The sequence below is a fragment of the Vulpes lagopus genome, chromosome 5, assembly GCF_018345385.1.
Source record: "Vulpes lagopus strain Blue_001 chromosome 5, ASM1834538v1, whole genome shotgun sequence".
Taxonomy (NCBI): domain Eukaryota; kingdom Metazoa; phylum Chordata; class Mammalia; order Carnivora; family Canidae; genus Vulpes; species Vulpes lagopus.
The window spans coordinates 993,691-1,130,701 of record NC_054828.1 but is presented as its reverse complement, the minus strand read 5'-3'; the positions used below and the strand labels follow the sequence as shown (position 1 = coordinate 1,130,701).

General features: G+C 59.6%; 5 protein-coding genes across 11 annotated transcripts in view; 3 read left to right on the top strand and 2 right to left on the bottom strand.

The window, feature by feature from the left end:
* Positions 1 to 31,607, top strand: part of ZBED4 (zinc finger BED-type containing 4) — a 32,727-nt gene extending 1,120 nt beyond the window's left edge. Inside the window, exon 2 of the mRNA XM_041756655.1 lies at positions 25,342 to 31,607. Coding sequence (XP_041612589.1) covers positions 25,687 to 29,184 — 3,498 coding nt within the window. The 5' untranslated portion in view covers positions 25,342 to 25,686 and the 3' untranslated portion in view covers positions 29,185 to 31,607. The remainder of the gene's footprint in view (positions 1 to 25,341) is intronic.
* Positions 31,608 to 43,647: 12,040 nt separating this feature from the next.
* ALG12 (ALG12 alpha-1,6-mannosyltransferase) lies at positions 43,648 to 51,810 on the bottom strand. Of its 5 annotated transcripts, none has more exons than XM_041755695.1 (10): positions 51,659 to 51,810; positions 48,432 to 48,653; positions 48,226 to 48,358; positions 47,061 to 47,234; positions 46,463 to 46,981; positions 45,925 to 46,028; positions 45,422 to 45,645; positions 44,311 to 44,480; positions 44,146 to 44,221; positions 43,648 to 44,030 (listed from the first exon to the last, which is right to left on the bottom strand). In XM_041755695.1, exons 2-10 carry the CDS (start codon positions 48,597 to 48,599, stop codon positions 43,799 to 43,801), a joined length of 1,800 nt encoding a protein of 599 aa, XP_041611629.1. In that variant the 5' UTR covers positions 48,600 to 48,653; positions 51,659 to 51,810; the 3' UTR covers positions 43,648 to 43,798. The 5 variants fall into 5 exon arrangements, with proteins under 5 accessions (XP_041611629.1, XP_041611628.1, XP_041611626.1 ...); XM_041755694.1 differs by having other exon boundaries at positions 51,603 to 51,707; XM_041755692.1 differs by having other exon boundaries at positions 51,463 to 51,705.
* Positions 51,811 to 51,927: 117 nt separating this feature from the next.
* CRELD2 (cysteine rich with EGF like domains 2) lies at positions 51,928 to 59,802 on the top strand. Its single transcript, XM_041755698.1, has 10 exons — positions 51,928 to 52,284; positions 53,040 to 53,122; positions 53,513 to 53,623; positions 53,960 to 54,051; positions 54,716 to 54,892; positions 56,080 to 56,175; positions 56,828 to 56,911; positions 57,631 to 57,726; positions 58,122 to 58,268; positions 59,525 to 59,802. Exons 1-10 carry the CDS (start codon positions 51,943 to 51,945, stop codon positions 59,572 to 59,574), a joined length of 1,278 nt encoding a protein of 425 aa, XP_041611632.1. The 5' UTR covers positions 51,928 to 51,942; the 3' UTR covers positions 59,575 to 59,802.
* A 23,348-nt stretch (positions 59,803 to 83,150) lies between these two features.
* PIM3 (Pim-3 proto-oncogene, serine/threonine kinase) lies at positions 83,151 to 86,176 on the top strand. The gene is made up of 6 exons (XM_041756861.1): positions 83,151 to 83,473; positions 83,614 to 83,723; positions 83,817 to 83,867; positions 83,940 to 84,309; positions 84,868 to 85,044; positions 85,143 to 86,176. Exons 1-6 carry the CDS (start codon positions 83,389 to 83,391, stop codon positions 85,328 to 85,330), a joined length of 981 nt encoding a protein of 326 aa, XP_041612795.1. The 5' UTR covers positions 83,151 to 83,388; the 3' UTR covers positions 85,331 to 86,176.
* A 17,113-nt stretch (positions 86,177 to 103,289) lies between these two features.
* On the bottom strand, positions 103,290 to 130,221 carry IL17REL (interleukin 17 receptor E like). 3 transcript variants are annotated; one of them, XM_041756069.1, is made up of 16 exons: positions 130,096 to 130,221; positions 126,301 to 126,328; positions 108,928 to 109,077; positions 108,636 to 108,745; positions 108,306 to 108,420; positions 108,057 to 108,101; positions 107,684 to 107,823; positions 106,700 to 106,771; positions 106,565 to 106,619; positions 106,037 to 106,200; positions 105,929 to 105,973; positions 105,619 to 105,676; positions 105,305 to 105,468; positions 105,069 to 105,149; positions 104,828 to 104,885; positions 103,290 to 103,798 (listed from the first exon to the last, which is right to left on the bottom strand). In XM_041756069.1, exons 1-16 carry the CDS (start codon positions 130,195 to 130,197, stop codon positions 103,773 to 103,775), a joined length of 1,413 nt encoding a protein of 470 aa, XP_041612003.1. In that variant the 5' UTR covers positions 130,198 to 130,221; the 3' UTR covers positions 103,290 to 103,772. The 3 variants fall into 3 exon arrangements, with proteins under 3 accessions (XP_041612003.1, XP_041612002.1, XP_041612004.1); XM_041756068.1 differs by having other exon boundaries at positions 105,929 to 106,200; XM_041756070.1 differs by lacking the exons at positions 105,305 to 105,468; positions 105,619 to 105,676; positions 105,929 to 105,973.
* Between the last annotated feature and the right edge of the window lie 6,790 nt (positions 130,222 to 137,011).

Sequence of the window (137,011 nt, the reverse complement as noted above, 5' to 3'; positions counted from 1 at the left end):
AGAAAGATTTTATTTATTCATGAGAGACCCAGAGGGAGAGGCAGAGGGAGAAGCAGGCCAACGCAGGACTTGATCCCGGGACCCCGGGGCTACTCCCTGAGCTGAAGGCAGATGCTCAACCACTGAGCCACCCCGGGCGTCCCCTAAATTTCAATTATGGATTGATTTTGGTCACTAAGCAAAGCTGCCTTTTAAGAGGAAAGTGCGAGCAGGAGTTGGGCTCTGCCTTGAAGTCCTCTGCGGGATGTTGGTGCAAGGACACATGCCTCCTAAAAGCCTTATGCAGGTCCTATCTCCCTGTCACACTTCACATTTTCTCAAGAAGACATGGGACAAGGCAAGACGTCTTCTGTGAATCTTCTCAACGTTTCAAAGGACACGGTTAATCCCCGTGTATTGGAGGACAGCTTGGACTCTTATTCTCCCTGACAGGTGATTACCTGACAGCCGCCCCCTCCCGCACACACTGGTCTGGTTATTCCTGATATTTTGGACCTGAAAGCTCTGTTCTTTAACATCACTACGTGCAAATCAGGAGGTTTGTGAGTAATTCATGCTGTGGAAAGAATGTTGTAACACAGGGGAGAAAGATTTAAAGTGAATTGTTAGGGCAGTGGCTTGAATTCCGCGTCTGTGCCATGGAGCCGATGCAGGATATTCAGAGAGCGGAGGAACCGGGTGTCTTGTCCAGCACAGAGTAGGGTCGGGACAGTGAGCAGAACTGGGAGGTGCAGCTGTCGCAGCAGGAGGAGCCGTGATCGTGGTCAGTGCCGTGTGGTCTGCGCCCGGCCCCAGCTCCTTCAGTTGGTGAACTCCGGTCTGATTCCCCCCCCCCCCCCCCCAGCACGCAGCACGCGGTGGTGATGATTGCCTCGAGGGGTGGGGAGCAGCTGAGTGATGCTGGCATCCAAGCCTCCGCCTCCGGTGGCTCTGGTCTCCAGCGTTCTGCTTCCTCCTGAGCTGCTCTGCGCAAAGCACAGAGCTGCGAGTCCTCGGCTGTTGTTCTTCTAACGACGATTTGGTTTTTCAGGCACTATTTAAATCCCAGGGCCTGAGAGCGTGAGCTGTAGGAATCTGTTATTTACGCTCTGTTCTTAGCAAATCTAGCTGCATAGTGTCACAGTTCGCCCCTGGCCCTGATGAGTGTAGTGTCTGCAGTGTTTGGACTCACGGATGTGCCGTCCACGCCCCTTCCAGGGGCTGGCCCTCTTTATACCCCCCTTTCCTGCTCTCCTCCCTCACTCCACTTCCCTTCCCCCGGTGTCTCTCCATTCGGAGATGGCTCAGATCACTTCCTCGTTAATTACTTGGTGATGTGCTCCAGGTGGTTGATGTTCTGGAAAGCATTGCTGCGAGAAAGCTAGCGACTTTCCTTCTCATGCTGCCTGTTTCTGAGGCAGAGGTCCTGGAGGAGACAGGTGCTGGACTCAGGATCCTGGCCTCTTGCTCTGTACCCAGCACAGGCCTACCTGCTGAGGGCAGCCTAGCCTACCTGCTGGGCGCAGCGGTGGTTTGTAAAAGGTGGCCTTGCCCTCAGGGAACCTAAGCCTGATGCTGGGAATAGACTTAAGCCAGAGATAAAGGGCCAGCCTGTTCTCCCAAGGAAAATTCAGGCAGGTGCGAGCAGAGGGGGTGGGCAGAGTCTGTTCGAGAAGTGTGTTCCAGGAAGACCCCTTCTCGGGGAGTCCAGCCTCAGGGGCCTGGGCCACAGATGGAGGCCCTAGGGAAGAAGCGGCGGAGAAGCTGGCCCCACTGCTTGAGCCTGAGCCCTGTGGGTGCCTCCGTGTCCGCGGCAGCCTGTGCTCCTGAGGGGCATCTGCGGTGCAGCCCTTCCTGGCACTCACCCACCGCTGACAGCGGCCTGGGCCTGGGGTGGGCGGGCTGTCCCCTGCCGGCCCACCTTGGGGTTCTCCGTGTGACCGTTCCTTGATCTGGACCGAGTGCCCCTGGCCCCCTGCACCTGCTCTGTCCTGCTTCACTGTCCTCACAGACGTAAACCATGAGGGGCCGTGTTTCCATCCAAGGCCACCGCTGGCTCATCTGCCCCTGATGGTCTGCTCACTTGCCAGGCGAGGGAGCAGCAGCGGGAGCGCTGAGCTCTTCCGGGAGAGCTCCGGTTACTCTGTCACAGAGGCCGTGATCCACATCCTGTAAGTAAAAGGACACTCTAAAACTCTTGGTAGCTTCCAACCACAGCAGCAATTTCTGACCTATTCCTCGTGGGACTGCCCTGTCCCCATGGGAAAAGGTAGGCAGGCAGGGTGCTGCTGTTGGGTAGAGGGGACCCACAAAACGAGTGAGCAGAACCAGCAAATAGCCCCGGTCTGTGACCCAGAACATTTCAGGGACAGAACGGAGACCAGCTGACCTTAGCATGGGCTGTTTGCTTGCTTTGGAATGTGCTTTGTTTCCAAGGTAGCCTTATCGTGATTTCTGACCACATCTCATGGAAACGGCTCTGGTTCTGGGTTTCTGAACTTTAACCCTTCACAGCGGTCCCTGGCTCTTGGTTCTGTCTCCCTTCAGGGCGCAGCCGGCTCTGGGTTCTAGTTTTCCTTTTTGTGAGCACAGTGGCTCTTGTGGAACTTCTGGCTTCGAGGCGCTTGATGCTCTGGCCACACCCCAAGGCTGTGTTAGTTATGCCTACGCACACTCAGGATGTGTGAAAGGTACTCTCAGACGGAGGCCAGATCTTAATTTATGACCTTGCTGGGAAGACTGTTGTCTCCAAGCGGGAACCAGGCGGCAGTGTCGCTGTGGCTTACTGACTCATTGAGAGCGTGTGAACCTTGAGTTGGACACAAGTGTGCTTCAGGGTTTTAAACGTATGAATTATGAAGTTTCTAACTTACAGAGAGCGCTGGTCGGAGTCACCCTGACCGCTACCTTCTGCCCAGATGCTGCTTGCTGAACTTTTTCAAAGGAAATCACAGATACTCACCCCTAAATGTCCTTTTCTCCAAAGAAGAGGCAGGTGGGGACTGTTCTATAGGACCAGCACATGGTGCCCGACGACGTCTAGGATGGGGACAGGGATGTCTCGGCATCACCCGGGCCAGTCCCCGCTCCTGTCTCCCTGCTTGGCCCCAGTCGTCTTTGGTAGCCCATTTCTCCAAACCAGAATCTGGTTTAGGTCATTATTTTCTCTCTTTAAGTCTCTTTTCTTCGGGAGTAATGTCCGCCCACCCAGTTGTTTCCGTGACATTGACTTTCTGAAGAGACTAGGCCTGTGAGTGCCCTGTGTTCTGGATCTGGTTTGCCGGTGTCATAATCTGACCTGTTCCTCTGCTCCGCACCCCCCCCCCCCCCGACTGCTCGCCCCTATGCTGGGATCTGATGGCAAGAGGCTTGATGGGCAGCAGGCGGCACATGTTCACAGAGGTGATGCTGTGTGCTTCCTGCCACACCACTCTTGGAGGCTGTCCTGCTTCGGATGCCAGCTTCCCTGTGTTCTTCTCTGTGTGGCCACATTGGATGTCCTGAGTAGGCAGGACCGATGCTGGACCCGCCCCCTTCATCCCCACTCATCAGGGAGCAGCGCTCAGGGCATTTAGCTTCACTGTGGCAAATGCTTTTGTTTTCCCTTTTTCTTTCTTGAATATTGGTGCAGGGTCATGGATTTTTATGTATTCATTACATTTGGGTCTATTAAAGTCTTCTGTGTGTGTTTTGATGTTCACACGGTGTAGTTGAGCAGGTTGTAGCTGAGCAGCTGGGTGCCCCGCTGAGCGGGCTCCTGTCCTCCCTCCATCATTCTGAGAGCACTTCCCTGGCTCCTTTTCCACCTGCCAGCAGCAATTGCTCCAGAGCGCTGTGGTCCCTTTCTGTGCAGAAAAGTATTTGGAAACCAAGGGCTCCGTGGTGGTGTGTTCACTGTGTTTGCGTATTATTGCTGCTGTAAGGACCCAGCTGATGGACAGAAGTAAGGAACTTTTTTTTAAAGCATTGTCAGTTCATACCGATATATGTATATATATATATTTTAAAGATTTATTTATTCATTTATTTATGATAGACACAGAGAGAGGGGGAGAGGCAGAGACACAGGAGGAGGGAGAAGCAGGCTCCATGCAGGGAGCCCGATGCAGGACTCGATCCCGGGGCTCCAGGATCCCGCCCTGGGCCAAAGGCAGGCGCTAAACCACTGAGCCACCCAGGGATCTCCATACCAATATTTTTAATGCAAGTTTGAAATTATATGGATTTACCTAATTTCTTTGATTTAGAAAATTTCTCTTTTCCTTATCCTGAAAATCTTGATTCTTACTGTCATTGGCATAATTATTTGTTTTATGTTCAAGTATATGTAAGAGGAGATACCTAGGTGGCTCAGTGGTTGAGCATTCGCCTTCAGCTCGGGGTGTGATCCCAGGGTCCAGGGATCGAGTCCTACATCGGGTTCCCCACAGGGAGCCTGCGTCTCCCTCTGCCTATGTCTCTGCCTCTCTATGTGTGTCTCCTGAATAAATAAATAAAATATTAAAAAAGAAAAAAAAAAAACAAGTATACGTAAGATAGGGTGTAAAATTACAATACTGTGTCACTACTACTAATGGGGCTCCTTAGCAAAGTTTAAGGCACTTTTGGTGTTTGTTTTTAAGATTTTATTTAAGTATCTCTACACCCGTGCGGGGCTCGAACTCAGACCTCGAGATCTAGAGTTGCGGGGCAAGCTCCGAGCCCCAGGCCCCACGATGGAGCCGGCAGGGCGCCCCCAGGGTGCTTGTGTTCTTGGTGCATCCTGAGTTGACTATGGATAAAGTACTGTGTTTGACAACAAGCCTCTTGATGAATATTCTTTTGTCTGTGGTTATGTTGCCTATTTTATATACAGTTAGTTTTTTTTGTTTCAGTTTGGAATTTTTAAATTTTATGTTCAAAATAGTTACGTGGCTCAAAAGTCAAAGTCATATGAAAGATAGCAGAAATCTTACATCCCTGTTTCCTCCACTTTTTATAGGCAACTGTTTTTATTTCTGTTTTTCCTGCAGAAATTCTGGTTTCCTCTCTCATCTGTCATAAAAGGTAGCAAGTACGGTTTCCACTGTGCCTGCCTCTGGCTTCTGTGTTCCCGGCCTTCCTGGAGGGTGGTTTTCCAGCTTTGACTGCCCCGCCACGGTGGCTCCGGGGGCACGTGTTGTTTCATACTCGGGGTCCCCTGGGTGCGGGGATGTGATGTTAGTGCCCTGCTACTCAGAGCCTCAGGGTGGAGGGTGTTCCCAGCTCTGGGTCTTTGCCAGCCTGACCCAGGGAGACCTGATGTTTTGTAGTGTTCCTTTAATAGGCTTTGATTTCAATGTAAAAAATGGAAAAATATATTTTAAATCAGATGTGTTTGGTAGCCAGAGCGTTTGCGATCGTGACATAGACGCTGTGTTCTGGAAGTCAGCGAGGGCTGGCCTGCCCCCCCCCCCCCCCCCCCCCCCCCCGCGCCGCCGCTCCTGCCTCCGCGTCAGAGTCGGAAGGTGGTTTCTTTCATTCTTTCAATAAAAAATAAGTTGATTTTCCAAGTGAGAACATTGCCATGCATTTTACCATTTCTAGCCTATGGAAAGGATCCTCTGATTAGCTTCCTTTTACTTTTTGGTATTTTTCTGTTTGAAACTAAAAGTACGATGGAGTCCAGAGACTTTGGTTTGGGGTGCCTTCTTTCCGTCTCCCCGGCTCTCATCCTAATTTGGGATCTGTGCGCTCACCGTCCGAGCACAATAGGATTCCTTCATCGCTGTGGTGCCCAGCATCCGGGAGCCCTCGGGGTGCAGAGAGCTGGGGCGGCCACCTGTCCTGGGGGAGCCAGGCTGCGAGGGCAGCGACGACGTTGGTTCCGGAAGGCTCCTGTGTTTTCCGCAGTGTCCTTGATTACACTATTTCTGTTTGCTGGAGAGTCGAGTCAGAACCAGGGCGTAACTAGTTCCAGATGCCTTCCAGGGAAATCCTCTTCAGAGTTTTGGGGTAGGTGGCAAAAACCAAATTATTCTTTACACATATGTTAGAATTATGAAAACTGCCACAGTAACATAATCCTTTTGTGGTTTGAAAACCAAAGATAACTTGCTTCTTTTTTTTCTTTAATTTGTGCTGAAATAGTAGGCAAATATTTTCTGTAGTAGTTAACTGCTAGATCAAATGACAGTATTTTTCCTAAATTAGCAACATCATTGCTATTTATGATTATGAAGTAATATGAACAAAATTAGCAAAGTAATAGAGAAATGTAGAAAGTCGAAAGTGGAAGTCTTTCATGATTATTGCAGTTAAGTTTCATATACTCTTCAGGACATATATGTCTGGATACACGCTTACACCCAGGGCATCTGGGCCACCTCTCCTCTGCCATGTGGGCCGCCACGGGAGCACTCCCTCCTGCTCAGGTGGGACAGATGCATCGGGGGCCACTCAGGTGGCTCTGCCGAGGGATGCCTAGATGATTTCCAGCTTTTAACTCTTATTTTTATTTATTTTTTTTAAGATCTTATTTCAAAAAGAGAGTGAGCGTGCACACGTGAGCAGGGTGGGGGGTAGAGGGAAAGGGACAAGCAAACGTGGGGCTTGATCCCACGAGCCTGAGGTTTTGAGCGGAGCTGAAATCCCACCCAGGCGCCCCTTATCTCTTACTGTGAAGCATCACATACGTGCAGAGAAGTGCTCATCTCAGTGAATGGTCACCAGGTCAAGAGATGGAAAATTGCCCCTGTGCCCCCATCCCCCCAGCCCTAAAGTTAATAATTTTGGCAGCTTGTACCACTGTTGTTCGTATCCCGGGATCCCGCAGTGTGTGTTCTTTCTAGCTGGATTGCTGGGTATGATGGCAGTTTCTCTACCTTCATTGCTGTAGGATATCCCGCCGCGAGGACCTATCGCGGCAGGTGCATATAGTCGGCAGCCAGCCCTTGACCGTTGTGAACACTGCCATGAACCTTCCTGGGTTTGTCCTTCTCTGCACATCGGCAGCATCTTGGTTGTGTGACCCCGATTGGTCATGGGATGATACCGTATGTGGAGTTCAGTCTTACCAGGTGCTAGCAAGCGCACCCCAGTGTGGTGGTGCTTGTCTGTCGCAGGCCTTCACCAGTGTTGTCAGGCCGGAGTATGTGTGTGTGTGTGTGCACGTGTGCGTGCATGTAGCCATCTGACAAGGCATACGTGATTGTGGCTTTAATTCATATTTCCATGATTTTTTAGCTGCTTAATATTAGTGTAGTCTGATTTGTCCATCTTCCCTTGATAGTTCTATTTTGCTCTAAATCAAGATTATAAGAGTATTTTTTCATTGTAATTATTATTGTTTTCTCTTTATTTTTTTAATTTTAATTTTTTAATTATTTTTATTTATTCATGAGAGACACACAGAGAGAGGCAGAGACATAGGCAGAGGGAGAAGCAGGCTCCCTGTGGGGGCCCCATGTGGAACTTGATCGCAGGTCCCAGGATCACAACCTGAGCCGAAGGCAGACACTCAACCACTGAGCCACCCAGGGATCCCCAAGCCTTTTTAATTTTAAGGTATAGCACAGACACAGAGACTGTGTGAAGTAAATGTATAGCTTGAGGGGTTATTATAAGATGGATGTCTTTGTGATCATCACTTGGGTGAAGAAGTAAACTTTTGCTGGCCCCAGAATCCTCCCCTGTATCCCGTCCCTGTCCTGTGTCCCAGCTTCCCTCCTCCTGACGTAACTGCTGACCTCACCCTTAGCGCAGTTCCTTCCTTCATAGTTTGATGACCCCATCGCATCCCTCCAAATAGGAGTTAATGTTCCCGTGTTTATTCAGAAGCTGTTGTAGTATTATCTGTAGCTCCCCGCTAGCCCCCGTGAAGTTTTTCGCAGTCGGACTTGTGTTTCTCCCCGTCGAGACTTTGCTGATGGCAGTCCTCCAGTGTACTTTGATCTGTCCTTGGTTTCCTTGAAATCCGTCCTTGGATATAGAGGTTTGATAAGATTTGGGTTTGGCCTCTGGTGAGACTCCCTCACAGGGTGTCGTGTTGAGGAGGTGCCTGTGTGTGGTGTCTCTTTTTTAAAATAGGCCCCATGCCCGGCGTGGAGCCCAGAGCGGGGCTTGAACTCACAACCCTGAGATGAAGACCTGAGCTGAGATGGAGAGTAGGACACTCACCTGGCTGAGGCACCCAGGTGCCCCTGGTGTCTCTCCTGTGTGATGCCGGGAGCCAACGATGCCCAGATGTACAAGTGTTCATTCATAACACATTATAGACGGTGACGTTGTGATGTTCTGGCCGAGCGGCTGCTTCCATGTTCCTGAGCTGGACTCCTGTAAGGGGGAGCTGTCGTCATTGGTACCTGGGTCTGTAGTGCTTGCAGGACACCCCAGGTAAAAATGCTTGGTTCTTCTCTTTACCAGTTTTCAAAATAATGAATCACTTTTCTGTCATCCTCCAAAGGTGACCCACTGAGGTTATGAACTCAGATTTTAAACATATTGGGTGAATTTTAAAATCTTATTCACGGTCCCCGTTTGTGTTGAGATTGTGTCATGTTTGGGCAGCAGGGGTCTCTGTAAGCTGGCGCTGCACACTTTGGACACAATCTCAGCTTGTTCCCAAAGGTCCCTTGCTCTCTGGTGTGCGATGATGCCCTGGCATGGCATGTGCTCTTCCCGCCCCAGACCTGGGGGAGCCATTCTACAGGGGGCCCTGTCTGTTTTAAGGGGAAATGGTGTTCAGAAGCACGATCTGCCCATGAGGGACACTCAGTGCTGTTGGATCGGTGGTGGTTTCTGGATCTTTGCGGTGGACAAAGCCAGGGTGTGTACTCTGACCACAGGCAGTAACGTTGTTCATTGGACTTTTTGTACGTTATGTCCCCACCTCCCTTATCCACAGGAACCCAGGTTCTCTAGGGTGGAGGACAGGAGAGCACCAGGCCATCGCTAATTGCTTGTTTACGGTCTTGTCGCTGCCGGTGTCACTCTCTCGGGCTGGCACCAGCAGTGACACTACCCCATATCGTGACTCAGCAGTTACTGTTTGCATCAGACCTGCCGTCCCTCCATCCTCCAGTCATTTCAGAGCCTAGCGCATCTCTCCCAGAGACCCTTGTGAGCCTTAGCTCTGCCAGGAAACCCACGCTAAAGGCTCACGCCTGACTTCTGGTTCAGATGTCTTCTCTCCTGGGGTTCTCGGAAGGTCGCACGGAAAATATTACCTGAATTCTTATGTCGATAATAGCTTTTATGTGTCCTTTGTACTTGAAAGTCAGTTTGACTGGTTGTAAAGTCTTCAGTTCACATTTTTTTTCCTTCAAAAACCTTAAATACTATTTTCTTGTCTTCCAGCATAAAGCATTGCTGTCAATCAAACACATGGTAATTTTCTTTTCTTTCTTTCTTTCTTTCTTTCTTTTTTTTTTTTTTTTTTTTAAGATTTTACTGATTTACTTGATAGAGAGCACGAGCAGGGGGAACAACAGAGGGAGAGGGAGAAACAGACTCCTCGAGGAGCAGGGGGCCCAATGTGGACTTGATCCCAGGACCCTGAGATCATGATCTGAGCTGAAGGCAGATGCCCAACTGATGGAGCTCCCCAGGCACCCTGTAAATTTGCTTTCTTTACTGTAAAAATGACTTTTTTTTTTTGCCTGAACAGCATTTTTGCCATCGTTCAGCATAGATTTGTCCTCCACACGGCATGTTCTATCATTATGGGGCTCCACGGAAGGTTTTTAGGTTTTTACTTTCTATTCCCTGGCTTTGTCCCCTCCACTTTTGCGAGTCGGGGAGGTGCTCTGATTATGTGTGTGTTGGATCTTCTTTACGTCTTTTCCATTCACTTCTCTGGGGTCTTTTTTATTCCTCCTTTTTCATTAAAAAAAAATTCTTTTCCTCTTCTGTTTCTCTTCAGTAATCAGTTGTGGAGTTTATTTGTTCCCATGGTGCTTCTAGCTTCGTGTTTATTCTCGAAAAACTATTTTACTTTTATTTCTCATGTTTTCCTAAGACCCATAACCTCATTTCAGTGTTCTTCTAGCCTCACTTAGGTTGTCCTTTTGTATTATTTTTAAATATTTTTAGCCTCTTTTGAAAGAAGTTGCAGTTTTCATATGGTTTAATTTGAGGTTATGATTTCTGATGTTTCATAATCTGTGGAGATGCTTTCTGCTCTTCATTATTTTTTCTCTTATCTTTTTGTGAGATTTGACCTTAATTCTTTCTGCTGCTTATTGTATTCATTTTCTGGTGCTGTTTTAATAAACTGAGTGGCTGAAGACAACATACCTTTGGAGGTCAAATCTGAGATGGGTCACGCTGGGGTGTTTCCAGGCTCCCTTTCTTTCTGGAGGACATCAGAAAGATGTCCTCTGCCAGTGGACCCCTTCCTCAGTCTTCAAAGTCAGCAGCACCACATTGTGTGGGTTCTTTTTTTTAAGGTTTTATTTATATGAGAGAGAGCACACGCATGTGCATGAGTGGGGAGGGGCAGAGGGAGAGGGAGGGTCAGACTCCCCGCTGAGCAGAGAGCCCCACCCAACCTGGGCCTGGATCCCAGGACCCTGAGCCAAAGGCAGACACTTAACCGACTGAGCCACCAGGCACCCCAACATGGCCCTTCTCCTGATGGCATCACCCCCTGTCTCTCTTCTGCCTCCTGCACTGTAAAGATCCTGTGATCACACTGGGGCCCCCCAAATAAGCCGGGGTAATCTTCCCTAATTCCACATGCAGCCTGATTAATAATTCCTCCTGGCCGTGTAACCCAGCATACTCCCAGATGTCAGGGTTAGGACGTGGCCTTCTGACGGGGCTGTTATTCTGTCGCTTTTATATTTATTTGATGTTAGTGGGTTTTTTGACATGTAAGGAGATACAACTTAGCAACTTCTAGCTTCATGATGCTTCCTTATCCTGTGAAAACTGTGGGGCCTCCTTTGTGTATGTGGTGACCAGTAGCTCGTCCTTGCTGCTGCTCTCGGGCTTTGGGTCCAGGTGATGTGGCCTCTTGGGCTGAGCTGGACAGTGTCATATCCTCTTCTGTTTTCAAAGAGTGTGTGGAGAAGCCATAGTATTTCTCCTGTAAATGTTTGAAACAGTTCACCAGTGAAGCCATTGGGGCCTATGATTTTCCTGTGGAAAGATTTGAAATCACTAATTGGATCTTTGTACTTATTTATAGGGTCCATTCTGGTTTTCTTTCTTCTCAAGTCACTTTCCCATTGTCCATGAGTTGTTGAGCTTGTTGGTATGTAGTTGTTCATAGTATTTTTTATATTTCACTCAATTTGTGAGGAATCAGTGCTAACATTCCCACATTTTCTCAAACTTTGTCTTGTATTCTTGGTTAATCTAGCTAAAGATTTGTCAGTTTTCACAATGTTATAAAAGAACCAGTTTTTGGTTTTGTTGATGTTCTGTATCACCTTTCTGTTTCTCATGTCACTAATATCCATTCTAATCTTTATTATTGTCTCTTTTCCTGCCTTTTTTCTCCAGGGTTTTTGTTTTGTTTTGTTTTTGTTTTTGTTCTTACAGTTAATGCTTGCTTTTCTTTTTAAATATATAAAATATGATTTCAGATTTTAAAAAGTTTTTATTTAAATTCCAATTAGTGGGACACCTGGGTGGCTCAGTGGTAGAGCGTCTGCCTTTGGCCCAGGGCTTGACCCTGAGGTCCCAGGATTGATACCTGCACCGGGCTCCCTCCAGGGAGCCTGCTTCTCCCTCTGCCTGTGGCTCTGCCTCTCTCTCTGTGTTTCTCATGAATAAATAAATAAAATATTTTTTAAAACAAATATAAATAAATTCCAGTTAGTCGGGGCACCTGGGTGTCTCAGTGTTTGAATATCTTGGCTCAGGTCATAATCCCAGGGGTCCTGGCATTGAGTCCCACATCAAGCTCCCTGTTCGGGGGAGTCTGCTTCTCCCTCTCCCTCTGCTGCTACCCCTACTTGTGTGCACTCTTCTCTCAAATAAATAAATAAAATAATAAAAACATTTTAAAAAGATAAATAAATTCCAGTAAGGTAATATACGCAGTGCACTATTAGTTTCAGGTTTACAACATAGTGAATCAACACTTCAGTATGATTTTAGGGTTTTTTTGTGGCCATCCACGTGCACTTGAAAAGAATGTGTATTCTATGGTTTTGGATGGAATACTTTGAAGAAATGCTTTACATTATTGATTTGAGGCTTTTCTTTTCTAATATAGGCATTTCAAACTATACATTTTTCCCTGAGCACTTCATCATCTTATAAATTTTGATGTGTTATGTTACTTTCATTTGGATGAAATGAAATTACTTTCTAATTTCTCTTGTAATTTCTTTCTGACACATGGATCATTTAGAAATGTGCTTTTAGGGCAGCCCCAGTGGCGCAGCGGTTTAGCACCTCCTGCAGCGTGAGGTATGATCCTGGAGACCCTGGATCAAGTCCCGCGTTGGGCTCCCAGCATGGAGCCTGCTTCTCCCTCTGCCTGTGTCCTCTGCTTCTCTCTCTCTCTCTCTCTCTCTGAATAAATAAATAAACAAATCTTAAAAAAAAAAAAAGAAATGTGCTTTTATTTCCAAATATTTATTGATCTCTCAAATTTCCTTCTGTTACTGTTTTATAATCTAACTGCCCTATGGAGAAAGGACATACTTGTATAGTTTCAGACCTTTTAAAATGTAGTAATGCTTGTTTCCTGGCCTAGCATGTGGTGTTTTGTGTGCAGGTGAGGGAGGCATGGGTGGGGTGGTTGTTGGTGCGGGGCAGTGGACGGCACTGGCCCATCTTCTGCAACCCTGCTGGCCTCCCATCCGCCTGTTGTGGCTGACCTGCCTTCAGGTTTGCTGGTCTTTCTGCCTGCTTCTGAAGCCCTCTCCTGAGTGTTCCTCTTGTAACTTCTGCATTTCAGCATCATGATTTCTGCTTGGTTCTCTTCTGCAATTTTTCTGTCTGTATTGCTATTTATTTGGTGAGACACGATATTCTTTGTTTTATATGTTGTCTTTATACACCATTTCCTTTAATTTAGCCAACACATTTCTAATGCCTGATTTAAAGTCTTTGTCTAGTAAGTCCAACATCTGGGCCTGCTCAGGGACAGCTCCTGTGGACTGTTTTTTTCCCCTGTGTGTGGGCCATGCTTTCCTGCTTTTGTCATACTTGGTTTTGTTGAAAACTGGACATCAGATCATCCTCCCCTTTGTGTTTGGTGTTATTGCTGGAATCTTGTTTTGTTGTAGTCTGTTTCTCCTGTGGCTTTCTTTCTTTCTTTTTTTTAAAGATTGATTTATTTATGATAGACATAGAGAGAGAGAGACAGAGAGACAGAGACACAGGAGGGAGAAGCAGGCTCCATGCAGGGAGCCCGAACTGCTGGGTGTGCCATCTGGCCAGGGGCTGCGTGTGCGCGTGTGCCTCCGACCTTGAGCCCCTTGCCCTGTCTTCCGGCCTGTGCTCGCAGCAGCGCAGGGGCAGCAGGGGCGGGGTGGGGCGGGGAGTGCAGGTGCTTCCTGGGCTGTGCGCCCTTCCGGACGGGTGCGGGAGTTTGCCAGAGCAGCTCAGAGCCCCCATGGGCGTCTTGGTTCCCGGGTGTCCCCCCGACCCCTCCCGGGCTCTTCCTGGCCCGCCGGATCGTAGCTGCCGGCGCTGTGCTGCAGAAGGCGGAACTGCTTGTTCCCAGAGCTCCCGGGGAGCGGGCTGTCCTCCCCGCAGGCTCTCAGGCCCGTCTCGTCACGGCTGTGGCCTGTGAGTGCGGCTTTTCTGGGCCCGGGACGAAGGTCGGGAGGCGGCAGTGCAGTGGCAGGAACTTCGTGTGGCCAGGAAGGTGGCAGGCCTGGAGGTACGGCCTTTCCTGAGCCAGTGCCCCTCGCGCAGTTGTGACTGGCCCCTTGCCCCGCGCCCCGGGCCCTCCCGGCCCTTCCCTCCGCTGTGTCGTCCCCCGGCCACTGGCCCTCTCGGTTTCCAACCAATCCCGGCTGCTCGGGGTATCACATGCCTGCGGCGGCCACCCCCACACCCACCTGACCCCACACGGGCCCTGACGCATGCTTGGCTTGTTCTCTGTGCTTCTATTTGGGACTGAAGGAAACCCCTCGCTGGTCTCACCTTGGCCTTGCTACCCTCCTGAGGGGGCCCTTGCTCTTCTAGTTCTGTGCCCTTCCCACCGGGAACAAGTGGACCCAGTTGTGTTTGAAATGCAGGCAAGAGCCACCCTCCAAGGAGGCTGCCCAGGACACCTGCCCCAGGACTGGCCCCAGGACGCCTGCCCCAGGACTGGCCCCGGGACACCTGCCCCAGGACTGGCCCCAGGACGCCTGCCCCAGGACTGGCCCCAGGACACCTGCCCCAGGACTGGCTCCAGGACACCTGCTCAGGGCGCCTGCAGGGCTGCCTGCCTCCGGCCCGAGACAAGCCCATGCAAACCGCTGTCTCCACATCTCCACAGTGGAAGCTCGCTCCTCCGGGTAACGGATGCTTAGCTCTCAGAAACTACCTTCTGGGTGCCGTAGGACTTAGCGAATAAGTACCTCTTTCAAGGCCAAGGGGAACCTGGGTTCTCACTGTTGCAGCGACAAGTTCCAGATATGGATAAAGGGAGCGGCCATGACCCTGGGACGTGGGGTTGAGACGGGAGGTGCCGGGGTGAGCGTGCGTTTCTGTCATGGCGCATGTGCGTGTAGCTGTCCGTGCGTATTGATGGTTTGAACGAATTCCGCTGGGCGAGCTCGGGGCACACGCGAAGAGCACATCAGGTGCCACTCCGCACCCCACCTTCACTCTCCGTGGTACTTGCCTCCTGCCTGCTCATGAGCCCCGTGGCTCGTGCTCCCCTGCCTGATGGACCCCCTGGCGCATCCCCTCCAGGGCAGGCCACCGGCTGACACATGCTGTCTTCGATCTGTCTGATGGTCTGCTTATTTTATATCAATTTCTGTGGGAGGGACGCAGGGTGGCTCCGCGGTGGCACATCTGTCTTCAGCCCATGGCGTGACCTCAGGGTCCTGGGATCGAGTCCCGAGTCGGGGTCCCCGCAGGGACCTGCTTCTCCCTCTGCCTGGGTCTCTACCTCTCTCGGTCTCTCGTGAACAAATGAGCTCTTTGAAAAAAACTTTTTTTTTCTGTAGGATTATTTTCACTGAGTATTAAATTCTAGTTTGGCCCTTTCTCCAGAACTTTGAAGTATCATTCTTTTTCTCTTGGTTCACATCACTTCTCATAAAAAGTCAGCAGTCTGTCTAATCTTTTTTTTTTTTTTTCTTATGGGGACACCAGGGCGGCTCAGTCGGTGAAGTGTCTGCCTTTGCTTCCAATCATGATCCCACGGTCCTGGGTTGACCCTATATTGGGCTCCCTGGTCAGCGGGGAGCCTGTTTTTCCCTCTCCCCCTCTCTCTGTGTGTCAAATAGATAAGTAAAATCTTTAAGAAAAAAAAAAACAACAATAATCTTTCATATGCAGTATTCAGTATCCAGATTTCCCACATTGTCTAAAAAATATTCATATATAGTTTGCTAGTTAAGGTCAGGATTCAAGTATAAATTGTTTGTTAAGGAAACTGGGTTGTTTGTCTTTTTTTTTTTTTCTTTTTTTTTTTTATTTATTTATGATAGTCACAGAGAGAGAGAGAGAGGCAGAGACATAGGCAGAGGGAGAAGCAGGCTCCATGCACCGGGAGCCTGATGTGGGATTCGATCCCAGGTCTCCAGGATCGCGCCCTGGGCCAAAGGCAGGCGCCAAACCACTGCGCCACCCAGGGATCCCTGGGTTGTTGGTCTTGAAGAATTTCCCATAATCCAGATTTTGCTGATTTCATCATTCTGGTGTTATTTAAACACGTTCCTCTGTTCCTTGTAATTTTTATCTGTTTTATCTCTTGTTTTCAACACATCTTGAAAATCTTGGGTTTTGTATGGATTCTCAAGCCTGTGGTCTGCAGGCTTTCATTCGTGCTGGGAATTGTGTTGTCGGACAGTCTTGTTCCCACACTTTTTTTTAAATTTTTTTATTTATTTATGATAGTCACAGAGAGAGAGAGAGAGGCAGAGACACAGGCGGAGGGAGAAACAGGCTCCATGCACCGGGAGCCTGATGTGGGATTCGATCCCGGTTCTCCAGGATCGCGCCCTGGGCCAAAGGCAGGCGCCAAACCGCTGCGCCACCCAGGGATCCCTTGTTCCCACACTTGTTTGCAGCTCTCCTCCCTGCCACTTCGTGCCTGTGTGCCCTAGACAGGTTTCTCAGCCTCTCTGTGCAGAAAAGGCAAAGTAAACTGTCCTCAAAACATTTTTACGGGGTTTCTGTATGTATGTATTTATTTTAGAGAGCGAGCGAGCATGGGGAGGGGCAGAGGGAACAGCTTTAGTAGGCTCCACGCTGAGCACAGAGCCTGACGTGGGGTTTGAGCTCAGGACCCCGTGATCACGAGCTGCAGGGCTTAATCCACTGAGCCACCCCGGGGCCCCTGTCCCGTGCTTTAAATGAGATACTGCAGGCTAGGCTCTGAAAAGATGGCCCGTGGGAAGCACTCAGTATTAGCTCTTACCATCCCCGTCATCCCTCTGTGTTGCCTCAGGAGTCTCGAGAGGGCCAGGTCGCTGTGGGACGAACTGTCAGCCTGGAAGGGAGAAGGGTGCGCTCCTGCAGCCCGGAGGGCTAGGGACCCACCTCGCCACCTGCAGAGGACAGAGGACAGTGTGGCACAGGAACACAGAAGGGAGTGCTGGGGGCGAGGTGGGCAGCGCAGGGGCAGTTGCGCGGGGTGACCAGTGTCTTCTGCAGAGGCCTCGGCTTGCTTACACACATGGCTTGTCTTTGGTGAAGGACAGCGGTGTCCCCTGTCCTTTCCATCCGCCTGTTGCCTGGGCTCCAGTACAGCGTTTGTGGGAGTGTGGTTGGGCGGCCGTGCTGCGGGCTCACGCTGGCGGGCCCCAGGCACTGTGCGGCAGCCGGCGTGCCCCCAGGTGGCCTCGGGCCACTGCCGTGCTGAGCACGTTTGTCAGGAGTAGGGGCAGAAGTGTCGTTATGTGGTTTTTTCTCTGTCGTGTGACCAAGGCCTTCCTCCGTTATTCTGTTAATATTTTTACTCATATGTTACCTATAACTTTAGAAAAAAAAACATTTATTGATTGATTTTAGAGAGGGGGAGAGAGTGAGGGTGGGAGGGCAGGGCAGAGGGGCGGAGGGGGCTCAATCCCTCCACCCTGAGATCATGACCTGAGCCGAAATCCAGAGTCCAAGGCTCAACTGACTAAGCCACCTAGGCGCCCCCTGATTTGGTAAATGTTAAGAACTTGCTAAGTTTATTGACATCTTCCTGTGATCATAGGGACGTGGATCTGTTTCTTGTAGTGTCTTTCTGATTTTTGGTATCAAGGTGACACTGCCTCATGAAGAGCTGGAAAGTATTTCTTGGATCTTACAGAAGAGTTTGTGTTTCACTGATTCTTTCTCGTCAGTGTTTGGTAACCAGTGCAGCCAACTGGGCCTGGAGCTTCTTTTGGGAAGGTTTTTAAACTATAGGTTCAATTTTTTTTTTTTAAGGGAAGATTTTTTTTTTTTTAAAGATTTTATTTATTCATGAGAGACAGAGAGAGAGAGGCAGAGACCCAGGCAGAGGGAGAAGCAGGCCCCATGCAGGGAGCCCAATGCAGGACTCGATCCTGGGTCTCTAGGATCATGCCCTGGGCCGAAGGCGGTGCTAAACCGCTGCACCACCCGGGCTGCCCAGGTTCAATTTTTTAAATACACACTTGGCTTACCTCTTTAGTGAGTTTCTATAACATGTGTCTTTCCAGGAATTTGTCCGTTTCATCTAAGTTGGCTGAATTTATTGTCATAAAGTTATTTGTGTATTTCCATATTTTACCCTTCTTTCCTGTGAGGTCCAGCCTGGCAGCCGTCTTGGGTCCTGGTGTTGGTGATTTGTCTTCCATCTTACTGACCTTTCCAAAGAAGCAATGTTTCATTTCAGTGACTTTACATCTTTTCTCACTGTTGTCTTCTCTCGGTTTACTTTGGCATGAAATTTCCTTTCCTGTTCTTCCTGACTTTTGCCTTTGACCCTTGGCTTAATGTGGAAGGGTTATTTATTTGAAAACATTCCAGGGATCCCAGGGTGGCGCAGGGGTTTAGCGCCTGCCTTTGGCCCAGGGCGCGATCCTGGAGACCCGGGATCGAATCCCACATCGGGCTCCCGGTGCATGGAGTCTGCTTCTCCCTCTGCCTATGTCTCTGCCTCTCTCTGTGTGTGTGTGTGTGACTATCATAAATAAATAAAAATTAAAAAAAAAAAAGAAAACATTCCAGATTTTCCCAGATATTCTATTGTTGATTTCTTGTCAAAGACCTTTGATTTCAGTTCTTTCACATTCGTTGAAGTTTGCTTTACTGTCCTGAGAACAGTGGATCTTGAGGAACGTTTTGTGTGCATCTGTAAATAACACGGGTTCTATTTTTGTTGGCTGAACAGTTCAATAACTGTCAATTAGGTCAGGCGACAGTGGCATTTTTAAAGCTTCTATTGCCTTTGGTGACGCTCTCTCTACCTGTTTAGTTGACTGTTGAATTAGATGTATTGACATCTCTAATTGTGACTCTGTCTCGTCTCCCTTTAGCTCTGCCCTGTGCGCGTCTGGTGACTTGGCCGTTGTCCCTTCTCACAGAGTCCCTGTTGTCCCTGGTATGTCATCCTCAATCTCCATCTGAGGTTAATGCGGCCACTGCAGCTTTCTTGTGATTGGTATCAGCACGTGCACCTTTTCTGTCCTTTGGCTTCTAACCTGTTTGTGTCTTTATGTTTAAAATTTATTTCTTGGGGAGCCTGGGTGGCTCAGTTAAGCGATGGTTAAGCCTCTGCCTTCAGCTCAGGTCGTGATCTCGGTCCAGGATCGAGCCCCGCGTTGGGCTCCGGGCTCAGCGGGAGTCTGCTTCTCCCCCTGCCCCTGCCGCTCCCCCTGCTTATGCTCTCTCCTGCTCTCTGTCTCTGAAATAAATCAGATCTTTAAAAAAATAAAGTTTGTTTCCTGTGAATGATAGAGTTAGTCTTGATTTTTTATCCAATCTGACAATCCCTGCCTTTTTTTAAAAAGTTTTTCTGTGTGTCTAGGGAAACTCCCATTTCTCCTTAACTCACTCTCCAGTCACAGACACTTCTGGTCACGAATGTGTGGGTGCTTTTCCCCACCGAGACCAGGTCTCCAACCCCGCGGGGGGTCCTCCGGCTGCACTCACCTCTCACACCATCTGCCCAGAGTTTGTGTCACATCCCACAGGGAAGGGCTGAGTCCCATGGGGGGCAGGTCCCCGGGTTACCCACAGCCTCTGTCCGGCGCGGCTCCATGGGACCCCCACGAGCCTTTCTGGAGTCCCACTGCTCCCCGGAGCGGCTCAGAGACCTCGGGGGAGCGCCCACTCCTCTCCTCATTGATCCTCAGTGACAGCTGTGGTGAAGGATACAGGTGAGCAGTGGGTGGAGACATGCAGGGCGGGCCCCAGCACAGGCGTCTCTGTCCTCGTGGAGTTGGGGTGTGTCACCCTCCCAGCACGCGGATGTGCTCCCCAACCTACGGGTCCCCTGAACCCCATACCCCACACGTGTGGGATTTTCATGGCGGTTTGATCACATAGGCGTGATCAGGTGTTCCCTGAACCCCCAGCCTGGGATCGCAGCTCGGCGTGTCTGGTGACCATTCCCCACCCGGGAGCCCACCCAAATCGCCTCATCAGCAGCAGACACTCCAGGCTCCCAGGAGGTCCCCGGGGTCTCAGGAGCTCCGTGCCAGGACCCGAGGGCAGAGACACACATGCGTGTTTCTCACGTTATCCAGATTGGGATTTATTTACATTCAGTAAATCACACATTTAAAGTATACAGTCTGATGAATAAATATGCATACACATTTAATCTTATTTATGTAGGTAAACAGCTGCTATCAACACTATTCAAACCTTGGTGTGCACATAAGCCATATATGTATGTCTACATACAACTGATTTTCAACAAAATTACAAAGGTATTCATCCTTTGTTGAAAAGGAAGTCTTTTTAACAAATGGTGTTAGAACAATTAGATATTCATATACAAGCCAATAAATTTAAATATTTCAAAGATCTAAATATAAAACACAAAGTGGTAAAACTTCTAGAAGAGAAAACACAGGAGGAAATCTCTGTGACTAGGGTTACGCAAAGATTTCTTAGTATAATCCCAAAAGCACAATCCATTAAAAAACAAATTGGTAAATTGGATTTTATTAAAATTAAAAGCTTTTGCTTTTCAAAACACACTGCGAAGAGAAGACAAGCCTGAGACTGGGGGGAAATATTTGCAAATCACATACGTGATAAAGGGCTTGTTTGCAGATTCGTGGGGAGCTCTCAGAACTCATATCAAGAACTGCCCAGCCTAGCGAGAGCACAGACAAATATTTCACGAAGAGCTGTGAATGGTAGATATGCGTGGAAGATGCTCAGCGGTATCAGGCTTTAAGGAACACACCTCCAGTTTTTGTACATCTTAACACTTTTTCCCTTTCTTACTATTGCTGTTTAATACCAGCCATCCTGGTGGGCACGAAGTGATCTTAGTACTTTGGTTTGCACTTCTTGAAACGATTAATGACATCAAGCCTCTTTCCTTGTGCTTTTTGGCCATTTGTGAGTTGGGTAGTTGGCTTGGTTGTAGCAGTTGTCTTTCCTGGATATTAACCCTCTATCAGATATATGATTTGCAAATATTTTCTCTCATTCTACACCTTGTCTTTTCACCCAGTAGTGTTGTTTGATTCTCATGGTTTAAATTTTCCAGTTTTTTTTTTCCTTTCTGTGTTTCCTCTTGTTTTATTTCCGTGTATTATATCTGCATGTTATCATTTACCTCTGCACATTGTACCATTATACCTTTGTGTTCGTAATGCCTGTGTTAATATTCCTGTCTCCAGATTTGACCATCTGCGTCCTAGCTGGATTTGACCATCTGCGTCCTAGCTGGGTCTGTGCCCATCAGTGATTTTCTCCTGGTTAGGGGGTCATGTTTTCCTGCTCTTTTGTGTGTCTGGTAATTTTTATTTGATGCTAGCCATTTTGAATTTTACTTTATTGTGTGCAGGGTGTTGTTACATTCCTGTAAGTTCTGTTGAGACTTGTTTTAGGACATGATTAAATTAGTTGCAGTTTGCCCCTCTTGGGGCTTGTGCTGAGGCTGCGCTGGGATGGCTCCTGAGAGACCTTTATTCTCAGCCTCCTGCTGAGTCTGTGCCCTTCTGAGGATTCTCCTTGCTGTTTCTTCTTGGGAATGCAGGCCATTCCCGGCCCTCCTTGCTGTTTCTTCTTGGGAATGCAGGCCATTCCCGGCCATTCCATTAGATAGTCCGTCTCCTATCTGTTTTCTGTTGGAGCCCCCTGCTCCACTCCTGCTGCCAACGTGGCCCTGACTGGAGCGACAGGGATGGACACCCTCGTCCGACCTCAGGACGGTGTTCAGTCTCTGTCACTGAGCAGAAGCAAACAGGGACTCCAGGCTCATGTGTCCTTTATAGGGTTAATGAAGTTTTCTTTTGTTTATCATTTGCTGAGAATTTTTATCATGAATGTGTTGAATTGTATCATGTTTTTCCCACATTGTTGAAATGATGGTGCGGTTTTTCATTCTCTGACTGTGGTGAATTATATTAACCTATTTTTTTTTAATTTTTATTTATTTATGATAGTCACAGAGAGATAGAGAGAGAGGCAGAGACACAGGCAGAGGGAGAAGCAGGCTCCATGCACCGGGAGCCCGACGTGGGATTCGATCCCGGGTCTCCAGGATCGCGCCCTGGGCCAAAGGCAGGCGCCAAACCGCTGCGCCACCCAGGGATCCCTATTAACCTATTTTCAAATGTTAAATGAACTTTGCAGCCTTGGAGTAGCCCCGTTGGTACTACTGAATCTGATTTGTCAATGTTTTAAAAGGAACTTTCTTTTATTTTCATGAGTGTATTGGCTGTAATTTTAAAATCCTTTTCATTGTGGAGATTTTGAGCATACCCACAAGTAGAACCATGGCGCGCATCCAGCGACGGCTGCCCTGTGCCTGTTCGTGAGCATCCGCACGTGCATGATTCATGTATGCCTTCTGTCTGCCCCAGCACCAAATCAGATTATTTTGCAGGAAAGTCCAAATACCGTACCATTTCATGCTCCAAATAAATACTTTCTTAGTGGGATTCAAATATGCACTAAGTGTTCACATTTCTCCAACTGTCCTCAGATTTTTTTTTAAGATTTTATTTTTGTATTCCTGGGAGACAGAGAGGCAGAGACACAGGCAGAGGGAGAAGCAGGCTCCCTGCGGGGAGCCCGATGCGGGACCTCCTATAGTACTCGATCCCAGATCCCCGGGATCACGTCCTGAGCTAAACCGCTGAGCCATCCGGGTGGCTTGATTCCAGAATCTTTAATTCCTTCTAAAGGAAGCTTCCTGCCCATTACCAGTCCAGCCCCTGGCCTCCGCTCACCTCCCTGCCTCTGGACACCCCTCTCTGTGAGTATTGCATGTGAATTCTGTCACCCAGTCAGTGTGCAACCTTTAGTGTCCGGCTTCTTTCTTTGAGCTCGGTCCAGCAAGCTCGTCGTGGTTCCTCTGTCGTGGCCAGCACGGTCTTGCGGAGGTAGCGCTGCCGCACACTTTTTCTGCTTGTGGATTACATTTGGGCTGTTTCCACTCTTTGTCCGATGCTACTCACGCACAGGTTCTTGAGCGATGACATTTTCATCTGTCCTCGGTATTTACACAGCAGCTGGATTGCTGTGGTGACTTTTTATACATTTGAGAAGCTGCCAGAGTGGTTTTCCAGGGGGGCACCCCATCTTCATCCCAGTGGCAGTGGGTGAGGGTACCGTATTTCCAGATCCTTGTCAGCACTTGTTATTATCTGTCTTTTTGAGTGTCGCCATCCTGTGAGTGTCTCATTGTGGTTTTGATTTATGTAAACCTAAAATTGTAATTTTTAAAAAGTCTTTTCCCAAACTGACTTCTTGTTTTTTTTTTTTTTTTAATTTTTATTTATTTATAATAGTCACAGAGAGAGAGAGAGAGAGAGAGAGGCAGAGACACAGGCAGAGGGAGAAACAGGCTCCATGTACTGGGAGCCCGACATGGGACTCGATCCTGGGTCTCCAGGATCGCGCCCTGGGCCAAAGGCAGGCGCTAAACCGCTGCGCCACCCAGGGACCCCTGACTTCTTGTTTTTATAGTGTCTTATGTTTTGGTCATTTTTGTTTGGCTTCTGTACTAAAAATATATATATATATATATATATATATATATATATATATATATATATATATATATAATTTATATATACATGTAATTTTTCTTAGGAATTATGTAATTACACATACTGTTTTACAAACACAGGTCCATATAATCACTCTGTGCTCCGTGGTGACACCAGGAAGTCTTCGTTGTTGTAAACCTGGTGCTGCTACTGGCTCTTGCTCCTGGTGGCCTGCTTCCTTTGTGCTTACTGAGATCTTATTTGTAAGCTAATTTTTCATTCTGAGTATTTGCCCGAACTTTGTGCAATTCATTATTTGGGATGTTTTCTGAAAAACGTGAATTTGCTTCTGGCAGGAGCTAGCTGCTTGTGAGGTGCGCACACTGTTTTAGGGTGGCTGCACTTTCTGCTTTGTGCAGCAGGCGCCAGGTGAGCCTGGCATTTCAGCATTCGCGTTGGTAGTGTGCTGGTTTGCAAGGGCCCTGGGCCGGCCCCACAGCCTTGCCTCCTGGCCCTTGGCCACGGCTCGCCTGGCTGGGGTGGCCACCTGGGTGCTGCCTGGGGCCAGCCCTGGTTGGCGGTGCTTGGCCTCCTAGCGGGCATGTCCATGTGAACATGGTGAGAGAACCGTGCGGCTGAGTGGGCGAGTCCAGGGCCAGGGCGGTCCTGGGCAGGGGCTGAGGGCCATGGGGCCCGCTGGGCAGGGTGTAGACGGCAGCCCTCACTGCTCCATCGTGCCACCCAGTGCCCCAGGTGCAGGCCATCCCCACGGCCCCGGTGGCCGTGCGGGGGCTCAGGGACACGGAGGGCAGCCAGCTGGCCCCGGCGGGCAAGGTGCGGAGACCCCCAGGGCTCGGGCTGCCCTGCAGCCGCTGTGCCAGTGGATGTGGTGTCCTCCCCGCACTATGGCCGAGGCGCAGTTGCCCGCGCCGGCCCGGCCTCCGGTGCTCGAGGCGGGTGCCCGGTGTGCTTCAGCCTCATCCAGGCCAGCGGGGGCGGAGGCGGGCGCGGGCGGGGCGGGCGCGGGCCAGGCAGTGAGCGCATCGTCCCCTTGGCGGCTTGACCGCACAGGGCCTGCTTGTGCCAGGCCCCAGGCGGCGGGGCAGCCGCCAAGAGACCCCACGGGCCGGAGCGCTGGGCCACCCGGAGGGCTGCGTGCTGGTGGCACCTGGTGCCCCGACACAGCCCTGGGGCCGCTGCGTGACACTCGCCCCTCCCTGCCTGCCTTTGCTTCTCCGTTTGAGTCCTCCTCCTTGCTGGTGTTTATGGGGGGGTGCGCTGTCGGGCCCCACCGGCATTCTGCTGCTGATTATGGGTCGTGTTAAGTGTTTCTCTCCCAACTGTGTTTACACTAAACCCCTGGTCCTGTAGGAAGAAACAACATACGTCTATAGTAGGTTTCTAGAATCTATTTTCATATGTCAGCATGTTCCTTCTGCCATCTCTGCTGCCGGGCGCGGGGAGGCCCCGGTTGCTGTCGTCTCAGGCCTGTCCGTGCGCCACTGCCCGCACATCCCTCCGTGTGCACCCCGTCCCCGACCCGTGTGCCAGCCCGCTCCGTCCCAGCCTGTCCTGCTCACACGCCTGCCCCGGCGCCATTGCACACTGGCTGCAAGCGTTCACTGTGGTGCGGCGGTTCCCAGGGCCACTGTCCCGTCCCAGTGCCCGTGTCATGCTGTGGTGCCTGCGGAGTGGACAGGCGGGACCCGGCTGGACGCGGGCTCCCTCTTAGGTGTTCAGCGTGTAGTCTGAGTTGGTTATGTCCTGGGCCAGCGGGGTTTGGTCCCCACTTGGTATATTAACTCTGAGAGCAAAGTGACAGGAGAGTGGCTCTCGGGGGCTCTGGGCCCCACGGGGACACCCCAGCCGCCGGCCGTGGTCGAGGTATTCTTGTTCCCTGGTCCTTGACCAGTAGATCCTTGACACTTCAACTCCTGTCTTTATTTTTCGCTTATCTTGTAGTCCTAGGGCATTTTCCTCGTATAAGAGGATTGTGAGATGTCAAGGAGCCAGTGCTCTGGATTGTACCTTTTGGTGATGGAACTTTCCTAGGCGTACTGAGGCCGGTGTAGCTGTGACGGGTCGGTTGGAAATGTGCGACTTAGGTCAGTGCTAACCTTGATCCTGTCTTCTTTTACAGATGATGCCGAAGGGTCATTGTGCTGTCCAGGTGACAGCGGCCCAGTTCCCAGGACAAGACGCGGGTCTCCGCCGTGTCAGTTGGTGTCTGAGCCAAGAAGCAGGTTGTGGCGAGGCTGCGGGCAGGTGGCGCTCTGCACCCTGAGGTGAAGTGGCCTGCCCTCCAGCCACATGCCCTCTTCGGTCAGATTTATCATCAGCCACATTCACACGCATCTCGAAAGATGGAATTATTTTTTAAGAGCTGAAGATAATGTACATTTGGGGGGCACAGATGAGGCTTTGGATCAGGTTTTCACCCACCTAAGAGAACAGGAGGAAGCAGCCAGAGTAGTTATGGTCAGTCATGGAGAACAACCAGGAGACGCGTCCCAGAAGGGATGGTGAATTTGTTTCTGATAAAATAAATTTTAAAATAGAAGAGGAAGATGATGTTCAAATCCCTAATCACAGTTTGGAAGGAGTGGAGTTTAAAGTGGAGCCGGATGGGAACCGGGCTGAGGGCGGCGGGGGCCGGGCGGAGGCCAGGGGGCCGCCTGGGAAGTGCCCCGCTGCCGACCAGGAGGAGGAGTACGGCTCCCTGTTCTCCCAGTACAGCAGCACGCTGTACGACGTGGCCATGGAGGCTGTGACGCAGAGCCTCCTCTCGGGCCGGGCCGTGAGCTCCAGGAAGAAGTCTCCGGCCTGGAAGCATTTCTTCATCTCCCCACGGGACAGCACCAAGGCCATCTGCACCTACTGCATGAAGGAGTTCAGCCGAGGGAAGAACGAGAAGGACCTGAGCACCAGCTGCCTCATGAGACACGTGCGGAGGGCTCATCCCACAGTGCTCGTCCAGGAGAACGGCGGCGTGCCGGGCCTGCCCTCCTTGTCACCCCCTCCTCTGCGGCTGCCGCCGCAGCCCACCGACCCCGGGGACCTGGGCGCCGTGCTCTCGCCCGTCAGCCTCGCCCCGAAACTGGCATTGAAGGCCCCGTCCCCTGATGACATGACGGAGGAGTCTGCGTCTGCGGTCTCCTCGGAAGAAGCCCCCTCCGACGCGCCCGCCTCTGACAAGTACGGCAGGGAGGAGGCCCCGGGGGGCCCGCCCCCCATGCCTTCCCTCCCCTGCGAGGACAGCACGGAGAACGGGGCGGAGAGGAATCCCCCGCCTCCCAAGAGCACTTCGGGCTCCAGGAGGCGGTCGGCTGTGTGGAAGCACTTCTACCTGTCGCCCCTGGACAACTCCAAGGCCGTGTGCATCCACTGCATGAACGAGTTCAGCAGGGGCAAGAACGGCAAGGACCTGGGCACCAGCTGCCTGATTAGGCACATGTGGCGGGCACACCGCTCCATCGTGCTGCAGGAGAACGGGGGCTCGGGACTCCCACCACCTTACGCCGCGCCCCCCACCCTGCTGCCCGCCCTGCCGCCGCCCGACGGGGACCCGAGCTCCATGTCGTCCTCTCCGGGAAAGTTGGTCCAGGAGTCCCCTTCCGCGTCCTCCTCCCCTGACCGGCTGACGGAGGACCTGCAGGTGCACCTGCATGCCGGGGACACGCTGATGGAAGACGCGTCGGCGCTGTCCTCTGACGATGTGGGTGAGGCCTCGCTGGCATCCTCCCCCGAGAAGCCGCAGGCTGGCGGGATGAGCCCCAGCCTGCTGGAATGCGGTGCTGTGTTCCAGCAGAATAAGAAGGTCATGAAGAGGCTGAAGTCGGAGGTTTGGCAGCATTTTTCGCTGGCGCCCATGGACAGCCTCAAGGCGGTGTGCAGACACTGCGCTTGCATCATCAGCCGGGGCAAGAGGGGCGACGTGGGCACCAGCTGTTTGATGCGGCACCTCTACCGACGCCACCCAGATGTCGTGGGCAACCAGAAGGGCTCTCTGGGTGCTGGGTTGGCAAATTCTCCCTACGCCACCTTGGCTTCTGCAGAAAGTTCCTCCTCCAAGTTGACTGACTTGCCAACTATGGTTACGAAAAACAATCAGGTTCTATTTCCCGTTAACAGCAAGAAGACCTCCAAGCTGTGGAATCACTTCTCCATCTGCTCCGCGGACCCCACCAAGGTGGTATGCTTGCACTGCGGCCGCACCATCAGCCGGGGGAAGAAGCCCACCAACCTGGGCACCAGCTGCCTGCTGCGCCATCTGCAGCGCTTCCACGGCAGCGTGCTCAAGCCCGACGTGCCCAGGGCGGCGCGGGCCTCCTCACCCAGCCTCCGCGGGCCCCTGAGCGCACAGCTGTCAGGAGCTTCCTCCTTCGACGACACCAACGAGAAGTTCTATGATTCTCATCCAGTTGCCAAAAAAATCACAAGTCTCATAGCTGAAATGATTGCACTTGACCTCCAGCCATATTCTTTTGTAGACAATGTTGGCTTTAACCGGCTGCTCGAATACTTGAAACCTCAGTACTCTTTGCCCTCACCTTCTTACTTCTCCAGGACAGCCATCCCAGGCATGTACGATAATGTGAAACAGATCGTCCTGTCACACCTTAAGGAAGCGGAGAGCGGCGTGATCCACTTCACGTCTGGAATATGGATGAGTAACCAGACTCGCGAGTACCTGACGCTCACCGCCCACTGGGTCACCTTCGCGTCATCGGCCCGGCCGTACTGTGAGGACCACCACTGCTCAGCCCTGCTGGACGTGTCTCAGGTGGACTGTGACTACAGCGGCAACAGCATCCGGAAGCAGCTGGAGTGCTGGTGGGAGGCCTGGGTGACGTCCACCGGCCTTCAGATTGGGATCACGGTCACCGACAACCCGAGCATCGGGAAGACGCTGAGTGAGGGGGAGCGCGCCAGCGTGCAGTGCTTCAGCCACACAGTCAACCTGGTCGTCAGCGAGGCCATCAAGAGCCAGCGGATGGTCCAGAACCTCCTCAGCATCGCACGGAAAATATGCGAGCGGGTCCACCGGTCTCCGAAAGCGAAAGAGAAGCTGGCCGAGCTGCAGAAGGAGTACGAGCTGCCCCAGCACCACCTCATTCAAGACGTCCCGTCCAAGTGGAACACGTCGTTTCACATGCTTGAGCGACTCATAGAACAGAAACGGGCGATTAACGAGATGTCGATCGAGTGCAACTTCAGAGAGCTGATCAGCTGTGACCAGTGGGAGGTCATGCAGTCCGTGTGCCACGCGCTGAAGCCCTTTGATGCCGCGAGTCGAGAGATGAGCACCCACGTGTCCACGCTCAGCCAGGTTATCCCCATGATCCACATCCTCAACAGGAAAATCGAGATGCTCTTTGAGGAGACGATGGGCATCGACACCATGCTGAAGTCCTTGAAGGAAGCCATGGTGAGCCGGCTGGCTGCCACCCTCCACGACCCGAGGTACATCTTTGCCACGTTGCTGGACCCTCGCTACAAGGCCTCCCTGTTCTCGGAAGAGGAGGCGGAGCAGTACAAGCAGGATCTAATCAGGGAACTGGAAGTGCTCAATTCTACCTCAGAGGACACGCCTGTCTCCAACGGGTGTGACCCAGGCTCCCCCTCGAAAGACGCAGTGGGGGAGGAGAACCTGTGGTCACTCATGGCCAAGATGACGAAGAAGGGCCCCAGGGAAAAGACGAAGGTGCCCGAGGACATGGTGCTTGCGTATCTGGAGGAGGAGGTGCTCGAACACAGCTGTGACCCCCTCACCTACTGGAACCTGAAGAAGTCGGCCTGGCCGGGCCTGTCCGCCCTGGCCGTCAGGTTCCTGGGCTGCCCCCCCAGTATCGTACCCTCTGAAAGGCTGTTCAGCACACCCACGGAGAATGGTGGCTTCGGCCAGTCCAGGCTCATGATGGAACATTTTGAAAAACTGATCTTCTTGAAAGTGAATCTTCCCTTGATATACTTTCAGTATTGACACTCACAGCAGAACCACCAGGCCACAGCTTGTCGCTCACCTGGCACCAGCCGTCCGTCCCGGGGTGGCGGTGCGCTCCGGGCGGGGCCATGCGGGGTGTCATAGCCGGCATCCCGAGGCGGGCACGAGCCTCCCCGTCCAGCGTCACTGTAATGTCTACGAGTGCCTTACTCCCCGTCCTGCAGACCGGGTGTCACCGCGGGCTCCCCACGGGCCCACTAGGAACAGCCTGTCTTGCCGATGATGAAATAACGATGATTAGGGTTTCATTCATAACTGTAAAGTTTTTTAAAAGTTGGGGGTTAGTAATTTGTCTTACTAGAAGGGCAGAGGAGATGTAAACAATTTTATTCTCTAGGCTTTTTATTCAATTATGTAAAAACCACGAATCAGGTACTGTATTTTAGTTAAAGATTGCTTTAAATCAACAGAATGGCCTTTATGGCTGTTAAGTGAATTCTGTAAATAGGAGGTGGAGTTCAAGCCATCCTGGCTGAGCAGTTTCTAACTGCAGGCTCTATGTCAAGGAGTACAGAGAATATTCTGGAACATAACTGTTGACCGCAACAGAGGTGTGGCATCGGAAGATGAAATTAAGACGTGCCCTGGAACGTCGGTTATGTAGCGATCTGGTTAAAGAGCGCGTTCCTGGTCTGTGCTCCCCATTCAGGTTTTACGTGGTCGGCTCACGCGGAGGCCCCGACCTGGGTCATGAGCCCACGCGAGGGGCCGTTCACAGCAGGCCCACGAGGATGCCCCGCCTCAGACCTGCTGTCTCCACACCAGGAAGCTATCCTTTGAAATTTGTGCACTGACCCCACTGACCCCAATTTGATCAAATTATGTATAAAATTCTTTTTACAAGAGATGGCTCATCAACAGGGAGGAGACTGCCGTACTGCAGTGTAAGACTAGCCTTAGGCGTTTAGCTTTTTTTATATATATGATAGGGAGGACCAGCCATCGCCGGGTGTGAAGCCCCAGGACACAACGCGGCGTCCATCGTCAGTCTTTTAACAATGATCTCTCTTCAGAAGTTTTGCTTCCACATCTAGAGAAGGGTTTGTTTTCTTATTTCAAACCGATTAAATACTCTGGATGAAGCAAGTTACTCATTTGCCTATGACCTTTTAGAAAAGTTGTTTTGTTAAAAAAAACTGTACCTATTATTAATCTGGATTTGCATTGACTATGTTTTAGTGTATTTATAAATGGTGAACTCAGTTTCTGAAATTAAACTTTTTATTTGCAATTTTCTACTGCTGGAGGACACTGGCTTTTTATTCTGAGGATGATAGGAGGGTCCCGCTGGCACGGCCTTCCCTGCTGGAGTTCTCATCTTGGCGCTCGCGGGGAGGGCTGGCACGGGGAGGACGCGGTTCTGGCAGCGGGCTGGCAGCGGGCGGCCTCGGCCGGTGCCAGCGGGCAGAGCGGTGGGCGGCACAGGTGCCTCCCCGCAGGGCCAGGGCGTGCTCGCGAGTCCTGCCCACCTGCTCTCCATGGGAATTTCTAGGAGCGTCTGCGAAGCGATGTGTGCATCCATCCTCCTCATCCTCCCCAGCCAGGATCCGAGCTGCCGATGTGAGTCCACGGCAGGTGTCATGGCTGTGCCTGAAGGAGCTCGTGTGCCTCTGCTTTGCACGAGGGGAGCTGCACACGCCGCCCCGTGAGTTCTGGGCCCCGGGGGCCTCTGTGGGGTTGGGGTCACCAGGGTGGGGGGCGGCTGGGAACCTGGGGCGAGGCTTGGCCCCCTTCCGACCTTCTGTCTCCCCTGGGGGCGGGTCCGTGCAAGGATAGCAAGGTGAGCCTGCCGCTTGTCCCCACGCCTGGCCTGTCACCCCCAGCCCTGTACCCCCAGCCCTGTCCACCCCCCCAGCTCTGTTCCCTACCCAGGCCTGTCCCCCCCACAGCCCTGTCCCCCCTCAGCCCTGTGCCCCCCCAGCCCTGTCCCTCCCCAGCCCTGTGCCCCCCAGCCCTGGCCCCTCCCCAGCCCCTTTGTGCCCAGGGCTCCGTGGCATCTCCCTGGGGTCCTGCGGCCTCCGCCATCCCTGTGATACACCCCAACCCCCTGACCCCGCTATGCCTCCCAGCCCAGCATCACCAGTTTGGCCAGAGCAGGGCTCCACCCCTGGCGGCCATGGGGCTGCGGATGGGGGTGCACCGCGTGGCCCAGGCCTGGCTGCACGAGGGCAGGAGTGGTAACCCACTGGGCACGGCTGCCCCTGCATGAGCGAGCGCACAGCCACCCAGGACGCAGCCTGCCCCCACCTGGTGCCCGAGCGGCCCTCCTCCAGGTGCAGCCCGCTGCTGGCACAGCGGTAAAGTGGATGCTGCCCTGGTCACCGGAGCCCGTGTCTCAGCCGTGTTACGGCAGCGCCCAGGCCCACGACACACCCGTTTGCAGGACACGTCGGTCCTGGGCCGCACTGTCCAGTGATGTGCGGCGGGGCGGCCCTGGGGACAGAGCAGCCTCCGGGTGGGAGGGATGCGGCTCCTGCTGAGGCCGGCAGGTCTGTTGTGCGCGGAGCAGAGCGGGTGGCCAGCTGGGCCTGACTCCCTGGTCGCTCGTAGGGAGGAGTCCTGTAGGAGCCTGGTGGCCCTGCAGCGTGCGTGCATGTCAGCCGAACCTGGGACTATTCAAAGTTAAAGCTCCCCTTGCCCCTGCGACCTGGTGGCCGCAGCCCAGGTGTCCCCACCGCCGCCGAGGCCGGACAGACTCTCTGTGCAAAGAGCTTTGTTACATCAGGAGGGAGGCGCCGTCTGAGGAACAGGGTCTGGTGCAGGCGGGTCCTGGGGGCCGGGGTGCGGGGGGCCCTGGCGCATGGGGGGATGCGCAGGTTTCCTTCAGTGAACAGGTCCGGAGCTGCTGTGCCTTCACGTGACTCAGCAGGACAGCAGAGACCGGTCCCCGCAGCCACGAGCTCGACCGGCGATAGCCAGGACCGGCCCCGCACCCCCTCTGTGCCCGCCAGCAAGCCCCACACGACCAACGGGAAACCTGGGGAGCCGAGAGGTCACTTGCCTATTGCAGGGTCGTCTGGACGCAGCCGACGCCCGAGCACAGGCTGAGGCGGCAGCCACGTGTGCACACAGAACAGAAGCCTCGGCATCGTCCACACACGTGGTGTTGTGGGTCCCGTGCAGGGGTGGGGGGAGAGGGAGAGGGGGTCCTGGCCGGTCACCGGGTCACCAGCCCTGAGCCTGCAGCAGGGACCCTGAGCAGGAATTGTGCGCGGCCCCAGGCCCACCTCCCCTCCAGCTGCCCGGATTTGCGTAGACCCCTCACTCGAGCTACTTTAGTTCCGCAGCTACCGTTAGTGGACACCCCTGGGTTTATATGCTGGTTTTCATAAAATCGGCAGCATCCAAACGAGTTTTTGGAAGTTATTTTATCTGAACACATGTCAGTCCTGCAGGATTGTTGCAGGCCCAGCACAGGCTGCCCCGAGGCTCACCTGGGCCTCTGCTTGCAGGCCACTCTCAGGCACCGGGGCCAGCCTGCCGGGGGGAGTGGGGCTGGGGGACCGGGGGGCCGGGGCCAGAGCAGCATGCAGGGGACGGCCCAGCTGCTTCTGCAACTTACTCCACAGGGCCAGTCCTGCCAAGGGCCCCCCAGCTTGTGTTGCACTGAGCTCACCTGCCCCCCCCCCATTCTGGAACATTCTATGTCCCCAACCCCACACATGCCGGCAGGTGGTCATTCTCTGGAGTGTTGTGAGGTGGTACAGATCACGGGAGTGCAGTTCACCTGCCGCCCACCTGGCCCCCACCTGCCCAGGCCCCTCACTGCACGTTGTTTCCCCTTCATAATTAACAAGTACGTTGTGTGAAGCCCTAAGACAGTGTAGACAACACATTCCCCATAGAATTTTAATCTATTTTTTTTTATTTTAAAGATTTTATTTCTTCATGAGAAACACAGAGAGGCAGAGACACAGGCAGAGGGAGAAGCAGGCCGCCTGCAGGGAGCCCGATGTAGGACTCGATCCCAGGACCCCGGGGTCACGCCCTGAGCCCAAGGCTGACGCTCCACCACTGAGCCCCCCAGGTGCCCCTGTATTTGCTTTTTAAACCACATTTTAAGGGTTTCCTGGGTGGCGCAGCGGTTTAGCGCCTGCCTTTGGCCCAGGGCACGATCCTGGAGACCAGGGATTGAATCCCATGTCGGGCTCCCGGTGCATGGAGCCTGCTTCTCCCTCTGCCTATGTCTCTGCCTCTCTCTCTCTCTCACTCTGTGACTATCATAAAATAAATAAATTTTTAAAATTTTTAAGAAAAAAAATAAATAAATAAACCACATTTTGAACTCTTCGTTTATGACCTGTGCCCCATCACCCGCCTTCTCGGGGGCAATGCCCTAGAGCTCCTCGCCCGCCTTCCTCACCCCTGTGCTGGGCTGGGCATTCCTGGAGAAACTGGAACTGCAGCGGGGAGCCCAGGTCCGGGCGCCGGGGTGCTGGTTCCATGGGGCTGGCTCCTCCAGGCCTCAGGCAGTGGGTCTGCTGCAGTGAAACCTGCACCCCGCCCACCTCCAGCCCCTCCCACACCATCCCCTCAGCCTTAGACCCACGGGGGCACCGTCTGTGGGGACCTGACGTGCCCCTCCCCCTGCCCGTGGGAACCCCGCCGCCTCTGTGTGTCCTCCAGACCTGGAGCTGGGCCCCCACCGTGCAGTTCCCGTCTTCACCCTGGCTCCACATCATCTCCCATTGGGGCAGAGGCTCGTGCTGGGCGCCCCCCCAAGTGGCTTTGGGGTCTTTCAGGAAGGGACGTGGGTGCAGGGCGTGGCCCCAAGGTGTCCTTGCATGGGGAAGCAGCAGAGAGCAGCTTATGGGGTGGGGGTGCTCCAGCCACACACAGCACAGGGGGCAGGGGCAGGTCACTGCCCAGGATGCAGCTGGACGTCCGTCTCCAGAGCTGGCAACGCGAGGGGCCCCAAGGACTCACGGTGCGGGCGGCGCGGGCACAGGCGACTGCCAGGACCAGGAAGAGGGAGGAGGGAGGCCCGTGGTTTCCAGCACAGGCGAGCACGTCAGGGCGGCCCCGTGGCCAGTTTCAGCTCTGAGCACTGCAGCCGCCGCCTCCCCCAGCCCCCTAGGGCCCCAGCCCCCTCCAGCCCCCAGCCTCTCAGCCTCTCAGCTCCCCCCAGCCCCCTAGGCTCCACCCAGCCCTCCAGCCAACCCCCCAGACCCCCCACAGCCCCCAGAGCAGCTCGCACAGTCGTGGGAGCCACATCCTCCAAGGACCGGAGGCCTGCGCTCTAACGCGATGGCTCCTCCTGACCCGGCAGGTGCACACGCAGTCAGGTGGCCGCCGTGCTTCTGAAGCCATTTGCGGGGCAGTTGGAACAGACGCCGACGTTACAGACACCCGCACGCACGGGAGACCTAGATGTGACCCCGGGCCAGGTGGACGACCCACAGAAGAGGTCCATGGACAGACGCAGCCTGCATCAATCAAAATATAAAAGAACAGCAAAGCCCAGCAAGCCCCTGGGAAGGGGCAGACCCTGGTTCCAGAGCTGCTGTGCTCGCGGGTTAGTGTCCCTGACGAGCGCAGAGCCGGGGGCAGGCGGCCCACGGCAGCCATCCCTGAGGCCCGACGGCGGACCTGCCAGCCGAGGACTTTAACACGACGGTCGAAGAAGCTCAAGGAAGTAGAGGCAGATGTGGCGAAAGGCAGGAAAAGGAGGTTGGAACAAGCGGACTAAAAACATACAAAACCTAAGAAAGCAAAGGTAAACGGGACTGGAAAGCACCACGACTGAAGCGGACAGTCCATGCGAGGGACTCGGAGGCAGAGTCCAGAAGCAGCAGAAAGAATCTGCGAACCCAAAGACAGACAGCGGGAATCACTGAATCTGAGCAACAGGAGGAGGAGAGGCTGACGTGCCAGAGCCGAGGGCCCGTGGGATGCGGCCAGGAAGCCCCACGCACATCGTGGGAGTCCCAGAAGGAGGACAGCGTGGGGACAGGCAGGAGAGGGGGAAATAAAATGGCTGAAGACTTGCCAACCATGACGACGGACGTGAGTGGGACCATCCAAGCAGCCCAATGAGACGCACTGGAGATCCACGTGGAGCCACGACCATAGGGAACGGCCGGGAGGTGGGCATCCTGAAGCGACGAGGGTCCTCCCGAGGGGCCGCTGTGGCCTCCCCCCAGGGTCCCCGCGGCCAGACCCACCGGGCCACTATCCCTGAAGGGCGAGAAGAACAAAACCGCCCTTCGAGAATCCTACATCTGGCAAGACCATCCTTCCAGACCAAGGGAGAAAGGAAGACGTTCGCAAGAATGCTCGTGACCTGCAGACCGCTCTGGGCATCCTGCCAGGGGCGTGAGGGACGCGGGCAGGACCTGGAGGTGTCCACGCGAACAAAAAGTTCACAAAGGTGAACACCTGGGCAGTTGGTGGGCACGTGGCATCGTCGTAACGGGCTTGTGACCCCAAGCTTCGTGTTCTGTATGATTTAAGAGACTGGTTCTTGACGAAGCAAACTAATGGAATTCGGTCTGGGGTTCCGCACACGGGGGACAGACTGAGGAGTTGGCCACTCCTCCTGGGTCTCCAGGGAGTAGGAGGACCTGGTGTGAAGAGCAGCGGCCGCGGCTCCGGGGAGCGCCAGGGCCACTGGAGGCTCAGAGCGGACGGCTCCGAGTTAAAACCTTTGGGCTGTCGGGTCGTGAGGGCCCACAAGCCGGTGAGCTCTAGCTCCAAACCCAGGCCGTCCCCACAGGAACAGGAAAACCCCCTGTGCCTCGCACAGAGCCGTCCTGAACGTGCCAGAGCACCCGATGCTCAGCAAAGCCTGCCCTCGAGGGAAACGTGTTAGCCAAGCCTCACTGACCAACTCCGGCCCCCTCCGGGGACCTGTCCCCACTGAGCAGACGGGGAAAGAGGGGACAGGCTCCGTGAAGCTCAGTGCAGAGCCACAGGCTCCCCGGAGCCGGAGTCTGATCACAGGACTGTAAAGACTTTCTCTCTGCGCTTCTCACCGCCACCGTTCCGAGGCCTATGATAGCGGCTCCTCTCGCCCATACATCACGTCTGACTATCAAGAAAAAAATCACAAGGCCAATCACACAACTAAACTAACCCAGTATGAAGAGACGGGGCGAGTTTCAGAACAAGCTTGGCAGGGATGTTGGAATCATCAGAGAGGGAACATAGAACATAGGGTCAGTACGCTCGGCGCTCGTGCAGACGCAGTAGATGGCGCCCAAGCACAGACGGGCAACGGAAGCGGAGCAATGCAAATCCTGAGAAAGAACAACAACAAAGCGCTAGAGAGAGGATACTGCTGCAGAAATGAAGAATGCCCTCTGCGGGCTTACTAGACTGGACACGGCTTAGCAAAGAATGTCTGAGCGAGAGGACATGTGGAAAGAAATCTTGAAAACTGAAAAATAAAGAGAAAAACCAAACAACACAGAACATCCAAAGATGATGGGATAGCCACAGAGTGTAGCCGACGTGGGATGAGAACACCAGAAGGAAAAGAAATACAAGGAACAGAAGAAGTATTTGAAATGATGGCTGAGAATGTCCCCAACTCAGCATCAGACGCGGAGCACAGAGCCAGGAAGCAAACAGAGCAAAACAAAACAACCAACGCATTTAAATATCATGTTCAATTAATGAATTCTATAAATAAATGTTAAGTCCTGAAGAAGCCAGGTGGGAGGGGGGAACTTCCCTGTAAGGAAATGAAGATAAGAACCACATCTGACTTTTCAGAAGTCACGCAAGCCAAAGAATGTGGACCAAAATACTTAAGGTGTGGAGAAAAAAATCCCACCAACCTACAGCTCTATACACGGTGAAATTATTCTTTTGGGGTTTTTAAAAAGATTTTTATTTATTTATTTGAGAGAGAACAGGAGCAAGGGGAGCAGCAGAGGGAGAGGGAGAAGCAGACTCCCTGCCAAGCAGGGAGCCCCTCACGGGACTCGATCCCAGGACCCTGGGATCACGACTTGATCTGAAGGCAGGCGCTCAACCACTGAACCACCCGGGCGTCCCTGGTGTAATTGTTCTTAAAGATGAAGGAGAAATAGGAATTCTCAGACAGACACTGAAGGAATTTGTGGCCAGCGGACAGGCTTGGAAGAATGTTAAAGGGAGTTCATTGGAGAGAAGGAAAGTAATGTAGGTCAGAGACTCAGACCTACGTAAAATAAAGAAGACCACTGAAGAAGGAGGAAGTTAGCATTTCATTCTTAATCTAAAGTAAGTTTGTTCAAAATAATGATAACGTAGAATCACATATGCTTACACATGAGATACGTAGCTTTACGCTTATGTAGCTTACGTATGAGAAATGAATGCCAGCAATGACACAAGGGACAGGAGGGAAGAATTAGAAGTATTTTATTATAAGGTACTCACATTACCCATGAAGCAGCACAGTGTTATTTGAAAATAGAGTGGGATTAGCTATAAACATATATTCTAAACTCTAGGGCAACCATTCAAAAAAAAAAAAAGCAAAAATGAAGTATAACCAATATGCTAAAGAGGAGAGAAAATGGAATCATAGAAAATGCTTGATTAACAGTCTGACAGAGTCAATATAAAAACAAGGCCCAACCATATGTTCCCTACAAGAAACTCACTTTAGGTTTTCTTTAAAGTTTTATTTATTTAAGTAATCTCTTCACCCACTGTGGGCCTCGAACTCACAACCATGACGTCAAGAGTCACCTGCTCTACTGAGCGAGCCAGCCAGGTGCCCCAAGAAACCCACTTTAAATATAAAGACACAGGGCAACCCCAGAGGCTCAGTGGTTTGGCACTGCCCTCGGCCCAGGGCGTGATCCTGGAGACCGGGGATCGAGTCCCGCATCCAGCTCCCTGTATGGAGCCTGCTTCTCCCTCTGCCTGTGCCTCTGCCTTTCTCTCCCTCTCTCTCTCTCTGTGTCTCTCATGATTAAATAAAATAAAATCTTTAAAAAAATATATAAAGACACATATGGATTAAAAATAAATGGAGGCAAGTATGCTAATGGTAATCAAAAGAAATCAGGAGTAGCTGTATTAATTTCACACAGCAGACTTCAAAGGAAGGAAAGTTATCAGAGAACGAGGAAGGGAATTATATAATGATGAAGGAATCCGTTCTCCAGGAAGACGCAACAACCCTCAATGTGTGTGTACCTACCAACAGAGCATCAAAATATATGGGGCAAAAAATAATAGAATAACAAAGAAATAGCTGAATCACTGTCATAACTGGAGAGTTAACAATCCCGAGACATGGATGGGTCCAGCAGGCAGGAACCAGTAAGGACATGGCTGAACTCAACAACACCATCCATCAACTGGATATAAATAAGGTCTGCAGACCACTTCATCCGACAACAGCAGAACAAATTCTCCTCAAGCTCATGTGAACATTTGCCAAGATGAACCACATTCTGGGCATTAAAACACCTCAACAAATACAAGATAGTAGAAGTCCTACATCCCCTCTCGGGCCGTGGTAGAACTAAACTACAAACCAGTAACACACAGACAGCTGGAATATCCAGACATACATGGAGATTAAACAACACACTTTGTTTTTTCTCCTTGAGAGAGAAAGAGTGAGCATGAGTGAGCAGAGTGGCAGGCGGTAGAGGCAGAGGGAGAGAGAGAATACAAAGCACACTCCACACCCAGGGCAGAGCCCAACATAGGCTCTATCTCACAACCCTGAGATCATTTCCTGGGTTGAAATCAAGAGTCAGATGCTTAAAAGACTGAGCCACCCAGGCGCCCCTAAACAACACCCTTCTAAACAATGCATGGGTCAAAGAAATGAAATCTTAAGAGAAATTTTAAAATAAGTAGAACTAAGTGAAAATAAAAACGCAACTTACCAAAATTTGTGGGATGCTGTGAAGCACTGCTTAGAGGGAAATTTACAGTGTTGAATGCATATATTAGAAAAGAAGAAAGATCTAAATTAAATAATGTAGGTCCCTTTCTTTTAGGAACATAGACGAAAAAGAGCAAATTATGTCCAAAGTAAGCAGAAGAAATAATAAGAATCAGAGCAGAAATTCATGAAATCGAAAACAGGAAACAAATGGAGAAAATCAATGAAACCAAAAGCTGGTTCTTTGAAAAGATTAATGAAATTGGTAAGCCTGTAGCAAAGCTAACTAAGATAACAAAGAGAAAGGACACTAATCACTAATAACGGAAATGGAGGAGGAGACATTACTACAGACCCATGGTCATTAAAGGATAAGAGAATACTATTAACAACCAGGCACATAAACTTGATGACCTAGATAAGAATGGACCAATCTCTTGAAAGACACATTCTGCCAAAAGTCACACAAGAACAAACAGACAATGTGAATAGGCTTGTATCTATTAAAGAAACTGAATCGATAATTAATAATCTTCCCAAACAGAAAGCACCAGGTCCAGATTACTTTACTGGTGGATTCTACCAAACGTTTAAGGGAAAATTATACAATTCTCTGCAATCTCTCCCAGTAGATAGAAACAGATGGAATACCTCATGTACGAAGCCAGCATTTTCCTGATACCAAAACCAAAGGCACTACAAGAAAACTACAGACCAATATCACTCATGAACAGAGATACAGAAATCTAAAAAAAAAAAAAATAGCAAATCAAATCCAACAACGTATGAAAAGAATTCTACACCATGACCCAATGGGATTTATCCCAGGTATGCAAAACTACTTCAACATTTGAAAACCATTAATGTAATCCATCAGAGAAAAAAGCACATGATCATAATGGATGCAGAAAAACCATCTGACAGAGATCCCTGGGTGGCGCAGCGGTTTGGCGCCTGCCTTTGGCCCAGGGTGCGATCCTGGAGACCCAGGATCGAATCCCACGTCGGGCTCCCCGTGCATGGAGCCTGCTTCTCCCTCTGCCTGTGTCTCTGCCTCTCTCTCTCTCTCTCTCTCTCTGTATGATTATCATAAATAAATAAAAATTAAAAAAAAGTCTATCTTAAAAAAAAAAAAAGAAAAACCATCTGACAAAATCCAACACCCATTCACGATCAAAGATCAAAGTGCTCAGTAAACAGCCTAGAGGGCATTTCCTCTCTCTCCACTCCTTCCTTCAAATCCCAAGTCATTTTGTGGACACAAACAAATCAATTTTGAAGCTTGTATAGAGAAGTAAAAGACTCCCACGACAGAATGCTGAAGAAGAACAAAGGTGGAAGACCGTCATTACCTGACTTCAAGACTCACTATAAAGCTACAGTTAGTCAGGACAGTGTGGTTTCGGCAAAAGAATATACATGGGACAAAATAGAGAGAGCGCGCCTAGATAGACACGTCCATAAATCCAGTTAACTGACCTTTGATAAAGGAGCAAAGACAACACAATAAAGCAGAGATAGTCCCTTCTCCTAATGGCGCTGGAACAAGTGGACATCCACTCAGGGGGAGAAAAGAACCTAGGCACAGACCTACCCCCTTCATAAATATTCACATGAACTAAGTCACAAACCTAAATAATCGCAAAACTATAAAATTCCTAGAAAGTAGTGTGGAGATGACTTTTTAGATACAACACCAAAGAGAGAACTGATGGCTAGATTTTGTTAAAATTAAAATTCTCTGCTCTAGGGACGCCTGGGTGGCCCAGCAGTTGAGTATCTGCCCTCAGCCTAGGGCGTGATCCCAGGGTCCTGGGATCGAGTCCCACATCGGGCTCCCCGCAGGGATCCTGCTTCTCCCTCTACCTCTGTCTCTGCCTCCCTTTGTGTCTCTCATGAGTAAATAAATAAAATCTTTAAAATAAAAATTCTCAGTTCTAGAAGGACAACGTCAAGAGAACAAGATATACCACAGACGGGGAGGAAACATGTAAAAGACACATCTGATAAAGGGCCATTGTCCAAAATACACAAAGAACCCTTAAAACTCAACAATAAGGAAACAATTCCATTGAAAATCAGTTTTAAAGGTGTCACCGAACAGCAGTGACGTACAGATGGCAAGTCAGCATCACATTGCGCACACCCGGCAGGTGCACGTGAACACAAGAGACGCCGCTGCACACCTGTTGGAAGGGCCAGAACGTAGGACATGGACAATGCCAGGGGCTCTGCCCATGGGCACTGGAGCACAGAGGGACTGTAGGGTGGTCGTGGAGGGGCGCAGGGGGGGCGCAGGGAGGCGCCTGGCCGCTTCCTACAAAGCCACCCATACTCTACGTCGGCCCGGCGGCCGTGCTCGGTACCCACACCGAGCTGGAGCCTCATGGCCCCAGAGGCTGCGCACGGATGTTTACAGTGACTTTGGTCACATCTGCCAGCGCCTGAAGCGCACACGTTCGGTCTGTGACTTCAAATCCCTGCGGCGTCGGTGGCTTGGGTGTGCGGCCAGCCCTGGCAGCAGGATAAATTTGGGCCACCCCTCCCACGAACAGAGGCAAACGCCAGCGGATCCCAAGTCTCCGTGCAGAAGCAACGCGAACAAGAGCCCAGAAGGTGCCAGCCGTGGAGCCCGAGGGTGGGACACAGGCCATGAACCCAGCCGCACACGGGAACGTGAACCTGCAGAAAAGTGTCTGGGAAAGCGCTTCGTGATCAGAACACAGACGACAAGGGAGGAAGTGACCTGTGGCCTGGGACAGAAAGGGTCAGCACCCCCAGCAACTGAAGAGTTTTCATAACATGGAGGGGAAGTGCCCCAAGTGCACGGAAAACAGACCAAAGGCGGACAGACCACTGACCACACTGGACGGTGCTTGATCCTGTTAGATGTTCACCTTCCTCTGAAGACACAAAGAAGCGTCCCGAGACACCGCCGCTCAGGCATAAGAGCAGCCGGGTCAGGGCCGACCCTGCAGCCCCGGAGGGGTACCGCTGAGCCACACGGCACCCACGTGCAGCCCCACTCCCAGGGGCACAGCATGAGAAAACACGTGTGAGGCCATGCACACGGTGGCCAACAGCCGCGTGGCTCCAGGAAGGGGAAGCCTCGGGTCCAACGAGGGGCTCAGCGGGCTCCCAGGGAGGACGGAACCCAGTCCACGCAGGTCTGCTCGTCTTTTTTTTTTTTTTAATTTATTTATGATAGTCACACAAAGAGAGAGAGGCAGAAACACAGGCAGAGGGAGAAGCAGGCTCCATGCACCGGGAGCCCGATGTGGGACTCGATTCTGGGTCTCCAGGATCGCGCCCTGGGCCAAAGGCAGGCGCCAAACCGCTGCGCCACCCAGGGATCCCGGGTCTGCTCATCTTCACGGGAAGGAGGGAAAAGCCAGGCAGCAGTGACTCGAGTCACAACACTTGGAGGGGCTGTGGTGGAAGCGATGCCCCGAGCATGCTCTGGGAGCAGCTGCCACTTCTGGAAGCAGCTCACCCTCCCCACGCGGGCGGAAGGCAGATCCTGGGCCACGCGGGGAGGAGACGCCACGGAGCCAAGGCCGGCCTGTGCACCTGCGGCCTGGGGCACCTGCAGCCAACAGGCAGACACGGACTCCGCGGTGGCTGGTCGCTCAGGGGACAGGAGGCAGGGGGCAGCACACCCCACAGAGATGGGGACCCAGAGCTGCGGGTGTCCCAGAGGCGTGTGCAGGCATGCCCACCCCTTGCGCATCCAGAGGGGTCTGGGAGCAGACGTCCCCGGCCTCGGTGTCCACAGCCGCTCCCCGCAAGAAGCAGGGCCCTTCAGCCGCTGACCTCCGGGCAGACGGGGAGGCCCGAGAGCCTTGGCGGCAGGCAGGGAAGCAGCTATGAGGGGGCCCGGGGAATCAGGTGTGAGCCAGCCACCACCCGGACCGACAAGTTTGCACGCTGAGGAATCACAAACGGGTGCTAAATGCCAATGATGCATAAATAATAAACACGGCGGACAGACAGAGGAACGGGAGAGGCAGGGCTGGCTCGCAGGCATCAGCTGGCAGGCAGGAGGGGCCACCCGGGCTCCGCAGGAACCATCCGCGCACCCCAGAGAGGCCGCAGGAGGTCCCCCCGGGGCTGTGTCCACACACACACTGCTCGTTGGCTGCAGTGGACCACGGCCAGGCCACAGGCAGAGCTCTCACCGGCCCAGAGACATGGCCTTTCCTTAGGGGAGTGCCAGGTGTGCACGTGTGTGTGTGCGTGTCAGCACGTGCGTGATCGTAGTACACGTGATGTGTCCACATGTCAGTGCACATGATGCCCGTGCATGTGGGAGCTGAGTACGTGCAGGGCGATGCACGTGCGCAGCCACACCCTCCCCGTGTGCTATCCCCGGGCCCGCTGGTATTAGACGCTCTCAGTACGTAATAACCAACGTGTGCTCCTTCAACAAAGCGTAAAGGTGCCAAGGTCATCACTTGAAACACGACCTGCGAGACGGGAGTCTGTGCAGTATCACCCGTCGCACGATCTCCGCTAAGGAAACACATAGATTTATTCGCAGCCCCTCTGGATCCCCGGAGCCCCATGTGCGACGGACCAGGTGCACCTGTGCCCGCAGAGTCCTCCCGCGGACTCACGGACCTCCTGTGGGGTGCGCTCCTTGGGCGGGGGGGGGCAGCCACGAGGTCGGGGCTGCAGAGGAGCAGGGCCTGAGCCCTGGGTCCCACCGTCCCGCACGTGGTCCCATCTGCCAGGACACCGAGGAGCCCTGAGGCCTCAGGACGGCCCACGGCGTCTCTCCAGGAGCACCAGCCTTGTCTGCAGGTTGATGTCGAGGGGGGGCAGCCTGCTGAGGTTCAGACTCACCCCCGTGGTGCCTGGGACACTGGCCAGGACGCGGTGCGTGTCCCTGTAGAGCGCCAGGTGCGCGGGGGCCGCCTCCATGAGGAGGTGCGTGTAGGCCAGCAGGTGCCCCGACCCGGGCCGCAAGTCTTCCCTCTTGTCGTACCTGCAAGGTCGGAGCGTGGCCGTCGACCGTGGGCCCCACGCGGCTCCCAGAGCCCAGCTGCCCCCGGGGAGCCGCGCATGGCTGCGGGAGGAGCGCCCAGGGGGTAGCAACGTACCTCCAGGCACCGTTCACTTCTAGAAACCGAGACACGCCCGTCTGTGCCGCGGCCACGTCGATGTGCAGCGCGACATCTGCAGACGACCACGTGCACCTGCTGAGAACCGCGAGCCGCGCCCGAGCCACACCGGAGCTGCCCCGGCCCCAGCCGCCCAGCACCCACCTGTTCCGGGGGCCACCATCTGGTGCAGCTTGTGCATCGCCACGCCGCCGGGGTAGTTAAAGTGGGACACGTACAGGGCTGTGGCCGAATAGGTGGCATTCACCGCGAGGTGTCCGATCACCAGCATGGAGCCTGCTTTATACAGCCAGGACTTCCTGTAGTTGTTCAGCCTGGAGAGAGCGCCGTGCGTCTCACGGGAGGCTGCGGCACATGGACGCCGCTGTCCACCCTCACGGTCACCGTGGGCCCCGATCGCCACGGGGATGTGGTCGTCGGGGAGGGTGGGGGAAGTTCCTCTGTCCAACTCCACCCAACTGCCGACTTAAAGTTCATATTACATTTCCAATCATCTCCGGTTATCGCTCATGTCCAGGTTGGAGGGCAGACCCAGCCCAGGCGCGGCCCGGTTTGTACGGGAAGCAGAGGGCGCAGGGCCACCGCTGCCCTGGGAGCCTGGAGGGACCTCAAGGCCACCAGACCAGGCTGCTTCCTGCCCATCCTCCGCGGAAGACTGGCAGCTCCCACCCCAGCACAGACAGCAAGCCACCGCCTCAGCCCATGGCCCACTGCGGATGCGGCCCCGCAGCACCACCGCGGCTCCCGGGCACCCTGTTGTCAGGCCCTGGTTCCAGGCTGGGCCATCTCCTGCCCTCGGTAACACCCACACCCCTTTGTGGCCGTGGGCCCGGAGCACTTCCCTGTCCCTCCCAACCATCCCTGTCCCTCCCAACCACTCCAACCCTCTCTGACCTTCCCCGACCACCCCAAAACCCCCGACATTCCCCGACGCCCCCCACAACCCTCCCAACCACCCCTGACCCTCCCTGAACTTCCCTGACCCCTCCACCTGTCACATGGCCCGTCCCGCTGAGCTCCCTGCTCTGGCCCGAGGATCAGGTGACCCTGTGAGTGTCCTCCCAGAGCAGCGCAGCTGCGTGTACACGGGCCCACGAACCACACACTGACCCATCGGCGGGCCCAGGGCGGCCCCTCCCGACCCCGCGGCCCTCCTTCACCCGGGCGCCCGCTCGGACCCATCTTTTCACCCGAACGCCTTCCCCAAGGGCCCGTGGCGTGGGCCGTGGCCACTGAGGGACAGCGGAGGACTCACAGGCAGGCGCAGCCCCGGGCGGCCACAATGTTGAGCACAGGGAAGGTGTAGATGACAAAGCGCAGCTCCTTGTGCGGGAGCAGCGAGTACAGGGCCACAAAGCCCAGAGACAGGAGCAGCAGCGCCAGCGCCCGCCTGTCCACGGCGCCCAGGGGCACGAAGAACAGGCTGCAGCCCAGGCCGCGGGGCAGGGCCGAGTAGAAATACCACAGCAGCGGAGAGGTCTTGGGTGGGACGGTTAAGGAGGCCACACGCCAGCGAGTCACCCGTCAGCATGGTCATGCGGGGGCGGGGGGTACAGCACCTGGGACTCCCAGCCTCGCCAGGTGGCCAGCCCAGCCCTCCCCCTCCCCCAGAGGACAGCTGGTCCCAGGGCGTCCACAAGCCGCTGCAGCGTCACTGAAGACCATCTGGTGGCTGAGGCGGAATGGAGCGTCCAGGGGCAGGTGCCAGCCGCGGGGGAGCGGGGGGCCACCGGGGACGCCCACACATGGGAAGGATACGCCCCAGTTGGAGCTTTTGTTCAGGACCGTGTTGTACCAAAGCACCTTTCCCTCTGGCCACACGAGGTATCGCCAGAAACAGGAGTCCACGGCCACCGTCAGTCCTGGGAGACACAGGAGACCCTCAGAAAGAACTCAGCCCCCAGCCGCTCGGACCCCTCTCGGACCCCACTGCTGCCGGGTGAACGGCAGCCCCGGGGGCCCCGGACCTATCAACGGGCTGCAACGTGGTCCCAAGGCACCTGCTTCACCAGGAGGAGCTGGCGCCTGGGGCCTGGTGTCCCCAGGAGAGCGGGGCCCCCGCAGAGCTGGTGCAGGGACCGGCCACCCCACCCCCACCTGGATATGAGGCCCAGGGCAGAGGGTGGGGAGCGGGGGGGGTGGTCAGAGGCCCCGAGGAGGAGCCGGTTCACGGTGTAATGCCACTGAGCATCAAGGAGGTTTCACTTAATAAAACAACCCTCCCCGCATCTCTCCCTCCTCCTGGCAGCACACAAAGTGCAGCTTCGGGCGGACGTGCCCCCGCGGCCCCACTCACCCAGGCAGAGCGCCCCAGCCGGGAGGGCGCAGCGCAGGGCCTTGGCAACCGTCAGCCTCCGGGTGCCAAGCAGGAGCAGCAGCGCGAGGCCCAGGAAGACGCTCAGCTCGGCTCTGAACACGAGGATGGCGAAGGCCGACAGCCGGATGAAGCGGGCCCACCTCAGCTGCAGCCAGGCCGCCAGGGCCAGCAGGACTGCGAGACATGGCCGCTGACTCCCGCCACGGGCGGCTGTGCCCCACATGCCCCAGCCCGCCCCGTACCCTGGCCTCCCTCTCCGCCTCCCCCAGCCCCCCCCCCCACGCCCCCCGACTGCGGTCGGCCCCCAGGCACGGTGACCCCAGGCGCACACCATCCACTGTCTCCCATACTCCTCGGGGCGCCCGGGGCCACCTGCCGGCCAGAAAACCTTTCCAGGAGACCCAGGCCCCAGCCGAGAGCTAGGAAGGCACCTCAGCACGGCAACAGAGGGACGCCCTGGCCCTCGCCACAGGCCAGCCCATCCTCGGCCTTCCCCGCCTGGTGGGAAGCAGCTCTCGTCAGGCAGACGCACCCCTGACGGTCGCCCCTTCACCAGCGCGGCTCGGCAGCTACCTACCCACGGGCAGGACCAGCACGTTGGGGAGCGTCCGCGTGCAGTAGAACATGAGATGGAACTGCGTGGCCGTCACCCAGCAGAACATGGTGGCCACCGTGGCCCCAAACTGCCGCCTCACTTCTTTTTGTAAAGTCCAGAGTCCAAAGATCACGCCGAGTCCAAGGACAGCCCTGACTAAACAAACGTGGCAATGTGCATAGCTGGCGGTGAAGAGCCAGGCACGGGGGGTCCTGAAAGGCCACTGGCGATGGGGAGTCAGTGCCCGGGTGGCAGCGAAACAAGCCTCGGATGAGGGGAGTGCTCTCTGCTACGGAACATGGACTGGGCGCAGGGAACGGACAGCCTGGGCCTCAGCACCCCGACCCTAAAGCCTCACTGACCGCAGGCCCCGGGGGGCCACGGGCAGGGCAGGCGGTGTCAACAGGTCTGTGTGACCGGCTCAGCATCTCACCGCAGCCTGCGCCACGTGCACGTGACACCCCAGGGCCACGCTGACGGAGGCCTGATGCCCCACACGGCCCCGGAGCTCCTGCCCTGTGTAGCCACCCGGGCAGTGGGGGATCTCCACACACGGGTGGACAGTTGGGGTAGCCAGGAAATCTAGGTCTCGTGGGTGCAGACATGGAAACACAGTGGTTGCTGGCTCAACAAGGAGGTTGCACGGTGATATATACGGGACGTCCTAAATTTGATTTTAAGAGGTATCCACACGCGCACATATAAAGATCCAGGAGGATTTGCACAAGGTGCAACCAGTGGTGACCTTTGGGTGGGGGAAGGGAGGCCTCCGACGCAGACCACTGGTTCCGCGGGGACAGTGGCTTCCAGGGAGACAGGCAGCTCTCTGCGGGGTGCACAGCCCCACAGGTGATGCCACATCTGCTGCCTCTCCCGCTCTCCCACCTGGGGAGGGGTCCCGGAGCCCCCACTTCACCCTCTCCAGAGCAGAAGCAAGACGCGCTCGGCTCGTTGTCCCACATTATGCCCCAGAAAAGGCGGGGTTCGGACCAAGACACCTGCTCCAGACGACCAGGCTGGGTGGCCAAGGATGGCCAGGCATCCGAGAGAAGGACACTCCCAAGGGGGGGGGAGTGTCCACCTGGCTCATGGAAGTCCCCTGATCGCACTCGGTGCCTCCCTCGTCCTCATCGCAAGACCCCCTTACCTACTAGTTGAGAGTAAAACTTGGGCGCTTCCAGCAGGGACAGCACGTAGACCACAGGGCTGGAGAGCGCCACCACGGCCAGGGGCCCAAGGAAGGTCCTGGGGACCACTCCGGGAAACTCGAGATGGTCGTACTGCAGGGGGAAGGGGAGGTCAGCGCACGCCCATGGGGATCTTGCATGCGCGCTCTTGCACGCAGGCGCTCACCTTGTCCGTGTCCAGCCGGTGGTAAAGCAGGTCGTGCATGGCCTGCAGGTTGAAGCTCTCCTCCACTTTAGCGTAGGGGCAGGTGATGAGGTGGATGGCGGCGACAGCCACCAGCAGCCCCAGCAGCCGGCGCTGCTGGCCCGCGCCCAACGGCCTCTTCCCGGCCATGGCTCTCCCGCCTCACCCGCCTGCCACGCTCATCGGCAGCAGCGCCCGTGGGCCCTGGTGAAAGTGAAAACACAGATGCCCGGGTCACAAGCTCCCCAAGTCAACACCGGGCATCCAGGTGAGAGGCGCGCAGGAACTCTCTAAACCACTGCTCTAATGTCTTTAATTTGAACGCATGGAGAAAGTTGAGAGAAATCACGCTCGGGCACCTCCCGCATCTCAGGAGGCTACCCCACGCCCTGAGCTAGGCACCGATCTTTCTAGGAAGAAGGCCGTATTTGCACAACTGAGTCAGCCCTCCCTGTGGCCGGCAGGGTGGGGGGGAGTAGCGGGACGGGGGCTTCAAGACCAGTTACCAAAGAGCACACACTCTTTTCCCAGACCAAGACCCAAGGACGGAAGGGAGTGTCACCGCTTTGTGTCCCTCTTTCTAAAGCGTGAAGTCTGTGAGGCTGAGACCACCAGTCCCCCCGCCCCGGAGGAGGCCTCGGTCAGCAGGGAGCCAGTGTGAAGGAGAGACGTGGCCCACCATCCTGCCGGGCGCCGGGCTGGGGGCAGGCCCGCCTGCTGCCCAGCCATTCCCTGCGCAGCACGTGCGTCACAAGCTACAGAGGGAAGAAACCCAGGCGAACGTGCGCCTGGACCTCACCACACCAGCTACGTGGTCCTTAAAAACACGTTAATGCTTTAACTCCCAGCAAAGCCAAGGAACCCACAGACGTTCACGTACTGTTCTCTGCTCCCCGTGCTGCTGTGAGGGGTGGGGAAGTATAGAAAGAAACAGGAAGCACACACGCAGCAAGTTGTTGGAACGGCTGCCCCAGGTCCGCCAAGACCAGGCCCGTCCCCCAGCGCCCACCCTGTGCGGCCTCCCCCAGGATGCTCCCCTGCAGGAAGATGCAAACAGCTGGTGGCGAGCTGCAAGGTGTGGCTGGCCGGTGCCTGTCGCCCCGCAGGACTGGGTGCTCTCCACTGGAGCCCATGTGCAGGGGAGGGAGGGCAGGTGAAGGGAGCAGGCAGGTGGGGAGCAGGAGCGGGGCAGGAGCGGGGCAGGAGCGGGGCAGGAGCGGGGCAGGAGCGGGGCAGGTGCGGGCAGGAGCGGAGCAGGTGCGGGCAGGAGCGGGGCAGGAGCGGGGCAGGAGCGGGGCAGGAGCGGGGCAGGAGCGGGGCAGGAGCGGGGCAGGAGCAGGGCAGGTGCGGGCAGGAGCGGGGCAGGAGCGGGGCAGGTGCGGGGCAGGAGCGGGGCAGGAGCGGGGCAGGTCCGGGCAGGAGCGGGACAGGTGCGGGCAGGTGCGGGGCAGGTGCGGGGCAGGTGCGGGGCAGGTGCGGGCAGGAGCGGGGCAGGAGCGGGGCAGGAGCGGGGCAGGTGCGGGGCAGGAGCGGGGCAGGAGCGGGGCAGGTGCGGGGCAGGAGCGGGGCAGGTGCGGGCAGGAGCGGGGCAGGTGCGGGCAGGAGCGGGGCAGGAGCGGGGCAGGTCCGGGCAGGAGCGGGACAGGTGCGGGCAGGAGCGGGGCAGGAGCGGGGCAGGAGCGGGGCAGGTGCGGGGCAGGTGCGGGGCAGGAGCGGGGCAGGTGCGGGGCAGGAGCGGGGCAGGTGTGGGCAGGAGCGGGGCAGGAGCGGGGCAGGAGCGGGGCAGGTGCGGGCAGGAGCGGGGCAGGAGCGGGGCAGGTGCGGGGCAGGTGCGGGGCAGGAGCGGGGCAGGTGCGGGCAGGAGCGGGGCAGGAGCGGGGCAGGAGCGGGGCAGGAGCGGGGCAGGAGCGGAGCAGGTGCGGGCAGGAGCGGAGCAGGTGCGGGCAGGAGCGGGGCAGGAGCGGAGCAGGTGCGGGCAGGAGCGGAGCAGGTGCGGGCAGGAGCGGGGCAGGAGCGGGGCAGGTGCGGGCAGGAGCGGGGCAGGAGCGGGGCAGGAGCGGGGCAGGTGCGGGGCAGGTGCGGGGCAGGTGCGGGCAGGAGCGGGGCAGGAGCGGGGCAGGAGCGGGGCAGGAGCGGAGCAGGAGCCGAGCAGGAGCGGGCAGGAGCGGAGCAGGTGCGGGCAGGAGCGGGGCAGGAGCGGGGCAGGAGCGGGGCAGGTGCGGGGCAGGAGCGGAGGCAGGTGCGGGCAGGAGCGGGGCAGGAGCGGGGCAGGTGCGGGCAGGAGCGGGGCAGGTCCGGGCAGCAGAGCGGAGCAGGTGCGGGCAGGAGCGGGGCAGGAGCGGGGCAGTAGCGGGGCAGGTGCGGGGGCAGGAGCGGGGCAGGTGCGGGGCAGGAGCGGGGCAGGTGCGGGCAGGAGCGGGGCAGGAGCGGGGCAGGTCCGGGCAGGAGCGGGACAGGTGCGGGCAGGAGCGGGGCAGGAGCGGGGCAGTAGCGGGGCAGGTGCGGGCAGGAGCGGGGCAGGAGCGGGGCAGGAGCGGGGCAGGTGCGGGCAGGAGCGGGGCAGGAGCGGGGCAGGAGCGGAGCAGGAGCGGGGCAGGTGCGGGCAGGAGCGGGGCAGGAGCGGGGCAGGAGCGGAGCAGGAGCGGAGCAGGAGCGGGGCAGGTGCGGGGCAGGAGCGGGGCAGGAGCGGGGCAGGTGCGGGCAGGAGCGGGGCAGGAGCGGAGCAGGAGCGGAGCAGGTGCGGGCAGGAGCGGGGCAGGAGCGGGGCAGGAGCGGAGCAGGAGCGGGGCAGGTGCGGGGCAGGAGCGGGGCAGGAGCGGAGCAGGAGCGGGGCAGGTGCGGGGCAGGAGCGGGGCAGGTGCGGGCAGGAGCGGGGCAGGAGCGGAGCAGGAGCGGAGCAGGTGCGGGCAGGAGCGGGGCAGAGCGGGGCAGGAGCGGGGCAGGAGCGGGGCAGGAGCGGGGCAGGTGCGGGGCAGGAGCGGGCCGCGGGGCGCCGCACACGGACGCGGCTGACCTGGGCCGGCAGCTGCACGCGGGGCCGCTAGCGGCGGAGGACGCCAACCGCGCGGCCCCGCCTGTCCCTGCCGCGCCGGCTCCGCTCCCGCTCAACACGGACAGACGCCTGGCGGGACCCGAGCGGCCGGCTCCCCTCACCCAAGCCGTGGCTCCCGCGGCCTCGGAGTCCCCGCCGCGCGCCCTGAGAGCCCCACCTCGCCAGCCACCGCGACGTCCCTCGAAGCTCAGCCCCCAGGGCGGCCGGAAGCGGCGCGGCGGAAGCCGGGCGGGGACGAGAGGCCGTTACCCACACCTAACATGGCCGCCAGGGCCTCGCTCCCGGCGCGGCGCCCCCTGACCGGAGTAAAGATGGCGTCCGGGCGGCGCGCGCGAGGGGCGGACTCCCTTCGTCTCGCCCCGGCCCCACCCCCTCCTGGCCGGACGCTGACCCGGGGCCCTCCTATTGGTCGCTTCTCGTGGCGAGCCCGGATTGGGCCACATGGGGACGGAGTGGGGGCGCCCGGCCAATAGCGGCGCGAGGGCGGCCGGTGGGCGGGACCCCTCCCGGCGCCGTCAAGTAGCCCCGGGAACTGCCGGCTCCGCGGAGCGCTGGGCGGCGGGTTCCCGCTGGACTTGGGCCCTCCCGCGGCCGCGTCCTGCGCAGCGCTGCCCGCCTCGGCCCGCCATGCGCCCCCCGGCCCCGGCCCCGGCCCCGGCCCCGGCCCCGGCCGCGCTGGGGCTGCTGCTGCTGCTGCTGCTGCCGCCGCCGCCGCCCGGTGCGGCCGCCAAGAAGGCGACGCCCTGCAAGCGCTGCCGGGAGCTGGTGGACAAGTTCAACCAGGTGGGCCGCTCGGACCGGGGCGCGGGGCGGGGCGGGGCGCGGGGGCTGGCCTGGGCGGCGGGGCCGGGACGTCAGGGTGGCCCGGGTCTCGGACGCAGGGTGAGCCCGGGGTGGACAGGGTCACCCCGCGATGGACAAGGGTCTCGGACCCAGGGTGAGCCCGAGATGGACAGGGTCACCCCGCCATGGACCCGGGACACGGACCCAGGGTGACCCCGGGATGGACAGGGTCACCCCGTGATGGACAAGGATCTCGGACCCAGGGTGACCCCAGGATGGACAGGTTCACCCTGCGGTGGACAGGGGTCATAGACCCAGGGTGAGCCCAGGATGGACAGGATCACGCTACCATGGACAGGGGTCATGGACCTTGGGTCACCGTGCGATGGACAGGGTCACCCCACCATGGACCCAAGTCATGGACCTAGGGTAAGCCCACAATGCATATGGTCATCCTTTGATGGACCTGGGTCATAGACCCTGGGTCACCGTGCAATGGGCAAGGTCACTCCGCCATGGACCTGGGTCAAAGACTCAGGGTAAGCCCGGGATGGACAGGGGTCATGGACCCAGGGTCGCCCTGCGATGGACAAGGGTCACCTTGTGATGGACTCCAGGTCATCCTGGTGATGGACCCGGGGTCACCCAACAGTAAATGGCATTGTCCCCACAGTGGACTCAGAGTGACCCCTGTGGTGGACAACGGATGTGTGGCGGCAGCAGCAGAGCCCCGTGCCCCCCCTCTCTCCTTGCAGGGAATGGTGGACACCGCGAAGAAGAACTTCGGTGGTGGGAACACAGCTTGGGAGGAAAAGACGCTGTCCAAGTACGAGTTCAGGTGGGTGCCGTTACCCCGGCTCTGGGCAGCCCAGCTTCGGCGCTGGACACGTTCCCGTGAATGTTGTCACCCACGTGGACGACAGACACACAGAAGGGTCCCTTCGGTGAGGTCACCTGTGCGCTGGCCCCTACACGGCCCTTTGCTTCCACACTTGTCCCCCTGCCCCCTCCCCGCACAGCCAAGGGTACTGAGTCCCACCCCCTCACTCTGACCCCCACCCCAAGTCCCGACTCTGCTCGTCCCCAGTGTGTGTGTCGAGGGTCTTTTTTCACCGAAGTGCCACCATCCTTCCGGCGTGGCACCACGCGGGGCCTCGGGATGTCCCTGTGGGGTGACGCCGACGCCCTGGGCTCGCCTCCGTGCGGGGCTGACGGGCTTGCGTTTCAGTGAGGTCCGCCTGCTGGAGATCACGGAGGGCCTGTGTGCCAGCAGTGACTTCGAGTGCCACAGCCTGCTGGAGGAGCATGAGGACCACCTGGAGGCCTGGTGGCTGCGGCTGTGAGTGCCCCCATGCCCCCCGCGCCACAGCCTGCCTCCCATAGCTCTAGCCCCACTGCTCTCCCCCGGGTGTTCGTTGAAACTAGCATTTGTGACTTAGTTTTTAGTTTATAAATTTGCAATACTTTCAAAATTAGGAGAGCTTGCCCGTGCTCCCTCGGTCCTTGTTATGTTCTGTGGCAGCTGCAGGCGGGTGGCACCTGGAGCACCTGCTCGCTCCTAGACGGGCGCCCCCTGAGGCTGGGACACGCTGGGGCACGTGCTGTCACACACCGCGTTTTTGTTTTGAAGAAATCTGTCACGTAAGCTTCAACAACCACATTTTTAATTCCTCAGGAAGAAGGAGTATCCCGATTTATTTGAGTGGTTTTGTGTGAAAACGCTGAAAGTTTGCTGTTCCCCAGGAACATATGGGCCACACTGCCTCGGTACGTTGTCAGGGCATCTCAAGTGTCCTCCGTCGTTCCCGGTGTCTGGGTGCTGAGTCCCAGGTGGGCAGAAGCACAGCTGGCACCGGGGGCGCCGCCCGCACTAAGCCCCGGGGCTGCTGCGGCCCTGCCACCGTCCCCGCGGGGCCTCTTCCCTGGGCTGGGCAGCCCTGAGTGTCCGAGCCAGCCCTGCTGCCCTTGCAGGGGCTTCCGCGGCCCCAGCCCGGCCCTGTGCACGGAGGAGCCGAGCCCCGCGTGTGTGAGGCCAGGGGCAGGGGCGTCTGTTGGGTGGGAAGCGTCACCTGCTGAAGCCAGGCTCTCCTGTGAGAAGGTGCGCGCAGAACCAAAGCCACGGTTTGCCGCGGGCACCATGTCCAACCACAGAGGCCGGCTGGTGATGTCTTGTTCTCCCACCGCGGCCCTGGCTGTCCTCACGGCCCCGGCCGCGGACCCCAGCGGGTCACCCCACGCACAACCCTGCACCCGCCTGCGCTCCCCGGAGGATCGTAGTGACTCGGGCAGGAAGCAGGGTGTGTGTGGACTTGAGAGTGAGACCCACAAGCTGCCCTGGGTGGGAGCAGGGGGCCGAGCGAGGTGCCACTCCCTGTGAGGCGATGTGTCCCTGCCTGCGGGCGTCTGAGTGGCAGGTGTGTGTCGCCCACAGCGTGCCAGGGCGGCTCCGAGAGGCCGTGCAGTGGGAACGGGCGGTGCAGCGGGGACGGCAGCCGGCAGGGGAACGGGTCCTGCCAGTGCCACCCTGGCTACCAGGGGCCCACGTGCACCGACTGCATGGATGGCTACTTCAGCTCGCTGAGGAACGAGACACATAGCATCTGCACAGGTACATTGGCGGCGCCTGCTGAGCAGCCGGGTGGGCACAGGGCCCCCTTCCTGCAGCTGCCAGCGCCCCCGCACACCAGAAGCACAAGCAGGCCCGGGGTGCTCTTGCCTCCTGTCTGAATGACCCCGGGAGGAAACAGTGGGTCCCCTTCCCCTGGCATCCTCCAGAAAAGGACAGGGCAGGTGGACGGGGAGGACACAGCCTCCAAGTCACATGCTCACTGCTTCGGGGTGACCCGGTCCTGCATGTCTGGGCGGAGGTGTGTGCTGGGCTGCAGCTGCGTGGGCAGGATGGCCCAGCCGCAGGGTGCGGGGAGCGAGCAGAGGCGGCCCCGGCCCCCGGCCCCCGGCCCCCGGCCCCACACAAGGTGCTAGAGCACGGTCAGGAAGGAGCGCACCTGCGGCCCCGTGCTGTGACCTCCTGCCCCATCCCCTTAGGAAGACATGTGGCCTCTGCAACCGGGCACCAGGCCAGGTGGGCCCCCCGGCCCCATGCTCTGAGGTGGCCTGGCTGGCCCTGGGCTCCCCTCAGTCGGGGCTGCACGTGGCCCCGTGTGGTCCTGCATGCAGAGCCCCGTCTGCTGTGAGTGAGCACGCTGGACGTGGGGCGGGCGCTGCCGTGCCTCCTGTCGGGGCCAAGGCCCAGGGGCAGCGACGTGGGCACATGGAGGTTGCGATGCCTGGAGGACGGCGTACACGGCACCCTTCTGGCATTCTCTCGTCGGTTCTCCCGATGTCGGGAGACTCCTTGGCATCCCCAACTGCGTTTAACCCCACATCAGGGCTGGGCCCCGGCCTGCGGCCCTCGGAGCTTCCGTGCAGGATGTGCGCAGGTTGCTGGGCAGGCCGTGGCCTCTCCCTCGGGCACCCGTCCCTGCCTGGCCTGGGATGTGGGGGCGTGTGGGGCATGCTGGGCGGGGCCGTGTCCATGGAGCGACCGGAAGGGGCGCAGGAAGCCCGCTTGGTGGTTTTCTCGTTAAGCTCAGAGATCTTGTGAATCACAAGGCTCCACTTTTCTGTTGTTGAATGAAGTTTGTTTTCTTGGGGTTTCTTTTCTTACTCATATTGGGTTTTTGTTTTCATCGTGCGGAAGGTAAATTCCTGATTTCTGAAGTGACCTCTGTGTCGCATGGGTTACTGAGAACAGGGTTCATGCGTGCTCACGGGTGTCCCTCCCCCGCCTTCCAGCCTGTGACGAGTCGTGTAAGGAGTGCACGGGCCCAACCAACAGGGACTGCAGCCAGTGTGCCGCGGGCTGGGTGCAGGAGGACGCCGCCTGCGTGGGTGAGGCCGGGCGGGCTCTGGGTGGCCTCTCCTCTCCTCCTCCACCCCCGCCCCACTCTCCTCTCCCTCTCCCGTCCTCTCTCCCCCTCCCATCTCCACGAATAGGCAGGCCTGCTGGTGTGCAGGCAGGGAAACCGAGGCACGGGCCCCCCTTTGGCCTGGAGAGCCGTTCGGTGGGCTCAACGGCCACAGTGCCTGCCCGGTCCAGCCAATGAGCGGGGAGGTGGGCCTTCCTGATGCACACCCAGCCGCGGGGTTCGGGCCCTGGGCCACGCCCGCCCAGCCTGGTGGCCACCGCGCCCTCTCCTTGGCACCCAGTGGCCCTGGGGAGGCCTGGGGGCAGCAGGAGGAATGGCCGGTGGAGCCAGGCTGCCCTTAGGCCCGTGGGGGGCAGGCTCCTTCCTGGGGTCTGGTCCCAAGGGTGGTTGTGGCCCTGACACTGACCTGGAGCCATGCGAATCCACGCGGAAGCATGAGACTGTCCTGTGCCTGCTGGGGGTCCCTTGTGGGGGCCGCGCCCCCGGCCCCCCTCTCAGCCCCCATCACCCCTGCGCAAGGGAGAGCCGTGGCCGAGGGTCGTGTCCAGTCACTGCCCGCGTCCTCCGCGAGGTGGCCGGGGGTCTGTCCTCATGGCCGTGCTGCTGTGTTCCAGATGTGGACGAGTGTGCGGCAGACACACCGCCCTGCGGCGACCAGCAGTACTGCGAGAATACCAACGGCTCGTTCGTGTGCAAAGGTGTGTGGTGGCTGGTGGGCGGTGGGCGGGGCCGGGCCTCACCGCGGGGCTCCAGGCGCTCTCCCCATGTTAAGACGTGTGAGGGGCACCGACTGATAGACGTTTGCTGTGCAAAATCAGAAAATTCAGATATGTTGAAAAGCAAGTAACTTTTAAAGCTCCAGTTTCCTCCATCCGTCATTTCACGCCGCTCGCCGTCCCCGCTGCCCTCCCCAGCAGGCCCTGTCCCCATGTCACATCACGGCTCTGGGGCGCCCACAGTGTGCCGTGCTCTCCAGCTGGCTGTGTTGCTGGAGGTTTGGCTCAGGCCGGTTTCCCACAGCCACGACTCTGGGTCCTTCCTTGTTTCCTTAGCGGAGTCTCCAAACTGCTCGGGAGTGTGGACGGTAGGGCCGCAGCGTCCCCGGAGGTGGTGACCGGCCACTCTGACCGCGAGGCCTCGCCTGTGAGCGTCCCGCGTTGTCCCGTGTGTCCCTCCTGAGCTGCTTGCAGTGTCCCCACCGTGAGGTGACTGGGGAAAAGCTGCCATGTGGACGCTGGCTTCGGCAAGACGGTCTGCGGGGGCCCTGCGGCCTGCGGTCACAGCTCCGGGGGCACACGGCACACGTCACTGGACCATGCGCAGATGTCGGGGATGCGCAGGTCCTCACGCAGCGGGCTTCTGACCCATTCTGCTCATGGGAGGTGGTCCGATGTTCTGTCTCTCCCTTTGTTTCTAGAATGTGATGCTACATGTGTGGGCTGCACGGGGAAGGGTCCTCGGAGCTGTAAAGAGTGCATCTCTGGCTACAGCAGGGAAGGTGGCCAGTGCACAGGTCAGTGCACTGCACTAAGGGGTCGAGGCCGGGGGGCATGGACTCCAGCACTCCCTGTGGGGTGGGGGGCGGCAGGCTCTGTCCTGCGGCCCCCAGGGGTGCGCGGTCCTGGTGACCCTGTGGCCTGAGACTCTGCTCCGGCCCCCCACCCAGGCCCCCGTGGCCACTGAAACCGCTTGGAAAGGGGCGGTGGGCAGACACCCCCTGCGTGAGCAGCCCCGGGCCCAGCTGCACACCCACCCCTGCCGCCCCTGCCCGCCAACCACCCGACCTAGAGCCTCCCTGGATCCTGCCCCGAGCCCTCCCCGGTCTCTGTGCTCCCCACGTGGGAGCAAACCAGGCGAGCTTGTGCCCGTGATGGGCCAGGCAGCCACACAGCGCAGCCCTTCTTGCAGACGTGGACGAGTGCGCGGGCGTGGAGAGTGTGTGCATGCGCCACAACGAGAACTGCTACAACACTCCCGGGAGCTACGTGTGCGTGTGTCCCGATGGCTTCGAAGAGACGGAGGACGCATGTGTGCCCATGCAGACCCCAGGCATCGGTGAGTGGCGCGGCTCTAATGGGTGTGCGCGGGCACTCCCAGCTCAGGAATCACCCCAAAGACAGCCCTCGGGGTTGACATGCCCACCCGACAGGAGGGGCCACACGGAGACTCAATAACCGCGGGGTTAGCAGGCGCCCAGGGCCCCGAGGGCAGGAGCCTCGGTCTCTGCCGGCCGCTGTCGGTGTCAGCTTTCCCTGGGCCCATGGCTACACCCCTCTGGTCTCTGCCTCTGTCCACACACCTCCCGGGGCCTCTGTGTCCACGTCCTAATTTCCCTCTTCCTACGTGGATGCCAGCTGTTGGATGAGGACTCACCCCTATGACCTCCTCTTATCTTGTCCGTCTGTAAAGAGCCTGTTTTCACATGGGATCCACTTCACAGCTACTGGGGGTCAGGACGTCAGCATGTTGGGGGGGGGCACAGGTCTTCCCGGGACAGAAGTGTGAGAATGTGGAGCAGCGGGGTAGTGTCAACAAAGCACCGATGAAGAATCTTACTGAACAACTGCCCCGACACTGACTTCAGGAGCTTCCTGACCCCAGCAAGGATGGGGCAGGCAGGGCAGGGCAGGGCAGGGGCAGGGAGGGCAGGGCAGGGGCTGGCAGGGTGGGCAGGGCAGGGGCGGTGAGGGCTGGGGCAGGTGGGCAGGGCAGGGGCTGACAGGGAGGGGAGGGCAGGGCAGGGCCAGATGGGCAGGGCAGGGGCAGGGCAGGGGCAGGGAGGCCAGGGCTGGGCCAGGCAGGCAGGACAGGGCAGGGTGGGCAGGACAGGGGCAGCCAGGGCTGGGGCAGGGGCAGAGCAGGGCTGAGGCAGGCAGGGCAGGCGCAGGGAGGACGGCTGGGGTGGGGAGGGCTGGGGCAGGCAGCAGGGCAGTGGCAGAGAGGGCAGAGAGGGCAGGGAGGGCAGGGCAGGTGCAGAGCGAGGTTCCTCTGAGGAAGCCCTGGAGCCAAGAACAGGGAGGAATGAGCGGGGAGCAGGGCCACAGCCACCTGTGCCCCCACAGCCCTGGGGCCCACCCCGCCCGCCCACCCCTGCAGGTCCCCACTGTCCCCAGCCCTGCTCATGGCCACCAGGGAGCATCACCAGCTCGTGTCTGCCGGGTGACCCCGCCGTGCCTCCTGCCCGACGCCCCGGGCCGCTGGTCCGTGGGCAGCAACCCCATATCGGGACGGGGGTGCTGCCTGGTCCCCCCAAAACCTCCCCCCAGGCCTCTCGAGCCGGGATTTCACCTCCCGCTGTTGTCTCTCCGCAGAGCTCACGGCAGGCCCCACGCAGCCGCTGCCCCCGCGAGAGGACTTGTGACGTGCTTCCAGAGCCTGAGCCAGGCCCCCCCTTAAATTATTCACTGAGCCCGGAGCGCTCCTCACCCCTGCCCCGGGGCTGCGGATGGGCAGCTGCCGCCTTGGGAGTCGCTCGTGCCCAGTTGGCCCTTAGAAAAGCTGCAATTCTTGGTTGTTCTTAAACAGATTTGTATATTTTGATACTGTTGTTTATAATAAAATTGACCGTTGAGGGTAGACAGCCACAGAACACGCATCTGCTTCTGGTCTCTCTGCGTTCTCGCGCGCCTCCGCTGACCCCCTTGCCCAGCCTCCATGTCTGGGGGGACCAGGCCAGGCACCCCTGAATTCCTAGAGGGAACACGAGTGGGCAGCCTGCACGGGCGGGGTCTACTCTTGACCAGGGGCACCTGTTGGGAGGTCTACTGGGGGTGGGGCGGAGAGCACGGTCCTAGCGCAGACACGTGGTTTGCTTGTGGAGACAGGGTTGGAGAGTCCAGGCCACGTGGCTGGGGCAGGGAACTGGTTCCCGTGGGAACCCAGAGGGTCCTGAGTCCGCGTGGTGGGGTCCCCGGGGCTCTGTGGGCACGCCCCCCCCCCCACGGGCGGCATGCAGCAGGGCAGGGGAGGCCCGTACTGGAAGTCAGGAACCACGCTGGCTCCCCTGTGGTGCCCTGGGGGCTGTGCCAAGGCCCCACCCTGGGCCAGCAGGTGGCTCTGGGCCTAGGGCGCCCCATTACCCCCACTCCGTCCTGCTCTGGAACCCCCACTCAGGGCCCCCCAAGGCGGCAGAGCAGCAACCTGACCCGGACCCCAGAACCCACCAAGGTGGTCTCTCCTCAGGGCCTCTGCACCATCCTGCAGGGGGGGGGTGTCTCCGGGGGGCTGGCTCCTCCCCTCCTCCCGTTCCATCCTCCCTGGCCCCCTGGCTGTCAGCTCCCTGCCCCTGCCCCTGCCCCTGCCCCTCGGGTCTGGAGCTGCCTCCCCTGCAAACAGGTGCGTGTTCCCGGCCCAGGCGCGGCCTGCGGTGTGAGTAGCGGCTGGACGGGGGGGCCACGTGGGCAGGAGGGTGGACCTGACCCCAGCAGCTCCTTGCCACCCAAGCGTGGGGCTCTGGGCATAGGCGGGGCCCGCGGGACCACGGGGTGGGCGGCCCACGTGCACAGGTGGGGGGCCCGGGCGCTGACCGCCATACCTTGGGAGCCCCTCCAGGGGCCCTGGCTCTCTGGGGTTGGGGTGACTCAGTGGAAGCCCCGCTTCTGACGGCGACCCCCGCCCAGGGCCTGCAGCCTCCGCTCCGGCCTGGGCAGCGTCAGGGGCAGCCTGGGCCCGGAGGTGGCGCGGCCAGCAGATGGCGTTGCGGGACCAGCCCAGGGACGCCGTGCGGGGACCCGCGAGGGGCGGGGACGTCCCCAGGAGGGCGGGGTCCCAGGGCAGGCTCTGTGGTGGCCAGGCTGGGCCCCTGACCTCCGGGCAGAGCAGGGACAGGACGCAGTGGCCGCGCCCCCGCCGAGGCCCGTGACGCGCCTTCTGCTCCCTCCTCCGCCCCGCGTGCTGCCCGCCAAGGCCCCCAGGGGCACCCGCCTCTCCCGCTGGCCCCTGCCGCGTCCCTGGGGGACCGGACTCGCGCTCAGGGGGCCGGAACGCTGCCCCCTCCGGGGTGTCCTCCTGACAGGTGCCCCGGCCTCCCCCGCTGAGGGCCCTCCATCCACCTGGCCTCCTGCAACGGCACCCCCCGGCTAGAAGCTTCTGGCAGCGTGGCGCCAGAGCCCAGCTCACCCACCCCGCCCGCCGGGTCCCTGGGCCTGCGGTCAGCCTGTTGGGGAGGCAGCATCAAGGGGGTCAGAGGCACCAACAAAGTGGCAGCGACCGTCCATCTGTCACCCGCCTCAGGACTTTCCTGCCACCAGCAGACCGCCCGAGGCCACGTCCTCAGGGGGCAACAGGATCCACGCAGGAAGCTGAGGCCGCACCCTGCCCTCCCATACCCTGCACAGACGCCAGCGCGGTCACCCTGTCCCGCAGCGCCCTACCCTTCCCTGTAAAGCCTGCCTATGTCACCCGCCACTCCCACTGTCCCTGCATGCGGGCCGCGTCCCTCCCAAGCCGCCTTGGCCCACCCTTGCCCGCCCCTCACCCGGCGTCTCTGCTTCATTTCACTACCCACCGGATCGAAGCTGACGCAGCCCACGGGCGCCATGCACACCCTCAAACAGGCTGTGGGCGCAGGTGTGCACAGGTGGCCCGGGGGACGCTGGTCACACCCGGGGCTGGGGTACCACAGGCTCCAGGGGGCGGGCCAGCCCGCTGCTCAACACCCCCTGCGCCCAGGCCGCCCGCACCCCCCAAGGCCTCAGGGGTACGGGTCACTGGCTGGGCTCAGCCTGTCCTGCTGTCCTGGGCTCAGCCTGTCTCTGCTGCCCACAGGCCGGCGTGTTCTGGGGGGTCGGCGTGGGATTCCACATGCCCCCCGGGTGCCACTCCCTGGTGTCCTTGGCCCGGAAACTTTCATGTCCCCCCACCCACAGCCACCATCCATATGCCCACACACGTGCTGACCGTCCTGGGCCCACGACTGAGTCCTGCCCCACCTCAGCCGGTCCAGGGGCCCCTGGAGGCTGCAGGTGTGGGCCATGGGGGGCACCAGGGCAGGGGTGTCACAGGTCTGAGCCCCGCGTGTGCAGTGTGTTGCCGTTGCTCGTGCCTCCTCTCAAAGGCACGGGGCAGGTCCGAGGCAGCTGCTCTGGGCAGCGGGCCCCATGGGACAATGGCCAGTCCGGCCCGAGCCACCTGCTGCCCCACGGCCCCGCCGGGTGCCTGCTGCAGACCCTACTTAAACCGTCCTGGTGGGGCCATGGGGCACCGGGCCTCCCGTGGCCCAGCTGCCAGGCCCCCTCCTGGTGACGCACGGCCGCCCCATCCCCCGTGTGAGGGCTTCCGGCGAGGTCGGGCCCCTGGGTTCTTCTCGATGAAGGCCCGGGGTACCGGCCACGTCCCCCTCACCTGGTCTGATTAACATGGGCTCGCCAGGGTGGGGGACAGGTGCTGCTCTGGGGACGCGTGGCGGGCTTGCGTGTTCTCCGACCGGGACGAGGAGAATGCAGCCGGGGTGGCGTCCCTACGGTCGCTGTCCTTCTGGACCCATCCCCTGCCTTTCGTCGCGGTCCGACCGTGGGGTAAACGGAGCTGTGGTGGTCATTAGGTGTCGTCACTCACCCGGGAGGTCACGCTGCCCTTCGCTGTTGGCTGGGGGCAGTTAGGGACGCTTCCCCCGGGCCATCCACGAGGGTGACAAGGACACGGTGTCACCCGTGCAGTACGTCCACTCTGGGCTTCGGGAAACGAGCACATGGCGGGCATCAGGGATCGGGCCTGGCTCGGACGGCGTCTGAGGGAGCCCCACGCCAGCAGGTCACCGCGTCACCCAGACCGTGCGTCCAGCACTCCTCAAACGCGTGGGGCGTCCCCTCCCGTGTGCAGTTGGGGGCCGCCCGTGGGGAAGGCCGGCTGCCCCCCGAGGCCCCGGCCCCCTTCCACTCCCTGGGCCCTGGTAGGAGACGGCAAAGGACCGCAACCTGCGAGCGGGAGCTCCGGGTCACATGTCCCCGGTCTCCCCCGGGGTGCCCAGCAGTGTCCGGGACCACTGCGTCCCGCTCAGCATGCCGCCCGCACTGCAGGCCCTGGACGACCCCACCCTGCTGCGTCCACCTGCCCCTGGCATCACCCTGTGACGGCCGAGCCCGCCGGGAGCCTCCACTGGCTCCCCACGATGCTGTGCCTCTCCGCTGTGTCCTCGAGGCCACCTGTGCAGCCCACCCAGCTTCCCGCCCGTCCGCAGGGTCCGCCATGGCCGTGTGCTCCCCGCCCCATGCCCGCACCCGTTTGTGGTGGGAGCCGCTGGCCCCGGGAAAGCTCCACGGCACAGGATCTCCCTCCAGCCTGGGATGAGGTGCTGCGTCCTGAGGCCCCTCTGCCCTGCACCGGCCACCTCGTCCCCAACAGGCCATGACCCTACGTGTTCCAGGAGGGAGGCGAATGGGTCCTGAGAGGTAAGGCTCCTGGTTTCTTGAAGGAAGGCCTGCCGTGAAGGTGTGGCCACTGTGTGGGCCTGAGAACTGGGGGCCTGGTGGTCACCCCTGCGGGCCGTCCCCCAGCCAGCACCTGGTCGGCTCACAGGTCCTGCCACGCTGGGTCCCCCACCCCTGGGAGCCGGCTCCTCTGACCATGGAGTCCTCCCAGCCTCCCTGCAGCCTGTGGCCCCTTCCCAGGGACAGGGGACACCACTGTCCCATACTCTCCACCACAGGACGACCCAGCCAGGGCAGCCCCCGCCCAATTCACCATGGTGACCCTGGAACATGTGCTGCGGTCTCTGCAGTGACTGCCCGGACCGCCCTGGTTCTGTCTGCCCACACTCCTTCTAGAAGGCCAGTCGGTCCTCAAGCAGCCCCCGGAGCGTCCACGCGCTGGTGAGGGGCCGGCCCCTGATCCCAGTGGAGCCACTGTTTGGAGGGACGCCCCAGGACAAGGTCCGCACGCTGCGTGCCAACCACCCCTAGCCGGGGCTGGCGCCCTCACCCCCACCTGGACTGCGCCCACCCACAACCCGCAGGCCCCCACCCGCCTCCTCCCTGCCCATTCTGTGAGGGCTCCAGGCACCCCCCACCTGCAGCCCTCAACTGAAGACCATCCTTCCCTGCACCCCACTAGTCCCTGAGCCAGGGCTCCCCCCCTGCAGCCATGTCACTGTGGGCTAGGACAGACTCCTGGGGACCCTACTCACACATGCCCCCCATCCACCTGTCCTCCAGGCCCCACTGGCTCAGCCCTCTGCCCCCTGCCCCATGGGGCCCACTCGGCCCAGGGTGTCAGGCAAGCTTGGGCACGGGGCTCCAACCCACTACTGGGTACCAGATGCTCGCCCCATGACGGGGGTGGGGGGCCCGCGGTGCAGTCACTCTCTGGGGTGTCCAGGACCGGACCTGCCTGGCTGGGCAGGGGGACTCCCGGAAGCAGGGGCATTGGAGCCTGGGGCAGGGGGCAGGCACAGAGGGCTGCAGCCCTACAGAGGGTGCGACCTTGGCCGAATCCCTCCGTGGGCCTGGGCAGGCGGCTCCCTTTGTGGGGACTCCCCGCCATGCAGGCCGTGAGCCCCCTCCCAGGCCGGGGGCCCCTCAAAGCCTTCATTGTGCCTGGATCATCCCAGACGCCGGGTGGCTCCCCACCCCCGAGGGCCCAGAGACCCCCGCGCAGACCCCAGTGACCTCCCTGGGCGGGGGCAGCCCCCAGACAGCCGTCCAGGGCCAGGGCCTCCCGCTCCCCCCACCTGCAGGGGGAGGGGGAGGGCGCGGGGGGGTGTCGCCGGGGCTGCGGGGAAATGACGGAGACGCGCGGGAAGCCGAGTGTGCGGCTCGACCTGGAGGCCTGGGCGCTCCCGGGAGGGGGTCCAGGCAGCGCCCCTCGGGCCGGGCCCAGAGCGGCCCCCGGAGCGTCCTGGCGGGGACCGGGGCACGTGGCCTGCAGCCCCGCCACGCTGGTGCGGACGGCGCCGCAGACTGCGTCCCGGTGCCCGGACCCTCCGCGGGCGCAGACCGGGCCGTCGCCCGCCCCACGGGCCCCTCCTGGCCGCCCTCACGCCCCCTCCCCGCCCCCTCAGCCCTGGCAGCGCCCCCCGCCCCCCGCAAGCTCCCCCGGCCCCTGCAGGCGGGGAGGGTCGGCCCCACGGGGCCGCTCCGGGGCGAGCAGGCGGGCACGCACGGGCCGCGGCGCTGCCGGGAAGGGGCGGGGTCGACGGGGCGGGCCCGGAAGGGGGCGGGGCCCGGAAGGGGGCGGGGCCCGGAGGGGGCGGGCCCGGAAGGGGCGGGGCGGGGTCCTCGGGCCCACCCCACGCCCGGAGCCGGGGGCCGCGGTGCTGACGCTGACGGGAAAGCCCGAGGCTTCGCGGACGTAGGCGCGGCGCGTGCGCTGTCGGCCGCGACCTTCTGGGAAGCGCCTGGCGACAGGTGGCCGCGGGCGGGGCGCTCGTGACGTCACTGCGGGGGGCCCGGGGACCCACGGGAGCACGACGCCAGCCGGAGGTGGGGGGCGTGGGCGGCCGGGCCCGAGACCCCCGCCTGCACCCGGGGGTGCGCCCCCGGACCCCGACCCCGGTGGCCAGGCCCCTAGTCCCAGCCGAGGCCCTGAGGCTCAGCGGGGACCATCGCCGCCCCAGCACCTGGGGCTCCGTCCCAGACGCCCGGATTCGGGGAGCTGGGCTGAGCCCCGCTCCTGCATCGCGGCCTCCCCCCCTGTCCCTGGGCTGAGCCCCGCTCCTGCATCGCGGCCTCCCCCCCTGTCCCTGGGCTGAGCCCCGCTCCTGCATCGCGGCCTCCCCCCCTGTCCCTGGGCTGAGCCCCGCTCCTGCATCGCGGCCTCCCCCCCTGTCCCTGGGCTGAGCCCCGCTCCTGCATCGCGGCCTCCCCCCCTGTCCCTGGGCTGAGCCCCGCTCCTGCATCGCGGGCCCCCCCACCCCCACCCCGCCCCGGGTCCCTGAGCACAGGCCACCCTCTTGAACGTCTGTCGGCTTGGGGACCAGGAGGCCGACGTCTGGTCGTCTGGTCGTCATGCTGCCCCCCCTCCTCCCGCCTCGGGGAGCCAGGGACCTCGGTCAGACCGAGCAGCGCTCCACCCCCACCCCGCCCCGGGTCCCTGAGCACAGGCCACCCTCTTGAACGTCTGTCGGCTTGGGGACCAGGAGGCCGACGTCTGGTCGTCTGGTCGTCATGCTGCCCCCCCTCCTCCCGCCTCGGGGAGCCAGGGACCTCGGTCAGACCGAGCAGCGCTCCTCCCTCCGCCCTCGGCCCTTGCTGCGGCCCTCGCCCGGCGCCCACGCGTGCCCGACCGCCCCTAGCCGTCGGCAGGAGAGGGCATCGCCTGCATGTCCAGCCATGCCCTGCCTCCAGCTGGCTTTGGTCCCAGGCTAGAAACGGGGGGCTCATCCAAGAGCACAGGGCCCAGGCAAGGGCTTGAGGCGTCACTGTGACCCCGTGGTCAGCACGTCTCTCCTCAGGAGAAGGCTGGGGGGCACGGCCCCTGGGGGCACCAACCTGGGCCCAGGTGACCCGCCCGCCCTGGCTCAGCCGTTGGCCAGATAACAGGGTCCTTGTGCGGCGCTGGGCGGGGGCTGGGGTGCCAGCCCCGGGTGTCTCTGGTGGCGAAGGGCACCCACCCCCCCACCCACCCTATATTGTCCATTCACCCTCCCCCTGCTATTAATAGCTCCTCCCCAGGCCAAGCAGCTATAAATAGCCCCCACCCCTCTCACAGGCCCCTTCAGAGCTTGTGGCCGCTGCACAATCACCCACACACGTGAGCACACTGGCCCCCTCAGTGCATGCACGCCTGGGCACACAGCCCACTCCTGCTCTGCTCCGCGGCTGGGCGCCATCAGCTGCCACGGTCCCTACGCTCTCGTGGGCCTTCCTCCCCTGACATCCACTCCCTGAGGCCCAGCGCCGAGGGGCCAAGACCAGGCATTGTGGCCCTCCCTCCTCGGCCTGTAGGCCCCCCTGGACGGTCCCACTCGGAGGCCCTCAGACCCTTGAGCCTTTCCTTCGTGGAGCGGGCACTGTAGCGCCCACCCAGCTAAGCACCCAGGGGCAAGCACCCCAGCCAGCACCGGGCCCTGGCCACCTGGAGGGAGGGCCACCTGGAGGGAGGGCCACCTGGGGGAGGGCCACCTGGGGGGAGGGTCAGCCACCAGGAGAGAGGGCCACCTGGGGGGGGGGAGGGCCACCAGGAGGGAGGGCCACCTGGGGGGAGGGCCACCAGGAGAGAGGCCTTGGACCCCACCGCTCCCTCCCAGGGAACCAGCCCCTACGTGGACTTGGCCCCAGTCCTCTGGTCCCGGGGCTGTTGGGTCAGGGCCCTGCCAAGCCCAAAGGGGTCACGAGCTCAGCCGGGCCCCCACCCACCCCGACTCTGGCTCTGGTGGACCCCAAGGCCATGGCCGCTGCCCGTCTGTCCCATGGGGTGGGCCCACCAAACAACTGCCCCCTGCTTGCTCCGGGGGTCTGGCCTAGGGCAGCTGTGCCCTCGGACCCCAGGAAATGGCCCTGCGGGCCCCTCTGGCTGGTGCTACCCAGGGCCCGGGTGGGGGGCCCGGAGCCTGCTGTTATTGTGACAAGAGGACAAAAGGAAAACAACCCTGTTTACGGAAAAGGCGCATCCGCCGCCACTGGCCAGCGGCCTTCCTGGGGGGACAGAGGCCCTTTGTTGGGAAAACAGGAAGAGAGGACTTCCAGGACCCATCGGGCTGCCCGCTGGCCGCCCGCCCCAGCTTCCGCCCATTCTCGGCACTTCTGCCGCCCGCCCGCCGCCCGTCTGTCCGTCCCTGGTCTCTACGTCCCTCTGACCATGGGGCCCAGGCTTCCAGCAGCGGGGGTCAAGCCACCCTCAGACTCAGAGCTCAGTCCCACGAGGGGCACCGGAGGCTGCGCCCTCCCGCCCCCTGGCCACACGGGTGGCCGCGGCCACCTGAGAAGTGCTCCCTGGCCACACGGGTGGCCCGGGGCCACCTGAGAAGTGCCCCCCGCCGGCGCCCAGCTCCAGGCAGGGCGGGGGCAGGGCAGGCCTGGGCACCCTGGAGCCCCCGAAACCCGCTGAGGCCGACCCCACGCCGTGTCCTGCCGTCCTGCCGGGCCCAAAACCGGAGTGACTGGGGTCTCGGGCCAGTCACATCTGGGGTGCCCCGACGGTGGTCTGGGACGGCAGCCCCACGCAGGGCAGAGCCAGGCCTTGTGAGGCTGGGGAAGCAGCGGGGAGGCCCGCTGCTGCCTCCTCCTGCTCCCTCCTGCCCCCTCCTGCCCAGGGCAGCCAGCGTCTGGGGGCCGGTGGCCCCGTCACAGTTACCCCGGACAATGTCCACCCCAGGTCACACACTGCTCCCCGGCAGCCTGACCAGGCATGGGCACGTGTGCACGGGTGCACGTGAGGGGCTCACATGCAGACGCCCTACATTCTCACCCAGGTGCACACATATTCACACGCACACACGTGTGGTCACACACAGCCCACAAGCCCTGATCATCAGCTCAGCCACCCTGTCCTCGTGGGTGGCCGTGAGCAACTGTGCCCCCCACGCCCCCCGCACCCAAGCCACATTGGGTCCAAGGAGGTGCAGGAGACTCGGCCGGCTCCCTGCCACCCGCACCCCCATTTCAGCCCCCCCCAAGCTGCCCTGTGCGGGTTGCCCTGCCTGGCAGCTGTGAGTGCCATGGGGTGCCTGGCACCAGGAGCGAGTGGGGCCAGCCCTGTGGCAGGTGCCACTTCCCCACCCCTGCCCACCCTGAGGTTGGGCTCTCAGGGCCCAGAGTCGGCGCCGTGGTTCCGCAGTGACCTTGGGGGGCCCCTGGGTGGGTGCGGACCTCGCGCTACAGCGGGAGTGCCCAGGAGCAGCCTGCAACAGAGGAGGCGGTGCCCGGGAGGCTGTGCCGGCCCTGCGATACCCCCCGGCTGGCAGTCCAGCCGCCCCCATCAGTCGGCCTGGTCATCCCTCTGTCTGCACGGTGCCCGGCGGTGCCAGCTATCTGCGCGCGGATAGCTGGGGAACCCTGACCCAGGTTCCGTCCAGCCCTGGGTGGTGCCCCCATTCCCCTCCCAGCTGGACGCTCAGCCTCCTCGGGCTGGGGGGCCGTGTTTGGACCCCCACTCCAGCCATTCTGAGGCTCTCTAGCGCTCTTTCTTGCCGTCCGCTGACGGAAGTGGTGTGGTGACCGCCTCGTGCCAGGCCCTGGGCCGAGAGACCCCCACTAAGCTGGCGGGCAGCCAGACGCCAGGGCCTGCGCCACCAGAGGGGCTTCCCCAGGGCTGGTGGGGTGTGTGCAGAGGTAAGGGCCCCCCGACCACACGGCCCAGCTCAGCTCTGGCCCTGGAGCCTGTGGGGCTCTACAGAGGACCCCTGGACCCCCGGGCCCCTTGCCCCCGCCTGCCCTCCCCCTACTGCCCACCTGGGCCTGTGGGGAGGCCCGCTGGAGGTAAGGGAGGAGCCACACGGGTAGGGGGCCCTGGTGGGGCTTGGGACAGCGGGAGCAGAGTGTCACAGAGCTGGTGTGCGGGGCAGATCCGGGAAGGATCCGGAGCCAGGTGGGTTCCACGCGGAGGGGCCGCGAACTGACGGGGCTGGTATCCCTCTGCTGCGCGGTGCTGGGGCCTGCAGGGATCCCCAGCCGGAGCGAGGCCGTGGGGCACATGGAGGCCTGTCCTGCTCGCGGGCGTGGTGGCCACAAGGGCTCTCCAAGGCCGGGCCGGAACCAGGCCCAGGGCGGCGCACGAGTCCGCAGTGCCTCGTTCCCGCGCCCGGGCCTTGGCGCGTCCACATGGCCCCTCCTCTGTGGGCGGGCTGACAGCCAGCAGCTGCCGAGGCCCCCACGTGCCCCCACGTGCCACTGCGGCCCATGGGACAGGGGCCATGTTGGAGGAAGAGGGGGGCGCTGGGGGCCTGGCTTCGGGGGACTATTTCAGGGCTGCCCCCCCCCCCAAACCCACAGCCAGGGAATCATGTGTCTGTCCATGCAGCCATCCAGCCGTCTGCCGTGCTGCAGATCCAGAGCCTCCCCTGAGTGTTTAACGGCAAATCGGTGAGCAAGCCCGCCTCTCAGTCCTGCCACTGCACCCCCTCGGGGGCCTGACGCGGGCCTGGCTCAGAGTTGGCTCTCGGGAAAGAACTACTTACTGAAAGAAGGAAGGGTGAGTAAATGAGGGAGCAAATAAATGAGTGAATTCACGAGCGAGTGAATAAATGAGTGAATAACGCAATGAATGAGTGAGCTAATGAACCATTGAGTGAGTGAATGAATGAGTGAGTGAATGAATGAGTGGACCAGTGAAGGAACGAATGAATGAGGGCCCGAGGCTTGGAGCGCACGGGTGAAGGCAGGAGCCGGGGTGCCGCCCCCCGTCTGCGCAGGGCTCCCGGCCTGCACCCCCAGCAAACAGTAGGAACAGCCCGAACTGCTGTGCCGAAGCTTAGTGAAGCCACCTCCCGCCCCCGAGGACGCAAAGCCTCAGCTGTTCCCGCCACCCCATGCCCATGGGGGACCGTGGGGGTGAGCCCCTTCATGGGGGGAGGCACGCCCAGGCCGAGGGGCCCCCAGAGCTAGGAGACCACTGCCGGGCACTCAGCGGCCTCAGGACGTCCGGATGCTGTGCCCCCATGTCAGCCTCTGTCAGCCTCCGGAGCAGAGCCCTGGGCAGCACTCCCCGTGGGAGGCTGGAGGGGTGCATGGCTCCCCAGGATGTTCCTGCCTGCGCCTCTCAGGCCCTGGGCCCTGTCTCCAGGAAGGACCCGCAGCTTGTCAGGAAGGGGGGCTTCTCCATCCCCAGGACGCCTGCCCCCGGGGTCCCGCGCAGCGCCCCTCCCCAGATGCAAGGTCTGGCCCTGCCAGGGCCCGGTGGCAGCAGCCAGCCCCCCACTACCGTGCACCCTGGGGTGCGCACCTTACCGTGCGCCCAGGGCTCTGGGGCCGGACGCAGGCAGTGCTCACGCGGTGCTCACATGGTCACGGCAGTGCCCGCTGCTGTTCCAGGGCCTGGTCCGTGTGTGGCGGGCTGGCAGGGGCCCTCCCGCTGCGAGGACCGCGTGACGTGCTGGGGGTCCCGGTCCCCCCGTGGCAGGACCATAAAGCACACGCCGTGTGTTCCCTGGGGGAGCCACGTCCACTGCACTTTCCGGGGGACCAGAGAGGAAGGGGCACGTGTGCCCTCCGCAGAGCTGCCCTAGCCCCCCACCGGCTCCCCTTCACAGGCCCCCGTCATCTGGCCCCACGTGCCACGCTATGGGGTCATGGTACTGCTTGGGGTCTGTGGGTCATGCCCACAGGGTGAAGCCCCGGTGCCCCATAAGGAGCCCAGGAAGCGCACAGGGCCGCCCTCCCCTGCCCGTGTGCCCAGCCAGTCTCGGGCAGCCAGTCTCGGACCGCCAGGGGCCTCAGCTGGACGTAGCACCAATGACACCACGAAGGCCCTGGAGGACCGAGGACAGAGAGGCGGCGACCCCAGGCCCTCTGGCCACCCTGCCGGGGGCAGGGGCAGTGAGGAGGTCAGGGAGGAGGGGCAGGGGGTCCCCCAGGTGGGCAGGACAGAGACGAGGCCTGGGGGGGGGGCCACAGGGAGGACTCTGGATCCTGCCTCCTGGGGTCGCGTTTGTCCCATGCAGTGTGGACCTTGAGCCGACTTGTAAGGCTCCACCAGAGGCTGTCCCGTGGGGAGGCCCACGCGGTACAGAGCTGGCGAGGACCTGAATCCAGCACCCGCACAGGAGGCCACGCGGTGACAGACTCGTGCTGCCTGAAGCCCGTAGGCCTGGGAGAGGTGCTGGGCGCCGGAGCTCACCCCACAAGGCCAAGGGGAGCCCGCTGCGGAGCTGAGCTCCGGTGGCCAGGAGAGGAGGGGGTGGCAACGGCCCCCCCAGGAGGTCGATGGGAAAGTCCCATGGTGGGCGGGGGGCGGCCCCCGGGGCCTGTAAGGCTGAGAAGCGATGCCCCATTGTCTGTAGGACCTGATAATGGGGACACAGAGGCTCTGAGGGGCTCCCTGAGCGGGGGAGGGTGGGGGAGGGCGCCTGTGCAGCCAGGCTCTGAGCTGGGTGCAGGGGCCCTGGGGGCGGGGAGATGGGCGCTCAGCGGGGTGGGTGCCCTGAGAGCCCCCAGCTGCTCCCCTCACCCGGGCTGGTCAACCAGGTGGACACATGGCCTGGCTGAGAGCTGCGGGGTTTGTCCTGTCTTGCCGCGGACGTGCACGCACCCTGGGGCCCTGCGCAGCAGGTTCGGGCTGACGTCTGCGCTTAGAGCGTGTGCCGCATGACGCAAAAATTGGGACATCGAGGAAACGACCCGACGGTTCAACAGCTCTTTGGGGAGAACAACGTTACATGACAAAATCTTCATAACCACGCGGAAGGGAAAAGCTCAGTTCTTTCAATGTCACTTCTTCTTGTTTTCTGAGCAGGGGGCCCTGGGCAGGTGGTGGTGGGAGAGCGCAGGGGTCGTGCAGGGGGGAGCGTGGGGAGCTCAGGGACAGCACAGGGTGGGGGTGTGGAGGGGGAGCTCAGGGACAGCATGGGGGATCCAGAGGGGGAGCTCAGGGAGAGCACGGGGGGGGGGGGGCGGTGAGAAGGGAGAGCACAGGGAGAGCAAAGAGGGGTGTGCAGGGACAGATCAGGGGGTGTACAGGGGGAGCAGGAGGGTATGCAGGGAGAGCTCGGAGAGCACACGCGGGTGTGCAGGGGTCAAGCAGAGGGAGCTCGGGGAACTCAGGGACAACACAGGGGTGTGTGTAGAGGGAGCTCAGGGACAGCACCAGGGGGATGGTGTAGGGGTCGTGCAGGGGGAGCTCGGGTTGCTCAGGGACAGCACAGGGGGAGCAGGGGGCAGTGGGGAGAGCAGGGGACCAGCCCGGAGGTGGTTCTGGGAAGGGATCCTGCAGGACCTGTTGACAGGTCAGCACAGGTGGTAAATGGAGGGGCAGCTGGACTTCCAGGCAGCGCTGCCCTGGGGGGGTGGGGCGCAGGCTGGGCCTCCGGGCAGGGGGCAGGGCAGAGAACTCACTTGTCATCTGTCATGCAGATGACCCCCCTGAGGCTGTGGGGTGGGGAAGCTGGCATCCACCAGGGTGGGCTTCAGACAGGTTCCCTCCCCTGCAGTGGGTGCGGCTGAGAGACGCCTGGCTCCCCCAGACCGTGAGGGAAGAGGAAGGGGTGCTGACCCCTGTGCCCCCCCGCCCCTGCCCCCCACCCACCTGGGGCACACAGCAGACGTCCAGGGGAGCCAGTGCCAGGTCGGGCAGCCCCCAGGTCCCCTCGCCACGTGGCTCAGGGTGGCAGGCCCTGGGGGGAGGGGACAGGCGAGTGACAGGCCCCTCAGCTCGTGGGGGGCCAGTGGTTGAGGCTGGGGCTCTAGGAGCCTGCAGGACGCACGCGGGTGGCAGGGGTGGCACTGGTGTGTGCCCTGACCCAGCACCTCAGCTGCCCGTCCCAGGACACCGTGTGCAGCCAGAACAGGGCATGTGTTTGCTCAGGGCGCCCACACCCCTGGGGCCCTGCCTGGCACTCGGGAGCTCCGACAGGCCCACAAGTGCCCCTTGTGTTCCTGGGCACCCCCTAGCCATGGGCCACAGGGCTTCACCGGGTCCCCCGCCCACGGCTCCTTCCCCGCCGCCGGGCCTGCACCTCCCCTGCCCACCCGCCTTGCCTCCTGCCCACCCCCCCCCCCCGCTGCCCACTGTCCCTGCCCTCTGCTCCTTTCCCTTGCGCCCCCAGCCTGCGCCCCATCCCACTGCCCACAGAGCCCACGTCCTGGCCTGGCCGCCCGGGCTTCCCGGATCAGATCTCTGGTGCTGCTCCCAGTCGAGACACCACCCAGGGCACCCAGTCACGCTTAATGGACCCACCCGCCTCCACACCCCCTGCCCCACCCAGAATGCCATCCCCAGGGCGAAGACCTTCCCAAGCAGCTGCCTCACACAGGGCAGGAGGGTGGGGAAAGCCAGCTCTTCCCAGTGGGGGAGCCCGCGGGGTGGGCCTCGCTCGGGTGGGGGCTGAAGGTGCTGGGGCGGGCGGTGAAGGGGCAGGTGCCGGGCCTCAGTGCTCAGGGTTGCGGCCCTAGGATGGGGAGCCATGCTGCTGCCTGGTCGTGGTGACCCAGCTACACCTGCCCGCTGCCCACGCCAATGCCCGCGCCCCTCCAGTCCCACAGGCTGGCTCAGGGGCACTCGCCCAGATGCCCCTCAGACACCCCCAAACCTGGGGGCAGGGCCCAGCAGAGGTTGAGGGGGCGCCACAGCCAGGATGGCCTAATGGTTGCGGTGACAGGTGGGGCAGGTGTCCCCATCATCCAGCTGGAGAGGCCGGTGTGTCCTGGATGCACACACGAGGCACCCCACCAGCTACTGAGCAACAGGAGGGGACCTGGGAGCTGCCAGCACCGGGGGGGTCCACCCACCGGCCTGCCCCACGGGGCTCTCAGGTCCATCGGTAGCCCCCCCAGGCCCGAGGGCGGGGGCTGAGTGCAGGTGACGTGGAGCTCGAGGGCCCAGCTGGAGGCGCCCGTCTGGGGAGGCTGGGTGCTGGCTGTACCTGCATGACCTCACCAGCCACTCAGCCGCACGTGGGGGTCCCCAGGGTCCCCACCGCCAGGGTCTGTCCTCTTCCAGCAAGGGAGCCCGGGGGAAGCCAAGGCCGGAGGCAGGGAAGGCAGAGGACAGCCTCTGGGCAGGCTCATGCTCCACAGGCCAGGGGCCACCCATGGAGAACCGGTCTGACCGTGTGTGTGCGCGTGTGTGCGTGTGTGCATGCGTAATCGTGCTCACGTGTGCATGCGGGCTGAGATCCGGCCAGGAGGCCGGTGGAACAGAGGCCACAGCCTGCGTCATGGGCAGCACCCCAGGGTGCCCGCTCAGCGGCAGATGGCACGGCCTCGAAGGCTGGGCCACAGGAGCGGGGCGGGGGTGGGGCACAGGGCTGGGTGCAGGGGAGGTGCGACTTGGCAGGGGCCTGGCCGCTGGGTTGTGCCAATGCCTGGTGGCCCTGCCCCTGCTCTGTCCCCCAGCGCCTCCCACCCGCCCATGCCCTCCAGAGAACACAGGTCCCCGTGCATGGTTCGGATGGGAGGCCTGGGTCCAGCCCTCCTAGGGCTGTGGAGGCCGGGCCGTCTAGACGCTGGCCCTCAGCCCCACCCCCCGCTGAGAGGCTCCCCACTCAGGAGCGCAGTCCTGGGGTCCTGGCAGGTGAGACACAGGAGGGCGGACCCTCCAGCGGCCTCCTTGACCAGGCTCGGCCCAGCCCCCCACAGCTCCCAGCAGGCCTCGCCTCCCCCAGGACAGCTCCTCTAGGCCCGGCCGGTGCCTTGGCCCCGACCTCCTCTCCCGCCTCCTTGACCCGCGGGAGACACCCCGTCCTCCATCCTGACAGCGGCTGGCATGGGCTCTTGGCTGCACCCCGCCCCAGGACCTCCACCTGGGCCGTCTGGCCTGCAAGCTGGCACCACTGCCCCCAAGCTGGCAACGGGGCTGGCCGGCCACTTGCATTCCCAAGCCTCAGCTCCCCAACATGTAGGTGAGGACCAAGAGGGGGCCTGCAGGCCTGGCGTCTGCCCCCAGAGTCCCATGTGGAGGCAGGGTGGTGGGCCGGTCCTGAGCGGGGGTTGGCCTGGCTGCCTGCCCCCCTCCCTGTGCTAGCCCTGCTCGCCAACACCCAGGACTGGGCACGAGGAGGGACGCCAGGAGCCGGGATCCAGGGCCCAGAGCGATGCCCTGGGCCTGGGCTAGTTCCTGCATGGTTTCCAAGCCCGCCTCAGCCTGGCACGCGCCCCATCGCCTGCCTAGCCCTGACCCGGTGAGAGGCCCTGGGCCTTCAGAAGAGACCAAGGCAGGGGTGAACCTGAGAGGTAGCATGGGGTGTGGCGTGTCTCAGCGCCTTGGGGTCAGGAGCGGTTGGAGAGGGGCTGGGGTGCCCAGAGGAGTGGTGCAGACAAAAGGTCAGGGGGCTGCAGGGTGCCCCCAGCCACCCACCCCGCTGCACCTTGCCCTGGCAGCCCCATGGAGGGAGCAGGGCTCCCTGAAGACCCATCTAGCACCTCAGAGGACCGAGGCCCAGGGGCTCTGCTTCTGCACAGGCGGGAGGGAGCTCCTAAGGGAGTGTGAGCAGGAGAACGGTGGGTTTAGAGGCTCCGGAGGCTTTGTGGGGGGGGGGGGGTGCAGGGGGCCCCAGAGGGCAGCAGAGGGCAGTGGCAAAGCCTGGAGCTGGGGGCCCAGGGGTCCGCATGGAGACCCCAGTGAGCCCGGTTCTCCCGCGGCCCAGGGGTGGCCTCAGCCATGGGTCCCTGAGCAGCTGACTCACCGGCCTGGGAGGGACTGTAGGGCCGGGTCGAAACCCCATCCCGGCGTCCCAGAAACCACAAGTCAGTGGCTCCCCTGCTGCGGGGAAGCCACCCCAGGCACGCACAGCCGGGCGGGGCAGGGATGCGGGGTGCCTGGCAGGGGGCAGCGTGGGGCATGCCTGGGGCCTGGAAGCTGGAGGGAGCAGTTGAGGAGCGGCTGGTGTGGGGTTGGGCTCCGGGGGCTTCCCGCCCTCAGGGTCCCCACCAGCAGTGCTGAAAAGGACCCATTTCTCAGATGGGAAGACCTGTTCGACCGGGAAGCTCCTGGGGCCCCCAGGACGAGGCGGAAGGGCCGGCATGGGGACCGCTGTGGGGCCAGGACCCAGGGCTGAGATGACAGCGGGTGACCTGTGTGACCTGTGGGCCCCGCTGTCCCCCAGCACCGGGTGCCAGCTCTCCTCCCGCTCCAGGAAGCAGGAAGGGGGGCTGGCGGCCTGGGGAATTTGGGGCGGAGGGAAGCTTCGCCAGAGGTTAACAGAAGTCTTTCCATTACTCTGCGGTGACTCAGTAGCTGTGCCCCCACCCCCCAGCCTGCGTCAGCCCAGGAAGGCCCGACTGGGAGCCCGGAGCGGAGCGCGGGCTCAGCAGCGCCCTTCCAGCTGCCCCCAGCCCCCACTTCCTTCCCTGTCAGGTGCCCCGCCCCGCTTGGCCCACGCGGTCCCCTGCTCCCCCCTCAGGACCCCGGTCACCCCCTGTAGGACCCCCGGCCACCCCCCCGTAGGACCCCTGGTTACCCCCCGCAGGATCCCCCATCACCCTCCTGTAGGACCCCCAGTCACCCCCAGTAGGACCCCCAGTCGCCCCCCCGCGGGACTCCTGGTCACCCCCGCAGGACACCAGTCACCCCCTGCAGGACCCCTGGTCACCCCCCACAGGACGCCTAGTCACCCCCAGTAGGACCCCCGTCACTCCCCCAAGACCCTGCCCCCTCTGCTGGCCGTGTGTCTCCAGGCCCGCCTGGCCTCCCCCCACCCCCCCACCCCCCCCCCCCCCCCACCCCCCCGTCACCATAGGGCACACGGCCCCCACCTCCCGACAGGACCTGGCTCTGGCTCCGGCGTGGGATGTAGCACCTGCCGTGGCGGAGGGTCCACACAGGGGTCCGTGAGCTCTGCCCCCCACTGCGACGCAGGTGCCCCGCTGTGAGGTGTGGGTGGGGTGGCCCCTCCTGGGCCTCGGGCTCCCCAGCGGGATGCAGAGTCCCATTCTAAGCGCTTGGCCGGCCGCACTCAGGTACAGAGCAGGCTGCCTCCAGGGGAGATGGAGAGGGACGGGGGCGCCGGGGCCGCGGTGGCAGGACCCACGGAGTGCCCACCTTGTACATGTGGACGCGACCTGCCCAGCGCACACGGGCCAGTGGGCTGGGAGCTCACAAACCCCAGCGCTCAGCTGTCCCCAGGGCTCGCTGCTACAGCCTGAGCCCCAACGCAGGCTGCTGGGGGGCCCTGGGGCCTCCTCCCGGCCGGCCTGGGCCTCGGGGTACGCACGGCACTGCGCCAGCCCTGGGAAGCCCTCGGGGTCACACGGTCCCCCTCGGGGGCGGCAGGACTGAGCAGGGGCCAGGGCTGGGGTCACCTCCAGGCCAGGGCCCACTCAGCTTCGGCACCTTCAGCGCCTGTCCTCCCACTGGGGCCTCTGGGAACGGGGAGGGAGCCCCAGGGAGAGGCCGGCCCAGCCCCCGCTTTCGTCCCGATGCTCTGTCCAGGCCCGCTGTCACCTCAGGGCAGGGCCCCTCGGCGAGCCTCAGTGGCCCCCGGCCTTAGGGGGCAGCCCAGAGCCCTAGCAGCCCCAGCCGCCCTTCCTTCAGCTTCCTCCGTTCCCCTGACCCCCAGAACAATGACAACATAGGAAAGTCCTCAAGCCCTGGGTGGTGCTCAGGGTCACCAGACTGCCCCCCCAGGCTGGGCCAGCAGCTCCTGAACACCCACATCCCCAGCGGGCACCCTTCCTGGCCCGGGGGCCAGGGGCCTCCTCGCCCTGGCCCTGCCACGTCTTGGGATCCAGGTGCCCAGGGGCCCTCAGCACCCAACCAGGCCTGGGGAACGCTCGCCGGAGCCAGACCCGGGTCCTTCTGGCAAGAGCCCCGTGAGGAGAGTCTGGAGGGCAGCCCAGGCTGCGGGTAGTCTAGGGCTCACCCTGCCCTGCCCCGCTCCCTTCCCCGCCTGGGGCCACCACGATCTGCCCCTGCCCCCCAGGAGGGCGCCGCCGGGACTGTGGGTCGTGGGTCCGGGAGCCTCGTGTGCCGACCCGTGTCCCCAGGTGCTGAGCACCACGCCGTCCTGGGCCTGAGCACGCCTCGTGCTTCATCCGTGAGCAGAACTTCAGGCCACGCTGCACTGGGACTCCCGGAACCAGTGCCCAGGCCTGGGGGCTCGCCCCGTCGACTCTCTCTGAGCCAGACGCACAGGCCTAGGGCACCAGCCTCAGCAGCTCCAGCCGCGCGGGTGCTGCCTGGGGCCGCAGGGAGGCCCGGATCGAGCCTGACCGGAAATCATCCCCTTGCTGCCTGCCCATCCCCAACCCCGACCTGTTCTTGGGGCGAGTTCATGCCTTGACACAGATGCTGGAGTCTGCAGGGCTGGGCCAGTTGCCCCGTGGGTACATCCTCACCCTGAGGACCCCTGGGCCACCCCAGCCTGCTGCCTCCAGGAGGTGGTGGGCGAGCCATGCCCGTCCAGGCACTGAGGTGGGGGTGCGTGATCGTGCAGCACGTGCATCTCTAGGGCTGGGCTGTGTCTGCCGGGCCTGGGCCCTCGGGTCCTGGCTCTGACAACCGGGGATCCGTTCGTAGAGGCCGTGCCCCCCTTGCCAAGGGCGCTCTGCGGCCTGCGCCACAGCCCCGGCACCGTCCCAAGCCCCTGGCATCACCGCCGTAGCCTGGGCTTCCTGGGCTTCCAAGGTCCCTGATACCCCACCCAGACTCAGGACGCAGCCCGACCCTGCAGAGCGAGCTCCTGCCCCCCGGCCTACACCCCCGCAGCTGTGCCGAGAGCCCCCACACCCTCCCTCTGCTCTCGATCAGCCCTGGAAGCCCAGTGCCGGGCTCCTTGGCCTTGAGGGTGCACCGGGTGCTGCCCCAGGCCTCCTGGTCTTGGGGGAACCCTGGCCTCCCTCGAGGAAGTCCAGGGCTTGCACCCAGGTCAACAGCCAGATGCCCGCAACCACAGGTGTCAGAGGCCTACTACGTGCCAAACATCTGCACGTGTGTCAGCGGATCCTCCTGGGCCCACGCGCGGTGATCAGAGTCCCCATGGACGGGGAGCTCCAGGCAGGAGGGGCCGCGAGGGGCCCATGGTTCCAGCATGGCTATGGCCCAGTGGGCACTTGGCCTGAGTGGTGGGTGGGGGCTGGGTCAGAGGGTGGTCCCGAGGGAGGGCAGGGCAGGGCACCCGGGGCACAGCTCGGGGCGGGGCAGGAAGGCCACGGGTGTGAGGCCCTGCCGAGCAGCGAGTGGTGCCCACCCCGGGGGGCCGCCTGACCCCCAGCCCGGGCCCGGCCGGCTCCGTGAGGAGAGGACTCCAGGAACCCAGGCCGATGCCAACGTGGGGACAGCCACCAGCACCGCCGCGGCCGGCTTTGGGGTGTCGGGCCCAGCTGCGCGCGGCCGGCCCTCCTGGGCACCTGCAGCCCTGGGTCAGGCGGGGGCTCTGGGGCTGCTTTGGCCTTCAGGGTCTCCTGGGCCAGGGGTGCGGCTGGCCATTGCCAGGCCCCGGGGGGCCGGCGGGTGAGGGTGTCGGCAGAACGGCAGCGCTCGGGCACAAGCTGCCGGGGTCTCCTGGAGGGGAGGCCAGGGTTCACGCTGCCGCGGGTTCCCCAACTTCGCCACACCCCAGCCCGACCCTGCCCTCGGCCGCCTTTGGGAAATGTTGCAAGACCCTGGCGCGGTCCTGTTGGCTCGGCTCCCCAGCAGGTGAGAGGCCACACCGAGGTGAGGCACGGGGAGGCCGCAGGGGAGGTTGTAGGGGAGGCCGCCGCCAGGCTGCAGTGCGTGGGCTGCGGGAGGGGCGGGCGCCCCACAGGGCCTCTGGGGGACCGCGGGCCAGGTGCCGGGCTGCGGGGCCAGACCCAGGGAGGCCAGGGGTTCCCGCGGGGGGCTGAGGGGTGCCGCTGTGACTGGGCCGCGTCCTGGGGCTCACCTGGCGGCCGGGCAGCCCCGGGGATGGGGTGGCAGCGGCGGGGAAGACTGGCCTGGCGGAGCTCGCGAGCGGGGAGGGTGCTGGGGTGGGGGGGCTGGGCGGGCGGGACAGGACCACAGGCCTTGGTGGCGGTGTGGGGACAAGGGACCAGCCTGGCCAGGGCAGGACGGAGGGGGCCTGGGCAGGGCAGGCTGAGCCCCAGGAAGCCAGGAGGCGCGGGGACAGCACTGCCGCCAGCTCCGCGAGGGAGCATGTGCACGTGTGGTGTGCAGGCACGAGCGTGTCTGTGAGGCGTGCATGTGTGGATGAGACACAGACGTGTGCGTATGACGACCCAGGCCATCTCTGTCCACCCCCCTCTTCCTTCGTTGTCCCGGAGACCAGCCCGGCTCCCGTCGCCTTGGCAACAGTGCAGCCCCTCCTGTGAGCAGGACAGGGTGACCTATGGGGCCAGCTGTTTCCAGGGCTGGGGGCGGGCGGGGAGCCTCTCCCAGTGTCTGCTCTGCTGTCCACCTCAGGAAACAGCTGCCTGGGGAGGACAGCCACTCACAGGCACCTGGCTCAGTGCCAGGCTGCCTCCCTCAGCATGGCAGCCCGGGGCCACGCGGGTGTCCACAGCACAGCGGCCCAAGCCCCAGACCCTTGGAAGGGTGATGGGAGGCCAGGGGACGGGATCAGCGGGCAGCAGGACAAGGACCCAGCAGGTCCTCCTAGGACCCTGGCTTAACCCCAGCTGAGCCCATGGCTGGCGGCCGGGGGCAGGAGCGTCCCCAGCTCCGCTGCTCCTGGAGAGGCTGGCCTGGGCCACACCTGCCCGTGGGTGTCAGAGCCTGAGGGGCTGTCGACAGGACACAGGCCGCCTCTTTCTGAAGTGTGAGTGGCTGCTGCTCTGAGTCTGGGGAGACTCGGGAACAGGGTGCTGGCTTCCAAGGCGCATCCCACTGGGTGCACAGGCCAGGGCACATGAGGAGGACTGGCCCGGAGGTGCGCATGATGTGCTGGGGGCCCCGGGGCAGCCACTGAGTCAGGCCTGCCTCAACCACAAGTCGCCATGGTCCTCACCTAGACCCGGAGCACCCTCCATCGTTCCCATCACAGCCAGACCCGAGGGCATCCCTCTCCAGGGGCAGGCTCTGGAACCCTCTGCTGGCCCTCGGGAAGCCCTGCAAGTGCACAATGGCCCCTCCTCCCTGGCAGGTGCTGGGTAGATTTGGCGAAGGGGGGCTCCTGTCTCCTACCTTGGGTCTGACCCCCCCCCCCACGCCCGCCCCCACACCCGTGCTCAGGAGAGCGGCAGGTAGAGCTCCTGGAAGCTGGGAAGCCGGGGGCTGGGCCTCGGGAGGGTCCAGGTTCTGCCGGGGGGACAGTCATAGCGGTGGGAAGGACAGCCGGGGTTTGCGGGGAGCCAGCAGGCCCTAGGTCCGTCAGGCAGGTGGGTGTGCCTGCGGGAGACACACCTGGAGGTGACCCGGGTGACCCCAGCCCGGCCCACAGGCCACACGAAGCCCAGACGATGTGATGCTAGCCCCGGCCTCCGGGCTACCCGGATCCCTGTGGGTCGATTAAGGGGCCACGGGTGTGGAGGGCTCCAGCATCTACCGTCGCTGGCGGCAGCGGCTCACTCTCGGGCGGTGACCTTGGGCAGAGGTCAGCCGCCTGTTCCGTGTGGACCTGGGCTGCTCGGGGGGCCGGGCCGCGCGCTCAGATGCAGCCCCCGTGACGGTGGTCGGCGGGGGGCCCGGGGAGCGGCAGGCGGTGGTCCAGGCGGTCCAGGCGGTCCAGGCGGTCCAGGCGGTCCAGGTGCGGGACGCAGAGCAGAGGGACCCGGGAGGGGGGGCGCGATAGGGGAGGGACCTCGAGATCAAGGCCGGGTCAGACGGCGGCTCAGGGGTGCGAGCTCCCGCCGGGGCGCAGGGCCGGACGGGATCCCCGCGGGGGCGTGGGCAGCGCCCCCCTCGCTGGGCCAGCGGCGCGCCGGGGTGCGCGGACGGCCGGGGAGCGCTCGCTGGCCCGGGACGCGCGGGGGCGACCCTGCTCGGGACCCGGGCCACGGCAGAGGCGGTGGGCGCGCGTGCCGCGAGTGACCTTCCCGGCACGGCCTGGGGCGGGGCCTGCAGAGGCCTCGCCCCGCCCCCGCGCCGCCATTGGCTGGGGCTTCGGGGCCCTTTGGAAGCCCCGGCTTCCATTGGCTCCCGCGGCCCCGCCCCACGCGCCTCGGCCACCGCCCGCGCAGGGGCCGCGCGTGCGCGGTGAGTTCGTGCGCGCGCGCGGGGGAGGGGTGACGTGAGCCGCCACGCCACGCCGTGCACCTCCGCGGCTCGCTCACAGCGAGCTAGTCCCGGGCGGCCCGCCCCGCGCCCCGGGCCCCGACCCCCGCCGACCCGGGGTGGCCGCGCCCGGCCCCGCCGCCCCGCCGCCTCGGAGCCCCGCGCGCGTCCCCGGGGGCGGCCCCGCGGCGCGGCCCGGGCGGAAGGGGGCGGGGTCCCGCTCGCCCCGCCCCCGCGGAGGGATCCGGCCGCCGCGGCCCAAAAGCCCGGGGCGAGGCGGCGGGGCGTGTGAGCGGCGGGGTGCTGCGCGCGCACGCGGTCCACGCGCGGTCGGCCCGGGGCCCTGTGCCGCGCGGACGGCCTCTCCCGAGCGGCTCTCGGCGCTCCCGCCTGGCCCTGCGGCCGCCCCGCTCCGCGGCTCGGGAGGCCGCCGTCCCGCGTGTGGGCCGCGCGGGGAGCCGGGCCGGGTGAGAGGCGGCGGACAGCCCGGGGGCCGCGGGCCCGCGCCCCGCCGCCGCCCGCGATGCTGCTCTCCAAGTTCGGCTCCCTGGCGCACCTGTGCGGGCCGGGCGGCGTGGACCACCTGCCGGTGAAGATCCTGCAGCCGGGTAGGCGGGGGCGGGGGCGGGGGCGCGGGGGACCCGGGGACGCGGGGGCCGGGGGCTGCGGGGCCGGGGACGCGGGGGCGCGGGGGACCCGGGGGCGCGGGGCCCGGGCCGCAGCAACCCCGCCCGCGCCGTTCCCGCAGGCAAGGCGGACAAGGAGAGCTTCGAGAAGCTGTACCAGGTGGGCGCCGTGCTGGGCAGCGGCGGCTTCGGCACCGTGTACGCGGGAACTCGCATCGCCGACGGGCTCCCGGTGAGTCGGGCCGCCGGGCGGACCCGGGCTGGTCGGCCGCCGCGCGCCGCGGCGTGTCGGCCGCGCTGACCGTCCGCGCCCCTCCCCTCGCAGGTGGCGGTGAAGCACGTGGTGAAGGAGCGGGTGACAGAGTGGGGCAGCATCGTGAGTGCGGGCGCCGCGGGGGCGGGCGGGCGGGCCGGGCGGGGGGCGCGCTGACCGCCGTGTCCCCCCCAGGGCGGCGCGGCCGTGCCCCTCGAGGTGGTGCTGCTGCGCAAGGTGGGCGCGGCGGGCGGCGCGCGCGGCGTCATCCGCCTGCTGGACTGGTTCGAGCGGCCCGACGGCTTCCTGCTGGTGCTCGAGCGGCCCGAGCCGGCCCAGGACCTGTTCGACTTCATCACGGAGCGCGGCGCCCTGGACGAGCCGCTGGCGCGCCGCTTCTTCGCGCAGGTGCTGGCGGCCGTGCGCCACTGCCACGGCTGCGGGGTGGTGCACCGCGACATCAAGGACGAGAACCTGCTGGTGGACCTGCGCTCCGGGGAGCTGAAGCTCATCGACTTCGGCTCGGGCGCGCTGCTCAAGGACACGGTGTACACGGACTTCGACGGTGAGCGCCGGCCGGCGGCCCCGCGGTGACTGTTGGCTGCCGCGCGGGGAGGGGGGGCGCGGGGGGCGCGGTCCCGGCTCGAGGCTGCCCCCGCCGGCGGCGCGGGGGTGCGCGGGGAGTGCCCGGGCCTCCCCTGCGCGGGGCGGGCGCTGCGTGCGTGCCGAGCGGGGGCGGCGCCGCAGAAATCCCCGCATTGCGGAGCGCGGGGAAGCCGGTGCTCCCCGCCCCCCGCCGCTCCCCCCGCCGCTCCCCCCGCCGCCTCCCGGCGCCTCCGGCCTCCGCTGACATCTGTTTGTTGTGAAACCCGAGCCCGCGCTCATGTGACTCGCCCTCCCTCCTCCCTCCCCCCTCCTCCCTCCCCCCTCCCCCCTCCCCCCTCCCCGGGCCGCGCTGGGCCAGCTGGGGAGGCCGCGCCCGCCCGGTTTTTCCAGGGTGATGACGAGCAGGATTTGGAGGCCGGCCCGGCCCCGGCCCCTGCCGCCTAGTCACTGGTTAGGGCGCCGGTGCGGTGGGGGCGCCGGCCCCGGTCGGACGCCCTGACGCCCGTGTGTCCCCCAGGGACCCGGGTGTACAGCCCCCCGGAGTGGATCCGCTACCACCGCTACCACGGGCGCTCGGCCACCGTGTGGTCCCTGGGCGTGCTGCTCTACGACATGGTGTGTGGGGACATTCCCTTCGAGCAGGACGAGGAGATTCTCCGGGGCCGCCTCTTCTTCCGGAGGAGAGTCTCCCCAGGTGCGCGCTGGGTGCGGGGCGGCCGTGGGGGCACGGGGTGGGGGTGGGGGCTGGGGGCCTGGCCGGCCCGTCCTGACCCTGCGGCCTGCGCTCCCCAGAGTGCCAGCAGCTCATCCAGTGGTGTCTGTCGCTGCGGCCCTCAGAGCGGCCCTCGCTCGACCAGATCTCGGCACACCCCTGGATGCTGGGCGCCGAGGGGGCCCCCGCCGAGAGCTGTGACCTGCGCCTCTGCGCCCTGGACGTGGACGACGGGGCCAGCACCACCTCCAGCAGCGAGAGCTTGTGAGGAGGCGCCCGGGCCTGGCTCCCGGAAGCCGGAGGGACCGACCCGCCTCAGCTGCGGCCGCTTCTTGCGGAAGCAGTGACCTCTGGCTCCCGGTGATCTCTGCCTCGGGCACCGGGCTGCTTCCTCTGCTTTGAGTGCCTTTCCGAACGCTGCTGTTGCGGGACTTAGTGTTCTCAAGCTCTGTCTGTCCAAAGACGCTCCGGTCCAAGGGAGGCCCAGCTGGGCGGGTGCAGGCGGTGCGCCACCCTGGGACAGCCCGTCGAGGGACCAGGAGCACGTCCTGTGGCCTCATCTCTCCGGGACACCACCAGCGTGCCCCCCTCCTGCGTTTCCCTGGTGTTTGTCCGGGCAAGTCCGTGCACAAGCAATGCAACGTTGGGGGCTGGCAGGGTGTGTGCCGGCGCCCCTCTATTTATGGTCTGACCCTGAGGAGGGCTATTTATTGTTTAATTTATTCATGGAGGTTTTCTCCTGGCGCCCCTGCCCTCCGCCTGGAGTGGGGGGCGCGGCTGTGTGTACCCCAGGTCCTGATCCTACCTGTGTCTGTCGGAAGATGGACTTGTACAGTGGCTAATTTAAGGGGTGAGGGTGACCGCCACCTGGGCTCTGCACCTCAGGGGCGGGGTGGGGGCGGGTTTTAAATTATTGACCTTGTACAGTCTGCTTGTTGGCTCTGGAGGCGGGGGGTGGGGGGCAGAGTCTCAAGCCTTTAATTTATTGTAGCAGCCGTGTTTCTGTGATCCTGGTGTGCGTAGGCATCGGGGATGGGGTTTCCTTCAGTTCAAAAGTGATGTCTCGAGATCATATTTTTTATACAGGTATTTCAATAAATTGTTTTGTATATAACAGTCGCTGTGTTTATTGGGCAAGGTGGTGGGGTGAAAAGTTTGGGGGAGGGGCCCTTCCCTGACAGAGCGCCGGCCTGTATGCTTGCCCGCCTTGCCACCCCTAGTGTGGGGGCCGCATCTGGGGGTGGCCCCAAGGGGGACCTCTGGCTTCTGTTCCAGGGATGCTCAGTCAGAGGCGGAGGAGGAAGGGGCCTTCGCTCAGGCCACTCAGGAAGAAGTGGGGGGTGGTCCATGCTGCCCCGTAGGTGGCTGGGAGGGGTTCTGAAGAGTGAGTAGAAGTTTGCCAGGTGGAGGGAGTGAGAAGACCCTCCTGGCAGAGAGCAGGGGCCAGTGGAGTCAGGTGGGGGGCAGTGCCGGCTGCTTGGGCCTTGGCCTGAGAGCCGGAGGGCAAGGTGGTGGGTGGGAGCCACGGCCAGGTCCAGGCGTGGCCGCAGCAGACACACAGGCCCAGAGGATGGTCAGCCACCTGCAGCCGGGGTTCCCCGTGCCCCCAGGTGTCCCGTCCCCACGGGCTCACCCTCGCCCACCGCCGTGGCGCTGACTGCCCTGGGAGCTCGGAACCTGAGACCTGGAACCAGCAGAGGTGGGAGGGGGTGGGGGGGGGCGGGGGGCTGAGGGGGGCTGGGCTCAGTCTGTGGGGAGTCGGGGATGTCCCCCGCCTGTGGGGGGCCTGGCAAGCTTTTCCTGAGAAATCCTTAGGGCCCAGAGACCCCCGGAGCAGCCCCCTCTACTTGGGCAGATGAGGGGGGTGGATGGGGCATTTAGGGACACAGCCCACCTCCTACCGCCCTGCCCCCCACCCCCCTGCTCTGGCCCCTCCCATGCCCCCTGCTAGGACCCGCACCAGGCAGCCTTGGGGGACACTCGAGGACAGTTGAGGATCTGCAGCCTCCGGGTCTGCACTCTGGTGACGGTGACTCACATGTCACTCTCCAGCTGAGGATGGTGGGCTGGGCGTGGGCACCACCTCCTCTGCCCACATGCCCGTTCTGGTGTGTGCACCCAGCCCCCAGCCCCCAGCCGTCACCCATGGAGCTCGAGAGTGTGGGGGACCCCAAGCCAAGCGGGGGGAGTGCCATGCGCCTCTACTCAGGCACTAGGCACTGACCCCTCAGGGGGAGGCCCTGGGGAGGGCTGGTCACAAGCAGGGGCTGCTGGTGCCCGGGAGGCCTCATGCAGGGAGGACGCCCCGGGGGGGCGCGGAGGGGGGCACCGGTCAGTGTGCGTGTGTGGGAGAGGCTTGCCCTGCAGAGCGGCACTGATCCGGTGCTACCCACCTGGGGACACTGTCCTCTGTGCCTCGTCCCCCACCGCAAATGCAGAGCCGTGGCTACCCCGTCCCCCCACCCCGGGCCCGCGCGTCGCAGCCTCGAGCAGGGCCCTGGAGAACAGTGTGTCACATTCAGAGCTCGGGAAGGGCTGGTCCCAGAGTCACTGCACAGGGTACCGGTGGGTGGGCAGCCTGGGGGGCAGCCCCGGGGTGTTGGAGGCCCCAGATCTGCTGGGGGTGATGGGGAGCAGGACAGGATGCGGCTGGGGGCGCCCAGGGGTGTGGGGGCAGCAGGGCAGCTGAGGCCAGAGGGGGCTGAGGTCAGGCCCAGGTGGGGGCCCTGTGGAGCCCCCCACAGGAAGGGGCAGAGGGAGGCAGCTTGGCTACCCCACTTCCCAAGTGACCGTACAATCGGGCCACCCCCATGGCCCCCTTCCCCCATGCAGGGCAGGTCTGTGCTTGGGAAACAGGCCTGAGAGGGGCCCCCCCATCAAGCCCGCACATGGAAACGAGCGGCCGTGAGCCTGGCTGGGGACCCCTGGGGGGCCTGGGGCAGGGGCCTAGGCTGGGTGCAGGGCACAGGCCACCGGAAGTGCCGAGGATGCGGCCCCCGTGGGGTTCCCCCCAGGGTGAGATTTCAGAGTCCCAGGGCTCTGGCTATGAGGGCCTCCCCGTCCTAACCTGCCGCCTGAGCCCTGGGCCCCCTGCTTGTGGCCCGGGCACCCCCACCCTGGACGGCCACCTGCAGGGCGCCTGCAGGCCCCTCGGTGCCCAGGGTCAGAGGGCTGTGCAAGCACCAGGGCAGGTGCGACCTGGGACCTGGGACCTGGGCGACCCGCCTTGGGCCAGCCTCTGACTCCCTGCCCCTGGCTGCCACTGTCCCATTGTCCTGCTGTCCCCCTGTCCCACTCCTAGCTGCCAGGGGTCCCCACCCCTGAGGCCGGGGCGGTGGCCCTGCAGATGGCCTGGCTGGAGCAGAGGGGACAGTCCCTGAAATGCTGGCCTGTCCTCTGAGACCGGCTGCTGGCTCCACCCGGTCCCCTGGCTCCCGCGGGCCTCTGCTGGGTGGGGGGCGCCCAGGCCACTCATCTTGGATCCGTTTACACTCAGGGCTCCCCTAGAGCTGCTTGGTCCAGTTCTGCACGGCGTCCACCCTTCAGGACTCCCGGGGGGCTGCGTGGAATCCAGAAATCACTGTGGAAAGAACCAGAATCCGGAGCCACATCCAGGTTCGGTCCCCCTGCGCTTCCAGAGCAGCCCCGGCTTTGATGGGTGCCCACGGCCGGGCCCTGGGAGGGCGGTGGGTGCCCCGGGCTGCCGTCGGGGGCCAGGCCTCGGGGTCACTGGGGTGGGGGGACAACGGCTGCAGCTGTCGGGGCCTTGAGTCTCTATTCCTGGCGGCAGCCCCCTGAAACGAAACCTTAGGGTGGCTTTGATGCCGGAGCTTCACAGAAAAGGGAAGTGATCCCTGGCAGGACCCCAGGACCCCTGCCCGGCCCAGGGTGACCTTGGCTGGCAGGGCCCACACCAGTGGGAGCGCGGAAGGAAGTGCACTGGGCCAGCTCTTGGGGGGGGGGGGGCGGGGAGCAGGACAGGCCTGTGGCCCTCCCCGGGGCACCAGGGGCTCCCGGGGCAGGGCGGGGGGGCACCAGGAGGGTGGCAGCTGGGCTGGGCGCCAACCCTCGGGGCTGAGGGGTGGGGGGAGCTCCCAGGGCCCCCACTCACCTCCTGAGGACTGGCTGTGGCCGAGGGGTGCAGGGCCCCACGCAGTCGCTAGCCCGGGGTGTCTCAAGGGCCCCGTGCCCTCTCCGAGGCCTCAGATCAGGGGGGCCGAGGGGGCCCCAGCCTCCAGCACATGACTTCCAGGCCAGCAGCTTCCCGGGCAGCCTTGGCCAGAGCCCGAGCTTTGATTACACAACCGTCCCCCGAGTTCCTGGCACTCAGGCCTGCCCCAGCCCCGTACAGCCCCCCTTCCCTGGCTGGGCCCCACACAGGAGGAGGAAGCTGAGTCAGGGACCCCCCCACCCGGGGAGGGAGAGGAGGAGGGTGCCCCAGGGACCCAGCCAGGTGAGCTCCCTGTGATCTGGCCGCCGGCCGCCCTCACCTGTCCAGCCAGGAGGCTGCACGGGGAGAGGCAGGGAGCCGCCCGCCTGCCGGGGGGGCCGTCAGGTTCACCTGAGAACGTGGGACGCCCACCCCACCGGCCCCCTGGGCGGGTGGGAGGGTTGGAGCCAGGTGCCAGCCCCGCGGGGGAGAAGGGGTGGTAGGTGGTGGGGCCTCCCTGGGTTGCAGGTGCACTTGCTCCTGGGGCCACGAGACCAGGAAGGGCTGGGCTGGGCCAGGCAGGAGTCCGGGACCCTGGACACTGGGAGCTGCCCCGGGTGGTGGGGTCCTGGGAGCACGGGGACGCTTGTCCACGTCACCAGCTTGGGGGCTGGGGGCACACAGGGCACCAGGAGCCCAGCGATGCCCGTGTCAGGGTTTGGGCCCCAGCGTGGCCACCCCGCACACCCCACATCCTAGGAATCCCCCATCATCTGGGGTCTGTTCACCCAGCCCGGCCCACGTGAGCTCAAAGGGCCCTTTTCACTCCAGAGGGAACCAGGCATTACAGGTTCCCGGGGCTCACTGCTGCCAAAGACAGTGACCCGGACAAACCAGCCTGATGCTTTTAGGATGTGACAGAGAGATGGGGTGACGGGGATCTTAGGAGTCACCATCAGCTTTTCGACAGAAGGAATAGCGGGTGCAAAGGCCCTGAGGCCGAGCCAGGAGCCTGGGCCATCTCCCAACAGAGGAACAGAAGGGCCAGTGCAGAGTCCCCTCCGGGACAGAGTCCTGGCCTCTTCCCCAGCCCAGCTCTGTGGCCCAAGTCCCCCCTCAACCTGCTCCACGTGGGGTGGGCTGAGGCCCAGGGCTTGGGGCAGAGCTGGGGCGGGGTCCCGCAGCCAGGGACCAGAGGGGCTGGCTGACCCAGGGCCTGGCCGGCCTCAGGAGCAGGCCCCGCTGCTGTGGGGTCCCCAAGTCTAGCAGGGGTCAGGAGGGCCCCTCGGGCCACACCAATGGTGAGCGATTCCATGCGTGTGCTTGTAGGCATGTGGGCGGCCGCGAGCGTGTTGATCTGTGTGTGTGTCGGGACGGCGCATCTCGTGGGCGAGTGTGAGTGCACATGGGCGGGACCTCGGGCTGCGGAGCCTGGTCCACGCCACGTGCTGTGGCCGCCACTGCTGCTTCACCCTCCCCTCTGCAGCCCAGCAGCCCCCGGTATGGGCGAGGGGATGGGGGGATGTGGGGGGGCCAGGCTGCAGCCCAAGGCCCTCCTGCCCCCCACCTTCCTGCCCCTCTCCTACCCCCTCGCCCTCCTGCCTCCGGCCCTCCTGTCCCCTGCCCTCCTATCTCCCCCGCCCTCCTGCCCCCCCACCCTCCTGCCCCCCAGCCCTCCCATCCCCCCATCCTGTACCCCCCCATTGCCCTCCTGCCCCCCTGACTGCTCTGCACACGGCTGCAGGGCCATCACCTGTGAAGCGGGGCCGGGCCCACAGGCTTGTGAGCGCGGGTGGGTCCCACAGGGTGATCAGGATGTCCCTGGGCCCCCCAGGCAGCCCAGGCCTAGCAGAACCCACAGTCAGGGGGCCATGGGGGGATGTGGCCTGGGGTAACAGGGGTTCCCTGAGAGGGGGATGGAGGCGGGAGGAGGTGTGGCCTAGGGCCGAGGGGACCCGCAGGGTGCTGAGCTGAAGCTGGGGGCGGGCGTCAGCTGTGGGCACCCTGCAGCAAGTCTGCTGGGCATGCTCAGCACCCAGGCCGGGGGACTCTGCCCAGACTGACACTGGGTGGGTCCAGGTGCTTTGGGAGGTGGGAAGTCGGTGGGACCCAGGGAAGGACGAAGGCCTGGGAGGACCCCCCAGGAAGCCACCAGGGGAAGTACAGTGACCCCGCAGATTAGGGCGACAGCGGCCCTGGCCCCCTGCCCTGCGCTGGGCTGAGGGGGGAGCCGGGGCTGGGGGCGGCTGAGGACTCATCACTTTGGTCCACTGCCCCCACCCCGCCCAGTCTCTGGGATACTGTGTCCCTGCTGTCATCTCACGTGGTCCCCGCCCTCCCCTGTCCCCCCTGCTCCCTGCGGCTCAGGAGCTGATGGGCGGAGTAGCTGTGGCCCCGGAGCAGCAGGCAGGGGACAGGGTCAGGCCACAGTCGGGGGGGGTGGGGTGGGGGCAGGGGTCCAGGTCTCCATGCACCTGAAGAAACACACCTTCTGGGCCCAGAGTGTCCTACCAGGAGGGCAAGCCCCTGACCCCGTTCCCACCCCTCACCCCGTGGGCCTTGGGCGTTGGCCAAGGTCTGGGACGTCCCCGGGGAGCCCCCGGAAGGGCCTCTGTGCACAGGAGGGTAGACACTGCGCTGTGTGCCTCTGCGCGGGGGCGTGAGTGAGGCACGTGAGATCAGTGGGTGTGTGTATGGGGATGGGGGTGTGTGTGGTGCGGTGGCTCCATGACATGAGAGGGAGGGTGGGCACACCCCGAGGGTGTGGCGGTCGCAGGGGGGCTAGGCCAGCCTCTGGCTCTCAGCTGGCTCTATTTTTGATGAAAAACAAAATTCTTCTCATACATACTAATGCTCTGAGCCACTTTAAACATTTCTCAGAGAATTAAATGGAAATCTAAAAAAAAACACCCCGAGAAGTATTTTTAAAACAGCTTTACCGACGAGTCATTTACATCCCATAGAATCCACCCACCTTCAGCAGTTGCGGGATCCGCCCCGGGCCCACGACTCCGCAGACTCCGGGGCGGGCGCCCTGCCCGCGGTGCACCTGCTGCACCCACCTCCCTGCGAGGTCAGGCCCTGCGGTCCCGGCTAGGGCGCCCCGAGCAGAGGCCACCCAGGTAATCGGGCTTGCGGGCGGATCCCGTCGTCTGTCCCCGGCTGGCGGGGGCCTGGCTCTTCTCAGGTGTGGGAGTCACGGGTCCTGGGGTGCAGAACCTCCCTGCACAAGCTCCCGCGGGCGCCCAAGCTGGCACTGCTCTCGGCCAGGAGCCCAGGAGCCCAGGGGCCCAGGAGCGGCGATTCCGGAGCTGTGGCGACCTCTGCTTGACCTTGAGGCAGTGGCTTTGCCACCTACTGCCCTGCAGCCCGGCGGGGGTCCTGGCACCTCCACAGCTTGTCAACACCTGCTGTCGCCTGTCCCTCTGACTCCAGCCGTCCTGCTGGTGGTGAAGGGCTGCTGCCTGTCCTTCCAATTTGGATTTTCCCAACAACTAAGGATGCTGAGCATCTTTCTGAATCGTATTAGGCCTTTTAGAAGGTCTTTAGATCTTTAAAGATTTTTTTTTAATTTATTTATTCATAGAGACACAGAGAGAGAGAGAGAGAGAGGCAGAGACACAGGCAGAGGGAGAAGCAGGCTCCACGCAGGGAGCCTGACGTGGGACCCGATCCGGGGTCTCCAGGATCACGCCCCGGGCTGCAGGCGGCATTAAACCGCTGCGCCACCGGGGCTGCCCAGGTCTTTAGATCTTTAGAAGGCACCCAGCTGCCCTCCTCCTTCCTTGGCTGAATGTCTCATAACATTTTGGGCCTATTTTTTATTTGGTTGTCTTACTCTTGCTATTTTACAAGTGATGTGTTTTGGGGGCGCCAGGGTGGCTCAGCCACATAAGTGTCAGACTCTTGATTTCAGTTCAGGTGAGATCCAGCCCCACATCAGGCTCCTCACTCAGTGGGGAGCCAGCCTGGGATCCACCCTCTGTCTCCCTCTGCCACTCCCCCCACACTCACTTATGCACACTCTCTCCCTCTGTCTCAAATAAATAAACCTTAAAAAAATTATATTTGTTTTTAATTGTGGTAAAATACACATGACAATTTCAAGTGTATCTTTTCTTTTTAAAAAAGATTTTATTATTTTTTAAAGGTTTTATTTATTTATTCAAGACAGGCACAGAGAGAGAGAGAGAGGCAGAGACACAGGCAGAGGGAGAAGCAGGCTCCATGCTGGGAGCTCGACGTGGGACTCGATCCCGGGACCCCAGGGTCATGCCCTGAGCAGAAATCAAGAGTCAGATGCTCAACTACTGAGCCACCCAGCACCCCTTATGTGTATGTTTGTCTTATATTTGAGTCACAGGTGTTCTAAGTACAAACCCCTAGTCACATACTGTCTGCAAACTTTTCATTTTCTTACTGTTGTCCCTTGAAGTGCAAAACCTATACTATTGATCAAACTCTAAATCTATTTTTTCTTTCACAGATCCCTGCCCTTGGAGCTGTACGTGAGACACTGCCCATCTCAAGGTCACATAGATTTTCTTATGTTTCCTTTCAAAAGTGTTACAGCTTTAGCTCTTATATTGAGGTTTATGGTTGATTTTGAGTTAAATTTTTGCGTATGGTGTGAGGTAGGGGTCCAGATGCTGGTTTTTACATGGGTTTCCAGTCGTCACAGCCCTGTTTGCTGAAAAGTGTCCTTTTTTCCCATCGAGAGCCTTGGCACCTTTGTCAAAAATCAATTGACAATAGATCTGAGTCTATTTCCAGACTCGGCCCTGTCCCATTGATCTCTATGTCGATCCTAGCACGAGAACACTCTGTCTTTATTGCGGTCACTCTATAGTTAGGTTTTCAAATCAGAAACTGTAAATTCTCCAAGTCTGTTCCTTTTCAGGATTGCTTGGCTATCTTCTGTCCTCTGTATGTCCATACAAATATATATATGATCATATTGCTAATTTCTGCCCAAAAAGTCCCTCAAACACTCTGACTTTGCTAGGGATTGCATTCAAACTATCAATCAGTTGGGGAGTGTGGCCATCCTAACATTAATGAGTTTTCCAGTCCATAAACATTGGATGTCTCTCCACTTTAGATCTTCTTTACTATCATTTAGAAATGCTGTGTAGTTTTGAGTGTAGAAGTCTTACACTCCTTTGCTCAACATCCTCTGAATTGTTTTATTCTTTTCAGTGCTGTTATGAATGGAACTGTTTTCTCAGTTTTATTGTTGGAATGCGCATTGCTCACATAAAGAAACACAGTTGGTTTTTGTATACTGATCTCAGATCCTGGAACTTTAATGAACTTGCTCATCAGCAGCCTTTTTCCCCTCTATGTCCTCCTGCCATTTGGCCCCAAATGCGTCACAAATGCAGAAGTGGACAGTTTCTGGTGAAGGAAGGGGAACCTCAGGTAACTGGAAACTACCAGGAAAATAGTGGAGAGAAAGAAGCTTAGGGCAAGGAGCCCAGGAGATTACGTTTCAGACTCCTGGGCTCACCTCTGATCTAGTGCGTGTGGATGTCATCCCCATTAGCATATCAAATATTTGGAGAATTGATCTAGTAGGTAGACCACCCAAGTCTCAGAGTGACCACAGTATGGCCCTGACTAGAACAGCAAAGACTTGGGGTGCCTGGGGGGCTTAGTCGGTGAGGCGTCTGCCTTCATGGCTCAGGTCATGATCCTGGGGTCCTGGGATCGAGTCCTGCATCATCGGGCTCCCTGCTCAGTGGGGAGCCTACTTCTCCCTTTCCTTCTGCTGCTCCCCCTGTCCCCCTGCTTGTGCTCTGTCAAATAAATAAAATCCTGGAAAAAAAATAAAAAGAACAGCAATGACTTTGAATACTAAACTTACTTTGGAACCACAGCCCACAGGAGACCAGAGCAAGGCAATGACATTCTCCATGGGGCAGGGGGAAGATCCAGAGTCTCATGACATAACACTCAAAATGTCCAGGATAGAAACTAAAATCACTTGTAAACGAAAAACACGAAAATCTCAACTCATGTGGGAAATGCTAATAGACACCAGTGATGTGATAACCCCAGTGTCTGAATGATCTGACAGGGACTTTAAAGCAATGATTACTATACAGATGCCAGAAATTGCAAATAGTCTTAACACAAATATTAAAATAGAATGACTGAGCAGAGAGAAAGACTGAAGGAAAAAGCAAATGGAGATGTTGGAACTGAAGGAAAAAGCAAATGGAGATGTTGGAACTGAAAAATAGAATCACTGAAAGGGGGGAAAAAAACCTTCACAAGATGGATTCAATACCAGCATGGAGATGACAAGAGGAAATCAACGAACTCGAAAACTCAGCAACAGAAATTCATCTGCGCAACAGAGAGAGAAAAGACCTTAAAATATGAGCAGAGTGCCAGAGACCCATAGGACAACAAGAACAGGGCAATGCCTATGACATTGGGGTCCCAGAAAGAGAGGAGAAAGGCTGTGGGGCTCAAAAATGTTTAAGGACATTATGTCTGAAAACATCTCACGTTTGGTGAAAGACATAAACTTATAATTCCTAAAAGCAGAGCACATCCTGTCCTGGGAAAACAGGGAAAGAAATCCACACTAAGACATTTCATAATCAAGTTGCTGAAAACCAAGAACAAGGAAAAAGTCGTAAAGCAGCCAGAGGAATAAGATGTGTTACCTACGGAACAACTGGATTTCTCATTGGTCATACGACATCTTTTTCAGCGCTGAAAGAAAAGAACTGTGAGTTCAGATTTCTCTATTAGGCAAACTTCCTTAACCCAGTAAAGGGCATTGACAAAAATCCCACAGCTGACATCATACCTCATGTAACAGACTGAATGCTTCCCCTTGAGTTTGGGACTAAGGCTGGGTTGCCCTCTCTCACCACTCTTATTCACCAGTATTAGAATTCCAGCCAGTGCAATAGGGCAAGAAAAGGAAATAAAAGGCATATTGATTGGAGAGGAAGAATAAAACTGTCCTTATCTGCAAACAACATGGTTATCCATGTGGAAAATCCCAGGAAATCTATTAAAAAAAAAAAAAAAAAAAAAAAAAGAACCAAACTCATAGAACCAGGAAATGAGTTTAGCAAGATTGCAGGATATAAGCTCAACACATAAAAATGAATTGCCTTCTCATATACAAGCAATGAATAACTGGAGACCAAATGTTGAGAACGTTGCCATTTATAATAGCTCCCCAAAATGTCTAGGTGTAAATGTAGCAAAATATGTAAATGTTCTCAGCGCTGAAAGCTACAAAATGCTGTTGAAAGAAATCAGATAAGATCTAAATAAATAGGGGATCCCTGGGTGGCGCAGTGGTTTGGCGCTTGCCTTTGGCCCAGGGCACGATCCTGGAGACCTGGGATCGAATCCCACATCGGGCTCCCGGTGCATGGAGCCTGCTTCTCCCTCTGCCTGTGTCTCTGCCTCTCTCTCTCTCTCTCTCTCTCTCTCTCTGTGACTATCATAAATAAATAAAAAAATTATAAAAAAAATTTTAAAAAAGATCTAAATAAATACTTACCATCTTCATGAATTTGAAGGTTCAACGTACTAAAGATGTCAGTTCTCCCCCACACGATCTACGGATTTAACACATCATTAGGAAAAATTCCAGCAAGATTTTTTTTTATAGACATAGACAAGCAAATTCGAAAATTTGTACGTAGGGGCAATGGAAGCAGTTTAACTAAAACAATTTGACAGAGAAGAACAGGATTGCTGGGAAATGCCTTGATTGCAGCCACAGTAACTGGTGCTTGTTGGTGGTCGAGGACGCATCAACGAGCAGAACCGCCGGGTGGTCCAGAGCCCGCCCCGCCCGGGGAAGCGGTCCCTCGTCTCCCCTCGGGGGAGGTCGCCGCACCGGAGCGCGGGCTGCAGCCGCCCCAGGGAGACGGAGACGCGCGTTCACCCAGACGGGAAGGTGCTCCAAGCTCTGTAACAGGTGGGAACCATCCAGAGGCTCTTCCCGGGGCGAGCGGGTGCGGATGCGCAGACTGCGGCAATCAGGGGCAAAGGGCCGAGCTGGGGTGGGGAGAGCCCTGGACCCCCGCCCCCGCCCCTACATCCGCCCCAGCGGGGCTCGAGGTCTCCCAGGGCGGCCCCTCCCCCGGGCCTGCAGGGCTGTCAGCCGAGCCCCAGCCTCCTCCCCCCGGGGGCACCCTCCGCCCCTCGGCTTCTCCCTCCGCCCCGACTTCCGTCCAGCGCGCTGCCTCCCGGGGTCGGACCAGCCTGAAGCCAGACCGAGGCTTGGGGTGTGGGCGGGGACCACGAGGTAGCGCGGCCTCACCTACCGCCCTGGGCACACGCCCCGCCCCCTGCCCCGAGAACATGCCCCGCCCCAGCCCTGAGCACTCGCCCCGCCCCCTGCCCTGCCCCCTGCCCCGCCCCTGCCCCGCCCCAGCCCTGAGCACACGCCCCGCCCCCCGCCCCATCTGCACCCCTGGGCTATTGCTGCAGCTCTGTGCTTCCTTCCCTGCTCACCCGTCTACCGCATCCCTGCTCAGTGCTCGCCAGGGGATGGGAGCCCACCGCTCCCCAGTGCGAGCCTGCTCTGCCCCTCCTCCGCCCTGCTCCCTCCACCTCGGTTCCTATGACTCTGGTGCCCACCACCGGGCCTTTGCACCGACTCTCTCCGCCCCCCCCCCCCCCCCCCCGCCGCTCTTCCTCCACGTGTTGTAAACATAAATACAATTCTAAGCTTGAATTTTCCTTGATGTCAAAATGGAAAAAGACGCCCCACTCTCCCTTCTGCTAGAGCATTTCCTTAAGGAAACCAGTAAATTCTTTCTGTCCCTTTTGAGGTGGGTGTCAACTTTGTGAAAAGCTAAACCGGCCTCTGGCCAGCTTTACAAGCCAGCGATGTTCTTCTCAACAGTCTCAGAGCTAGCTCTGAAATGTAAACAGCTGGGAAGATGGACCCTCTGCCCTGTCGTGGGGTTTTCCCTTAAATGCCCGGCTCCAAGGGATCCCTGGGTGGCTCAGCAGTTTGGTGCCTGCCTTTGGCCCAGAGCATGATCCTGAAGACCAGGATCGAGTCCCACGTCAGGCTCCCAGCGTGGAGCCTGCTTCTCCCTCTGCCTGTGTCTCTGCCTCTCTTTCTATATATATCTATCATGAATAAATAAATAAATAAATAAATAAACAAACAAACAAACAAATAAATAAATGAATAAATCTAAAAAAAAATGCCTGGCTCCAGGTGATAACTAGCTGTTGCAGAAACAAATCTCTTAAATTTTCCTTCGAATGGGAGGAAGTCCGTGCCCTAGAGCACCCATCAGTAGGCAGGTTCACAGTGAACTGAATCCCACAGGCGCTGCCGAGTCCTTTTAAATGTGCTTAAGGGACCCCTGGTAGCTCAGCGGTTGAGCCTCTGCCTTGGGCTCAGGGCGGGACCCCGGGGTCCTGGGATCCATCCCCCATTGGGCTCCCTGCATGGGGCGTGCTTCTGCCTCTGCCTGAGTCTCTGCCTTTCTCTCTCTGTCTCTCGTGAATAAATAAGTAAATACTAAAAATAAAAAATAGAACGTGTTTAATTGCTGTTTGTGGGTAGAGGGCGCAAGTCTGGATCGGGGGTTGTGAGTTGGAGGCCCTCACTGAGGGTAGAGATTACTTTAAAAAAGTCTTTGGGGGGAAAAGTTTTATTGTGGTAAAATATACACAAGAAAACTTTCCACATTAACAATTTTTTAAAAAGATTTTATTTATTCATGAGACAGAGAGGCAGAGACACAGGCAGAGGGAGAAGCAGGCTCCCTGTGGGGAGCCCAGTACGGGACTCGGGGTCACGCTCTGAGCTGAAGGCAGGTGCTCAACAGCTGAGCCACCAGGTGCCCCGCAAATAGAGGTGATTTAATTCTTCCCCAATTTCAATGACTTTTGTACCTATTTCTTGTTTATTCGCCCGGGCTAGCGCTTGCAGTACCGCGTAGCATGTTAAAAGTGGGCATCCTCATGCTGTTCCCAGGCTTGGGGGTAAAGACTTCAATCCCTGACTGAGGAGTGAGATGTGAGCTTGTCCTATGACCTCCATCGTGTCCAGGGAGTTCCTGTCTGTTCCCAGGTTACTGAGTGTTTTTATCATGAAAAGAGGGTTGGATCTTGTCAAATGCTTTTCCTGCGTCGCCTGAGATGGCCTGTGGGGTTTTTGCCTTCACACCATAAACGCGGCAGTGGAACCCTGCTTTCTGCAGGTGGAGCCATGCTCGCACCCACGTGGTGGCCGCGCAATCCTCTCCAGTCCGCTTGCCAGTGCTTTGAGGCTTCCAGCATCTATACTTACAAAGGTATTGAACTGTGGTTTCCCTATAGTGTCTTTCTGGCTTTAGAATCCCTAACGAGTTAGGAGTGTTTCCCCTTCTATTCCTGGACAGAGCTTGGGAAGTTCATTCTTCTAAAAATGTTGGACAGACTTCACCGACAAAGCCCTCTACTGCTGGGCTTTTCTTTACGGGGACGTTTTCCATTACTGATTCAATCTCTCGTCTTTTTGTCGATTCAGATTTTCTATTTCTTCTTGACCCAGTGTTGGTAGTTTGTGTGTTTCTGAGATTTCATCCACTGCACCAAGGTTTCCCTATTTGTTGCCATATGATTGCTAATACTAAGCTCTTGTAATCATTTCTATTTCTTTTAAAATTCTTTTTACGGGGGTCCCTGGGTGGCTCAGCAGTTTAATGCCTGCCTTCGGCCCAGGGCGTGATCCCGGGGTCCCGGGATCGAGTCCCGCGTCTGGCTCCCCGCATGGAGCCTGCTTCTCCCTCTGCCTGTGTCTCTGCCTCTGTGTCTCTCATGAATAAATAAATAAAATCTTTAAAAAAATAAACAAAGCGAGTCTCTTGTACGCAGCAGGGAGTGGACGGATCATGTTTTTTTATGCTCTCTGCCAACCCCTGCCTTTTAATTGGAGAGTTTAGTCCCTTGACATTAAGGAGATTACCTTAAAGGAAGGATCTGCCTCTGTGTCTCTGGTGGCTCGTCCTCTAGGTCCTCCATGACCTGCCTTTCCTGGTACGGATTTCTGTAAGGCAACCATTGGATTCCCTTCTTCCTTCCTTGTGTGCGTATTTTTTTTCCGGTATTTTCTCAGCAGTTTTCTTGAAAGTTACAATTAAAATCTTAACATTATAACACCCCCGTTTGAAGAATACCAATTAAGTCTCAACAGGCAGCAGCTCCCGTGTGTCTTCATCCCTCCTGCACCGCTGTCACAGATACGTCCTTATGTATTGTGTGCCCGTTGACACATTTATAATTATTGTTTCGTGCATTTGCCTTTTTAAATCATATAGGAAAAAAAAGAGGAGTCACAACCCCAAATGGCAGTGATGCCGGCGTGTTACATTTTTCCACGTGGTGACTTTTGCAGCGTCCTGTGTGTTCCTTCACATGGCTTTGAGTTACCGGCTGGGCCCCTTCCTCTCCGCCGGGGGGGGGGCGGGGGGGACACACTCTAGCATTTCTCCTGCAACAGGTCTACAAGCGACCAGCTCCCGCAGATCTTATTTATTGGGGAAAGTCTTACTTTCCCATTTGTTTTTTGGAAGATACTTTTACTGGATAGAGAAATCTGGGTTGACAAGATTTCTTTTTAAATCGTTCAGGGCTTTCAGGACGTGATCACATTGCCTTCTGGTCCTTTTTATTTTTTATTTTTATTTATTTATTTATTTTGCCTTCTGGTCCTTCTAATGAGAGATCTGCTTAAAATCTTATCGCGGATCTCCGGTGTGCAACAAGATTCTCTCTGACCTTGGCCTCAGGCAACGTGGGTGTAACGTGTCCTACTGTGGATCTCTATCCTGCTTGGAGTTTGTTGAGACTCTTGGATATACAGATTCGTGTCATGCATCAATTGTGGGGAGTTTGGGGCTATTATTCATTCAAATATCTATGGCCGCTTCCCTCCCTTCTCCTAGGGCTCCCATGATGTGTGTGTCAGCAGCCCTGGAGGCACCCCAAGGGCCGCTCTAGCTCTTCCACGTTTCCTCATTCTTCTTATTTCTGCTCCTCAAACTGGGCGATTTCAATGGCCTCATCTTCCAGTTTGCTGACGCTTTCTCCTGCACGCCCAGATCTGCTGTAGGATCCTGCCAGTGGATTCTTCATTTCAGACGTTGTACTTTTCAGCTCCAGATTTTCTATTTGGTTCCTTTTTACAATTCCTGTCTCCATCTCTCTCTTTTTAAAAAGATGTTATTTATTTATTCCTGAGACACAGAGAGAGAGGCAGAGACACAGGCAGAGGGAGAAGCAGGCTTCACACAGGGAGCCGGACGTGGGACTCCATCCTGGGACCCCGGGGTCATGCCCTAAGCTGCAGGCGGCGCTCACCTGCTGAGCCACCGGGCGCCCCTACTCATTGTTCCGTATTCCCATCTCGACCCTCTGCCCCGGGCCGGGATCCGTGTCTGTGCTGACCCCTGAGCCAGTGGGCACCCACGGTCACGAGCAGGCAACCCTGGCCAATGGATGAACATCAACAGGCAGCTCAGACCCGACCACGTCCAAACCCCAACTGCAGCCCGGGGAGCTCGGCCCACTGGTCATGGAGGCCCAATGTTGTTCCGTCTCCCTCGTACCCGTGTACCCAGGACATCCCAGGGCCACTGGCCTGCCACGCCCCACCTCTCACCCATCAGACCCCGTTGGAACCAGGCCGCTCCATGACCCTTCACCTCTGTGGTCTGCTCACACGCACGCCCGTCCTTCCCTCTTGCCCTCCCAACCTTCACCCCCAGCCTCACGCCGACACTGGGCACCCCATACAAAGCATGTGGTTGGTCTGCTTGTGGTCGGTCTCCCTCACGCAGACATCAGCTCTGGGTAGGGTGACCAGTGGTCCCCATTTGCTGGGCTTTAGAGCTGAGACTCTGGACCCTGTCAGCCCCTCAGTCCAGGGCAGACCCCTTGGTCCTCAGCTGCAGGGTCGGTGACCTCAGCTCCAGGGGCTGGGGCTCTGGGGCACCCAGTGGGGCCTCAGCGCCTGCTTGAGGAACGTGTGGGCACACAGATGTCCTAACGGCTCCCTGCAGTTCAGCTGTGAGCCCTGTGGGGCGACCTGACCACTACCTTTGGGCCTCCCCATCCTGGGGCCTGGGTTCATCAGGTGTGGCCTGAGTGGACATGGGATTTCCCGCTAGGCTGGGGGTCAGTGTTACCAGGGCGGGCCTGCCGGGCCGCGGGCAATGCGTGTGCTCTAAGACCTTGGTGCGGAGGTCGGGTTGCTGAGCACCACCGCCACTTGGTGGCAGCACACACGTAGACAGCTGGGAGGCTGGCACCCATGCATGCCCCTCCTCACCCATTCCCTGCAGCCCTGAGCCTCCTTGAGAGGAACCCAGTCATGGCCTCTGCTTGGGCCTCAGTTCCCCCATGTGGGGGAGGCCAGGGCTGCAGCAAGTCTTGAGGCACCCACACCTGGTCAGCTCCCGCGTCCCCTCCCTGCTCCACCTCCAGGCAGGCAGGGATTTCCAGGGGTAGCCCTGGGTCAGAGCCGGGGTCTGTCTGCATGGCCACGGGGCTCCGGGATGGTCCAGGTGAGGGGAGCAGGAACTCAGGACAGGGGCAGCCCAGCCACAGCCGGCTCGTGGGTCCCCCACCCCTCCTGGGCCTTGATGGGGAGGGAGCACCACCAGAGGACCCCCGGCCCCCAGGCCACAGCCTGCCAGCCCCTAAACCCTGACCCGGTGGGAGTGGGGGGCTGCGACCCGAGGCTGGGCCTCCCTGACCACCACCCCCCACAGGGTCCCATCCCTCTTTCAGCTCCTGGCTTGGCTTGGCCTTGGGCAGCCACCTTATGGGGACCCTGGAGGGGGGCTTCCCACATGTGGCCTGGGCAGGCCATGGGCTACCGCGTTTCCAGCCTACGGGGTGACCTCAGGGGCGGCCTGGGGGCTCGTGCGTGGTGGGGGTGCTGGCAGGGTCCACCTGCGGTCTGTGGTCCCACCCTCGCCTCCGGAGGCAATCCCACCGGGCCCCAGGATCCTCCCTGCCCACCCACGTGCCCAAGGGGCTGGTTGCCCTGCGGACCCCATCTCTGTTCTCAAGGCAAGAGGCCAGCTTGGCAGACACGTGTTTACTGAGTGTGGGGTGCGTACTGGCTTTGTGGGGGCAGCAGCCCCATTACGGCGGCGGGGGGACAGCGGAGCCAGGCCACGGGCTAGGAGGGCGTTTGCAGTGCCGCCGACCATTGGGGGCAGCCCAGGGCCTGTCCCTGCCGTCTGTGGGTCGGGTGGGGACGCCAGAGTCGGACGATGGAGCTCGGGAGGGGCAGCCGGCAGCCCTCAGGAGCCAGCGTGAGACTTCTGTGGGGCACATCCGACAGCCCAGCGGCCAGTGGGTAGCCCCTGGCCTGGGGCGTGGAAGTCCGTCGGGCTTGAAAGGCCTCCGTCTGGCTCAAAGTCCCATGGCTCAGGCCCCACGGCCTGGGTGCAGGTGAGGCACCTTTGGGCTCTGAGGCCAGAGGCTCTGGGGCCCAGGCGCTGCCCTCCTGCCCCCCAGCGCTCAGCCGGGCACTCGCTCGTGCCACACACGGCTCCTGGCCTCAGTCTGCTGTTCCCTGTCTGGCAGCTGGAAAGAGAGGAACGGGGCCTCGGTCACCCACCCCAGGCTTGCGGGGCCCCGTTCCCCCACCGTGCGCAGGAGGAAGGAGAGGCCCAGGCCCTTCCAGGCTGCCCAGCCCTGTGGAGCCCATGCGGGCCTGGACCCCGACCACTCCCTCTGACCCTGCTGGCCCACCCCCGTGTGGCCTGGAGGCTCCGGCAGTGCTGGGGGTCCACTCCCAGGTCACCTGGCCCATAGTCGGTGGAGCCCTGTCCAAGCACAGGCTCCCAGGGGTGACCGTCGCCCCTTCGGCCCGTGATCAGCTGGAGGTGACCTTGCTAGGGAACGGGACCCAGACTTGGGGTGGGGAGGAGGTGGAGGACACGGGTCTGAGAGACGCCCCAGGCTCTAGGGCATTTCCAGTGGGGCAGGGGCAGGCCTGGGGCTGCCCTGGGGGCGAGCCCCCCTTCCCGTCCCCTCTTGCCTCCAGGGCTCCCTCAGTCCCCTGTCCCCGCAGCAGCCGCACGGGCGATGTCTGCTCCCCACCTACATTCCACGGCCCTTCTCAGGACCCCCAGGCAAGGCCACCTGAGCCACACCCAGGACCCACAGGGTCAGCCTGGTCTCCTAAGCCTGAGCTCCCAGCAGTCTGGGCATCGGTGGCTTGGGTGGGTGAAGGTGGGCTGAGGGACATCCAGGGTTCCTGGACACTTGGCACCAGAGCCCTAGTCAGGGGTGGTGGGCACTCAGGGAGGAGGAAGCGGTTCCCCTGGTGCAGCGACACAGGCTGTGGGTGCTGGGGATGGGCCTCCGGGGTCCTTGATGTCCCAAGGCAGGGGTGGGGCCAGGCCCCTGCCTTCTATGCGGCTGCCTTCACCCTGGCTCCGAAGCCAGGCCTGGCTTCAGGGCAAATGGCCCTCCGTCCCCCAGCAATGCCCAGTCTCCCGTGTGGTGCCCACACGCTGTCCTCAGAATGGGAGACAGGCTCCAGGCTCAGCCCGTGGGTGTTCACTCCCCCTGCACCCCTGGGGCCCGGGACCCAGTGGGGTCACTCACGGCACCGAAGGTCACACAGCTGCTGGGGGGCAGAGAAGAGCATGTCGGTCCTCCGGCCCTGTAGGCGGGCCGGCTCAGTCAACACCAGCTGGTGTTGCCCTCCTCCCCTCCCCCCCAGCATCTCCTGAGAGGCAGGGCACCCCCAGGAGCTCTGGGGGAGGAGATCCCAGGGGCTTCATGATGGGAAACAGGTCTGGGGCTGCAGTGGGTGGGCAGGGCTGAGCAGGGCAGCACCACCCACCTGGATGCAGGTGTTGGGAACACAAGCCTCGTCCCTGGGAACGTCTACGAAGGCGACCGCAGGGCCTGCCATGAAGTCACCCTGGTGAGGAGGGGGCAGGTCACCAGCAGCGGGGGGAGGACTGGCCCTCTGCACCCCTGCACCCCAGGGGGCCTCCAGGGCCTGACTCAGGGCTTTGTGGGAGGTCGAGGCCTGCAGGAGACCCCAGGGGTCAGCCCCCGCCCAGGCCAGCTCACTGAGGCTGGAGGGAGGGCCGTGGCCCAGAGTGCGGGGCGGCAGGCAGGGGGCCACGTCTTCCTCTGCTGACACAGGTACACCTGGAAGTGGGCGGCCTCAGGCGAGAAGAAGGTGACCCGGAGGTGGCCCTGAGAGGCTGCTGGCTGGACGGTCATCTTCCAGGCTGTGGGGGTGGAGGTTTGAGGCCTGGGACCACCCCCTTCCCACCCTCCGTCCCAGGGACCCGAGACGCGTCAGGGGAGCAGAGGAAAGGGCATTATTTGCTGCGTCCACACCGCCTGGGCGGCCTCCCTGCCTCCCACGCAGAGCTCACCTTGGAAGCGTTGCCCTTTGAAAGGGCACCTCACCCAGAAGCCCCGGCTGGTGGAGAACTGTGGAGAGGTGGGGAGGCATGAGGCTGTGGCAGTGGGTGCGGGGGCTGGGGGCTGGGTGCTGGGACGGGATCCCAGGCTCCACCCTCGGAGGAGGATGGGGGCCGAGGGGTCACTGGGGGGCTGGGCTGCAGGGCGGGGCAGGGTGTGGGACTGTGTGTGGCTGCAGGCCCCCGGTGCCCCAGAGCCCCTTGCCTGCCCCTCCCTACGAGCTGGTCCTGCCCCAGGTGGGCTGTGGCCTGGCCCACTCACCTTGAGGCAGAGCTGGGGCTGCGTGTCCACCCGCGTGTACTGCACCTGCGGGGCGCTCAGGTCAGGCCCGTGACCACGCCCACCCCACCCCACCTGCTGGGTACTCACCCTGCCGTGGGCTGCGCGGCCCGAGTGCTCCAGCTGGTGGCAGAGTGCCCCTGGCCCCGGGCGCCAGCACAGGCTCACGTGGCCACTCACGGGACAGGCAGGCTCCCAGCTCAGGGCCTGGGCCCCCGGGTGGTAGTGGACGGCGTCCCACAGTGCCTCTGTGTCTGCGGGGACCCCCCCGGATACCCCCCCCCCGGGGCTCAGGTCAGCTCAGGTCACCTGCCTCGATGCAGTTCCCCTGCGGCTCTCAGGGCCGGGACCCCCGCGAGCCACTCTCAAGACGACTGGGCTCCTCCGGGGGAGCCAGGCCGCAGCCAGTGCCTCCCGGGAACTGGGCACACGCTTGTGCACACACGCAGCTCTGCAGACTCTGCCCCTGGAAGGACCGGCAGGGACACGCCTCCGGCTGCGCGCTCACCGGGGCAGGCTCGGGTGGGGGGGGGCGCTGCCCGAAGGGTTCACCCCTGTGTCCCTCGGACTGCCGCCAGCCCCTCTCCCTCCCCCTGGTCCACACCACAGGACACTTGCCATCCTCGAAGGGACAGGCCTGCATCCGCACCGCGTCAGGGGTCGCAGACCAGCCCTGCGGAGGGGCCGGGGTCAGCGCAGGCCGTGCCCCTCCCTCCGAGTCCTCCCCAGAGCCAAGGCCACACTGTCACTGACCTCAAGGCACAAGCAGGGCAGCTCTCGGCTGTAGGGCAGAGAGACGGTGCGGGAAAGCCCGTTGGCTGTCACCTGCGGGGCAGGAGGGGGCTTAGGAGCTGGGGCTACGGCGCGGGGCGGGGCACGGGGGCGTGGTCGCTGGCGGGGCGGGACCAAGGGCGTGGTCACGGGCGCCCCCGGGCGTGGTCGTGGGCGGGGCTACGACAGGTCGTGGTCGTGGGTGGGATTTGCCCCGGGGACGTGGTCACGGGCGTGGTCGTGGGCGGGGCTAGCCCAGGGCGTGGTTGTGAGGCAGGGCTTGCCCCGGGGGTGTGGTCGCGGGCGGGGCTAGCCCAGGGCGTGGTCACAGGGAAGGGCTGGGCCGGGGGCGAGATCAGGGGGCTGGGCTGGGCCCGGGGGCGTGGTCATGGGGCAGGGGAGGGGGGCGTGGTCACAGACAGGGCGGGGCAGGGGCGTGGTCGTGGGCGGGCCGGGGCCGGGGGCGTGGCTGTGGGCGGGGCGGGGCCGGGGGCGTGGCTGTGGGGCAGGTGATGGTGGGGAGCGTGGTCATGGGGCACGGGAGGGTGGGGTCGGGGGCGTGGTCGCAGACGGGGCGGGGCCGGGGGCGTGGTTATGGGGCAGGGGCGGGGCGTGGTCATGGGGCAGGGGAGGGCGGGGCGGGGGGGCAGGGGGCGTGGTCGTAGACGCGCTGGCGGGACCGGGGGCGTGGGCGGGGCCGGGGGCGTGGTCATGGGGCACGGGAGGGCGGGGTGGGGGCGGGGGGCGTGGTCGCAGACGGGGCGGGGCTGGGGCGTGGTCATGGGGCAGGAGAGGGCGGGGCGGGGGGCCGTGGTTGCAGACGGGGCGGGGCCTGGGCGTGGTCGGGGCGGGGCGGGGCTGGGGCGTGGTCATGGGGCAGGGGAGGGCGGGGCGGGGGCCTGGGGGCGTGGTCTGGGAGGGGGGGTTCTGGGCCAGGAGGGGTCCGGGGCTTGGGCCTGGGCTCACCCGCGCCGGGGCTCCCACGTCCTCACAGGTGAACCACTTGAGGCAGAGGCGGACATAGTAGTCGGAGTCCCCGGGGGCCTCGGGCGCCTGGACCCGAACGACCTTGCGGTCGCGGTCCACCCAGTAAGAGAACTTCTTGGCTAGAAGGGCGGCAAGTGGGGACCACGCCGGGACTAGGGGTCACTGGACAGAGGTCGACACCTGTCCTGAGAGCCTCGAAGTACGGACCCCTGCCAGGCCCCGGCAGCTGGGAGTCGCCCACCTGAGGCCCCTCCCGATTTCCCTGGTGGGTGACCCCAGATGCCCGGCCCCCAGCAACCTGAGGGTGTCCCTGGGGCTGCGGGGCCGTGTCCCACCCGAGGAGGGGGCTCACCGGAGCAGCCGGGCAGGTTCCTCCCCACGTCCTGGTCTCCACAGTCTGCAAATGGCACAGGGGTGGTGGGCCTGGCCCTCGGTGCCCAGCGGCTGGCCCCCTAGTTGGGCCTCAGCCCCAGGGGTTTGCAAAGTCTGTCCTCTTCCGGGGCCTGTGACCTCAGTGAAGCTGCTCAGCACGTGCCCTCCCCCTGCCCAGCATGTCCCTAGAAGCCCACGGCAGCTGGGCCTGGGCCACCCGGGCGCCCACCTTCCACGCGGTATTGCCGGTCCAGCTGGATCCCACAGAAGTGGGGGACTGTCCTCAGGGTGACGTAGAGGCTCTGAGCCACACCCACTTCGAAGCAGTCAAAATGCACCTGGAGCTGGGCATGTACAGGTGAGAGCCAGGTGGACCTGGGGCTCTAGCTACCCCTCCCTGGCCAGTCAGCTCCCCCTCAAGGCTGGAACCCAGGACAAGGGGTCGCCAGTCCCGGGGCTTGGGTGGGTCGGGTGTCCAGGAGCAGCCAGGGGACAGCTGCTCCTGCCTGGCAAAGGCCTCGGGCTGGGCCAGCAGGTCTGGGTCAGGCCCTGGCCTCACCTGCCGCCCCACCTGCAGTCGGCGGGAGGCTCGGGAGACCCGCACGCTTTGACACCGTGTCTCCTGGGTGTCGACATTCATGGAGCAGGCCTCCAGGCCCCGAAGGCCCTCTGGGGGAAGGGAGGGGCCGTGCAGGCCTGGTCAGACCAGGGGCTCGAATCCTCTCCGTGAAGAGCAGGTAGTGGGGATCTCTGAGCCGCCGTGCCCCTCGGATTGTTGTGTAGTCAAAGCAGCCTGAGCACCCCCGGCCCCTCCCTGGGTGATCCCACGGTCACACGGGGCTGCCTCTCACCGTGCAGCGTCAGGGAGGCCTGCACGCGCAGGACCAGGGAGCAGTCATTGCGGGGGGCGCACTTCATGGCAGTGGACAGCATCAGGGCCTCCAGAACCGACGGGGACAGGGACCTGGGGGTGTGCCGGCAGAAGCTGTTAAAGATGTTCCCTGGGGAGGAGAGGAGGGGGGTGAGTGCCCGGGGCTCCCCAGGGCCCAGGAAGGCTTTGTGGGTGGCTCAGCCAGTGGCAAGGCTCAGGGACAGCCTGTCCGGGGAGGGGACCCACTGTCTTGCCCCAGTGCAGCCAGAGAACTGGCCCCCAGTGAACAGTGGACCTACCCCTGAGCCGGCTGTCTACCGGGCACCAGGAGAGGCCAGGGTGGGCAGGAGGCTACACCTCAACGTAGGAGCTGCTGCCCCACCTGGCCAGCACAGGTGCAGTGGAGCCCACCTTCTGCTAAGCTGGCCACCCCCTTGCCTGTGTTAAAGCTGGGCAACAGAACAGGCCTGCTGGGGGCATGGGGTCATGACCCCCCGTTCACAGGTCAGCAGGTACACTGGCCCCGAGGCCTTGGTGCAGCCGGGGTCTCAAGTCCAAGCACCAGGGCTGAGCAGAGTTGTGGCCTTCGCTTCACTGGGGACTGTGGGGTTAGTTCCCTCTGAGCCGCGGAGCCCTGGGGAGGCCCGTGCCCCATAGCCGGCGGCCCAGGTGCCCTCCTGCACAGGTGGTGGCTCCTCTGCAGGTGTGAGGGACAGCAGTCAGGCCTGGTGTCGGGGGCGGTGGAGGAAGTAACCCCCACGTGGGACTGTGTGTCCAGGAAGGGGAAGGTGTGTGTGCTCAGTGGGTGCTTGGGGACCAGGGGCCCCCAAGGCAGACCCTCAGGGATACGTCAGGAAGATCTCGCTGGGGCTGGACCTCGGGTAAGTGCTGGCACCACAGGCTGGGAGGCCCCCGCCCTGGGGAGCTGACGCAGGACCTGGAGGTGCACAGCAGGGCCCCCCATCCCACCCGGCCTGGGGCCGCAGGTGGCTTCTGCTCTGGGAGCTCCTCCAGCCACATGTGGGCAGGCGGGCTGTGGAGGACGGTTTCAGGAAGGGGAGGACAGTGACGCCCTCGAGGGGACCGGGGGTGAACCCCACAAACTAACGTGTTGCTGTCTGCAGGGGTCGGAGGGGGGGGGCAAGGGGAGCCCACTTCCAGCCTGAGCCGAGGAAAAGTTGAGAGCCTGGGGAGATCAGAGTGCTGGCGTGTGCAGGACAGAGCGTGAGACAGGGGAGTCCCGGACTACACTCCCCACACGTCCACGCTGTGTGTACGCGTGCGCACACGCACACGAGTGAGGGAAGCAGCCCAGGGGACCCCAGGGACAGTGGCCTGCACTCACGCGGGGCGGCGTCCCTGCTCCCTCCCAGCCGGGCCGGGGCAGGCACCTAGTCTGCAGGAGTCTGGCCTCTGCCTTGACAGCGACAGCTGGCGGATTAGCCTCAGCTTGAGTTCTGCTCTCATCCCGCCCAGTGCGCCTTAAAAGCAAGACCCCAAAAAGTTTAAGCTCTGCCCAAATAACTTAACTGTCTTCCAGGAGAGCCTCAAAGAATAAATATTCCTCATAGGAATAAAACCACATATCCAGCACACAACAGGGGACAATTCACAATGTCTGCCGGCCAACAAAAAATTACAAGCTGTGCAAAGAAATCGGGAAAATACAATGAGGAGAAGAATCGATTAAATTGAAATGGGTGCAGGTTTTAGAATTGGCAAGTCAAGAACATGAAAGTCATTATTACAGCTGTTTTCCATATGTTCAAACAGTTCATTACAAAGATGGCAGATTAGACAGGGAGACAGAGCTCAAACCCAAGTTCTAGAAAAAAATGTAACATCTGAGATGAAAAATACATCAGATAGGATTAGTAGCAGATTAGATGTTTAGAAAAATTTTGGGGAGCTTGACATAGCTGCAGACAGTCTCCAACAGTAGGCGGAAGGAGCTAGTGGTGGCGGTGATGTGATAACAGAAGCAGAAGCCGCACAACTGCAGTGACGCATCGAGCGTCCGGAGGGTCCCCGGAGGAGTGGGGGGAGTGAGAAAGAAAATGCGAAGAAACAGGTATCTCCCCGACTTGATGAAAACATAAACTCACTGATCCGAGAAGTCGGTGAGCGCTAGTATAAGAGAGACGAAAAAAGTACGAGGCACACCCCCATGAATTCGCTGGGAGCCAGTGGCACAGAGAGCAGGGTGGGAGCCCCCCCCCCCCTGAGGAAGAAGACACTCGTGTGTACAAAGATCACGAGGGTAAGCGCAGCAGTGAGCTCCTTGCGGGAGCTGAGCTGCGCTTCCTGTGGACCCCCAGAGAGCTTGGGAAACACGGGCTCCGTGGACTTCCTTAGCGTAGAGAAGCTGAAAGATTCTTCGTCAGAAGACCCAAACTACCAAGAAAATAAGAAATATTAGTCCCTTGGGTAGGAAGGGAAATGGTACCAAATGGAATAAAGAACACCAGAAAGGACAACCACGTGGCAGATACACAAGGTATTTTCTCATGATTTATATCCATTTAGGGACCTCTGGGGGGCTCAGCGGTTTAGCGCCTGCCTTCAGCCCAGGGCCTGATCCTGGAGACCCAGGATCGAGTCCTGCATTGGGCTCCCTGCATGGAGCCTGCCTCTCCCTCTGCCTGTGTCTCTGCCTCTCCTCTCTGTGTCTCTCATGAATAAATAAATAAAATCTTAAAAAAAAAATCCATTTAAAGGAGGATTGACTGTTTACACAAAACAATAATAGTAATGTGCTGTGGAGTCTAGAACACACGTAGAAGGGAAGGGTGTGACTACAAAGCAAACGCCTAGGCTCGGTGGCGAGAGGGGGGCTGGCTCAGCCCATTGGGCCTCTGACTCTTGGTTTCTACTCAGGTCTGATCTCGGGGTCGTGGGATCGTGGGATGGAGCCCCACGTCCTTGGGATCCGTGCACTGTGGAGAGTCTGTTTGAGAGTCTTGCTCTCTGCTCCTACCCCCACTTGCTTTCTCTCTCTCTCTGTCTCTGTCTCTCTCTCTCTCAAGATAATAAATAAATCTTTAAAAAAATAAAATTTTTATTTTATTTATTTTTAAAAAGTTTTTTTTTTTTTAATTTATCCATTCACGATAGACACAGAGAGAGAGAGAGAGGCAGAGACACAGGAGGAGGGAGAAGCAGGCTCCATGCACCGGGAGCCCGATGCGGGACTCGATCCTGGGATCCCAGGATCGCGCCCTGGGCCGAAGGCAGGCACCAAACCGCCGAGCCACCCAGGGATCCCCCCAAAATAAAATTTTTAAAACACAAATGGATGGTAGAGATGGAGCTGCCCTCCGGGAAAGATGCTTAGGCTCTCCCTGAAGCGGTGCATCTTCACTTGGAGGGAGAATATAATGAGTTAAAGATACACATTATAAACACACACACACACACACACACACACACACACACACACATAAAAAAAAACCCACCCACCAAAGCAATCACAGTAACAAAGAGTTTGAACTCTTAAGTCAACGAAGGAAGCAGAATGAAATCACACACACAGAAATAACGAACCCACATAAAGGCAGAAGAAAAAGTTAATGAAGAAGAGATGGAACAAATAAGTAGGAAGATGATTAATTGAAACCTAACCATCTCAATGATCATAGGAAATGTAAATGTTTAATACCATAGTTAGGCAAAGGCAAAGGTTTTCAGATTGTATAAAAAAGCAAGACACAACTATAAGCTGCTTATAAAAAACACACTTTAAATGGGAAGACAAAGACACAAATGCAAAAAGGCCCGGCACACTAGCACTAATCAAAAGGAAGACGGAGTAGTTGGGACCAGACAGCATGGATTTCACGGCAGAGAATATTAGGAGAGACAAGAATATTCATTTCAGAATAACAGAGGGAGCAATCCACCAGGAGGATGTAACAAGCGTAAGTTGATATTATGCTCTTAAATTCAGAGTTTCATAGGAGATGAAACAAAACATCCCTACAAAGGGGGGATAGGCAAACCCACAATTATAGTTGACTGCAACCATCTTCCCTCTCTACTTGACAGAACAAGTAGGCAGAAAACCAGAAGGAACCGGGTGGCGTTGTGTGACACAACCCGCCGGATCGACTGTATCGGCATCTATGGAACACCCCCTCCAACAACAGTATAATCTGCGTGTTTTTCAAGTGTACACGGAGCATTTATCAAGAGAGACTATGTGACCCATAAAACAGTCTCGATAAATTTAAAAGGATTCTGATCAAGCAAACGATCTTCTCTGATCAAAATGGAATTAAATTAGAGATCAAATAAATGTTTCAAGGGGAACCTGGTGGCTCAGTCAGTTAAGCATCTGACTCTTGGTTTCGGTTCAGGTCACGATGTCTGAGTCCTGGGATGGAGCCCCGCGTCGGACTGTGCACTCAGCACGGAGTTGACTTGAGAGTCTCTCCCTCCCCCCCACCCACTCATTCTCTCTCTTCCTCTAAAATAAATAAATTAATTAAAAAAATATTTCTGGGGCAGCCCTGGTGGCGCAGCGGTTTAGCGCCGCCTGCAGCCCAGGGCGTGATCCTGGAGACCCTGGATCGAGTCCCACGTCAGGCTCTCTGCATGGAGCCTGCTTCTCCCTCTGCCTGTGTCTCTGCCTCTCTCTCTCTCTCTCTGCATCTCTATGAATAAATAAATAAAATCTTTAAAATATATATATATATATATTTCTGGAAAACCTCCCAATATTTGGAAACTAAACAATATACTTCTAAATAACCCTTGGGGCAGAGAAGATATGAAAAAGGAATTTAGAAATTACTTTGAACTGAATGAAAAGATAACATAGAAAAGCATTTGGATGCTGCCAAAGCACTATTTAGAGGGGTGGGGAATTTGTATCACTAAACTACATTTAGGGAGAAAAAAATCTCAAATTAGTGACCTCGGCTTCCACCTCAAGGAACTAGAGATAGAAGAGTAAATGCAGACGCTTATATTAATGCTAAGTTATATGTCAATTAAATCTCAAACTGAGGAAGAGTAACAAAACCCAAAGTAATCAGAAGGAAAAAAAAATAAAGATCAGAGTGGAAACCAATGAAATAGGAAACAGAAAAAAAAAAAAAAGAAATAGGAAACAGAAAAATAGAGAGAAGTCAATGAAAACATATGTTTAAGAAAGAAATACTATCAGTTGTACATGGATTCTTCCAGAAAACCGATGAGGAGGGAATAGTTCGGAACTCGTTCTCTGATATGAAAACCTAACCAAAACATTACAAGAAAACTATAGATATCTCATGGCCGTAGAGCAGAACTCTTTTTTTTTTATTTAAAAAAATTTTTTTTTAATTTATGATAGTCACAGACAGAGAGAGAGAGAGGCAGAGACACAGGCAGAGGGAGAAGCAGGCTCCATGCACCGGGAGCCCGAGGTGGTATTCGATCCCGGGTCTCCAGGATCGCGCCCTGGGCCAAAGGCAGGCGCCAAACCGCTGCGCCACCCAGGGATCCCTAGAGCAGAACTCTAAACAAAATTTTAGTAAATGGAATCCAACAACATATAAAGGGTAGCACAAAACTACCAAGTATGATGGTCCTAGGAATACAAGATTGGCTTAATGTTAGAAGATCAAACAGTATAATTAATTGTGTTAACAAATTTTGGAAAGCACATGTGATTATCTCAATAGTCATAGCAGAATTATTTTGGAAAGTCCAGTATCTATTCCTAATAAAAACTCAGCAAACAAGGAATGTAAGGAAATGTTCTCAATCTAATGAAGACCATCTGTGGGAAACTTACAGTTAATATTATGTTTGCCCGTTGAAAGAAGGATTGTTTTCCCCAAAAGTCAGGAACAAGACCGGGATTCCTGCTCTGAGCACTTCTACTCAACGTTGTATTAGAGGTCCTACTTAATGCAATAAGGCAAGAAAAGAAACTTCCTTTTCAGTTTGGAAAGAAGTAAAGTGGTCTTCATTCACGGATGACATAGCTGTCTCTGTAAAAATCTAATCTACAGAAAAGATACTAGAAGTAATGAATGAGTTTGGCAAATTGCAAGAATCAAGGTCAATATACAAAAACACACCGTATTTCTGTGTGCTAGCAAAGAACAATAGCCAATTGAAATTTTTTTAAATACCATTTACATTTGCTAAATGTAATACATAAAACTATGAAATACTTACGGACAAATCTGACAAAAGATGTACAAAATCTATGTCCTGAAAACTATACAACATGGCTGAGAGAAATTAAAGAAAATAAAATAAATGGAGAAGTATGCTGTGTTCATGGGGCAGAAGACTCAAAATTGCTAAGATGTCAATTCTCCCCAAATCGATCCATAGATTCAATGAACTTTTTTTTTTTTTGATTCAATGAACTTTTGATCAAAATCCTTTTCGTAGAAGACCTGTTTCTTCCCCCAGAAACTGGCAAGCTAATTCTAAAATTTACTTGGGAATGCAATGATTCTAGAATAGCCAAATCATCTTTGTTAAAAAAACAAATCTGAAGACCAACACTGCCTAATTTCAGGACTTATAAGTAATCAATTAGGGATTAGGACAGTGGGGTATTGGCATCAAGTGGATGGAACAGAAGAGAGTCCCCACATAGACACACCCATGTGTGGACGGGGGACTCATGGCAAACATCCTGGGCAGCCCAGTGGGAGAGGGACGGTCTTTACAACGAATGTGCTCGGTCGACTGGATGTCCATAAGCAAACAAACAAGCAAGAACTTTAATCCAAACCTTGTACCACACACAAGGTCACACCAGACAGACTGTTGATTTAACTATAACATCTAAAACTGGGATCCCTGGGTGGCGCAGCGGTTTGGCGCCTGCCTTTGGCCCAGGGCGCGATCCTGGAGACCCCAGATGGAGTCCCACGTCGGGCTCCCAGGGCATGGAGCCTGCTTCTCCCTCTGCCTGTGTCTCTGCCTCTCTCTCTCTCTCTCTCTGTGACTATCATAAATAAAAAATAAAAAAATAAAAAAAAAAGATTTATAACATCTAAAACTACGACACTTTTAAAAGAAAACATAGTAAAAAAAGTATCTTTGTGACCTTGAGTTAGGCAAAGATTTCTTAACTACAACACAGAATCAAGGCGGTAGATGAAAAAATCGATAAACTGGACTTCATAAAAATGTATCTCTGAGAGACACCAGTAAGAGCATGAAGAGACAAGTCACAGGCTGAGGGAAACGCTTGCAGATCGCGTATCTGGGAAGGAACTGGTCTTCAGCGCCTGGAAAGACCTTCCCACATTGAATAATACGGACACCAACAGCCCAGCAAGGAAGATGCAAACAGGTTCTTCACCCCGAGGACAGAGTGGCCGCTGAGCACGTGGGGAGGCGCTCACCGGCAGCAGACACTAGGAGAGGCGCATTTAGCCCAAGACGGCTGTGGTATGCGTGAGGACGGCAGACGGGCCGGGGCCGCCGGCTCCCGTGCAGGTGCAGGTTCAGGTGCCTACAAATGCGCACCCGCAGACATTGCTACTGGGAATGTCCGAGGGCCCACGACGTCCTTGGAGGTGAGAGTTCCGCTGCCATGTGATGCAGCCATTCCAAGCCTCCACACGAACCCACGAGTGATGACAAAAACACAATGTTGATTGTGGTTTAATTGTTAGTAGCCCCAACCCAGATGTCCGTCAACAGGTGGATGGCGGGCAGACTGTGCACAGCCATGCAGTGGAATGGGCTTTTTTTTTTTTTTTTAAGATTTTATTTATTTATTCATGAGAGACACAGAGAGAAGCAGAGACACAGGCGGAGGGAGAAGCAGGCTCCCTGCAAGGAGCCTGACGCAGGACTTGATCCTGAGACCCTGGGATCACACCCTGGGCCGAAGGCAGATGCTCAACCACTGAACCACCCAGGCGTCCCTCTCCTTCTCTCTCAAATAGATAAAATAAATATTTAAAGAAAAAAAAAAAAACTAATGCTATAAAGGAAATTTCTTTCGTCCTCCCATCTACACCGTGTCTAAGAGGGCAGCAAGTACCCAAACACCTCCCCAGGACTGGTGAGATGTCTTACTGAGCTTGACCCCACAATTGGAGGTTTCTCCCAACTCAGTTTAAGTTTATGGAAGATCAGAAGTGGGAAAAATAAAATAATATGTTTTTTTAAAAAAAGCCTTAAGTACGCAGAGTAAAACTGTCTTCATATCCTGTGGGTTTGTCTTCATCATGAAAAGGGGGTAGACCAGGGATGGGCGAGGAGGTCACAGGCTCCTGCCACCTGCTCTTCCCAAACTGATGAGTAAATTTTTTTAGAGATTTTATTTATTTGAGAGAAGGAGCGAGTGAGCAAGAGACATGAGTGGAGGAGGGGCAGGGGGAGAAGCAGGCTACCTTCTGAGCATGGAGCCCAACCTGAGGCTTGATCCTGCAGCTCCAGGATCATGACCTGAGCCAAAGGCAGACACCAGCCAACTAAGCCACCCAGGCGCTCCCAAACTGCTGGATATTAAACAAAAAATAAAACCAGTGAATAGCTGGGCTGTTAGGAAGGCTGTCAGTGATAAAATCCTCCCACGCCGCTCACAGTTCTAAACAATCACCTGCATCTGGCATGGCCCCGGCCCGGTGTGTCCTCAGCCCACCCTTGTCTTGGAGCTAATGTAACGGGTGGGATCTGATGGACTCTTCTGAGCCTTCCAGAGGGACCCCCCTCCAAGAGCAGTGGCTAGAGTCCCAGGGGCCCCCCAAGGAGACAGCCAAACTGCCAGGTGTCCACAGACTCCATGGTGAAGCCAATGGGCAGCCAGGTGATGCGGGAACGGGCAGGGAGGCCTAAGGTTCCCTTGCCATGAAGGCCACCTGTAGAGCCTTGTGCGCAGCATTCCTGGGGGAAGCCACATGTTTCAGAGTCCTCTTTCCACCCACATGCTCCTCATGAGTGTGAAAATGTCTTCTCTGCAAGGAACGAGAAATCCACATCTCTTGATCTTTCCTGGGAAAAAAAGCAGACCTATTCCAGCCAACTGAGAAAAGGAACAAATCAGAATTAAAAAAAAAAAAAAATAGGGCAGCCCAGGTGGCTCAGCTGTTTAGAGCCTGCCTTTGGCCCAGGGCATGATCCTGGAGTCCCGGGATCTAGTTCCGTGTCAGGTTCCCTGCATGGAGCCTACTTCTCCCTCCTCCTGTGTCTCTGCCTCTCTCTTTGTGTCCCTCACGAATAAATAAACAAAATCTTAAAAAAATAAAATAAAAAAGGTGGAGCCATAGCAGAGAAGGGCTTGTGGGGAACATGGGAGGTAATGAGCCGTATAGAGGGAAAGCTGCCTATTGTAGAATAAAATGTGTAAGACCGGGCTCTTGCCCCAGACCAGCTGACAGTGTCGAGGAGAAGAGACACAAGTGTGCTAAATTATTTGTGGTGCAAAACGGGAACAAGCAGTCGTTGTCACTCTGTGGAGACCATTGGGAACCCCACATTTATCATGAAGACTCGTAGGAGTCTCCCCATGGGAGTAGTAAATATATTTGGTCTTTTCAAAGATCTAAAAAATGCCGCAGAGCCTTATTATAAGAAGGCCTAACAGATGTATTTTTAAAAGGAGAAATAGGAACTCAAAAGGAAGAAGTGGGTTACAAAAGGGAACAGCGAACACAGGAATTGGTGAAATGTGGTGGTGAATTTAAATTCCTATCAACAAAGAAGGGGAGGAGAGAGAAAGACTCCTATGTGTTTAAAAACAATTCGGGAGTTTCTTTTCCAGTAATACGCTGGACCCTGCGATCTGAGCCAACTCTGCTGCTGAAAACAACTAACAAGGCTGGAGGAACAACTATGCATATAAAAAGGTTCACAAAAACTTGTCAAAGCTGAGGAAAGCATCAGGCTTGTGAGGACAAAGTGTGAGAAAGGGCAGAGGGATGCAGAGCTCAGGAAGCCACGTCTGCCGGGGCACTGCAGAACTGCCCCACTATCACCCTGTATCGGGGGGATTTGGGAGGAACCCCTAGCCTGGGCCCTGTTGAGTGGCTACTCTGAGCACACAGGGAAGAACAGAGAGCCTCCCATAACCTCTGGTGGGTCTGGGTGCCGGTCCCAGGCCTGGTCTGCATCCCTAGGAAGGCCCAAGACACCTCAATCTGTTTTTAAACTCAAAATGGTCCTGACTGTCTCACATTACCTCTGGGTACCACTCAGAAACTAAGGGGAAATCTGGCCCAGGGGGAACTGCCTTCATCCTAGGCCTCGGGGAACACCAGGAATCATTTGCAGAAGGCACTGAGCAGACACATTTAAAGATAAATATGTTAGAAAACAAAACACCAGCAGGGAAACCCAGCAGAAATGACAGGCCACAGACAGCCCTGCAGAGTCTTCCAGCGACAGACGCACCAGATGTGAACTACAGACCAGCCACCCCAAGACAAGCTTGAAAGTACGTGCAGTGGTAGAAAAAAAAAAAAAAAAACTACAGTTGGAGCAAGCACAGTCGACATAAACAGAGTTTCTAGAAACGAAACCCAAGGAAATAGAAATTTAAAAATGCAACAAGTGACTTTAGAGTAGACTGGACCTCACTGAAGAGAGAAGTACTGAAGCAAAAGATCGCAGCAAATGACCCAGAAGGCCGCAGAGACAAAGAGATGGAAAATATGGCAGAGACATAAAGCAATGTGGTGAAAGAAGTAAAATGGCCAAGGTGTCCCCAGGGAAAGGAAAGAGGGTGGACAGGGCTGCCGGCTAGCTTTTCTTTTTCTTTTTTCTTTTTTCTTTTTTTTTTAAGCCGGCTAGCTTTTCAAAGTCTCACACAACAAGGTAAAAGTATAGGCCAGTCTCCTGTATAAATATAGTTGCAAAATCCTAAATAAAATTTTAGCAATTTGACTTAATAATATATTAAACACGACCGGATAGGATTTGTTTCAGGACTCCAAGTGTGGTCAGCATTAGAAAATCTATTAGTACAATTCGCCTCACTAAAAGAATTATAAAGGGGGGAGTAACTGTATGATTATTTTCACAGATGCACAAAGTTTTCATAAAATTCACTTTCTATTCAAGACAAAAGAAAGTTTAAAAAACTAGGAAAAGAAAGGCACCTCCTTGCCTAGGTGGAAGCCATCTCCTTCAGAGGCCCCATAAGCCTGGTTATGACTGGTAAGTCTTGGAAGTCACTGTAATAAATATCAGGTCTAAGATGAGTGGTCCCCTAGTGATTGGAGCCAGATCTGTAAGACCAGAAACAAACATAGGTTTGTAAACTGTCATCACTTGCAGAATATGTGATTATTTATATACAAAAACTTAAGAGATTCAATGGGAAATCTTTTTTTTTTTTTTTATTTTTTAGATTTTATTTCTTTATTCATGAGAGACACACAGAGAGAGGCAGAGATACAGGCAGAGGGAGAAGCAGGATCCCTGCGGGGAGCCACCCAGGCATCCAAGACTCAAGGGAAAATCTATTAGAAATAACAATGAGTTTTTAACAAATGTGTTGGATACAAGATTAATATAGAAAAATGACATTACTTTTGGACACCTGGGTGGTTCAGGCAGTTAAGAGTCTGCCTTTGGCTCAGGCCATGACCTGGGGTCCTGGGATCCAGCCCACATCAGGCTCCCTGCTCAACGGGAGTCTGCTTCTCCCTCAGCTCCTCCACCCCTACCCCCCACTTGTGCTCTCTCTCAAATGAATAAATAAAATCTTTTTAAAAAATAGCATTGCTTTACCTCAGCAACACCAGCCAGGAACTATAATAAAGTAAAGAAAACATTCACAGTATCCTTCAACCTCTGAAGAGCATAAATAAAAGCTTTGAGGAAAACCTGAATAGTTGGAAAGGCATACCATGTTCATGGTTGGAAGACTCAACTCTGATAAGATGTCATTTCTGTCTCAAAGTAATCAATACATCCAATGCAATTCTGATCAAAACGTGTGATATGATAACTTATAATAAGAAATATGGGGATGCTTGGGTGGCTCAGTGGTTGAGCATCTGTCTTGAGCTCAGGGTGTGATCCCGGGGTCCTGGGATGGAATCCCATATCAGGCTCCTCTCAGGGAGCCTGCTTCTCCCTCTGTCTGTGTCTCTGCCTCTCTCTGTCTCTCATGAATAAATAAATAAAATCTTAAAAAAAAAAAGAAATATGTATTGATCTGTACCCATTATCTGGTGTAGGGACCCTGAAACCCTTGGAATTTCCCAAGAGATAAGCGCTAATAGGGTGTCTTTTGTTCTTCATCAGGAACCACTTTCAACCACACCTGAGTCTATGTTAATGAGGTTAAGTTCTGGAAAGCCCCTGAGGATGGGGGCTTGTTGCCAGGGAAATCAACCACCTGATGACCTCTGGGGAGGGGATAGGAGCTGGAGGCCGAGTCAGTCACCAATGAATTCATCAATCTTGCCTTTGCAAAACCCTCCCTAAGGGCGTCCATAAAACCCTAAAGGACAGGGTTTGGAGCACTTCTGGATTGGTGAGCATGCAGAGCTGGGAGAGTGGCAACCCCAGGAGGCATGGGGGTCTCCATGCTCCCCTTCCTGCACCCCTTCTATATGTTTTTTCTAGGATTATATCCTTTTATAATACATTGGTTATCTGGCAAGTAAAACATTCTCTGAGTTCTGTGAGCCAATCAAGTAAAGTAACTGGACCCAAGGAGGACTTGTGGGAGCCTCTGGCCTGTAGCCAGTTGGTCAGAGGCCTAGGTGACACCCCAGACATGCTGGTGTTTGAAATTGGGGGCAGTCTGTGGGCTGAGGCTAAACTGGTGGTCTAGATAACTTGGAACCAAGTTGCTCGATGATATTATAAAATACACATTGGTTCTCTCCAAAATAAGCAAATAAATCTTTTTAAAAAACGCAGGAGGGGATCCCTGGGTGGGGCAGCGGTTTAGCGCCTGCCTTTGGCCCAGGGCGCGATCCTGGAGACCCGGGATTGAGTCCCACGTCGGGCTCCCGGTGCATGGAGCCTGCTTCTCCCTCTGCCTATGTCTCTGCCTCTCTCTCTCTCTGTGACTATCATAAATAAATAAAAGTTAACAAAAAAAAAAAAATTAAAAAAATGCAGGAGGTGCCTGAGTGGCTCAGTTGGTTGAGCGCCTGACTCTTGATTTTGGCTCAGGTCAAGATCTCAGGGTTGTGAGATCCAGCCCCATGTCGGGCTCTGCCCTCAGTGGGGAGTCTGCTTGGGATTCTCCACCTCCCTCTGCCTCTGCCTCTGCCACCGCACCCCCCGCCATGCTCATGCATGCTCTCTCTCCAAAATAAATATATACATCTTTAAAAAATACACACATTGGAAAACATCTACTGAAACTCTCAGGAAACTTGCCAAACGATCAAAAACTCCTATTGAAGAAGTGAAGGTGTACACAATGCTAAGACCCTTATTTAAAAAAGCTATTTATTGTAAAAATGAAATTTAGATACTCTAAAGCTCACCAAAAAACCCCCCACAAAACATAGCTTCATGAATTCTGACAGAGCAGAGCGCCGATCACCGCCAGGTAGTGGGTCCCCAGCTAGGCCTCATGCCTCACTCGCCCAGAACCGGCCCGCTGGCTTCTTGGCATTTCTTCACTGGTTTCACCACCCGGATGAGCCCCACACACAGACTTGAGGCTGGCCTATTTTTCAAACTTGGTTTGTCTGCTCTGTCGCTTTGTCTACACGTCTCCTCCTCCTTTTGCAGAATCAGGCTCTTTGTCGTGCCAGGCGTCCCCGGGGCACGGCCGCACCCAACCTCAGGCCCCTGCATTTCTGGCAAATGGGCCACAGGACCCCGAGGCCCGGCTGTGCTCAGGGTCCAGTCCCTGGCAGGACTAGCGCTGCTGCCAGATGCCTTCAGGAGGATGCCTGGCTGTGTGGCCTCCGCCAGGTTTGACGCTAGCATCACCCGCACTCAGGTCGTTGGGAGGCGCAAAATGGTGACAACATTCTACCGTTTTGTTTCCACCTATTAGCTGGAACTTCCTCCGGGGTGGCATTCCCAGAAGAGAGGCAGGGTCAAGGCTGGACTTCCAGCTTTCGAGGTGAGCACTTGGTTCCCTGTCATCTGCAGAAGATGAAGAGTTTCCTTTTTTAAAAAAACAATATCATTATGAATATGTGTGTTCACACAGGTTGCAATTTATAGAAAATTTTTTTAAGCTCAAATGATATCCTCTTGGCTAATGGGAGCTTCTTCAGGTTGGCTCCAAGCACTTTTTTTTTTAAGATTTTATTTTTAAGTACTTTCTACACCCAACGTGAGGCTCGAACCCACAACCCCTGGATCAAGAGTTGCTTGCTCCTGTGACTGAGCCAGCTGAGTGCTCCCTAAAGTTCTGCTGACATGGACCAAAGTCTTGGAGAGCGTCCTTGCTCTCTGGTATGACAGGACGTCCTAGGTTCTTCTAGTACATCCTCTGCCCCAGACTGGGAGGCAGCCACTTCTCCGGGAAGCCCTGCCTGGTTTCTTTAGGTGGGAAATGGTGTTTTGCGGCCGCAGCCTGGACACGGGGGAGGCTCCTGGCTCCACGCTGGTCGTTGGTTCTGGGATCTTCCTGTAAAACAGGCAGCAATGTATGTACATAAACCCAAGGGTGACTCCTGGGGTCACGTGTCCACTACCAGTTCAGAGTAAAGGTTTCACATGACCTTTGCTACGTGACATCTGTTTCTCCGCCCTTCTGTGCAGGGAAGGCTGACCCACAGGAACACGGGAAATAGAGGGCAAGCCCAGCCTGCCGTCCGCTATACCCCATGTCACATACTCCAGTCCTGGCCACGGCACTAACCATCAGGGTGAGAAGTGGTAAAAACAGGTCTTGGCATAAAATCGTCTTATTCTTTCCTCATTTCTTATGTCTGTCACCACCTATATAATGAGTGTAAAGCCATGACGTCCCATACTCTCTCCCTCTTAACATACGGCCGGTGCGCAGCTAGCCTCGTGCAGGGCCCACACCCTTTCTGACGTTTGCCCCATGGGTCAGCTTGGCTGCCCAAAGCTCGTCCCCTAGCAGACGCCTCACAGGGCTCTGGGGTCGGTATCCCCAGCGTCTCTGCTCGTACAGTGCCGGGAGGTCGCTATTCTGGTACTGGAATATACTTGAGGGATGCCGGGGGGTGGCGGGGGTGCTCAGCAGGTGAGCGTCTGGCTTTGGCCCAGGGCGTGACCCCAGGGAGCCTGCTTCTCCCTCTGCCTGGGTCTCTGCCTCTCTCTCTCTCTGTCTGTGTCTTTCATGAATAAATAAATAAAAATCTTTTTTTTTTTAAAAAGAAATATACTTGACACGCAACACTGTAAATTTAAGGCGCACCCCCTGGCCTGACACATTTATACATTGTGGCTCGGTTCCCGATGTGTCCGCGATGTGTCCACCGCGCTCGTATTGTGCCACATACATTTCTTTTCTGTGGCTGCAATAGCGACTTTGACGACTGAAATACAATTTTCCTGCCATATTCACGGCGCTGCGCATTCCATTTGTCTGTTTCCTTCCGCTGGGAAATGTTGGAAAGTCTTTCCGTCATAATTGCCTGCTCTTGTTGCCCACATGCCCAAAAGATTTTTCTCTCTCTTTAAGATCCATTCACTTTACTGGACTATGTCTTGGTGTTTGATATTCGGGACCCTGATATTCAGGACTCTTGGGCATATGGTTTGCCTTCACCATAGCTAGTTTCAAGAAAAAATTTTTTGATCTTCTGAGAACTATAGTACTCAGTATTTATTTCTTCTGTCACCTTGGGTTTCCTCTTCAGCATCTGTAGTTGGGACTTTGTTGGCCTGTCTGCAACACTTACCGTTTATTCACACATCATTTTAATCTCTTTCTTCTTTATTTTTTAAAATAGCCTCTTTTGGCCTTGTATTTCTCTTGGGTGTTTAATATTAGGGTCTGTTCACTCTTGGGTTCTTCTAGTACAGTCTTCATCTCTGAAACTACTTTTCCTTTATTTCTAATTCTCTCTGTTGTCACCTCAGCTTCGAGAATTTCCAGATTTTGTTCATATGCATCATTTTCCTGGGTATTTGTACCATTTTGAAATGGAATGTTACAGTTTGGGGAATCTTTAGCGAGACCTTCTGGTGCACTTCCATCGTCTTTGGGATGTCATTCCTAGTGTCCTTTTTGTTATCATGGATGGTCTGGAATTTGTCCTTGATCCCATTGTTGCTTCCGTGGTTCTGAATGCAGTTTTCCGAGCTCTGAGAGGGAGGCTCGGTCGGGCTGCTTTCTGGCCACACAGCTCCCTCTCCTGGCGAGCTTGCGCAGTGTGTAGCAAGGTGGATGGCCCTCCAGGATCTTAGCTCTGTCCCCACGTCCACGTCCCCTGTACCTCGTCTCCAGCCTCTGTTGTCTTGGCAGCACCCCCAGCTGCACCGCCTCACCCGGGGTCCCGGAGCTGCCGCGGGTCTGGGGGGGCAGGTGCGCTCTCCCGCGGGTGCTGACGGCCAGGCCCCAGCCTCCCAGCACAGCCACAGGTAAGGCCGCTCACCTGGGGGCGCGGGAGGGAGCCGCACCTCGGTGCCCCCTCTCTCCAGGCTGCACCTGCGGGTTCGGGGACGCGGGAACACAAGCCGCGGGGCCATTTAGGAAAAGAAGCAACGAGGAGGGGATCCCGCAGCCAGCGGCTGTGAGGACCTGAGATCACAGGGAGCACTGGGTCAGGGACCCCCTCCTCCAGCCCCCCCCTCCCCCCCCCGGGGGGCTGGAACACCAGACCCCCCTGCAGGTGGAGCTCCAGGCAGCATCACAGTTGCATCCCTACCTCACCCCACAGTGGAAACCACCCCCAGCGAAATAAAGAGCTAAATGAAAACAAAACCTTCAGAAGTACGTCAAGGCGTCAAGGCGTCAGGGCAGGAAACACAGGGACTTAGGGGGGCTACGATCACATTGAAGTGGAAAGGGTGTAAATGGCCTTTGGAGGTCAAAGGGAAAAAGAGAGGGGCCCTCAGGAGTGACCCGGGGCCGGAGCACCCGCCTCCCCCATGTCCTGGGGCCACAGACGCAGCAGCCACGAAAGACAAGAATGCTATAGTTACATGGGTGTCATTTCGTGTTGGACAAAATACCAGAGTTGCTAAGGGGAAGTGGGGGTTTCCATATGTCGCTGGTTGGGGTGCAAACTGGCGTGGCCACTTCCGTAAAGAAAGGTGGCGTCCTCCAATTAAATAGGAACACGGGCCTCTCTCTGGCAGGTGCGCAGCTGGGGGCCTTGCCCATGTGCAACAGGTGGTGGGCAGGGACCCCCGAGGGACACTCTGTCCTGTGCGGCAGGCAGGGACAGGCCAGTGGAGTGGCAAGGACGACAGGGTGACCCTGGTGACCAGGGTGTACGAGGGCCACAAAGGCACCTGCCCCCTCTGCCTGAGATGTACTCACGGTTCACTCGGCTCCTGCAGGCGAAGCCCTGGGGACAGAACAACGACAGAGGGTGAGAGGTCAGCCTGGCCACTTCTGGTCCTTCCCCAGAAGCCAGCCCCAGGGGGCCAGGACAGTCACCCGGCCCCTCGCCATCAGTGGGGCTCGGGGTGCTACTTCCCCCGGTTGTCCTCGGTGTCTGGGGTGCTGGCTCTGCATGCAGCGCTCATTCAGTAAATGGTGTGACCTGGCCCCTGGACCAGCAGGCTCCCTCCCCAACTACACCCCCACTTCTGCTGGTACTGGAAGCTCCTGGGGCCCCCGTTCGTTCTCCAGGGCACTGATTAGGTGCCGGGGTCCCCAGTCAAAGAAAGAGCGGGGAGAGCCTGCCTTTGTGGAGCTCACATTCCAGGCGGGGACACAACCCGGAATGTAATTGTCAGCAGGGTCTATTTTATGTTAGACGTTGAGAAGGGCCGAGGCGGGGTACAGCCAAGGGGGCAGCGCGGCGGGTTCAGGGCGGCCCTGCCAAGGAGGTGAGCCCTGGGCGGCCGGGAGGGACCCTGTGCAGCTGATCTGGCACAGCTGTCCCCGCTCCGGCCTGACCCGGGACGCAGGGGGCGGGTGGACTGGGGCTGGGCTTTGGGTGGGCGGCCAGCCAGCAGGCCTCGCTCCGCGGTGGGCAGTGGGCCCCCCAGCCAGTGGGGGGGGGGGCTCGGGGTGCTGCCCTTGGAGGCTGAGCCCCGGCTCCCGGCGACACCAGGTGGTGGCAGGCAGCACCAGCGGCGGCACGCTCTGTCCCCCCCCCCCCCCCCGCCCCCGAGAACTAGAACTGAGCCCTCGGGACCCCGACAGAAACCCCGAGCCCCTGCCCTCCTGGTGGCCACCGGGAGGGAACCTGGAGGACGGAGCCGGCCACAACTGCCCCGGGATTCCAGTGCCTGCCCCGCCGAGACCTGCTTCTCTCTCGGGGACAGTGTTTGCAAAGAGGCACTGTCGGTTCCCCCCTAAGGCACCCCTGCCCACACGGTGGGAAGGGCGGCCACGGGGCTGGGGCTTCCGCTCCACTTGGTTTGCTGTTTGGCGTCACTCAGGGGGGCGGGCTGAGTCCCCGGGACACCCCCAGAGCAAGCCTCGCCACCCCGGGAGCACGGGGCCAGGGCTGGGGTGCAGGCCCATACGCAGCCCCAGCGCCCGCGGGAGGCCCGGTGGCCTGGTCCTGGGCCTCCCTCGCCACCTCCTCTCCGCCCGCGGCCTCAGCTATCCTGGGCGGCCTGAACCCCCCTGCCCCCCGTCCCCCAGCTCAAAGACAGAGGGGGCCCAGCTGCTCGCCTCACAGGCTGGGCACTGCCTACCCGGGGGACTGGCCCTGGCCCCAGCCGCTGTCCCCTGCAGGTGGGCGCTGTGGCGGCTGGCTGCCCTTCAGGGCCCGACCCGTCCTCCCGGACACAGGACGAGGGCCCAGCAGGGATGAGCTCAGGTCGAGGGCACCTGGAGGCCCAGGGTCCTGGCCCCAGGCTGGAGGGAGCGGGTGGGGGGGCAGGGCGGGGGGGGCTGGCAGGAGGGGGGAGCGGGGCGGGACAGAGCTGTGGCCACCCCCACCTCCCCGGGGGTTTTCCATTGGGTTTCTCGGGGCTTCCCATGCAGTCCCCAGGGGTGGGGACTGTCTGGGGAGAGACTCCCCAGGCGCAGGTCTCTGGGCGGGGCCTGTTTCCCTCCCCTGCCCCCCCAGCCGACCCCCAGAGCCAAGGGCCTGCCTGGGTCGGACTCCTCCCGGCTCCCCTCCTGTGGGGCCTATCCCCTCCCCAGGGCCCAGGACCCCGGGCCCCCAAGCCACCGGGGAGCGCCCCCTGGTGCCCCAGTCAGCCCCTGAGGGCCTGGCGCCCCTCAGGCATCACCGGCCTGTGCTCCCGCCCCCCCCCCCCCAGCCCTCCCTGGACGACTTTTCACCCAAGATATGGCGAGGCCCCGAGCTGTCCTCCTGGGGCACCAGTGGCTGGGGGGGTCTCTGTGCCCGTGTGGGGGCGGCCACAGGCTTCCTGTCCCCTGGCTTCTCCAGCTGGAGTCCAGCCCCCCTGGGCTCCCTGCCCCCTCCTCTCCGAGCCTGAGCCTGCCTGCAGCGCCCCCGGCCCCCCCACACCCGGGGGCCGCCTGCCCCATCCCCTGCGGCACCCCTACCCCCCCTGCCGCGCCCCCCACCCCCCACACCCCAGGGGACACCTGCCCCCCCAGCCCACCCCCTGCTGCACCCCCACCCCGCCACCCTCCGGCAGTACCCTCACCCCCCCAACACCTGCCACGCTCCCCACCCCCCACCCCCCACGGGCCACCTGCACCCTCAGCCCCATCCCCTGTGGCACCTCCACCCCCCACCCCCTGCCTTGCCCTCCGTCCCCCTGGGGCTGCCTGCCACCCCCGCCCCACCCCACCCCTGCAGGGCAGCAGGGTGGCTGCAGCTCCTGGGCTAAGTCAAAAGTCCCTCCTGTGGGGTCAGCAGCGTCAGGGCAGGGAACGCCCCTCCTCTTGCCCTGTCCCCCTCCAGCCCCCTTCTCCTCATTTTTCCTTAGGATTCTCTCCTCCTCACACCCCTGGTGGGGGGCTCGGTCCTGCCCCCCATCCCAACATGGGGCCCGTGCTGGCCTCGCCCTGACCTCCACTCACACCCACCCGGCTGCCCCCCTACCACCAGCTCACACCTGACAGGCTTCCCAAACCCCACATCTCAAAACCAATTTGCCTCCCCCAAAACCTGCCCCCCCAGGCCTCCCACCTCCCACGTCCAGCAGCTGGAGCTAAAGTTGTGTGCCAGGGTCCACTGTGACTTGTCCTTGTGCACCAGGACCCCAGCGGCCCAGCCCCACCCGCAGAGTGCACATGGAGCAGCTCCTCCCGTTCTGCACCTTCACCGTGGGTGGGGTCCCTACCGCCACCCCCAGCCCCCAGCCCACCACAATGCCTCTGCCCCTGACCCTGACCCAGCTGTTTCCTCTGCACCCATGGTTCCCACCAGCGGCCAGAGGGAGCTTCTCGGCCCCCCAGGGGTCCCTGCACTTCTGATCCCAGCCCGGCCCCCGGGCACCCCAAGCCCTCCCGTCCCCTACTGAGCTCCCTGGACCCTCTGCTGGACCCACTCCCAGGGTTTGCCGAGCTGTCCCTCCTCCCAGAGGAGGCCGGGGTGTCCCCCGTGTCCCCCAGGGTGGCTTGGGCACCGCCCCTGGAAGGCAGGCCACTCTGTTTCCTCCCTGACGGTGGCTACCACATAGACCTTGTCTCGTTGTGTGCTACCACTGAGGACACATCCCCGAGTCACGGTACACACAGCAGGGGCTCAAAATTTCCTCCACCCCGGGTCCTTCACGTTCTGTGCCCATGTCCTTGCCGCGTCCCCCACGGTCCCCGTGACGCCTGCTGGGCTGTGTCCCCACTCTGCTCTGGCCAGTCTTGGGCACCAGTGGGCACCTCCTGGGACACAGGCACACTTTTTCCAGCCGGGGCTGCAGGGCTGCCACCTGCAGGTGAGGTCAAGGGGGCCTGGCCTGCAGTGAACGGTCCCTGCCGTCCAGGACAGGATGAGGGACAGGACGGGGTGCTCCTGCAGCCCGCCCTCAGCAGGGCATCCACACGCCTCGGCTGAGACACAGTTGGCGGCAGCGGCGCAGGGCTCCTGGGAGGGGTCCACCCACACCCCGGAGCCCCTCGGCCTCCCCCACCCAGCGCCCAGGGCCTCCTGCCCGTGCCACCTGAGGAGAGCCGAGCCCGGGGGGGGGCAGGAGAGGCCCCCAGCTGCGGGCCAGGCGAGGCAGGCCAGGAGCTCACCGGAGAGCAGGAGACGCCGCATTCTGCGACCCGGGGCATCGCCAGGCCGCGGTAGGTGGTCCAGGTCAGGGAGAGGAAGAGCACGGCTCGCCCGGCCAGCATCCCAGCTCCCAGCTGCGGGCCAGGGACGGCAGGGTGGGGTGTGGGGCGGGGTCGTGGGGCCTCCTGGACGGCTGCTTGCCTGGCAGCCCGCGGCTCCAGCCCAAACACAAGCAGGAGAGTCTCGAGTGAGTTTGCTCCCTGGGGCTGACACTCCCCATCCTGGTGGAAGAGAGCCCAAGTGGGCTGGCCGCAAACACAACCCACAACTTCCTGCTGGGTCCTGGCTCGGGCTGTGGGGCCTCCAGACGCTGGCTGGATGCCCACGCCACCTCTGGGATGCCCTGGGTCTCTGGGGTTCCAGGTAAGCGGGTTCCCCGCAAGCCCGTCTCACATACTGGTGAGGACTGGGGCCCTCGTCCTGATGCTGGGGACGGACGGTGGCCGCTGGCCCTGGTGGTTCATCCAGCGGAGCGAGCAGAGAACTGCAGACTTCGCAGGTGCCTGCATCCCGGGACCGCAGGCCCGAGCCCCCGCACAGAACTCGCTCTTGGAGGGGGACCGGGGACTCCACGTCACTTCCTGAGGGCACCCGTCACCCCAGAGGTCAAAGCCACATGGCCCGGCCTCGGCTCAGGATCACCCCACGCTTGTCTTCTCATTTGACTCTACACTCGCACGTTTGTGGGCAGAAGCTTGGGGCACCGTCCGCTCCGGCCTCAGCCTGGCCCGGGGAGCAGGAGGGGAATGCGGGCTCTGACCCCCCCGCATTCCGCCCTCCCCGGTGGGCCCAGTGCCCCTTGTCCTCCTCCTTCCTGCATCTGCTGGGCAGGTGTGAGCACTGCTTGTCCTGGGAGGGCACCCGCCCAGCAGCGGGGGACACGGAAAGGGATGCGTGGCCAGGGATCTGCCTGGAACCCCAACAGGGCCCCTCAAGTTGGGGGTGACCCTGAGTGGCACCGCTCCCAGCGTGAGCACCCCACAAGGCGGGTCCTGGGGGCCCTGCCTGCAGGCACAGCCACACCGGCCAGAGTGCTCCTTGGGGATGGACTCAGGCCGAGAAGGAGCCTCTGCCCCACAGGATAGTGCCTGCTAACAAACACCCCAAACCACGGCCCCCCCTCCTGCCACCCTGGCCCTGGAGCTGGAGCTCACACTGGCTCCCTCCATCCTGGGCCTGGGCCTCAACCCCGCCGCCACCTGCTCCACAGCATGAGTGCGTTGGGGCTTCTGGGGTCACTGCTGGGCTCTGGGCACCACATCCCACACTGCTGCCGATGCGGAGCTGCTGCCCGCCACCTGGTGCTCCGGGGGCCCACTGCCCAGAACAGCACGCCTGAGGCCAGGCTCTGTGCTGAGGAGCACGACGGCAGCGGCTGGGGCGAGTCAGAGGAGAACGTGCTGCCCCCGGGGCTCAGGCTGCGTAGACTCAGTGTCCACACCAGGCAGGGAGGGTGCAGACCTTGCTGCAGGGTCCTCGAGGCCTGGACCTGGTGCCACAGCCGCTTCTCAGAGCCACGGGACACGTGGGAACTGCTGTGCCGGGGACTTCACGGGCACAGGGCCTCCTCGGAGCAAGGAGGCCTTGTGGCCGCGCAGGCCCAGGACGGGCCCACCTGCCAGATGACACACCTGGCACCCTAAGTGTCTACCCCTGCACCAAGGGGCTGCAGGTGACCAGAAGCAGATGGCCGCCAAGGTGGGGAGAGGTCCCTCCCCACTTGTCTGGGGGAGGAGGGCTCTGGCCCTGCCAGTGTCCACACGGAACTGGCCCTGGGGACTCCTCGGGAGGCTCGGGGGGCAGGTGGCTGGGCCACCCCAGGCTGAGCCCAAAGAGGCTGCAGGGGCTCACCCTCCCCCCGGGTGTCTGTAGCCGGGCGGCCAAGGGCCCAGAAGACCCACTGTGGTTGAATCTGGGGGGTCTGGCCTGGGGGGCCCTACACGCCCCTCACCTAGCACCAGGTTGGAAGGAGACACTTGGTGCACAACTTGGACCCGCATGAGACTGTTGTTGAATAAATGAGGGAATAAGTGGGTGCCTTGCCCGAGCCCTGGGGCCGGGGGCAGGGGCCAGGGGCCGGTGAGGGGCGCCTTCCAGCAGAGGGGGCTCGGGAGGAGGGGGTGCCCGGAGGCTCCCCATGCTCCTCTGCCTGCGAGGGGCCCCTCTTCTGGGGGGTGCAGGGGTGGATGGGTGCGGGGCGCAAGCTCGGGCTGGCGGGGGCTCCACAACAAATACCATGCGGGGGTGACACGATTTCGCTAAAATAGCTGTGTATGCAAAGTCTCTCATCCACTTGAAGGTTCCCAAAGACACTAGCCTCGTGCCAGGGGCCGCGGGGCCGGGTCCATGTGGTCCTCTCAGTCCTCGGTCCTCAGCGTTACGGGGTCCATGTGCTGCTGCCCTGGCCGCCTCCCAGGGCCACGAAGCGGGCGCCCTGCAGCACCGTGGCGCAGAAGGAGCGGCAGCGTTTGCAGGCCCGGCTGGGTGGCAGTGAGCCCTGGCACACGAGGCAGGGTGCAGGGGGGGCCCCTGGGCAGCCCTTGGGGAGAGAGAGAGGGGCCCTGAGAGCGTGCCCCGGGGGCACACCCGCTCGCCAGCCCACCTGTCCTACACAGATCCCCCTTCCCCCCGGCTCTCCCCCCCGGACCCATAGGGCCAAGGGGTGTCCGGACGCATCATGTCTCGGGGCGAAGGCTGAGTGGATGGGGAGGCCACCGTGGCTCGGCTCCTGCACCCTCGGCACCCTCCGCCTCCCCGAGGTCGGGGGTGGTCCTAGGCAGGTGGACCGGGGTAGCCCCCCGCACCCTGGCTGTCCCTCGGCCCCTGCTCCAGAGCCACCTGGGCGTGGAGGGGACTGCAGGATCCCCAGGCCTCTGGCCCCCTCCTGCCTCCTCCCACTGGTGCCTCCAGCTCTTCTGAATCCACCCGGCCTCCTCCGCACAGGCTGTGCCCAGAGGACCTAGCTCCTCCTGCCCTGGCGGGCCTGAGCGCACACCCCTGGAGCTCAGGGGCACAGGGCTGGATGCCCAGAGCCAGGGGCCAGGTGGTAGCCGCCCGTGCCCACCCCGAATGTGCTGGATCAGGACTCAGAGCCCAGGCAGGCCAGCAGCTAGAGGGGCTGCAATGGAAGACAGGCATGTCAGGGCCAGGGCCTTGCTTGCCAAGGGCTGGTGGGTGAGCCCTGGTTTCCGGGCAAGGCTGCTTTGCCCACTGACTGCCTGGGGCGGGGAGGGAACGGGGCCTCACAGGCAGGCAGGCTGGTCTCTGCTGGCTCCCCAGGGCACCAGTGCACTGGCTCAGGCCGCGGTGGCCTTGTCGGGTGCAGGTGCTGTGACCAGCAGGGCTGCAGATGGGCGGCCCAGCCATGGCTGTGGTGGGGGGCAGGAGGGTGCAGGCCACCTGGGGAGGCCACCCCTCCACCACTGTGCTAACGCCGCTGCTTTGGGAGGATCTCCACACGGCTCCTCTGACACCGGCTGAGTGAGGCCGGCAGGCGGGTGAGGGTGTGTGCCCCTTTCACGGACGGGCAGTCAGGGTCTCCAAGAACCCTGCAGCCTGGCCAGGCTCCCTCCACCCGAGTCCTCTGGGCCTCCAGCCTTTGCTCTTGCTTCAAGAACCACCCGCCTCCCCAGGTGTCTGTCCAGCCCTCTTGAGGGAGTAGCCTGGGCCTGTGCCAGGCTCCCTCCCTCCTGTGCTGCCCCTGGTGCCCGAACCCAGCCCACCTGCAGGCTGCAGCCTGTGCCGGGCTCCCCAGGCTTTCCCGGCCTCGGGGCCTGGGCACTGCCCAGCCGGCACCCACCCAGCCCAGGAGCACTGGGGCTGGGATACCACACCTCTCAGAGTCACTCACTGCCAATGGCCTGGGCTGAGTCACTCCTCTGGGGTCTGGGTGCGGTGGATGGGAGCAGGGCCACTTAGCACCTATGCAAAGCAGCCCAGAGCTTCCTGGAGCCTGAAGCAGATGCTGAGCCAGAGCTCAGGAACAAGGCCTCCCTGAGGACACGCCAGGGCCTGCATGGCACCTGCAGGCACCCACGGGGCACAGGCTGGGGACAGGCAGGCCCGGCAGCCCAGGGCAGCACCCTGCGGGGCAGTTCTTAGTGCACCAGTGCAGCCAGGGCTCAACAGAGCCCTCCATGGGGCCAGGTGGACAGAGGATGGGACCTGTCAAGCCCAGGAGGATGGGACCAAGCCCTGGTAGCAGGAGGGGTGGAGTCCAGAGGAGGAGGGAGGAGAGGCCCCTGCCCTGAGCCCCGGGCCTGGCCAGGGGCACGGGCTGAGCTGTTGGAGAGCCAGGCAGCACGCATCTTGCAGATGAAAGGGCGGATGGCGTTGGGGGTGCACCCAGGAACTGGTGGTCCCCGATCCAGACCAATACTTCTGGGAGAAGCCACCAAACCTGGGGCATAAAAATATGAAAAGCATCTTCTTAAAAGCAACAAAAAGCTGGCAAAATATCAAGAAATGATCAGAGCAAGGCTTCAGGAAGGTGAGCCTTCCCTCTGAGGCTTTGCCAGCCAAGATCACCGGGAGGTGTGGAGACAGAAGAGGGCGGGCTGCACCACGGCGTCCCCACCTGCCCTGCCCCATGGCCCCGGAGTGTTACACAGTGCTGAGCCATGCACCCCTAGCTGAGCCCCGAACAGACTTCCAGGGCCAGTCCTTGTCCCTGGGCTGGGAGCAGGGCAGGCAGGGCTCCAGGGCGTCTGGCTGTGGATTTTAAGTGAGCGGCCTTCGTCGGGGCAGGTCACCGAGTGGACGCCCTGACTTCTGGAAGGAATGCGAAAGATCCTCACAACTGATTTTCTTTTTTAAGAAAGTGAAGCATTTATAATAAAGTGTGAGAGAGCCGGTGGGAAAGGTGGACAAGCAGGAAGGGAGCTTCAAGTGTTAGAATTCTCATACATCACCGCACAGACTCCAGGGCCCGTAGCTTCAAATGCGGTTCGGAATCACCGGCAGGGTTGGGAAACCACAGAGCAGGATCGAGCAGCTTATCAAAAAGTAGAACTTCTAAAAAATGAAGCTATAATAACTAGAATTAGGATTTCAGCGGGTGGTGTCCATAGGGCTCCATTCATGAAGACCAGGGAGGAGATGGAGCCCCCGGGGGCAGAGGGAGGACGCGCTGCAGGCAACCGCTGGAGCTTTCTCGTCACTGATTAGTGACACTGGTTTGCAGGTTAGGAAGCCTGATTTTCTTCAAAATCAGTTTGGAGAATTAAAAAAAAACACACACACACAGGAGGCCCAGCACGTCCAAGCGGGCAGATGGGATGGAAGGCTGGCCTTTGGAAGGCAATGCTAGATGCAAGACGGGGCCACAGCCGTGCGAGCGGGTCACAGAGGCGGCCCTAGCTTCCGTCTGGCCTGCAGACCCTGTGGCCCCAGCCGGCATCTGTCCACAGGAGACCGCGGGCCACACCACGCGGTTAAGTCACCCCTGGATTCCTGACCTGCGGAAACTTATGGGATAGAAAGTGTTTGCTGTTTTAATGTTTGGAGTACTTTGTTACACAGTAGTAGGTTACTACAGAATCCATGCATCCATATTACATATATATATATATATATATATATATATATATATATATCAGAGAAAATGTCGATGTTAAATGCAGTTAAAGGAGTATTGTGAATCTGGATTAAAAACATCAAATTTTATGCAGAGAAATATTTAAAACATAAGGTGAGAGAATGGCTGAAAGGGAAAGATACACCAGGCAAAATCAATCCAAAATAAAATCAATAACAGAGTCTGAAAAATATAAAGCAAAAATGACAGAATTATAATAGACTGATGCCTCCCGCAAAATTCTTATCATACTTTACTTAGTAATTGATAAAACAAGCAGACCAAATAAAGAAAATCGGTAAGAACTGGACACCGGGATGGCTCAGTGGTGGAGCATCTGCCTTCAGCTCAGAGCATGATCCGGGGGTCCTGGGATCGAGTTCCGCATCGGGCTCCCTGCAGGGATCCTGCTTCTCCCTCTGCCTGTGTCTCTGCCTCTCTCTCTGTATCTCTCATGAATAAATAAATAAAATATTAAAAAAAGAAAATCGGTAAGAATAAAAAGATTTGAACAACACAACAGACCAACCTGATCCCACTTACGATACCCAACAATTGTAGCATACACATTATTTTCAGGCACTGAGGGGATCTGACAAGAATTGACCACATAAAGCAACTTTCTGCAAACGTCCAAGAATTGTAGTGAGACAGACAATGGTCTTAGTCAAAATATAACTATGCTAACAAGAAAGTAAAAGCTAACTGTAAAACCAGATGCTAATGCATTGATAGGAAATCGATTTGTAAATACTCAAGAAATAAAGAAATAATTGTAATGACGATCAGAAACTATTGAACCAAGTAATCAAAAAAAATGCTATATTCAAAAATTTTTGGATGCAGTTAAAGTAGAAAATAAAGAGAAATTAACAGTTTTACATGTACGGGGTTTTTAAAGATTTATTTATTTTAGAGAGAGCGAGCATGAGTGGGAAGGGCAGAGGGAGAGAGAGAGAGAATCCAAAGCGGACTGTGAGAGGAGGGCAGAGCCCAACTCGGGACTCGATCCCATGAGACCAAGATCAGGACCTGAGCTGAAACCGAGTCGGATGCTCTACCAAATAAGCCACCCAAATGCCCCTTAAATACATGTATTAAAAAGAAATTCTGAAAAGGAAAGGGCCAACGATACAGCTCAAGAAGTTAGAAAAAGAACAAATGCAAATAATAGAAGAGCAACAGCAAGCAAAATAGGGAATACAAAATTGAACAAAACATTGGTTCTCTGAAAGAGCCAAATGAAAGCTGACAAAACTCTGATGAGACTAGTGAAGACAGGGGCAGATAACCAATAATGG

Excerpts from the sequence above, each read along its gene's own strand:
- ALG12 (XM_041755695.1), bottom strand. The coding sequence starts at position 48,599 with ATGGCCGGGAAGAGGCCGTTGGGCGCGGGCCAGCAGCGCCGGCTGCTG. Across the intron at positions 46,029-46,462 it reads GGCTGGGGCGCTCTGCCTGG|GACTGACGGTGGCCGTGGAC; the intron begins GTGAGTGGGGCC and ends TGTGTCTCCCAG. Across the intron at positions 44,481-45,421 it reads GCCCGGGGCTGCGCCTGCCT|GCTGAACAACTACAGGAAGT; the intron begins GTGAGTCCTCCG and ends CGCTCTCTCCAG.
- CRELD2 (XM_041755698.1), top strand. The coding sequence starts at position 51,943 with ATGGGGACGGAGTGGGGGCGCCCGGCCAATAGCGGCGCGAGGGCGGCC. Across the intron at positions 54,052-54,715 it reads ATATGGGCCACACTGCCTCG|CGTGCCAGGGCGGCTCCGAG; the intron begins GTACGTTGTCAG and ends TGTCGCCCACAG. Across the intron at positions 58,269-59,524 it reads CATGCAGACCCCAGGCATCG|AGCTCACGGCAGGCCCCACG; the intron begins GTGAGTGGCGCG and ends GTCTCTCCGCAG.
- PIM3 (XM_041756861.1), top strand. The coding sequence starts at position 83,389 with ATGCTGCTCTCCAAGTTCGGCTCCCTGGCGCACCTGTGCGGGCCGGGC. Across the intron at positions 83,724-83,816 it reads GCATCGCCGACGGGCTCCCG|GTGGCGGTGAAGCACGTGGT; the intron begins GTGAGTCGGGCC and ends CTCCCCTCGCAG. Across the intron at positions 83,868-83,939 it reads TGACAGAGTGGGGCAGCATC|GGCGGCGCGGCCGTGCCCCT; the intron begins GTGAGTGCGGGC and ends TGTCCCCCCCAG.
- IL17REL (XM_041756068.1), bottom strand. The coding sequence starts at position 130,197 with ATGCTGGCCGGGCGAGCCGTGCTCTTCCTCTCCCTGACCTGGACCACC. Across the intron at positions 107,824-108,056 it reads GAACCTGCCCGGCTGCTCCG|CCAAGAAGTTCTCTTACTGG; the intron begins GTGAGCCCCCTC and ends CCGCCCTTCTAG. Across the intron at positions 103,799-104,827 it reads GCTGTGTGACCTTCGGTGCC|CTGCCAGACAGGGAACAGCA; the intron begins GTGAGTGACCCC and ends CTCTCTTTCCAG.